The sequence below is a fragment of the Coregonus lavaretus genome, assembly GCF_964263955.1.
Source record: "Coregonus lavaretus genome assembly, chromosome: 24".
Lineage (NCBI taxonomy): Eukaryota > Metazoa > Chordata > Actinopteri > Salmoniformes > Salmonidae > Coregonus > Coregonus lavaretus.
The window spans coordinates 40,974,147-41,107,887 of NC_140011.1; the positions used below are offsets into that span (position 1 = coordinate 40,974,147).

The following is a 133,741-nucleotide window of genomic DNA, read 5'->3' on the forward strand; positions in this document are numbered from 1 at the left end:
CCACCTGGTTATCAGAAGGGGGAAAGGAGAAGATTAGTTGTGTGTCGTCAGCGTAGCAATGATAGGAGAGGCCATGTGAGGATATGACAGAGCCAAGTGACTTGGTGTATAGCGAGAATAGGAGAGGGCCTAGAACTGAGCCCTGGGGGACACCAGTGGTGAGAGCACGTGGTGCGGAGACAGCTTCTCGCCACGCCACTTGGTAGGAGCGACCGGTCAGGTAGGACGCAATCCAAGAGTGAGCCGCGCCGGAGATGCCCAGTTTTCTGTTTTTGTGTCTTATTTCTTGTTTGTTTGACAATAAAACATATTTTGCATCTTCAAAGTGGTAGGCATGTTGTGTAAATCAAATTATACAAACCCCCCAAAATAGGAAAAATGCCAAGGGGGTGAATACTTTCGCAAGCCGCTGTACAGTGTCCAAGAGTGACTGAAACCTTTTTACTTTGAATAGTCAGTTTGCCACTCATGATCCAACTCCCCTTGTCATGAGGTAGAGATACTCAGTCACTCACTCACTCACACACACACACACACACACACACACACACACACACACACACACACATACACACACACATACACAGTCCCATTCAAAATCCTATTTTCCCTAACCCCTAAACCAAACCCTAACCTTAACCCCAAAACCTAACCTTTACCCTAATTCTAATCCTAGCTCCTAACCCTAAACGTAATTCTAACCCTAACACTAATTCTAACCTTATCCCTAAACCCCCTAGAAATAGCATTTGACCTTGTGGGGACTAACAAAATGTCCCCAGTTGGTCAAATGTTTTGTTCATTTACTATTCTTGTGGGGACTTCTGGTCCCCACAAGAATAGTTAAACATGTCCACACACACACACACACACACACACACACACACACACACACACACACAAGGTGCTGTCTGGTTCAGGTCTGGTCACCTGTATATGTGTATCTCTGACCTCCAGATATCTCATATCAGATATTACCTGAGGTTCAACACCCCAATACTTCATATAGTTTGGTCAATAGCATTTGTCTTTCAAATGTGAACCCAAAAAGTGTCAGTGTCATTTAAAGTGACGAATCATGTATCCAAACTACAGTGAGATTTCTACTCTACTCTAAATAAAACATCAGTGAGAGAGACAGAGAGCATCACATAGGTTAAGTCCGAAACGGACTGTTTGCCCTGGTCAAAAGTAGTGCACTATATAGGGAATAGAGTGCCATTCTCTGGTCAAAAGTAGTGCACTATATAGGGAATAGAGTGCCGTTTGGGACAAAGCCATTCATACTGAGTGGGTTCAGGTGCTGAATATATGTATATACACAGTGCATTCAGAAAGTATTCAGACCCCTTGACTTTTTCCACATTTTGTTACGTTACAGCCTTGTTCTAAAATTGATTAAATTATATTTTTCCCTCATCAATCTACCCACGATACCCCATAATGACAAAGCGAAAACAGGTTTTTAGAAATGTTAGCAAATGTATTAAACATAAATACCTTATTTACATAAGTATTCAGACCTTTTGCTATGACACTCAAAATTGAGCTCAGGTGCATCCTGTTTCCATTGATCATCCTTGAGATGTTTCTACAACTTGATTGGAGTCCACCTGTGGTAAATTCAATTGATTGGACATGATTTGGAAAGGCACACACCTGTCTAAATAAGGTCCCACAGTTGACAGTGCATGTCAGAGCAAATACCAAGCCATGAGGTCGAAGGAATTATCCGTAGACAGGATTGTGTCGATGCACAGATCCGGGGAAGGGTACCAAACAATTTCTGCAGCATCGAAGGTCCCCAAGAACACAGTGGGCTCCATCATTCTTAAATGGAAGAAGTTTGGAACCACCAAGACTCTTCCTAGACCTGGCCGCCTGGCCAAACTGAGCAATCAGGGGAGAAGGGCCTTGGTCAGGAAGGTGACCAAGAATCCGATGGTCACTCTGACAGAGCTCCAGAGTTTCTCTGTGGAGATGGGAGAACCTTCCAGAAGGACAACCATCTCTGCAGCACTCTACGAATCAGGCCTTTATGGTAGAGTGCCCAGACGGAAGCCACTCCTCAGTAAAAGGCACATGAGAGCCCGCTTGGAGTTTGCCAAAAGGCACCTAAAGGACTAAGACCATGAGAAACAAGATTATCTGGTCTGATGAAACCAAGATTGAACTCTTTGGCCTGAATGCCAAGCTTCACGTCTGGAGGAAACCTGGCACCATCCCTACGGTGAAGCATGGTGGTGGCAGCATCATGCTGTGGGGAGGTTTTTCAGCGGCAGGGACTGGGACACTAGTCAGGATTGAGGGAAAGATGAACGGAGCAAAGTAGAGAGATCCTTGATGAAAATATGCTCCAGAGCGCTCAGGACCTCAGACTGGGGCGAAGGTTCACCTTCCAACAGGACAACGACCCTAAGCACACAGCCAAGACAACACAGGAGTGGCTTCAGGACAAGTCTCTGAATGTCCTTGAGTGGCCCAGCCAGAGCTCGGACTTGAACCCGATCGAACATCTCCGGAGAGACCTGAAAATAGCTGTGCAGTGACACTCCCCATCCAACCTGACAGAGCTTGAGAGGATCTGCAGAGAATAATGGGAGAAACTCCCCAAATACAGGTGTGCCAAGCTTGTAGCGTCATACCCAAGAAGACTCGAGGCTGTAATTGCTGCCAAAAGTGCTTTAAGAAAGTACTGAGTAAAGGGTCTGAATACTTATGTAAATGTGATATTTCACTCATCTAACAGGACTGGGTATAGGTAGAAGGCTACGTGTACAATCATTATAATACTGTAGCATCCTTAGGAGGACATCACCTAGCCACCTTATCGAGAGGTTTGGCCCTCTTGGTGTAGTGGCTAAGATGTTGGACTGTCCAACACAGTGATAAGGTTTGAGTCCCTGTTGGGGCTACTTCCCGAATTTGCTGCGGTATCATGACATAGGCATAGCATGTCACATCATAAGGAAAAGGACACAACTACATATGTATATGGCTCTGAAGGGAAATAAGATTTGTGACAAAGCTTGTTTGCTGAGAAGAGGCAGTGATATGTGTGTGGTAGTGACAGGGTTAAGGATGGGCATTCCACAACAGGCTGCAGGCCAGGCAGCCAATCAGTATGCAGGACAGTTCTTCCAGAGCCCTGATTGGCTGCTGGGCGGCCGTTGTCCTGACGATGGGAATCAGGTCCTGTCTGTGTGGTCTGTATCCAGGCGCTGGGGAAGTATGCTGCTGGAGCAGTGACAGAGAGAAACACTGCACAACTCTCTCTCTCCCTCTGTCTCTCTTTGTCTCTCTCTCTCTCTCTCTCTCTCTCGCTCTGTCTGTGTGTCTCTCTCTCTCTCTCTGTGTGTCGCTCTCTCTCTCTGTGTCTCGCTCGCTCTCGCTCGCTCTCGCTCTCTCTCTCTCTCGCTCTGTGTCTCGCTCGCTCTCGCTCTCTCTCTCTCTCTCTGTCTCTCTCTGTCAATTCAATTCAAGGGGCTTTATTGGCATGGGGAACATATGTTTACATTGCCAAAGCAAGTGAAATGGATAAAAAGTTAAATAAATAAAAAGTGAACAGTAAATATTACACTCACACAAGTTCCAAAATAATAGAGACAATTCAAATGTCATTATGTCTATATACAGTGTTTTAATGATGTGCAAATAGTTAAAGTACAAAAGGGAAAATAAATATTCATAAAAATGGGTTCTATTTACAATGGTGTTTGTTCTTCACTGGTTGCCCTTTCCTTGTGGCAACAGGTCACAAATCATGCTGCTGTGATTGCACACTGGTATTTCACCCAATAGATATGGGAGATGATCAAAATGTGATTTGTTTTCAAATTATTTGTGGGTCTGTGTAATCTGAGGGAAATATGTGTCTCTAATATGGTCATACATTTGGCAGGAGGTGCAGCTCAGAAGTGCAGCTCAGTTTCCACCTCATTTTGTGGGCAGTGTGCACATAGCCTGTCTTCTCTTGAGAGCCAGGTCTGCCTACGGCAACCTTTCTCAATAGCAAAGCTATGCTCACTGAATCTGTACGTAGTCAAAGCTTTTCTTAATTTTGGGTCAGTCATTCTGCCACTGTGTACTCTCTGTTTAGGGCCAAATAGCATTGTAGTTTGCTCAGTTGTTTTGTTAATTCTTTCAGATGTGTCAAGTAATTCTCTTTTTCTTTTCTCATGATTTGGTTAGGTCTCATTGTCTTGCTCTCTCTCTCTCTCTCTCTCTCTCTCTATCTATCTATCTATCTATCTATCTATCTATCTATCTATCTATCTATCTATCTGCAGTTTAGTTGGTCAGTGTCCATAAACCTCCAGGGTCCATAATCACAAACCAGGACCATGGGCTGTGTGGGCAAACAGTGAGAGTTCCCCTGGTCTGCCCCGGTCTCTGTGCGCATCCTCAAATGGCACCCCATTCCCAAAGGGTGCTGGTCAAAAGTAGTGCACTATATAGTGATGCAACCCGGTCTCTGCCTCCCTCCCAGCATTTCCTGCCCTCCAGCTCCGGGCTTCTCCCTCCCTGAGGACAGTGCTTATGATGGCTCTCCCTCCTGCTCTGCACTCTCTCTGTGGTACGTTGCTGCTGCTGCTTCCAGACACGACTGTAATTACACTAGTGGCCACAGGAGGGTGCTCATTGCTCAATGCAAAGGCATACAATAACAAATCCTGTCACTGCTGCTCTTTAACGGGTACAGATGTGGGTGTTTTTTTTCCCAACCTCAAATCTAAGACTTAAAAATGTTTCGCTTGCTTTTTCAACCCTGTACCCATGACTTTAGTATGAAGATTTCAGAGTTGAGTATGCTATTCTGTTTTCTGTCACACCTCCTAATTAAGTAAGAATGTGCTGCAGCATGTGACTCACTGGAAGTTGGTGGCACCTTAATTGGGGAGGACGGGCTCATGGTAAAGGCTGGAGCTGAATCTGTGGAATGGCATCAAATACGTCAAACACATGGTTTCTATGTGTTTGATGCCATTTCATTCGCGCTGTTCCGACCATTATTACGAGCCATCCTCCCCTCAGCAGCCTCCTGTGCATGACTGTATCATAGCATTGCTATCATACCACACATCTACACTCCCCTCCGTATTTAATTTGGACTGTGACACAAACATTTGTACATTTGGCTCTATACTCCAGCATTTGGGATTTGAGATCAAATATTTCCTGAGGCAACACTATAGAATTTCACCTTTTATTTTAGGAGTATTTTCATACATATCTCTGTTTTATTGTTTAGAAATGAAAGCACTTTATGCATTTAGTCCCACCCCCCATAATTGTTTTAAATAAATCATAGGTATTTGGACAAATTCACTTATGTAAAGTCAAAATGTAGATTTCTGCCTAAATAGACATACCCAAAAGTAATTATTTATCTTGAGAGGGCCATAAACAATAGCTAGTAATGCCTACACTGCCAGAAATATTAAAATGTCACCTTTCTGGTAAAAATAGTTATACATTGCTGAGGTGTAGTCACTTTTGAGGACAAAAGCTCAAGTGTATAGTAGAAATATGATACAAATATGAAATATGTATTTCCTACTCAATAAAATTGGATGAATAAGGCTTGAAATGATTTATATGCTTTCTAAATATAGTACATTCAAATTATAAAACGATACATTTGTACTCTGTCTAGATTCGGTCTTGGACAGTGAGGACTCAATTTCTTCCCGAGACTAGTTGAGACCCGCGGAGTAAAAAAACTCAATGATCAACTTCCATTCAGTCAGCGCATAAAACCGCTTTGCCAGGCCAAATATATAAACTCCTTTCTTGAAACATGAATATCTTAAGTCTTTATACTTATTATAGACATGTTTGCGCAGTGGCGAACCTATTGGACCTAGGCCTTCAGTGTGTGACAGGTTCTTGATTCTGAAAGGACAGCAACCGCAATACCAGCGGTTTACTTTTTGTAAAACACAAAGGGCCAGTGGTGTAGTGGAGGGTATACTCAGGTATAAACCATATACCCACTTTTTTTTTCAGTGGGCACTTCATCCCCACTGATGCGTGTCAAAGTAGTGTAGGTATACGATTTATCAATTATGGAGCGCAATAGAGATATCATGCACAAAGTAGCCTATACAATCGCAAAACACATGAAATATACTAAACAAAAAATATAAACGCAACAATTAACGATTTGACTGCGTTACAGTTCATATTAAGGAAATCAGTCAATTGATATACACTGCTCAAAAAAATAAAGGGAACACTTAAACAACACATCCTAGATCTGAATGAATGAAATAACCTTACCATCAAACACAATGTTTATTATAAAACACATGGTAAATGGTTTGGGGAAAAGGGGCTGAGCTGGACCCAAGGAATTAAACAAAGTCAAAAACCCCTAAACTGATTTTACCTGCCTCAACTACTAAGCTTACTGCTAACCATACAAAAATACAGTGGGTGGTCCGCTCAGGTCTAACTAGTGTGTTTAGACAAGGTTTTCCTATGGGTAGTGTATGCCCAAGGGCGACTTGCTAAATCCCCCTTTTCCCAGGCACAAACAAACAATATAGGTACCATACGGACTAAACAGTTAACGAGTGAGTACACAAAAACAAGACACCGCCGTATACATACTCACAAACAAAAAGAGTGTCTGTCAGCAAACACAACTGACTAGCTTTTAACACAAGGGGATGTGTGATATGATTGGGTAAGAGAACAGAAACAGGTGGTGCAATCAGGAGAAATGTCCACTGATTGGTCCACCTCAGCAATCAGCAGATTAACTGATGACTGACAGGTGGGACACACCAACGACCTCCAATCAGGAACACCTGTGATTAGGGCAGAAGGAGAGGAAAAACACATACAGGATACCTGTATCCGTAACATGGACATTGCAGGCTGCCTCAAAACTTTAAACATCTGCGCATTGTGTTTATTGTCCCCACAACAAGGTGCACCTGTGTAATGATCATGCTGTTTAATCAGTTTCTGATATGCCACACCTGTCAGGTAGATGGATTTTCTTGGCAAAGAAGAAATGCTCACTAACAGGGATGTAAACAAATTTGTGCACAAAATTGGAGAGAAATAAGCTTTTTGTGTGTATGGAAAAATTCTGGGATCTTTTATTTCAGCTCATGAAACCAACACTTTTCATGTTGCATTTATATTTTTGTTCAGTATATATTAACATGCCCACCGCACACATAGCCTAGTTTCAGCAGAATAGCACCTGCAGGCAGCAAGAGTGCGCAGCTCTCATCTGGTTTTGGCATGGAGCAACTCACAGAAGAAGACATCGTTAGCCAGTAGGGTAGGAAAAACGTATACCGGTAAATGCCAACTAAGTCAACCATGGGTATGCAAACCAGGTATTGAAAAAATGTGGTCCGAAGTGTTGGTTAGTAGGCTATTAGTGATGCGCAATTGTCATCATGGCCTGTTTGCATTAGGGGCGTAGGCATTGGGCCCACCCAATCAGATTGTTGTGGTTTAAGCATTGTTGTGGACTTAGAATAAAGACAAATGTTATGTTAAATTTTTTTTAAAGTCTGATTTTGAGAGTGAAAACGCGAGAAAAAAACCATAGGAAAACAGGATTTTTTTTACATTTTCCTTTGCTGGGCGGGCCGTTTGCGCAAATTTAGATTAATAGTCGGAGTAGAGAACAGACAATTTTGTGTGACTCAAAATGGGTTAAAATTCTACAAAGATCCAGAAAAAAAGGACCTTGTGCATTTCTGTTAAAATAACAACCCAATGTTTATATCCCAGGACAGATTAGCTACCAACAGCAAGCTAGCTAGCTAAATGTCCATGAATGTTTAATGTGTTTCGACCTGTCCCCAAATTAATATAGTTGGTTTAGAGTTCATTTTGATATTTCAACCTGCGTGTCCTGATCGCGTCTGGTGTGGATGGACAAAATCAACAGATGTCAGGTGTAGTCAGTATGTAAGCAGTAGCCCCAGGACTGCCCTGCACAAGAAATATCAGCCCACAGAGAGAAGCATGAGATTGAACTTCACTCAACTTTGTAGAGCAGTGGTCACCAACCGGTCGATCGCCATCCACTGGTCGATCTCTAAGGCATTGCTAGTCGATCGCCAAACATTTCTGTAAAAAACCCAACAATAAAGCCATGTGTTCCTGTTGTTGTTTTTTTTGCGGTAGGTGCACCCGATTCAGCTGCCCTGCGCGCCAGGTAGGCGAACCCTCAGTCACATTTATTTAATGTGTCTGAAGGTACAAACTCGGCGGGCCCGGAGAGCAAATCAAGTGCACTATAGGGCTACTGCTGGCCAATCGGATGTCTGCAGTAACATAGCAGGCATGAAAGAAAGCTACAGCAAAGATGATACTGAGATTTCAAAACCATGACTAGAACGAGACTGTCAACGAATACATCAGAGATGCTGTTTTTATGAGTGAGTTCATGTTTAAGTTCTTACTCAGCACTGTCAACACTTTTGTATTCAACACTTTTATAAGCCATAAGATGTGCATTCTTCCTATTTCCACTCAGCACTACAACAAGCACTGCAGCAGTAATGAATGAGTAGGAAAGTGTATCTATATAGGCTTGTGTTGTTGTTATTATTATTAGTGGCTTGGGTCTTTTTTTATATCAAGGAATATTTCACTTTCTCTGGTCATAAGAGTAACAACATCAATTTGTGCATGAGGCAGAAATAATGCGGTGCGACTTGAGTTTCGTCATCAGCTGGAAGACTGTGTCCCTTTCTGGTCAGTATCAGTGGAGGAAAGGGAGAGCGGAGGGATGTTGAGAGGCGGACCCTCCGTCTGCTGCTCTCTCCCTCCGCTGAGACTGACCATCAGATGCAGGCATCATCAGCCCAGTAAAATACAAATACATTATTTAAATGTATGCTCACTCAGCTGTGCCTCACAAGTAATACAACAACGGATCTATTACCGGTGTGATCATATAGCCTACCTCAAATTTTGAAATATATATTTATTTTTTTATGGCCTGAACAACAATGCATTGGCAGGGCAACTCAAGCAAAGCCAATATGAGGTGATAGTGTATTGGTCTACAGCTTACTGCACAAACGTCATTGCTACAGTACTGTTCTTAATTGGTTAATGTTGTATAGGCTTACGTTTTTTAAGTCATGTTAAAAAAAAAAAATGAGCGGAAGATCTCGGCTTGCATTTTCACTCAAAGTAATCTTGACTCAGAAAAGGTTGTTGACCACTGTTCTATAGTTCTCCCTGTTAACACTACCAACGCTTCCCTTTACTGTGGCAACTGTGATCGAATCAACGCAATATCAGCCACTTTCAATGCAACATACCGACAACAAAAACGAACTATGCAAGAGATTTTGTTGTAGGCAGAACTCATCGGAGTAGGATTCTATTGCATTGACACGCATGACTCAGCCGTACTCTACACAGACCTGTGAGGCATAAACAATCAGAGCTGCATTTGGCCTATATGCAAATAGACCATTGCCATATATGGATCTGTGCCATTTACTTTGAACTAGACTGTGTTTACAGCATGAGCAGTTGTGAGTAGATACACTTGTTTTGAGAGCGAGAGCTGCATGTAGCCACGTGTGCACATTTTGTTTTGTCATTTTGTTCATATCCTTTGCTAGATAGAGTTATTAGCCCAGTTATATATCATTTGTAGTCAGCAATAGGGGAGTGATTGCTTCCTAGAAGAGCACACAACGTGTATATTTCTAGACATCTTTGAAAAGCGAGTCAGGTAAAGAGCTTTTTTTTTGTCTTAAAGGGGCAGTGTTGTATTTTGAGACAGGCTTGAATAAGCTTAGTAGCCAGAAGGCAGAGGGTAGCATAATTTGTCTGATTCTCTGTTATAATGGTAGGGGAATAACAATGCATTTTATTTTGTAAAGTAAACAACACTTTCAGTCACCTCCTTGTCTGATTGACAAGTGGACAAACGGGTTAATGTCAAGCCCTGCATATTTTTATTTTAAGGAAATGGAAATCAACTGGGAAACGGAAAAAAGCATTAGCGGTCAAAATTGGTTAGGCTAAGGATACGTTTAGGAACAAGGGTTAGGTTGGTTAGGCGTATATTTAGTGAGGTTAGTATAAGAGTTAGGGAAAGGCTTAAAAGTTAGCATTGGGTTAGAGTGGTCTGCCGCCGTTCATTTTCTGCCTGTTGAAACGACCTCCTTTTCATGAACACGGTCCAACAGTCATGGTTCGACTCAGGGGTTTGTTTTTGATTGTTGGTGTTTTGACTCTGGGTTGTGAGTATGAATGAAAGTATGAATGGGTGGCTTAAGGTGGGAGTGCAGGAGCACACATTTGTAAACCGAAACACAGTTAATTCTACATGACAGGAGCCTACATACAGACCCTATACTACCAACACACATCAATACAGACACATTGTGAAATCCAGTCCGTAAGACAAACATTTCGGTGATTTGTAACATGCGAGTCCTGAGCTGCAGTAAAGATGGATGGTTACATTCTATCAAGTGAAGCTGGTCTCACAGGTAGCAGTTAGAACACTGTGACATGATGTACGAGCAGCAAGTCTTACCTGTCCATCACACCTGTACATGTCACTCACATTCCTACCTACTGCCTGTACTCTTCATAAAATAACCCCCCCCCGTTAGTGCTGGGGTAGATAAAAGCCCTGCACACCCTGTAACTCCAAAGAAGTTACCACCTTAAACAGAAAATGAACAAAATAGCTAACAAAACATGAAAACAAATCATTTATTGAAGGTTTCACAGGAACAACCATTACATAATATAGGTTTGCTACGACATTGTACTAATGAAATAATATTGATCACATAATGTAGATATTATATAGAGCTCACATACAACCCGTGATAAGACTACGCAATTTATATGTTCATGAATGATCTCCATAGAGAAGATATATATATATATATATTTTTAACTATAGTTACAGTAAGTAATAGGCTATCAAGAAAGGTCAGAGAATGAAATTGGAAAGGCAAATAGATTAAACTACACTGTAAAATGAACAATTCACAGGCTTGAAGCTTAAGTTACAAAGCATTAACAAGCATGACAAGGGCGGCAGGTAGCCTAGTGGTTAGAGCGTTGGGCCAGTAACCGAAAGGTCGCTGGTTTGAATACCAGAGCCGACAATGTGAAAAATCTGTCTGTGCCCATGAGCAAGGCACTTAACCCTAACTTGCTCCAAGGGTGTAAAACAACACATTTCACTGCACCTATCAGGTGTATGTGACCCCCCCATTTTTTTTTTTGGGGGGGGGGTCTTACAGTTACAAGGCAAAGCATGAAGAAAACAGGCCTACTCAGACCGAACAGCCTACAAGAAAAACATGTTCCTACAACCTTTCTGTCGAGTGTAGAAAAGGAGGAAGACACAGAACAAAGGCATTCCATTTATAACATTTCAAGGTAACTTTATCAAACCAAAACCAACCAACCAAACGATACCAAGTTACAGTAACCTGATCACCCAGGCCCAATCTCCACAGGATGTCACAGTATCTAAAGGCTTGTGTGGGGGATGAAACCAAATGCAAATAAGGCAGAATTCCTAAGGACAATAAAACTCCTTTGCATTCAGTAGTTTAAAGTTCACCCTGTACAGATACAAGTTACCACAGATCATACATCCACATAGATGGCATCAAAGTTCTCTTCAGAAGTTTCTGAGATACCAAACATGGAGGAAACAGCATCACTAACGCACACATTTCAACAGTCAGTCCGCTGGATCCTGTGTGAGAGAGGCCTTTTGGCCTCTTGACGGGGGAAGGGCCCTTGAGTGTTTTCCTTGTTTTCCTGGGCCATTTAACATGCAGACCCAGAGGTGACAGAGATCACATAAGTTAGGGCTGAGCCTACAGGACAGTTTAATTCTGTCATTATCAAACCTGAGGGTATGTTCTCTTACAGGTGTCAGTTAGAATAAGCCTTTTCATATTCAAACTGACACAATGTACACTTGTGTTCTCGCTCTAGTGAATATTCTTCATGTGTGATTTAAGGGAACTGATCTGACTAAAGCATTTGTTGCAATCGTTGCAGCGATACGGTTTCTCTCCAGTGTGAATTCGCTTGTGGCGTGTCAGATCACCCGATGATGTAAAACCTTTCCCACATACAGAACACTTAAAAGGCTTCTCCCCTGTGTGAGTCATCATATGAAGTGACAGTTTTCTGCTATAAATGAACCTTTTGCTGCAGACATGACACTGATGTGATTTCTCCCCTGTGTGAGTCTTCATATGTTCTCTAAGGACTCCCTTCCAAGTGAAGTTTTTGCCGCAAACAGTGCACAGATACGGTTTCTGTCCCGTGTGAATTCCCTGGTGGTCTTTGAGATAACTCAATGATGTACAGCCTTTTCCACAAATAGGACACTTATGCAGCTCTCTCTCTGTTTTAGTCCCCGGATCTCTCTCTGTGTGGATCCTCATATGCTTTTTCAGATAACGTTTCTCCTGGAAGCACTTGCCACAATCACTGCAGAGATAAAACTGTTTCTCTGATTGATTTTCTCCTCGTTTCTCCCCTGTGTGAGTCCTCATATGTCTCGTCAGATCACATTTCTGAATGAATCTTTTGCTGCAAACATGGCATTGATGCGGCTTCTCCCCAGTGTGAATTCGCTGATGGATTTTTAGAACGTTTGGATATGCAAAGCCTTTTCCACATATAGGACACATATGCAGTCTTCTCTTTTTGTGACTCCTCAATTCTCTCTCCGTGTGAATCCCTGGTTCTCCCTCTGTGTGAGTCCCTGGTTCTTTCTCTGTGTGAGTCTTCATATGCACCCTCAGGTAACTCATCGTTCGGAAGCTTTTGCCACAATCGCTGCAGAGATATGACGGTTTCTCTCCAGAGTGATTCACCTCGTGTTGTTTCAGCCCACCCAATGATTTAAAGCATTTTTCACAAAGAGGGCACTTGTATGACTTCTCCCCTGTGTGAACTCTCATATGCTTTCTCAGTTCATGTTTTTGACTGAAAGTTTTGTCACACTCTTTACACTGATATGGTTTCTCCCCTGTGTGAATCTTCATATGCACTTTTAATGTTGCCCTTTGAGTGAAGCGTTTCTCACATTCATTACAACAATATGGTTTCTCCCCTGTGTGAATCCTCATATGGTCTTTTAATGATGACCTTTGAGTGAAGCATTTCTGACATTCTCGGCAACAATATGGTTTCTCCCCTGTGTGAGTCCTCATATGCTTGACCAGATGCCCCTTGCGGTAGAAGCATTTGTCACATTCTTTACACTTATGTGGCTTCTCACCTGTGTGAATTACCTGATGTATTTTTAAAAGACCTGAGCTAGTAAAGCTTTTAATACACACAGGACACTTGAAGGGTTTCTCCCCCGTGTGATTTCTCTGATGTACTTTATAATGGCTTACATTATAAAAACTTTTACTGCACACTGCACACTTGTATGGTTTCTCAATACCATGAAACTTCTGGTGGTGTTCCTTCAGGTAGCGTGGTCTTTTAAAGCACTTATTGCACACAGGACAGAGACATGGATTTGCTCCATGAGTTTTCTGATGTATTTTCAGAGTGCCTGGTGTGTTGAAACATTCATTGCACACAGGACAGCTGTATGGTTTTGCATCTGGGTGAGTAGTGCTCATATGCTTGTCGAAGTCAGTCTTGACTCTGAAGGATTTGCCACATTCTTTGCACAGATATCTTTTTTCACCTGTGTGAATTCGCTGATGATCTTTTAAAGAAGCTGTGCAAAGAAAGGATTCACTGCACACAGGACACTGCTGTGGTCCCTTTTTCTCACCTGTGTGAACGTTTTTGTGTCGCTGTAGACCGTTTAGTGATTTAAAGCTTTCACAACAGAAAGGACATTTGTGTCGTTTCTCTGCTTTGTGAATTCTCTGATGTACTTTTAAACTGACTGGTGCCTTAAACTGTTTAATGCACACAGGACACTTGTAGAGTCTCTTGCTTGTGTGACACTTTAATGGTGCTTTCTGCTCATTGGTTGTCTTGGCCTCAGTGCAGACTTGAGAGCTTTGTCCTTTCTTTGCCCGGGTTCTCTTTGACCCTGACGGTAGTTCTTCACTCTCCTCCTCATCAATACTTACAATGATTTCACTTGGCGCTGCAGAACAGTCTGGATTTACTGCAGAGAGGGACTGAGAGTCACTGGTTGGTTCTGATGCTCTGTAGTCCTCTTCATCTGATTCTGATTGGGCCTGTTCAGTTGTGTTGGTGGGTAGAGAGTCCCTTTTGCTGTCCTGATCGCAGTCACTTTCCACACAGGGAGGAATAAATATCAACTGTATGACCTCTGTGGTAGCAGACCTAAGTCTTTGAAGCTGCTCTTCCTCCTGACTGGTCCTGAGTTTCTCCTGTTCCTCTGTAATCGGTGTGGGCTCTGGGTCCTCCTGCCCCAGACTGGGGCTCCACTCCTGCTCACAGTGCTGCTGCTGTTTAGGGGGAACCTCCTCTTCAGGGAGAGTTAGCTCCTGGGGGTCTGGAGAGGAAGAGAGGAGTAAAAATACTTAATAATAAACTTCACATTCTGAATTCTCTATGCCGTGCTTAGGGCTCGCTCTGGGCGCTGCTAGGGTTGTGACGGTCATGACATTTTGTCAGCTGGTGATTGTCAAGCAAATAACTCCCGGTCTCACGGAAATTGACCGTTAATTATCAAACACGTTTAGCCTCCCCTGGCTTCCACGCATAGCCCATAAGCCACTAGGGTTGGCAGATGTCTGGAATGTCACATTTTCCCATTAACCTGTCCAAACATGGACCTGTCCAAACATGGTTGATATACGATTGTATGGTCTACATTTTCTTACCCGGGGCAGGGGGACCGTGTCGTTGCGTTGCCTAGTAATGCAGCCTGTGTCATGCACAAACCACCGATTAAAGTCTAATCATTAGACTACAATGTGGAAATCATCTTACCAATATTGTATTTTCTTGTGTGCAAATAAATACATAAATATAAACTAATCATATGGTGATATGTGGTACGGATAACTTTGAATGGTGATTTCGGACTATTTCAACTGAGATCGAGTGCGCATGTTCATCATAGAAGACCTCACTAAGGAAGTCTTCTTGGGAGAGCGAAGCAAACAGTCACACTGTGCTCACCAGCAGGCCAGCGTAGAGCTCACATCCTCCCTACTGATGTCATCGGAGGAGATGATGACCCACTGGCATGGTGGAGTGGGAATGAGGGTCGCTTTCCGCTCTTGGCCAACGTCGCCCTCAAATACCTCTGCAACTGTGCAAGAAGTGTTCCGTCTGAACGCGTTTTCAGTTGGCCGTATTGTTACCCCACGCCGCACTCTATTAATGCTAGAACAGGAGAACATGCATGTTTTCCTTGCCAGAAACCTTTAGGTAGGTTAATATATAATGAAAAGAAAAATATTCCGAATGGTTCTTCACTGCACTTTTCCTTTGTTTAAATTTTCAAAGCCTGTATTCACAGATGCGTCTTATTCAAAATAAATGTAGCCTGGGCTATAATATTCTGTTGTGTGCCTTAAACTTATTTGCACTGTTATTTAGTTGGTTAATTTCATACATATTGTTGACTTTATTTATTTTGTCTTGTGTAGCCTATCCAAGTGTGGGTTATTCTTGTTATAGGCAACATACATTTTGTGTTTCAGCTTATCGAAAGTGCTGCTGTGGGAGTTTATGGAATCCCCGTTGCGCAATTCAAAGATATGAATAAACACTTCCACAATAATATAAATATCTGTTTAGAAGTTTAACTTGTACAAGTAACGTTTACTGCAAATTGTATTGACAGTAGCCTAGTGTAGGCCTAAATTATTGGCTGTTTGGTTTGCAAGGATTTTCCATCGGCACACAATTTGTTTTTCCTAAAGCTTTGGTCAGGTGGAGGCCAGAAACGTATACGGTTCGTTTAAACTTCCATTCAATTATTCTATCTTGTAATTGTTGGTTCTCCCATATTTTTTTTTAGGCTGTTCACAAACAATACTTTCTGAGATAGAACTGTTACTGGCCTGACACTGTCTGTGATTTATTTAGAATTCAAGGCACACTTAACCAGCATGGCTACCAAAGCATTCTGCAGCGATATGCCATCCCATCTGGTTTGGGCTTAGTGGGACTACCATTTGTTTTTCCACAGGACAATGACCCAACACACCTACAGGCTGTGTAAAGGCTATTTTACCAAGAAGGAGAGTGATGGAGTGTTGCATCAGATGACCTGGCCTCCACAATCCCCGACCTCAACCCAATTGAGATGGTTTGGGATGAGTCGGACGGCAGAGTGAAGGAAAAGCAGTCAACAAGTACTCAGCATATGTGGGAACTCCTTCAAGACTGTTGGAAAATCATTCCAGGTGAAGCTGGTTGAGACAATGCCAAGAGTGTGCAAAGCTGTCATAAAGGCAAAGGGTGGCTATTTGAAAAATCTCAAATATAAAATATATTTTGATTTGTTTAACACTTCTTTGTTATCACATGATTCCATATGTGTTATTTCATAGTTTTGATGTCTTCACTATTATTTTACAATTGAGAAACAGACGCCTCACAGGTCGTCAACTGGCAGCTTCATTAAATAGTACCCGCAAAACACCAGTCTCAACGTCAACAGTGAAGAGGCGACTCCTGGATGCTGACCTAGGTTGCAAAGAAAAAGTCCAGTGTCTGTGTTCTTTTGCCCATCTTAATCTTTTCTTTTTATTGGCCAGTCTGAGATATGGCTTTTTCTTTGCAACTCTGCCTAGAAGGTCAGCATCCCGGAGTCCATTGTTAACATTGAGACTGGTGTTTTGCGGGTACTATTTAATGAAGCTGCCAGTTGAGGACCTTTGAGGCGTCTGTTTCTCAAACTAGACACTAATGTATTTGTCCTCTTGCTCAGTTGTGCACCGGGGCCACCCACTCCTCTTTCTATTCTGGTTAGAGCCAGTTTGCGCTGTTCTGTGAAGGGAGTAGTACACAGCGTTGTACGAGATCTTCAGTTTCTTGGCAATTTCTCGCATGGAATAGCCTTCATTTCTCAAAACAAGAATAGACTGACGAGTTTCAGAAGAAAGTTATTTGTTTCTGGCCATTTTGATTCTGTAATCCAACCCACAATTGCTGATGCTCCAGATACTCAACTAGTCTCAAGAAGGCCAGTTTTATTGCTTCTTTAAAATCAGCACAACAGTTTTTAGCTGTGCTAACATAATTGAAAAAGGGTTTTCTAATGATCAATTAGCGTTTTAAAATGATAAACTTGGATTAGCAAACTACGTGCCACTGGAACACAGGACTGATGGTTGCTGATAATGGGCCTCTGTACGCCTATGTAGATTTTCCTAATTTTTTTTATCAGCCGTTTCCAGCTACAATAGCCATTTACAACATTAACAATGTCTATACTGTATTTCTGATCATTTTGATGTTAAGTTAATGGACAGAAATTGCTTTTCTTTCAAAAACAAGGACATTTCTAAGTGACCCCAAACTTTTGAACGGTAGTGTGTGTATGTATGTATGTATGTGTATATATATATACACATATACATACATACACACACACAGTGAGGGAAAAGTGTATTTGATCCCCTGCTGATTTTGTACGTTTGCCCACTGACAAAGAAATGATCAGTCTATAATTTTAATGGTAGGTTTATTTGAACAGTGAGAGAGAATAACAACAACAACAAATCCAGAAAAACGCATGTCAAATGTTATAAATTGATTTGCATTTTAATGAGGGAAATAAGTGTTTGACCCCCTCTCAATCAGAAAGATTTCTGGCTCCCAGGTGTCTTTTATACAGGTAATGAGCTGAGATTAGGAGCACACTTAAAGGGAGTGCTCCTAATCTCAGCTTGTTACCTGTATAAAAGATGCCTGTCCACAGAAGCAATCAATCAGATTCCAAACTCTCCACCATGGCCAAGACCAAAGAGCTCTCCAAGGATGTCAGGGAGAAGATTGTAGACCTACACAAGGCTGGAATGGGCTACAAGACCATCGCCAAGCAGCTTGGTGAGAAGGTGACAACAGTTGGTGCGATTATTCGCAAATGGAAGAAAACACAAAATAACTGTCAATCTCCCTCGGCCTGGGGCTCCATGCAAGATCTCACCTCGTGGAGTTGTAATGATCATGAGAACGGTGAGGAATCAGCCCAGAACTACACGGGAGGATCTTGTCAATGATCTCAATGCAGCTGGGACCATAGTCACCAAGAAAACAATTGGTAACACACTACGCCGTGAAGGACTGAAATCCTGCAGCGCCCGCAAGGTCCCCCTGCTCAAGAAAGCACATATACATGCCCGTCTGAAGTTTGCCAATGAACATCGAATGATTCAGAGGAGAACTGGGTGAAAGTGTTGTGGTCAGATGAGACCAAAATGGAGCTTGTTGGCATCAACTCAACTCGCCGTGTTTGGAGGAGGAGGAATGCTACCTATGACCCCAAGAACACCATCCCCACCGTCAATCATAGAGGTGGAAACATTATGCTTTGTAGGTGTTTTTCTGCTAAGGGGACAGGACAACTGTACCGTCAAATCTTGGGTGAGAACCTCCTTCCCTCAGCCAGGGCATTGAAAATGGGTCGTGGATGGGTATTCCAGCATGACAATGACCCAAAACACACGGCCAATGCAACAAAGGAGTGGCTCAAGAAGAAGCACATTAAGGTCCTGGAGTGGCCTAGCCAGTCTCCAGACCTTAATCCCATAGAAAATCTGTGGAGGGAGCTGAAGGTTCGAGTTGCCAAACATCAGCCTCGAAACAATAATGACTTGGAGAAGATCTGCAAAGAGGAGTGGGACAACATCCCTCCTGAGATGTGTGCAAACCTGGTGGCCAACTACAAGAAACGTCTGACCTCTGTAATTGCCAACAAGGGTTTTGCCACCAAGTACTAAGTCATGTTTTGCAGAGGGGTCACATACTTATTTCCCTCATTAAAATGCAAATCAATTTATAACATTTGACATGCGTTTTTCTGGATTTTTTGTTGTTGTTATTCTCTCTCACTGTTCAAATAAACCTACCATTAAAATTATAGACTGATCATGTCTGTCAGTGGGCAAACGTACAAAATCAGCAGGGGATCAAATACTTTTTCCCCCTCACTGTACATACACACATATATATATATATATATATATATATATACACACATATATATATACACATATACATACAGTGGGGAAAAAAAGTATTTAGTCAGCCACCAAGGCCTGTAATTTTCATCATAGGTACACGTCAACTATGACAGACAAATTGAGAGAAAAAAATCCAGAAAATCACATTGTAGGATTTTTTATGAATTTATTTGCAAATTATGGTGTAAAATAAGTATTTGGTCACCTACAAACAAGCAAGATCTCTGTCTCTCACAGACCTGTAACTTCTTCTTTAAGAGGCTCCTCTGTCCTCCACTTGTTACCTGTATTAATGGCACCTGTTTGAACTTGTTATCAGTATAAAAGACACCTGTCCACAACATCAAACAGTCACACTCCAAACTCCACTATGGCCAAGACCAAAGAGCTGTCAAAGGACACCAGAAACAAAATTGTAGACCTGCACCAGGCTGGGAAGACTGAATCTGCAATAGGTAAGCAGCTTGGTTTGAGGAAATCAACTGTGGGAGCAATTATTAGGAAATGGAAGACATACAAGACCACTGATAATCTCCCTCGATCTGGGGCTCCACGCAAGATCTCACCCCGTGGGGTCAAAATGATCACAAGAACTGTGAGCAAAAATCCCAGAACCACACGGGGGGACCTAGTGAATGACCTGCAGAGAGCTGGGACCAAAGTAACAAAGCCTACCATCAGTAACACACTATGCCGTCAGGGACTCAAATCCTGCAGTGCCAGACGTGTCCCCCTGCTTAAGCCAGTACATGTCCAGGCCCGTCTGAAGTTTGCTAGAGTGCATTTGGATGATCCAGAAGAGGATTGGGAGAATGTCATATGGTCAGATGAAACCAAAAATAGAACTTTTTGGTAAAAACTCAACTCGTCGTGTTTGGAGGACAAAGAATGCTGAGTTGCATCCAAAGAACACCATACCTACTGTGAAGCATGGGGGTGGAAACATCATGCTTTGGGGGTGTTTTTCTGCAAAGGGACCAGGTCGACTGATCCGTGTAAAGGAAAGAATGAATGGGGCCATGTATCGTGAGATTTTGAGTGAAAACCTCCTTCCATCAGCAAGGGCATTGAAGATTAAACGTGGCTGGGTCTTTCAGCATGACAATGATCCCAAACACACGGCCCGGGCAACGAAGGAGTGGCTTCGTAAGAAGCATTTCAAGGTCCTGGAGTGGCCTAGCCAGTCTCCAGATCTCAACCCCATAGAAAATCTTTGGAGGGAGTTGAAAGTCCGTGTTGCCCAGCGACAGCCCCAAAACATCACTGCTCTAGAGGAGATCTGCATGGAGGAATGGGCCAAAATACCAGCAACAGTGTGTGAAAACCTTGTGAAGACTTACAGAAAACGTTTGACCTGTGTCATTGCCAACAAAGGGTATATAACAAAGTATTGAGAAACTTTTGTTATTGACCAAATACTTATTTTCCACCATAATTTGCAAATAAATTCATAGAAAATCCTACAATGTGATTTTCTGGAATTTTCTTTCTCATTTTGTCTGTCATAGTTGACGTGTACCTATGATGAAAATTACAGGCCTCTCATCTTTTTAAGTGGGAGAACTCGCACAATTGGTGGCTGACTAAAAAAAAATGTTTTCCCCACTGTACATACACACATATACACACACATATATATATACACATACACACACACATATATACACATATACATGTATTTGATTGTATATGTTATATACAGTGGCTTGCTAAAGTATTCACCCCCCTTGGCATTTTTCCTATTTTGTTGCCTTACAACCTGGAATTAAAATAGATTTTTGGGGGGGGTTTGTATCATTTGATTTACACAACATGCCTACCACTTTGAAGACGGAAAATATTTTTTTTTCAAGAAATAAGACAAAAAAACAGAACTTGAGCGTGCATATCTATTCACCCCCCCAAAAGTCAATACGTTGTAGAGCCACCTTTTGCAGCAATTACAGCTGCAAGTCTCTTGGGGTATGTCTCTATAATATTGGCACATCTAGCCACTGGGATTTTTGTCCATTCTTCAAGGCAAAACTGCTCCAGCTCTTTCAAGTTGGATGGGTTCTGCTGGTGTACAGCAATCTTTAAGTCATACCACAGATTCTCAATTGGATTGAGGTATGGGCTTTGACTAGGCCATTCCAAGACATTTAAATGTTTCCCCTTAAACCACTCGAGTGTTGCTTTAGCAGTATGCTTAGGGTCATTGTCCTGCTGGAAGGTGAACCTCCGTCCCAGTCTCAAATCTCTGGTAGACTGAAACAGGTTTCCCTCAAGAATTTCCCTGTATTTAGCGCCATCCATCATTCCTTCAGTTCTGACCAGTTTCCCAGTCCCTACCAATGAAAAACATCCCCACAGCATGATGCTGCCACCACCATGCTTCACTGTGGGGATGGTGTTCTCGAGGTGATGGGTTTGCGCCAGACATAGTGTTTTCCTTGATGGCCAAAAAGCTCAATTTTAGTCTCATCTGACCAGAGTACATTCTTCCATATGTTTGAGGGAGTCTCCCACATGGATTTTTGCGAACACCAAACATGTTTGCTTATTTTTTTCTTTAAACCATGGCTTTTTTCTGGCCACTCTTCCGTAAATCCCAGCTCTGTGGAGTGTACGGCTTAAAGTGGTCCTATGGACAGATACTCCAATCTCCGCTGTGGAGCTTTGCAGCTCCTTCACGGTTATATTTGGTGTCTTTGTTGCCTCTCTGAGTAATGCCCTCCTTGCCTGGTCCGTGAGTTTTGGTGGGCGGCCCCCTCTTGGCAGGTTTGTTGTGGTGCCATATTCTTTCAATTTTTTAATAATGGATTTAAAATGGTGCTCTGTGGGATGTTCAAAGTTTTGGATCGTTTTTTATAACCCAACCCTAATCTGTACTTCTCCATAACTTTGTCCCTGACCTGTTTGGAGAGCTCCTTGGACTTCATGGTGCCGCTTCGTTGGTGGTGCCGCTTGCTTGGTGGTGCCGCTTGCTTAGTGGTGTTGCAGACTCTGGGGCCTTTCAGAGCAGGTGTATTTATACTGACATCATGTGACATTTAGATTGCACACAGGTGGACTTTAACTAATCATGTGACTTCTGAAGGTAATTGGTTGCACCAGATGTTATTTAGGGGCTTCATAGCAAAGGGGGTGAATACATATGCATGCACCACTTTTCCGTTATTCATTTTTTAGAATTTTTGAAATAAGTTATTATTTTCATTTCATTTCACCAATTTGGACTAATTTGTGTTTGTCCATTACATGAAATCCAAATAAAAATCAATTTAAATTACAGGTTGTAATGCAACAAAATAGGAAAAACGCCAAGGGGGATGAATACTTTTGCAAGGCACTATACCTCGTCTTAGCAAGCTCTTTGGCAGCAAGCTAAGCTTTTTTAGCTATAATATTGAGTTAGTTTGTTTTTCAAACATTAGCTGGCTAGCATCAAGTGTAGGCGATAGAAAAATGGCCTTAAAAACAGCTTTAGATTAGTTTAGAAGACTGAAGTTGTTGTTGTTTTTTTTACCGGAGAATTACCTTTGATACATATTTTTATAACTAGCTAACTCCTTGTTCTATCTGTGTACTATAGGTGCCATTAATGTAGCAGATAGGATCTTTGTTACCACGTGAGTTGCGTCAGGCAGGCTAGGTAGTTAGCTACTAAACTTCAAGTTGAAACAGTTTTAGTTACCTGAACCTAGTAGTGAATACGATACGTCCACGGCTAGTGATTCAGCAAACACAATATGTTGTTAACCGATTGCTTGGTGTAAATGGTCGCTACAAACCTGCTCCTAAATGATCCAGAAGAAGCCCCCGTAGACGGTCGTTCTCTCCCTGAACCTCTGCTACTGTCTTTTCTACCACAACAAATATATCCACTGCCGCTGTTGTTAGCCGCTCCTGGTACTCTTCTAACGTCTTCTCCGCCGAACCAAATATCTCCATAGCCGCTGCTGTTAGCCGCTCGGTAATAAACACACCCAACACCTGTAGTTTGGACATTTTAAGGACAGATCAAACTCCAGACGCTCAAACTACATATTCCTATTAGACCCACACTTCGTGCTGAAAACATGCAACTTGAGCACCATCACCGCTATGAGATACGCAAGAATAACTAAATACTTCCGGGTCATGAATTTGTGGAATCGTTCAGAATAAGAGTCCTGTCCTGTATACTTTGCAAATTAATAATTATGGAGAAAATGATGGAGAATGTGCACAATTATCGAAATGTTATACTACTTATCATACAAAGAATAATTTAAAGTATTTCTATAAGATGTTATTATTAATGTGTGTTTTTTTAAGCCTAAGTGGTCAGCAATGTTTTTTGCGTGGGTACTCGCAAAAAACATCATTTTACTCCTATCATTTATTGCAGCATACATAATTGCCTGTATGTTGTGTTGCAGTAAAAGGGGGGTACTCAGGATCACTTCTACTTACCAAATCCACAGAGTTCACACCCCCAGGATCGTCATTGCTATTATTGTGGCCCTTAAAGATTGGGAAATCCGCTTAAATCGAAATATTTGCATATTAGATAGGTTTTATTTACACAAATACATGTGCATAGGTAATCCCTATGACATGTCGTGTCTACACTTGACATATACATGCAACGTCTGCTATCAAAATACGAAGATAGCATTGAAAAGACGCACAAAAGTCACTTTGTGTTCAGATCTGGCTGACCACTTCAGGAGGTGGTCAGGGATGCATTGTGTGATGATTTTGCCTCGGTCTGGAGGTGACCAGGCTACCAAAAGCGCATACAGTGGGTGACGTCATCAGCACTCCTCCCACAAGTCTCCAGAAAACATGTGTTTTGGGACCGAGAGGCACCTTTTCATTATAACTTTGGTGGAAATACGCGTTCGGAATTCCATGATCAGAACTCTATGATCAGAATACTAAAGCTGCATGAACTGTCAAGTCTAGACACAGCCTATTGTATGGAGCGAGATACCTGCCAAAATGTTGAATGTAGGTACTGTTAGGATGGTAAGAAAATCCATATGTAAATTGTTATGATCTTAAGAAAAGCCATGCGTGAAACATGAAACGAAAACATTACAATTAATCTGTGAACATACAAACACCATGTTACGATTACGGGCCAACATTTTCGGCTTGAACAAATCTTATGTTGCAATTCTGACGTACAATAACACCTTTCAGAGTTTTGGCAGTTTCATCTCATCAACAAGAAAAAGGTACACCAAAAGGCCTGTGATGAGTGCTACATGAACAAGCATAACACAGTATAAAAAAAAAAACGGAAGTCAGGGAAACCAGAATGAGGTATTGTGCACGTTTTAAAGTTAACAGTCTCCATTCTTTATTACTCCTCAGTTGAGTTTACTTCACATTTAGGTAGCTAATGTAATGGATTTGTTTGCCAGCAAAAGTCTAGATAGCACTAGCTGTATTATGCCTACAACAATGAAGTTTCAGTCCGCTAGGTGTATCTCTACAGCATGGGCATATGGACTTTGAAATGAACAAGGGAGAGGTTAAACATAGGCATGAGATTATTCCCACACTTTAAAATAACTCTGTTGCAGTGGTCTTAGGTAGTCTCCGTATAGGCTATTCCCTCCATCGCAACACCGCTGCCCAGTTGAAGAGCTTGTGATCTCCATGCAGCACCACAGCACCATGCGCCTTCGGAAAAGCATCCCTCAGCTTCAGATGTCCTTCTGGAGGCATGCAGCCATAGAGTCATTATACCCTAATGTAGGCCTATTTGCCTACTAGCCAAATAAAAATGCAGAGCATGCATGATGCGTACAACTCGTAATTTCAACATATTTTAACATTTAATTCATCCTTCATTCAGTTCAGTCAGTCAGTATGTCATCCATTTAGTCATTTGTCTGAGTTGCAATAGGAACTCAATCAAAGAGAATAGAAGAGTCTTATCCATTTGTTTTTTTAAATCCATGTGTGTATTCAAAATTATCTAAATTCTCCAAATGTCTTTAGCCTATCACATTAATAATTCAACGTTTAATTTAGGCCTATCCAAATAAAAGAATAGGCCTTCAACTTGTAGGCATTGCAATTTAGGCTATCATTTTGGGTACTGGCGTCTTGCGGAATAATTTTAGAACTCTATTTGAGTTTTATAACTGTTTTTTATTATAAGGCTCCCCTTAAAAACAGACCCTAGTTTACAGGCCTCTAAATACATTTTAAACAAAATAGTTGAAGGAGCAGGTGCAGTGGCTGATAGGGAAAACAGATCTGGCAGTAAGAATAGGCTATATATATAGTCTTGACCATTTGGGACCACTTGGCTATTTCGTTCAGGACAGGTTATAGCCAAGACTTAATCAATATTTAGTTTTGTCTTATTTATTGATACTGGATATAGCCTCTGCGTGATGGGGTTGTGCAACGCAAATGGCTATAACAAGCCTTCATACAGAGTGGAATTTACTAATACAACAGTCAAAATGCCTAATATAAGGCTTACAGTCAGTGCTCCCAAATACTGGAAAAAGTGTGATTCATTAGGTTACATGATCACCACAGTAGCCCCACGCAGCTATAAAAATAAATTATGCAATTATATGGCCATTAAGTAACACACAACAGCATGGCATATTTAGAGAGCGCAATGGGCCTAAATCATATTTACTTTCTATGTTGCAGCTCAGGCGGTTATTCTAGACAAGGTTCTTCTGTGTCTTTATCGTTCTCACACAAGTCATTTGCTGAAGGCCCAAACCTATACTACGCCATGTACTGGTATAACATCGTTATTGAATGCAGTTCTAAAACAATTTCTAGACTTTTATTTTGGAAATGAAACTGGAAGCTGCAAAGCAACTCTAATGTCTGGGCTGGAGTTGCTTGATTGACTAGCTAACTTCGACTAGCTATGTTCGGTTCATGTCCTTTGCAGATGCCACATTAATGACAAAGGATGTACATATAAAAAAGATCTGTAACCGGAGTAAAGGGAGACGTAAAGTATGAATTGAACATGTAAATGTTCATTCATAGTCGTAACATAGAGTATGTACGTTTACAGATCTAATTTAACGTTTACGTTTCAAGTTTCACGCATGGCCTTTCTTACATCTTAACAATTTACGTATGGATTTTCTTACGATCCTAACGATATGTACGTTCAACCTTTTGGCAGCTATCTCGCTCCATACTATTGACTCCTAATGATAAGGCCAAACTGGCTTTGGCCTTATTCTTGCTAGGTGTCGCTTATTCTTGCTGGCCTCACATAGATCTCCTCAGCAAAATCTAAAATGTACTTCCGGGTCACGGAATTTCGGAAATGTTCAAAATAGTAGTCCCCAACGTCATAGTAGAATACAGGGATGGAAATCAAGCTAGCCTGAGGCTAGTACTTTTCATATCGGGCTAGTAGAAAATGTGCCCAATTTATGGAGCTCTGCACTGGCTAGTAGGCAAATAGGCCTACATTAGGGTATAATGACTCTATGGCTGCATGCCTCCAGAAGGACATCTGAAGCTGAGGGATGCTTTTCCGAAGGCGCATGGTGCTGTGGTGCTGCATGGAGATCACAAGCTCTTCAACTGGGCAGCGGTGTCGCGAAGGAGGGCATAGCCTATGCGGAGACTACCTAAGACCACTGCAACAGAGTTATTGTAAAGTGTGGGAATAAGCTTACGCCAGACTTAGCATACGTTTAACCTCCCCCTTGTTACTTTCAAAGTCCATATGTTCATTACCTGATTCATATAAATCATGTAAAATTATTAGAAATTAATATTAACCCCTCCTACAGAATATTGCTTTGGCAAGATTTTGAGTGAAGAAATCAATATCAAAATATATATATTTTTTTTTTTGGAGTGGCAAAGACTCCAGTGGTTGTACATAATTCATAGATTCACCAAACATCTATTATTATTATATGTTTCATTATTCCTGGTAGATACTACTGGTTATATTTGCAGACAGAGCCCAGAGAATGGGATGGTGCAATATTGAATCAGTCATATTTTGATAAGGTGCATGCATTGGGATGTCCACGTCACCCAGAGATATGCATATGCTGTAGAGATACACCTAGCGGACTGAAACTTCACTGTTGTAGGCATAATACAGCTAGTGATATCTAGAATTGCGCTGGCAAACAAATCCATTACATTAGCTACCTAAATGTGAAGTAAACTCAACTAAGGAGTAATAAAGAATGGAGACTTTTAACTTGAAAACTTGCAGGATAACTATTTCCGGTTTCCCTGACTTCCGTTCTTTATACTGTGTTATGCTTGTTCTCGTAGCACTCCTCACAGGCCTTTCGGTGAACTTTTGTTTTGTTGATGAGATGAAACTGCCAAAACTCTGAAAGGTATTATTGTACGTCAGAATTGCAACGCAATATTTGTTCAAGGCTGAAATGTTGGTCCATAATCGTAACATGGTGTTTGTATGTTCACAGATGAAATGTCAGGATTACGTTTGATGTTTCACGCATGGCTTTTCTTACTAGCATAGCAAATTATGTATGGATTTTCTTAAAATCCTAACGATATGTACGTTCAACCTTTTGGCAGTTATCTCGCTCCATACAAACTAGCCTGTCTGCTAGAGAAACCCGGGGAAGATCTCAATTGCATACTCCTCCTGTCCTCTCCTTCTCAAAAACCCATTAGAGGAGAAGGTCAGAGAGGAGGAACCTCTGGCTTTCTCATCCAATGGGTTTTGAGGAGATGAGGAGAGAGGACTAGGAGTATGCATTTGAGATCTTACCTTTGTCTTTTCAAATATCGCATCGCACAGATTTTTGACCGGAGCCATTATTTTCCTTTTAGATTGGTGTGTATTGTTGTGAATTGTTAGATACTACAGCACTGTTGGAGCTAGGAACACAAGCATTTCTCTACACCCGCAATAACATCTGTTAAATATGTGTATGCAACCGATCAAATTTGATTTGAGCTTCAATCAAATAAAAAAAGTAAGGATCCAATGACAGACAGAAAGTCCCCCACTGAACAGAGAATGGGTTTGGGAGACTGTACAGTACATCTCTACCTGATAGACCTACTGTATGTACGTCAACAACGGTTGAGAAACCATAAACCTACAGTGCATTCGGAAAGTATTCAGACCCCTTCACTTTTTCAAAATTTTGTTACATTACAGATTTATTTTAAAATATAATAAATTATTTTTTATCCTCATCAATCTACACACAATACCCCATAAAGACAAAGCGAAAACAGGTTTTTAGAAATGTTTGCAAATTTATAAAAATAAAATAAAAACAGAAATAGCTTATTTACATAAGTATTCAGACCGTTCGCTATGAGACCCGAAATTGAGCTCAGGTGCATCCTGTTTGCATTGATCATCCTTGAGATGTTTCTACAACTTGATTGGAGTCTACCTGTGGTAAATTCAATTGATTGGACATGATTTGGAAAAGCACACACCTGTCTATATAAGGTCCCACAGTTGAAAGTGCATGTCAGAGCAAAAACCAAGCCATGAGGTCGAAGGAATTGTCCTTAGAGCTCAGAGACAGGATTGTGTCAAATCACAGATCTGGGGAAGGGTACCAAAAAATGTCTGCAGCATTGAAGGTCCCCAAGAACACTGTGGTCTCCATCATTCTTAAATGGAAGAAGTTTGGAACCACCTAGACTATAGCTGGCTGTCTGGCCAAACTGAGCAATCGGGAAAGAAGGGCCTTGGTCAGGGAGGTGACCAAGAACCCGATGGTCACTCTGACAGAGCTCTAGAGTTCCTCTGTGGAGATGAGAGAACCTTCCAGAAGGACAACCATCTCTGCAGCACTCCGCCAATCAGGCCTTTATGGTAGAGTGGCCAGACAGAAGCCACTCCTCAGTAAAAGGCACATGACAGCTCACTTGGAGTTTGCCAAAAGGCACCTGAAGGACACGCAGACCATGAGAAACAAGATTCTCTGGTCTGATGAAACCAAGACTGAATACTTTGGCCAGAATGCCAAGCATCACGTCTGGAGGAAACCTGGCACCATCGCTAAAGGTGAAGCATGGTGGTGGCAGCATCATGCTGTGGGGATGTTTTTCAGCGGCAGGGACTGGGAGACTAGTCAGGATCGAGGGAAAGATGAACGGAGCAAAGTACAGAGAGATCCTTGATGAAAACTGCTCCAGAGCGCCCAGGACCTCAGACTGGGGAGAAGGTTCAACTTCCAACAGGACAACAACTCTAAGCACACAGCCAAGACCACGCAGGAGCGGCTGCGGGACAAGTCTCTGAATGTCCTTGAGTGGCCCAGCCAGAGCCCGGACTTGAACCCGATCGAACATCTCTGGAGAGACCTGAAAATAGTTGTGCAGTGACGCTCCCCATCCAATTTGACAGAGCTTGAGAGGATCTGCAGAGAAGAATGGGAGAAACTCCCCAAATACAGGTGTGCCAAGCTTGTAGCGTCGTACCCAAGAAGACTTGAGGCTGTAATCGCTGCCAAAGGTGCTTCAACAAAGTACTGAGTAAAGGGTCTGAATACTTACGTAGCTGTGATATTTCCGTTTTCTATTTTTAATAAATGTGCAAACATTTCTAAAAACCTGTTTTTCTTTGTCATTATGGGGTGTTGTGCGTAGATTGATGAGGGGGGGGGGAATTATTTCATCAATTTTAGAATAAGGCTGTAACGTAACAACATTTGGAAAAAGTAATGGGGTGTGAATACTTTCCGAATGCACTGTATATAATAACTCCCTTTGTGTTAACGGGTCCTCGCTCCTGGGCCTGTATTATTATCGTAGTCACAAAGTAGGAGTACTGATCTAGGATCAGTTTTACCTAGATCATCATAATGAGTAAGATTACATGGACGGGGGAACCCTGATCCTAGATCAGCACTCAGCACTCTGAAGCTGCATTTCCACCTAAGACTTACCCCGGTGTTTTACAAAGAAAGGCTCAGACTTTTGTGTTTCCACTCCATAGTCCGGCTCCAGTGTTTCGCTGGGCCTCCGTGGTCCAAGGACAGGCCACTTATACTTTTTCAGCCGGCCTTTAAATAACAATGGCTGACTGTGAACATAAGTTAACACCTTTCACGGTTAACACCTTCTCACAAAGCAGTTGTCATGAGGTTGCAGAGGTTGTTGATTCTGCTTGCCCCAAGTCTGTATTGTCACACATCTGATGTAAACAAAATAACACTAGAGCTCACATTAACATAAACACTGGTGACACACTGGTGTCGGGTGCAAATTCACCATGAGAGGCTTTATGAATACCAGCCCTGCTGTTAGACAGCCATGTAAAATAAAAACAAAATAAAGTTTATTCAAAATTACAATCATTCAACAACCATTTTATTCAGACATTTTTGTGAACAATGAGCATTGTCCTTTAACAATAACTAAACCTTCCTTTAAATGAAGATAGAATGAAACAGGATATTTGAACTGTCTTCTATCATTAATCAGTATGGACTCCTGCTGCTTACAAATCCACAGACTGCTCTCTTCAAAATAAGCAACATCTTTTCAAATATCGCATGGCACAGATTTTGGACCTTGGCTAGTTAAAATTGTGGCCTAGTAGCCTGGCTGACCAGTGCCCAAAATCCATGGTGTGTTGTTCTCTTCCAGGTGTCAGTTAGAATAAGCCTTTCCATCTTCTGACTGACACATTGGACACTGTTATGTGTTCTCTCTCTTGTGAACATTCTTAATGTGTGATTTAGGGGAACTACTCTGATTGAAGCACTTGTCACAACCGTTGCAGCGATACGATTTCTCTCCTGTGTGAAATCGCTTGTGGCGTGTCAGATCACCTAATGTTGTAAAGCATTTTTCACATATAGAACACTTATATGATTTCTCCCCCGTGTGCGTCTGCATATGTTGCGTCAGGACTGTGCTCTGAGTGAAGCTTCTGCTGCAAACGTTGCACTGGCATGGTTTCACTCCGGTGTGAATTCGCTGGTGGCTTTTTAGAATACTTAATGATATCCAGCGTTGTCCACATACAGAACACTTAAATGGTTTCTGGGATTTCTCCCCTGTGTGTGTCATCATATGACGTGACAGGTATCCGCTCTGACTGAAGCTTTTGCTACAAACGTTACACTGAAGTGATTTTTCTCCTGCGTGAGTCTTCATGTGTTCTGTCAGGACTTGCTTTCAAGTGAAGCTTTTGCCGCAAGCAGTGCACATATGATTTCTCCCAGTGTGAATTCCCGGGTGGTCTTTGAGATAACTCAATGATGTACAGCCTTTTCCACAAAAAGGACCAACATTTTTTTTCTTCCAATTGGTAGTTACAGTCTTGTCCCATCGCTGCAACTCCCGTACGGACTTGGGCGAGGCGAAGGTCGAGAGCCATGCGTCCTCCAAAACACGACCCTGCCAAGGCGCACTGCTTCTTGACACACTGCTCGCTTAACCTGGAAGCCAGCCAATGTGTCGGAGGAAACACTGTACAACTGGTTACCGAAGTCAACGTGCATGCGCCCGGCCCGCCACAACGAGTCGCTAGAGCGCGATGGGACAAGGACGTCCCGGCCGGCCAAACCCTCCCCTAACCCGGACGACGCTGAGCCAATTGTGGGCTACCTCATGGGTCTCCCGGTCACCGCCGGCTGCGACCGGAAGACCCGGGTCTGTAGTGACGCCTCAAGCACTGCGATGCAGTGCCTTAGACCGCTGCGCCACTCGGGAGGCCTCAAACAGGACACTTATGCAGATCTCTCTCTGTGTGTGAGTCTTCATATACACTCTCAGGAAACTCATTGTTCAGAAGCTTTTGCCACAATCGCTGCAAAAATACAACGCTTTCTCTGATTGTTTTTCTTCTGGCTTCTCGTCACAGTGAACCTGCTGGTGGCGTTTTAGAATACTTTATGATGTATAGCCTTTTTCACATACAACAAACTTAAATGCTTTCTCCCTTGTGTAGGTTCGCTGGTGGAGTTTGAGATAACTTGATGTGAAGCATTTTTCACATACAGAACACTTGTATGGTTTCTCTGCAGTGTGGATTCGCTGGTGGCGTTTTAGAAGACTTAACGATGTAAAGCCTTTCTCACATACAGGGCACTTACATGATTTCTCCCCTGTGTGAGTCCTCATATGCTCTGTCAGGTGTCCACTCAGAGTGAAGCTTTTGCTGCAAACGTTACACTTAAATGGTTTCTCTCCCATGTGAGTCCTCAAACAGTGAGGGAAAATAGTATTTGATCCCCTGCTGATTTTGTACGTTTGCCCACTGACAAAGACATGATCAGTCTATAATTTTAATGGTAGGTTTATTTGAACAGTGAGAGACAGAATAACAAAAACAAATCCAGATAAAACGCATGTCAAAAATGTTATAAATTGATTTGCATTTTAATGAGGGAAATAAGTATTTGACCCCTCTGCAAAACATTACTTAGTACTTGGTGGCAAAACCCTTGTTGGCAATCACAGAGGTCAGACGTTTCTTGTAGTTGGCCACCAGGTTTGCACACATCTCAGGAGGGATTTTGTTCCACTCCTCTTTGCAGATCTTCTCCAAGTCATTAAGGTTTCGAGGCTGACGTTTGGCAACTCGATCCTTCAGCTCCCTCCACATATTTTCTATGGGATTAAGGTCTGGAGACTGGCTAGGCCACTCCAGTACCTTAATGTGCTTCTTCTTGAGCCACTCCTTTGTTGCATTGGCTGTGTGTTTTGGGTCATTGCCATAATGGAATACCCATCCACAACCCATTTTCAATGCCCTGGCTTCTGTTTCCACCTCCATGTTTGACGGTGGGGATGGTGTTCTTGGGATCATAGGCAGCATTCCTCCTCCTCCAAACATGGCGAGTTGAGTTGATGCCAAAGAGTTCGATTTTGATCTCATCTGACCACAACACTTTCACCCAGTTCTCCTCTGAATCATTCAGATGTTCATTGGCAAACTTCAGACGGGCCTGTATATGTGCTTTCTTGAGCAGGGGGACCTTGTGGGCGCTGCAGGATTTCAGTCCTTCACGGTGTAATGTGTTACCAATTGTTTTCTTGGTGACTATGGTCCCAGCTGCCTTGAGATCATTGACAAGATCCTCCCGTGTAGTTCTGGGCTGATTCCTCACCGTTCTCATGATCATTGCAACTCCACGAGGTGAGATCTTGCATGGAGCCCCAGGCCGAGGGAGATTGACAGTTCTTTTGTGTTTCTTCCATTTGCGAATAATCGCACCAACTGTTGTCACCTTCTCACCAAGCTGCTTGGCAAGGGTCTTGTAGCCCATTCCAGCCTTGTGTAGGTCTACAATCTTGTCCCTGACATCCTTGGAGAGCTCTTTGGTCTTGGCCATGGTGGAGAGTTTGGAATCTGATTGATTGATTGCTTCTGTGGACAGGTGTCTTTTATACAGGTAACAAACTGAGATTAGGAGCACTCCCTTTAAGAGTGTGCTCCTAATCTCAGCTCGTTACCTGTATAAAAGACACCTGGGAGCCAGAAATCTTTCTGATTGAGAGGGGGTCAAATACTTATTTCCCTCATTAAAATGCAAATCAATTTATAACATTTTTGACATGCGTTTTTCTGTATTTTTGTTGTTGTTATTCTGTCTCACTGTTCAAATAAACCTACCATTAAAATTATAGACTGATCATTTCTTTGTCAGTGGGCAAACGTACAAAATCAGCAGGGGATCAAATACTTTTTTCCCCTCACTGTATGCTCAACCAGATGTCCCTTGCGATGGAAGCATTTGTCACATTCTTTGCACTTATGTGGTTTCTCACCCGTGTGATATACTTGCTGTATTTTTAAAAGACCTGAGCTAGCAAAGCATTTAGTGCACACAGAACACTTGTGATTTCTCCTATGTGTGGTTTTTCCTTTGTGTGGGTGAACTGATGCGTTTTAAAATGGCTTGGAGTCTTAAAGCTTTTATTGCACACAGGACAGCTGCATGTCTTTACTCCTGGATGAGTAGTAATCATATGCTTGTTGAAGTATGTCTTGGATCTGAAGGATTTGCCACATTCTTGGCACTTAAATGATTTCTCACACGTGTGAATTTGCAAATGATCTTTTAAAGAGTCTAAGTAGGCAAATCCTTTACCACACACAGCACACTCGTATTATGGCTCCCCTGTGTGAAGTGTCTGGTGTCGTTCTAAACTCCTTAGAGGTTTTAGGACATGAAGGACATCTCTGAAGTGGAGGTTTCTCTCTATTGTGAATTCTCTGATGTACTTTTAAACTGGCTAGTACCTTAAAGAGTTAACTGCAACTGTATCGTCTCTTGCTTGTGTGACACTTCAATGGTGCTTTCTGCTCATTGGTTGTCTTGGCCTCAGTGCAGACTTGAGAGCTTTGTCCTTTCTTTGCCCGGGTTCTCTTTGACCCTGACGGTAGCTCTTCACTCTCCTCCTCATCAATACTTAAAATGATTTCACTTGGCGCTGCAGAACAGTCTGGATTTACTGCAGAGAGGGACTGAGAGTCACTGGTTGGTTCTGATACTCTGTAGTGCTCTTCATCTGATTCTGATTGGGCCTGTTCAGTTGTGTTGGTGGGTAGAGAGTCCCTTTTGCTGTCCTGATCGCAGTCACTTTCCACACAGCGAGGAATAAATATCAACTGTATCACCTCTGTGGTAGCAGACCTAAGTCTTTGAAGCTGCTCTTCCTCCTGACTGGTCCTGAGTTTCTCCTGTTCCTCTGTAATCGGTGTGGGCTCTGGGTCCTCCTGCCCCAGACTGGGGCTCCACTCCTGCTCACAGTGCTGCTGCTGTTTAGGGGGAACCTCCTCTTCAGGGAGAGTTCTCTCCAGACCCCCAGGAGCTAAGGAGAAGAAATAGGTAGCAGTCATTTCCAGTTTGAATATTGCAGCTAAAAAGACAGTAATCCGTACAGAAAGGAGGTCTTTCCAGCTTCACCGCAACATTTTGGAATATTTATTCAAACCAACTGACATTCTCACTAGGGAACATGATCGCCGAAAAACGGGAGCCTCTTGGAATGCACATCTGGACTATTTTTGTTAAGAGATCTAGAATTAGGAGTTATGGTTGATGATAGGACTTAGACAAGTTGTAAATGCAACAAGTACTGATATTGTATCATATAAGATCACTCACAGATTTCCAAGAAAAAAACAAATTGAGACATTGAGACTTAGATATATTTCTACAGATATATTTCTACAGGAAATCAAAATATAAAACCTCTATACTATATTTACATCATATGACAGTGTTTTAGGTTGACAATCATTCTATTACACAATTTCTGATATCACAAGCCGGAAATGCATCCCCTATGCCTCTACTGCCATTCATTCCAATTAGACTCTGGCATCTTTCTAGAGCGCTGACATTCCGACCTGAAGATCACTGACATCATGATTTGAATCGTTAATTTTCCGAGTTCCCAGTTGTCTTGAAAGCACCATAAAATCAGACCCTAGTCAAGGGATCATCAACTAGATTCAGCCGCGAGACTATGTTTTCTTGAGTGGATGGTCAGGGTCGGCTCAAAATAAAAGTGACATAATTAAGAACGTGTGTAATGAGTAGGATTCTGTATTTTCACATGCAAAAGTGATTGCTTTTTATTTTTTTAACGCTTTATCTGCCTTCCCAATGAAAACTAGTTTGAAAATTCTAACATTTATTTTATGCTGCTTTGTTGACAACGTGACAGAGTGGCACAGATAACCCTACCATCTAACCCTACACTCATGAAAATCCCACCACCATACTCCACCTAATCTGTTTAGGACACCACCATTCAACACACCCTGTAACTCTTCTGACGTCAAATCTCGTACACCCAAATACTTATTTGAAGCTGCCACCACAACCTCAGTTTTCTGCGACATACGTTCCATCCCTGCAGTACAGTTGATAACCATTACTATAAACGCTAATAATCCAATCTTACTGAAGCATATACCACTCGTTGGCCACACCACTCCTCTCAGGACCCCCCCCCCCCCCCCCCCCTAACCCATCTTCCTCTACTTTCTTCACTGCCTCAGCATATGACACCTTTTGCACTACTCTGACCCCGGCCACCTCAACCTGCCTCTCACACACCGGACACTTCCGATCTCCAACAACATGTACCCCTACAGTTGACACAACTTTTTCCACCGAAACTACACATTCCTCTGTCCCATGTCCTCCTGCACACTTCCCACATTTTGGAATCTGCCTCCTACACACTGCTGCGGCATTGCCCACAAACGTGACACCTGTAACACCGCAGTGTATTCGGTACAAAAGCTCTAGCACCATAACTCATAATATATCCGAACGTTACTTTGTCAGGTAAAGACTCAATCAAAGCTCAAAAGAACAGACGGCGTTTCACCTCTGTTTCACCACGCTCTCCGCCGGGTCTGCGTCGCACCAAATGGCGAGCGTCACAAACACCAGGAATCTTCAACTTCAATAGCACCACCTCCACACTTATACCAGAAATCACTCCCTTCAATGGTGCCCTGTACCTAAGCGTAAAGCAAGATACATGTCTTTCCCTAAGTTGCGTCGCACGGAGCACCTACTCCCTCTGATCTGAAGAAACACAAACAAACATCACAAGTCCACTTCAGGTTGCCTTCACCGCCTCAGCACCCATCATCTTTTCCACCCAACCTGAAACCACCCATGGATCAGCCAAAAGGCCTGGATCCACCCTCTTCAAAAATCTCACTCCTACTGGGCCAAACTTCTCTATCATAACCATGTCCATCGATGCAAGGCTCGGGCTCCTCACCACACCTTCCCCATCTTTCATTTCACCTCCAGAACTCGAACTGGCGTCCGGCTCACTCTGTTTGAACTTGACACCAATTTTCCTCGACATACCCTTCAACAGATTTAACCCTATCCTCTGCCTCCCTCAGTCTTTTCAATCTCTTCTCGCTTTCCCTCCAATCCTCCTCCCTTAACCAATTACCCAACTCCTGAAAATATTCCACTTTTCCAAGTCAAAATCTCTTTCTTCCCTCCTCGAGGGACATGCTACAACCTGTACTCGACCTACCCAAAAGCAAACTGTCTGGGCTTCCTCTACCGACCTGGCATCATGAGTCCTATTCCCCTTATCGATTTACTTCGGTTGTCACTAGTTACCACAGCCACAAAGTCATAAACCACGCCTATTTCTACAATTTATCTTCTTAAAATGTGATTTTAAACCTAACACTAACCACACTGCTAACCTTATTCCTAAACCTAACCTTAAATTAAGACCAAAAAGCAAAACAATTTTTACGATTTAGCCAATTTGGACTTTGTGGCTGTAGAATGTAGCGGAAGCCATTTTCTTTCCATATTCCATATCTGCTTCCTGGTCGACGAAACAGTGACATGTTGAGGACTCAATGAAATCCAGCCAGAGGCGGGGGGTAATACATTGCTAGCCAATGAAAACACAGAATTGTTGGGTCATTCTAACGCGACATGCGTTGCCAGACACAACAAACCACCAATGATGTCGAACTCATTCCACAGAGGGCCGAGTGTCTGCGGATTTTTAGTTTTTCCTTTCAATTAAGACCTAGACAACCAGGTGAGGAGTTCCTTACGTAATCAGTGACCTTAATTCATCAATCAAGTACAAGGGAGGAGTGAAAACCCCGCAGGTACTTGGCCTTCCTTGGAATGAGTTTGACACGTGATGTAAACCCATCATCGTACACCACACACACGTAAACATAAATAAATAAACAGAAAACTGATTTGAATCAAAACATCATTTATTCAAACAACTAATGGAAAATAATGAAAAAGCATTGTGATAGGATAGTACATGCAGGCCTGCGGTCGGCCCCAGCATATAGACAGAACAGAATAATACGAGTAGAGAGAGGGGGCGTCCCGGGAATCTCTCCTTCCTCCTGAAGTGTGCACTCGTTCACCAATCCCTCCCACAAAGGGCACACTTCGGGAGAAAGGAGAGATCATTGGGACGCACCCAAAGATTCCTAAACAAGTGGGATCAACAAGTTAACTAGCTATGGTTTCGGCAAATATTCTTGAATAAATTGAGTTTACACACACACACAAATACAAATATAAAACCTCTATACTATATTTACATCATATGACAGTGTTTTAGGTTGACAATCATTCTATTACACAATTTCTGATATCACAAGCCGGAAATGCATCCCCTATGCCTCTACTGCCATTCATTCCAATTAGACTCTGGCATCTTTCTAGAGCGCTGACATTCCGACCTGAAGATCACTGACATCACGATTTGAATCGTTAATTTTCCGAGTTCCCAGTTGTCTTGAAAGCACCATAAAATCAGACCCTAGTCCAGGGATCATCAACTAGATTCAGCCGCGAGACGATGTTTTCTTGAGTGGATGGTCAGGGTCGGCTCAAAATAAAAGTGACATAATTAAGAACGTGTGTAATGAGTAGGATTCTGTATTTTCACATGCAAAAGTGATTGCTTTTTATTTTTTTAACGCTTTATCTGCCTTCCCAATGAAAACTAGTTTGAAAATTCTAACATTTATTTTATGCTGCTTTGTTGACAACGTGACCGAGTGGCACAGATTACCCTACCATCTAACCCTACACTCATGAAAATCCCACCACCATACTCCATCTAATCTGTCTAGGACACCACCATTCAACACACCCTGTAACTCTTCTGACGTCAAATCTCGTACACCCAAATACTTATTTGAAGCTGCCACCACAACCTCAGTTTTCTGCGACATACGTTCCATCCCTGCAGTACAGTTGATAACCATTACTATAAACGCTAAAAATCCAATCTTACTGAAGCATATACCACTCGTTGGCCTATCCCTCTGTACTGATACAGCTCTACTACTCACACCACTCCTCTCAGGACCCCCCCCCCCCCCTGCCTCTCACACACCGGACACTTCCGATCTCCAACAACATGTACCCCTACAGTTGACACAACTTTTTCCACCGAAACTACACATTCCTCTGTCCCATGTCCTCCTGCACACTTCCCACATCTTGGAATCTGCCTCCTACACACTGCTGCGGCATTGCCCACAAACGTGACACCTGTAACACCGCAGTGTATTCGGTACAAAAGCTCTAGCACCATAACTCATAATATATCCGAACGTTACTTTGTCATGTAAAGACTCAATCAAAGCTCAAAAGAACAGACGGCGTTTCACCTCTGTTTCACCACGCTCTCCGCCGGGTCTGCGTCGCACCAAATGGCGAGCGTCACAAACACCAGGAATCTTCAACTTCAATAGCACCACCTCCACACTTAACACTTATACCAGAAATCACTCATTTCAATGGTGCCCTGTACCTAAGCGTAAAGCAAGATACATGTCTTTCCCTAAGTTGCGTCGCACGGAGCACCTACTCCCTCTGATCTGAAGAAACGCAAACAAACATCACAAGTCCACTTCGGGTTACCTTCACCGACTCAACAGCACCCACCATCTTTTCCACCCAACCTGAAACCACCCATGGATCAGCCAAAAGGCCTGGATCCACCCTCTTCAAAAATCTCACTCCTACTGGGCCAAACTTCTCTATCATAACCATGTCCATCGATGCAAGGCTCGGGCCCCTCACCACACCTTCCCCATCTTTCATTTCACCTCCAGAACTCGAACTGGCGTCCGGCTCACTCTGTTTGAACTTGACACCAATTTTCCTCGACATACCCTTCAACAGATTTAACCCTATCCTCTGCCTCCCTCAGTCTTTTCAATCTCTTCTCGCTTTCCCTCCAATCCTCCTCCCTTAACCAATTACCCAACTCCTGAAAATATTCCACTTTTCCAAGTCAAAATCTCTTTCTTCCCTCCTCGAGGGACATGCTACAACCTGTACTCGACCTACCCAAAAGCAAACTGTCTGGGCTTCCTCTACCGACCTGGCATCATGAGTCCTATTCCCCTTATCGATTTACTTCGGTTGTCACTAGTTACCACAGCCACAAAGTCATAAACCACGCCTATTTCTACAATTTATCTTCTTAAAATGTGATTTTAAACCTAACACTAACCACACTGCTAACCTTATTCCTAAACCTAACCTTAAATTAAGACCAAAAAGCAAAACAATTTTTACGATTTAGCCAATTTGGACTTTGTGGCTGTAGAATGTAGCGGAAGCCATTTTCTTTCCATATTCCATATCTGCTTCCTGGTCGACGAAACAGTGACATGTTGAGGACTCAATGAAATCCAGCCAGAGGCGGGGGGTAATACATTGCTAGCCAATGAAAACACAGAATTGTTGGGTCATTCTAACGCGACATGCGTTGCCAGACACAACAAACCACCAATGATGTCGAACTCATTCCACAGAGGGCCGAGTGTCTGCGGATTTTTAGTTTTTCCTTTCAATTAAGACCTAGACAACCAGGTGAGGAGTTCCTTACGTAATCAGTGACCTTAATTCATCAATCAAGTACAAGGGAGGAGTGAAAACCCCGCAGGTACTTGGCCTTCCTTGGAATGAGTTTGACACGTGATGTAAACCCATCATCGTACACCACACACACGTAAACATAAATAAATAAACAGAAAACTGATTTGAATCAAAACATCATTTATTCAAACAACTAATGGAAAATAATGAAAAAGCATTGTGATAGGATAGTACATGCAGGCCTGCGGTCGGCCCCAGCATATAGACAGAACAGAATAATACGAGTAGAGAGAGGGGGCGTCCCGGGAATCTCTCCTTCCTCCTGAAGTGTGCACTCGTTCACCAATCCCTCCCACAAAGGGCACACTTCGGGAGAAAGGAGAGATCATTGGGACGCACCCAAAGATTCCTAAACAAGTGGGATCAACAAGTTAACTAGCTATGGTTTCGGCAAATATTCTTGAATAAATTGAGTTTACACACACACACACAAAGGTAAAGATCAAATGATCGAGAGTCTCAACTCATTTATACCAAGTCTATCTATAGTTGTTCATAGACTTGGCTAACAAGACTGATGTTTACAGCTTTGTGAAATGACTCAACTGTGTGTATGTCTGCGTGTTACTGTCATAGACAGGTATAAACAGATAAAAGCCAACTAACTTGTGCCGTCTGGTGAACAGATTAGAACTGGTAACACGTTTAACGTCAGCATGCGTAATAAACCATTACACATTCTCACTGAACATATTACGTCAGGTATGTCATTCACAGATGTCATCTTTGTTTACATTGTGTGGGACGTTTTACGGTTGTGAAAAGACTGTCTGTCTGACGCAGTGCATATGTTGTGTACTCTGACACACACACACACACACACACACACGCACGTTTGTGGTAAACACACTTATCATACTAGCTTGTTTACATGTGCACACTGTTGTGCTACAGAACCCTATTGGCACCCTGTTGGCACCCTGTTTCCTATAGACGTTTGACCAGGGCCCGTAGGGTATCATTTTGGACGCAGCCTGGGTCTTAGCCACTCATAAAGAAACAGAGCAGCACAGAGTTCTGCGCTTAGAATGAACATAGATATATAATTTATAGAAGCTGAAGGAGCTGATGAGTTACCCATAGGTGGTGGTAAAAACTAAAGGGAAACAAACACAAAATATACGATGAACTAAAACTAACTTTCAATCTCATTATAATTTCTTAATGTTTAAAAACAACAAACCAAAAGGGTAGGTGAGTGAGAACACTAACTTGCCAGACAAGCTCTTCTGTAGAGTATAAACATCACACACACAATGGATACACCAGCCAACTCAGAAACAACACACACCCACCAACAGCACAATACTAAAAAATACAAAGTATTTTTTCTTTGTCTTTAAAGCTGTTCCTTTACAGAAGCCTTGGGAATGACTGTCAGTCAACACAAGCTGCTGGGGGCAACAACATCGCCCAACACTGTTGCTTGGCAACTGAGATGCAAATCACTTCATGGGTTTACAGGAACTGAAACGGACCACTTCCGGGTCATCAGAGGCTGAGAGTGTGGCTCGGGGTCACGGGGACCTGGAGGAGGGTGGGTTGATGAAGGTACCCCAACACTACAACCTCCCTCCCCTGCCACCCCCCCCCTACAGAGCCTCTCTGTCTGTGCTGCTCTGGGGTTCCAGACAGCTGTCAGTCAAACAGACCCTGACTTCTCAGTCAGGCTAGGGCCTTCCGTCGTCCAGTCCTAACCTCCCCAACCCTCTCTATTCCATGTCTCTCTTCCTCTCAGTCATCTCCACAGAGGTAAATACTGCCGCTGGCCTTGGGAACACACTGCAGAAGTTACACACAACGCATGGCTGGACTGGAGAAACCAGAAATAAACACACACCTCTCCTCCTTCTGTCTTCTACCTCTCCTCCTTCTGTCTTCTACCTCTCCTCCTTCTGTCTTCTACCTCTCCTCCTTCTGTCTTCTACCTCTCCTCCTGGTCCAGCCTTCCTGCATCTCTTAAAACTCTCCCTGCTCCTCTCCTCTCCTCCTTCCCTCCCTCCGCTCTCTCTCGCTCCATGAGCTAAGTGGTTAACACACACACCTCATCACAACGAGAGGGTAAAAAGCTCTCAGCCCATTAAACTCAATCCACAAAAAAAAAATGCTTTTTAGTTTCCATTTTTCTTCTCTCTCTCCATCAGTCTTCTCTTCTGCATTAGTTTCTAGGCTCCTCCTCCACTCCGATGGTGTGGGAGGTGGCCAGCGGTTCTCAGCAGTTGATTGGTTGTTTGGGTCCTCTGGGCGTGGTCTAATGTGTGACCCGGTTCAGCCCACTTTGGCCCAGGTGAGGAAGGAGGGGATGTCTCTGACCGGCACATTCCTGGTCAGGGCTTTGACCCGCAGGTTACGGTCATCTGTCAGAAGAACCACCTCCCGACGCAACCGCACCGGACCGTCTGGTAGAGAGGAGGGGGGGAGGGAGGGGTGGAGAGAGGTAGAGGTTGGGGAGGGGAGAGGAGGTTGGGGAGAGGAGGGGAGGGGGGTAAGGAGGGGAAGAGGTTGGGGAGAGAGAGAGAGAGGAGGGGTGCAGAGGTTGGGTGGGGAGGGGAGAGAGGAGGGGTGCAGAGGTTGGGAGGGGAGGGGAGAGAGAGGGGAGAGAGAGGAGCGGAGGGAACAGAGGTTGGGGGGGATGGTGGAGAAGAAGTGGGGGGGAGAGGAGTTTGGGGGAGGAGAAGATAGAGGGAAAGAGGGGGGTTAATATAAAAGTATAGACAAATCAGGCATGATGTAAATGTGTGGTGGTGTGCAAGGTTTTTATCTACCTCTCTGTGCAGGCATGAAGTCCTTAGCCTTGTCTTTGCAGTAGTGGAGACAGCAGGACAAGATGACATCATCATTGTTCCCCTGGAGAGAGAGAAAGGGAGGTAGGGGGCGGGGAGCGACCGGTAAATCTAAAGCTGATTTTCAACGACAGCCCAAAACTGGATGAAAATACATTGATATGCAGTCAGACTGCTCCAAACTAATTCACATACTAGAGATGGTAAAACACTGCTCTCTTAACAGAGGATATGGGTGCTTATACACACCTTAAAACACACACACACACACACACACACCCCTTCTCTCTCCCCACACACACACCTGTTGTCCGGAGGTGTCTTCGCTGCGGAAGGCGATGGACTCCAGTTGACTTCCTCTGCTGGTCAGCGCTCTGAGACAGGGCTCCCTGGCCTCGAACCCTCGCTCCAAAAACGCCACGGCAACCTTGGCCTTCTCCTGGACCGCCCGTGCGTGGGCCGCTCCCCCACCGCCAGGGTTACCACGGGAACCACCGCCGCCGCCACGAACACCGCCAGAGCCTCCGCAGCTCTCTTGACCCTTCGCCAGACCATCCAACTCTGTTATCACTGGAGAAGGGAGATAGAGAGAGGGAGAGGGGGGAGAGAGAGAGGGGGAGAGAATGGGGAGGGGGGGAGAGAGAGAGAGGGGGAGAGAGAGGGGGAGGGGGGGAGGGGGAGAAAGAGGGAGAGAGAGAGAGGGGGAGGGAGAGAGAGAGAGGCAGAGGGCGGAGAGAGAGGGAGGGAGAGAGAGTGGGGAGAGAGAGGGGGGAGAGAGAGAGTGAGTTTTATAAAACCTTTATTTTATACTTAATAATTAACACAAATAATGACACTTTGTGCCTTTTCAGAAATTAAACAACAAATGTGTCATTCCTATTTATTATTATTTTTTAAAACAAAAAATACAATAAAATAAAAAATCATATACATTCAACTAATTTCTTCAACAAAAAATAGTTTCCCCTTCTCCACAAAACACACCGCTCCTTCGTAAACCCACCTCTCCTCAAACAATGGGAGATCTTTTACAGCCGAAAATAACTCAAAATCCACTTTTATTCTTGCTTTGACTAATCCTTTAAAAACACATCTTACATCCTGCCCATATCCCGTTTCTATCTTATGTTTCCTACTCAGAAAAATCGACATCTTAGCTTGCCCCAAAATAAAATGTAACAGTTGATATTTTCTTTTCTGTTGCTTATTAGATTGAAACCCCAAAATAAAAACAGTGTTATTGAAAATCTCCCCTACAGCTGTGAACAAAGACTCCAGTATTTCAAAGAGAGGCTTTATCCTCTCACACTCTATAAAACAGTGACAATTTGTTTCTCTTATGTTATAAAAAGGACATCTATCTCCAACATCTGAGTTAATAACAGAAACAAAAGCATTAACTGCAAACCTTCCATTGCATGTCACCAGTGCCCTTCTGTAACGGTGGCTTGTACAGTGCTCTCCATGCTGGCTTTACCTTGTCACCAATGCCCAGTTTTACCCTCCAAGTATTTTCTATTCTTCAATGCATCTTTATTAAAAACCTTGACACACCCCCTATATAAGTACAGTGGGGAAAAAAAGTATTTAGTCAGCCACCAATTGTGCAGGTTCTCCCACTTAAAAAGATGAGAGAGGCCTGTAATTTTCATCATAGGTACACGTCACGACTTTCAACTCCCTCCAAAGATTTTCTATGGGGTTGAGATCTGGAGACTGGCTAGGCCACTCCAGGACCTTGAAATGCTTCTTACGAAGCCAGTCTTCAATGCCCTTGCTGATGGAAGGAGGTTTTCACTCAAAATCTCACGATACATGGCCCCATTCATTCTTTCCTTTACACGGATCAGTCGTCCTGGTCCCTTTGCAGAAAAACAGCCCCAAAGCATGATGTTTCCACCCCCATGCTTCACAGTAGGTATGGTGTTCTTTGGATGCAACTCAGCATTATTTGTCCTCCAAACACGACGAGTTGAGTTTTTACCAAAAAGTTCTATTTTGGTTTCATCTGACCATATGACATTCTCCCAATCCTCTTCTGGATCATCCAAATGCACTCTAGCAAACTTCAGACGGGCCTGGACATGTACTGGCTTAAGCAGGGGGACACGTCTGGCACTGCAGGATTTGAGTCCATGGCGGCGTAGTGTGTTACTGATGGTAGGCTTTGTTACTTTGGTCCCAGCTCTCTGCAGGTCATTCACTAGGTCCCCCCGTGTGGTTCTGGGATTTTTGCTCACCGTTCTTGTGATCATTTTGACCCCACGGGGTGAGATCTTGCGTGGAGCCCCAGATCGAGGGAGATTATCAGTGGTCTTGTATGTCTTCCATTTCCTAATAATTGCTCCCACAGTTGATTTCTTCAAACCAAGCTGCTTACCTATTGCAGATTCAGTCTTCCCAGCCTGGTGCAGGTCTACAATTCTGTTTCTGGTGTCCTTTGACAGCTCTTTGGTCTTGGCCATAGTGGAGTTTGGAGTGTGACTGTTTGAGGTTGTGGACAGGTGTCTTTTATACTGATAACAAGTTCAAACAGGTGCCATTAATACAGGTAACGAGTGAGGACAGAGGAGCCTCTTAAAGAAGAAGTTACAGGTCTGTAAGAGCCAGAAATCTTGCTTGTTTGTAGGTGACCAAATACTTATTTTCCACCATAATTTGCAAATAAATTTATAAAAAATCCTACAATGTGATTTTCTTTCTCAATTTGTCTGTCATAGTTGACGTGTACCTATGATGAAAATTACAGGCCTCTCTCATCTTTTTAAGTGGGAGAACTTGCACAATTGGTGGCTGACTAAATACTTTTTTCCCCACTGTATTTCCCATTCACCTCATCCAAACCCACCTCTTCCAACCCTCTCAAATCCAGTAATAACGCCTTTCTTTCTGACTCTGGGATATTGGGTGTAATCCTCAGTCTTGGAAATGAGACGTTTTCATCTTGTACTTTCTTCTTGTGACTATTAAGCGTAAACCACTCTTCTGCTGACAGAGCCTTCCCAGCAGTTGTCCGACAATCCTTTCCGACCTCACCCCTAAATGTTCAGCCACCCGTCTTCCATCCATTAAGGTGGGCCCAGCCATGGCCATTAACTGTTTTAGGGTGATGATTTTGCCCTTCACCAGAATATTGGAGAAATGTGGAACAGCTGCAGTTGTACAATCCAGTCTTGCCCCATACACCAGAGGTTCCTCCAGCAGCCAATCCACTGACTCCGCTGCAGTGCGTCTGGACACCTTCATTATGCGCCAAACCTTTAGACCAGGGGTGTCAAACGTACGGCCCGCGGGCCGGATCAGGCCCGCAAACGGGTTTAATCCGGCCCGCGAGATGATTTCGGAAAAAATAAATAAATAAATAAATAAATAAATTAAGTATAAAAATGCGCTGCAATTTTTCAATAAAATAAACTGCTGTTCCAATTGCGTCCACTGGATGGCGCAATAGCAATTGTGTTAAGCAAGCAAACTGTTTATACCGGGGCAGAGCAAGTAGGTCAAGCACGTGCAGCCAATGAGCTACTTTGTTTTGCCCGCGATATTTATTACGGCTTCTACTTTTAACATTATGTGCTTTGGCACCCTCATTGCCCCAATATGTCTCTGTCAAAAAAGAGAGGACGCAGAGTGCAGAGTGTTCCAAGAAAAATGGTCATCCTATTTATTCACGGAATTGAATGGGAAAGCTGTATGTTTGGTGTGTTCAGAGCATGTTGCAGTGCTGAAAGAATATAACCTTTGTCGCCACTATGTGAGTCTTCATGCCGACAAATATGACAACTTTCAAGGACAGCGGAGATGAGAGAAGGTGAATGAACTGTTGGCGGGTCTGAAGAAACAGCAGTCTGTGTTTACTCACAGCTGAGACATCAGTGACGCTGCAGTGAAAGCTAGCTACCTCATTGCTAATGAAATCGCAGTGGCTTCAAAACCATTTAGTGAGGGTGAATTTGTAAAAACATGCATGATGAAGGCAGCGGAGATTGTGTGCCCTGAAAAGCGGCAGGCTTTTGCAAATATCAGCCTGACAAGAAACACAGTTGCAGACAGGATTTCCGATCTTTCAGTGGATTTGGACAGCCAGTTGAAGCAAAAAGTAAAGTCATTTATTGCGTTTTCGGTTGCAATTGATGAAAGCACGGACATTACAGATGTTGCACAACTGGCCATTTTCATCCGCGGAGTTGATGACACATTGACCGTCACGAGGAGTTTGTGGAGTTGGTGCCGATGACAGATACAACGACAGCAGCTGATATTTTTACCGCACTCGTCGGCGCGCTGGACAGGGTCGGAGTGGACTGGTCCCGCGCTGTCAGCCTGGCTACAGATGGTGCGCCCTCAATGATCGGGAAAAAAGCAGGCGTTGTGACAAAGTTCAGAGAGAAAGTGCAATCTGCAAATGGAGGACGTGATTTTTTGACTTTTCACTGTATTTTGCACCAGGAGGCTTTGTGTTGCAAGTCATTAAAGATGGATAACGTCATGAAGGTGGTCATCCAAACTGTTAATTTCATCCGATCCAGAAGCCTGAATTACCGTCAGTTTGACAGCCTTCTCAGAGAGAAAGACCACATCTATGGCCTGCCATACCACACTGAGGTAAGATGGTTAAGCCGAGGTGCTGTGCTGAGGCGTTTCTTTGATTTACGAGAAGAAATTGAACAGTTCATGGAAGAAAAGGGCAAACCAGTGTTAGAATTTCATTCCGCAGAATGGATGCAGGACCTTGCATTTATGGTGGATGTTACAGAGCACCTGAATAACTTGAACAAACAGCTGCAAGGGCGCAACAAAGTTGTCACGCAGTATTATGACAGCATACGTTCTTTCAAGTTGAAGCTGTCATTGTGGGAGACGCAACTTGCCGGTGGTGATGCAGCTCACTTCCCCTGTCTGAAAAATGTGTGCGCGACCCAACATGTGGCAGACATGAAGCGGTTCAAAGATAAAATAACGGGACTGTTACGGGAGTTTGAGCAACGCTTTCAGATTTATGTTTATATGTTTTTATGTTGATGTGCTATTGTTTTTAATTGATTTTATTTGTATATTTAACCTATTCTTGACTCTGTGGTTCTTGCACTTGTTTGGGGAACAGGATTTCATTCTTTTTATCTACATTTCTGCCTGAGAAATGACACCCTGATATAGTTCTGTGATCTGTGAAACAGTTCTGTTAATCACTGAGGCATTGTGTGTTTGTGTGTTCTTTTTCTTTAGAATTTTCAAATAAACTTGACGTGTTTTATGATTAATAGTGATGTTGTGCTTGTACTATTTTGGACACACTGTCCTCAGGCTCCAGCTTTATGTTGTATGTTGATCGTATTAAAACAAAGAAAACAATCTGAAGTTGTTGTTTTTAAGTTATATATACACCATGATTTTTCCGGTCCGGCCCACTTGGGAATAGATTTTCCTCCATGTGGCCCCTGAGCTAAAATGAGTTTGACACCCCTGCTCTAGACCCTTCACCACCCCTTAAATTCTTACTCCTCGGTACTTTGAAAACAGCTGCTTCATTTTCCATTGTTTCAATCTCCTCTTGACCTCTAATTTCATTTTCCAGCACCGACTCAGCGACCCCAGTCACGGTCTCACCGGCGGTTTCCCCTCCCTCTTTGTTCTGATCTACCACAATTGCCCCCGTAGCCACACTGCTTTCCTTTCCTACTTTTCCAACCACATCTGCCCACCTTCTCCCTTCCCCTGCACCCTTAGCATGTTCATCCCTTCGCGGTGGTGCATTAGCTGCACCAGCGCCTAAAGCTGCTACCGGGCTCTGCACGCTCATTCTCGGGACAATAACGTATCAAATGCCCCTCTCTTCCACAGCCAAAGCATTTCATTGATTCAGTAGAGGCATAGATCACATAATGAAATCCGTCAATCTTAAAACTGAACGCTAAATTCAGTTCGTCACTATCCTTCTTTAAAATCAGATGCACTTGTCGCCAATGAGACACGACATGTTTCAGCAAAGGAGATTTGCATCTAAAAAGAACCATTTTTATTGTAGATACAAGTTGACCATTACGAGATAACTCTCGCTCCTACACTTCATCTCTAACAAATGGTGGCACGTTAGAAAGTATAACTTCCTTCGCCGGATTCATAAGACGAAATACCGACGTCTGTGTCTCCCGCAACACAACACCACTCTCAACTATCGCATTCACCTTTTCAATGGAATCTAAGAATATGCACTATTCATCCTCAAGGCTGATTTTATTATATCATACCCAATGATAGCACCCACTGCTAAGCTACGTTCTTCCACGGAACACCCTGCCGCAGCAGGAATCTTTACTTCATGCTGCCGACTAACTTTTTCAAACCACAACCCTCCGCGAGTGGCCATTGCAACCAGCCCTCGAAAAAAACAACCTCAACGATCACACCACCCCATACGTGCTTAGTGACAGTGAGACAAGATAACCTTAAAACAACTAAACTAATATATATATATATATATATATATATATATATATATATACACAGTGGGGGAAAAAAGTATTTAGTCAGCCACCAATTGTGCAAGTTCTCCCACTTAAAAAGATGAGAGAGGCCTGTAATTTTCATCATAGGTACACGTCAACTATGACAGACAAATTGAGAAAAAAAATCCAGAAAATCACATTGTATGATTTTTTATGAATTTATTTGCAAATTATGGTGGAAAATAAGTATTTGGTCACCTACAAACAAGCAAGATTTCTGGCTCTCACAGACCTGTAACAACTTCTTTAAGAGGCTCCTCTGTCCTCCACTCGTTACCTGTATTAATGGCACCTGTTTGAACTTGTTATCAGTATAAAAGACACCTGTCCACAACCTCAAACAGTCACACTCCAAACTCCACTATGGCCAAGACCAAAGAGCTGTCAAAGGACACCAGAAACAAAATTGTAGACCTGCACCAGGCTGGGAAGACTGAATCTGCAATAGGTAAGCAGCTTGGTTTGAAGAAATCAACTGTGGGAGCAATTATTAGGAAATGGAAGACATACAAGACCACTGATAATCTCCCTCGATCTGGGGCTCCACGCAAGATCTCACCCCGTGGGGTCAAAATGATCACAAGAACGGTGAGCAAAAATCCCAGAACCACACGGGGGGACCTAGTGAATGACCTGCAGAAAGCTGGGACCAAAGTAACAAAGCCTACCATCAGTAACACACTACGCCGCCAGGGACTCAAATCCTGCAGTGCCAGACGTGTCCCCCTGCTTAAGCCAGTACATGTCCAGGCCCGTCTGAAGTTTGCTAGAGTGCATTTGGATGATCCAGAAGAGGATTGGGAGAATGTCATATGGTCAGATGAAACCAAAATAGAAATTTTTGGTAAAAACTCAACTCGTCGTGTTTGGAGGACAAAGAATACTGAGTTGCATCCAAAGAACACCATACCTACTGTGAAGCATGGGGGTGGAAACATAATGCTTTGGGGCTGTTTTTCTGCAAAGGGACCAGGACGACTGATCCGTGTAAAGGAAATAATGAATGGGGCCATGTATCGTGAGATTTTGAGTGAAAACCTCCTTCCTTCAGCAAGGGCATTGAAGATGAAACGTGGCTGGGTCTTTCAGCATGACAATGATCCCAAACACACCGGCCGAGCAACGAAGGAGTGGCTTCGTAAGAAGCATTTCATGGTCCTGGAGTGGCCTAGCCAGTCTCCAGATCTCAACCCCATAGAAAATCTTTGGAGGGAGTTGAAAGTCTGTGTTGCCCAGCGACAGCCCCAAAACATCACTGCTCTAGAGGAGATCTGCATGGAGGAATGGGCCAAAATACCAGCAACAGTGTGTGAAAACCTTGTGAAGACTTACAGAAAACGTTTGACCTGTGTCATTTCCAACAAAGGGTATATAACAAAGTATTGAGAAACTTTTGTTATTGACCAAATACTTATTTTCCACCATCATTTGCAAATAAATTCATAAAAAATCCTACAATGTGATTTTCTGGATTTTTTCTCTCTCATTTTGTCTGTCATAGTTGACGTGTACCTATGATGAAAATTACAGGCCTCTCTCATCTTTTTAAGTGGGAGAACTTGCACAATTGGTGGCTGACTAAATACTTGTTTCCCCCCACTGTATATACACACACCCTGAAAACACAGATATCCAATAGAGTGAAAAAATTTCAGTCGCTCCCACAATCGCTCCTGCTTCCCGACTCACTCCCATCATGCACTCCGACTAGAGAGAGAGGGGGGGAGAGAGAGAGAGAGAGAGAGAGAGAGAGAGAGAGAGAGAGAGAGAGAGTGTGTCGAGGTGGTCGATGAAGCCTGTGTGTATGTAGTGTGTTAGTTACCTATGAGGGGCACCACCAGTATGTAAGTCCTAGACTGCAGTAGTGTCTTGAGGCCGGTGAGGTGATCGATGAAGCCGTTGGTGTCGGGGACCAGGAAAAGAGGACGCACCTCTAACTCCAACTGACCACACGTCTGTAACACCGCCTGCACGGAGGGAGACACACACACGCATGTTAACACACACACATATACACACTCCCGAGTGGGGCAGTGGTCTAAGGCGCTGCATCACAGTGCTAGCTGTGCCACTAGAGATCCTGGTTCGAATCCAGGCTCTGTCGTAGCCGGCCGCGACCGGGAGACCCATGGGGCGGCGCGCAATTGGCCCAGCATCGTCCAGGGTAGGGGAGGGAATGGCCGGCAGGGGATATAGCTCAGTTGGTAGAGCATGGCGTTTGCAACGCCAGGGTTGTGGGTTCAATAAAATAATGTATGCACTAACTGTAAGTCGCTCTGGATAAGAGCGTCTGCTAAATGACTAAAATGTAAATGATGTTAACGCACACACACACACGTTAATACGCACAAGAATTCAGGACATACAGTGGGGTCCAAAATTATTGACACCCTTAAAAAAGATGACCAATAATGAGTGTATAAAATAAATGCTGAGCTATATAGTATGCACCAAAAAATTGGGAAATTATATTATTTCATACTAATACAATCGCCCAGAGAAAGAGATTTTGTTTATTAAGTAATATTTTTTTCCTCAAAAAGGTAGGGGTCAAAATTATTGACACTCCTAAAGATTCTTATAAATAAAGTAGTCGAAAGTTTAGTATTTGGTCTCATACAGTGGGGAGAACAAGTATTTGATACACTGCAGATTTTGCAGGTTTTCCTACTTACAAAGCATGTAGAGGTCTGTCATTTGGAGAACAGGAGGGCTTCTTAAAGAAAAACTAACAGGTCTGTGAGAGCCGGAATTCTTACTGGTTGGTAGGTGATCAAATACTTATGTAATGCAATAAAATGCAAATTAATTACTTAAAAAGCATACAATGTGATTTTCTGGATTTTTGTTTTAGATTCCGTCTCTCACAGTTGAAGTGTACCTATGATAAAAATGACAGACCTCTACATGCTTTGTAAGTAGGAAAACCTGCAAAATCGGCAGTGTATCAAATACTTGTTCTCCCCACTGTATTCATAGCATGCAATGAGTACGTTTACATGCACAGGAATAATTCAATATTAAACTGATTATGGCATTAGTCATGTAAACACCTTACCTCTGCTCATCTTAAAATCGGTGGAAGGTCATAATGGAAGTAAGCCGATTAAAACACCTGCTTTTCTGAGCATCTTTCAAATTATTAGGTAAACATCTTAAATCGGCGTTCCAGCGGTGTATTTGTGCCAGCACTGGTAGCGCAAGCCTCCCTCTTTAGCACGAGTGAAGTGAGTTCAGAACAACAGTGTATGCGCTTTAGAAATAGTTTTCACATACAAACGTTATATGTCCGAACTAAGAATAAAATATACTTCCCAAAAATAACATGGTCGCTGTGGTAGAACGTTTATTTTGATTGACGATTTCCTGCATTTATCAAAGTACCATCAGGTAGCATGATTTCAGATGTGTCCATGGAAACAGCATTATTAGGGAAATCATTCTTCTAGCAAAGCATTTAAACATTTTAAACAAACTATTATATTAATCTGACTGTCCACAATAATCACATTATTGTGTGCATGTAATCTTACTCACTGACTACATCAAGTTTGTGGCTCTACAAACTTGTTGGTTGGATACATTTGCAGTTAATTTAGGTTGCGTTTCAGATTATTTTGTGTCCAATATAAAATGCATGGTAAATAATGTATTGGTCATTTTTGAGTCACTTTTATTGATAAATGTTACATATGGTCAAAGATCATACCCCTAAGAAATGCTAACCTCCCCTGTTATTGGTTATGGTGAGAGGTTAGCATTTGGTATTTGGTATTTTATTAGGATCCCTATTAGCTGTTGCAAAAGCAGCAGCTACTCTTCCTGGGGTTCACACAAAACATGACATAATACAGAACATTATCAGACAAGAACAGCTCAAGGACAGAACTACATTTTTTTTTTTTTTTAAGGCACACGTAGCCTTCATATCAATACATACACACAAACTATCTAGGTCAAATAGGGGAGAGGCCTTGTGCTGTGAGTTGTTGCTTTATCTGTTTTTTGAAACCAGGTTTGCTGTTCATTTGAGCAATATGAGATGTAATGGAGTTCAATGCAATAATGGCTCTATATAATACTGTACGCTTTCTTGAATTTGTTCTGGATTTAGGGACTGTGAAAAGACCCCTGGTGGCATGTCTGGTGGGGTAAGTGTGTGTGTCAGAGCTGTGTGTAAGTTGACTATGCAAACAATTAATGTTTCTTATAAAAAGAAAAACTGATGCAGTCAGTCTCTCCTCAACTTTTAGCCAAGAGAGACTGGCTCTTGCATAGTATTTATATCAGCCCTCTGGTTACAATGAAGAGCAAGACGTGCCGCTCTGTTCTGGGCCAGCTGCAGCTTAACTAGGTCTTTCCTTGCAGCACTGGACCACACGACTGGACAATAATCAAGATTATGTCTTGGGGGTATGACCTTTGACCCTCTAACTTTCTCACTCATCATTATTCACAATTCATTCAGGATTTTCTGTAATCATGGTAGCATTCACATTCATGTAGAAGTGTTTAGAAAAATATTCCGTTCCTATTTATAATAAAAGTGAATCCAAAATGACAAAATACATTATTTACCATTAATTTCTATTGGGAACAAAATAATCTGAAACACAACCAAAACAAACAGCAAATGAGTCACAAGCTTAATGTAATCATTGCATGCTAGGAATATGTGACCAAATACTAAACTTTTTACTATTTTATTTAGAAATAATCTTTAGGGGTGTCAATAATTTTGACCCCTACATCTACATACAGTGAGGGAAAAAAGTATTTAATTCCCTGCTGATTTTGTACGTTTGCCCACTGACAAAGACATGATCAGTCTATAATTTTAATGGTAGGTTTATTTGAACAGTGAGAGACAGAATAACAACAAAAAAATCCAGAAAAACACATGTCAAAAATGTTATAAATTGATTTGCATTTTAATGAGGGAAATAAGTATTTGACCCCTCTGCAAAACATGACTTAGTGGCAAAACCCTTGTTGGCAATCAGAGGTCAGACGTTTCTTGTAGTTGGCCAGCAGGTTTGCACACATCTCAGGAGGGATTTTGTTCCACTCCTCTGTGCAGATCTTCTCCAAGTCATTAAGGTTTCGAGGCTGACGTTTGGCAACTCAAACCATCAGCTCCCTCCACAGATTTTCTATGGGATTAAGGTCTGGAGACTGGCTAGGCCACTCCAGGACCTTAATGTGCTTCTTCTTGAGCCACTCCTTTGTTGCCTTGGCCGTGTGTTTTGGGTCATTGTCATGCTGGAATCCCATCCACGACCCATGTTCAATGCCCTGGCTGAGGGAGGTTCTCACCCAAGATTTGACGGTACATGGCCCCGTCCATCGTCCCTTTGATGTGGTGAAGTTGTCCTGTCCCCTTAGCAGAAAAACACCCCCAAAGCATAATGTTTCCACCTCCATGTTTGACGGTGGGGATGGTGTTCTTGGGGTCATAGGCAGCATTCCTCCTCCTCCAAACACGGCGAGTTGAGTTAATGCCAAAAAGCTCAATTTTGGTCTCATCTGACCACAACACTTTCACCCAGTTCTCCTCTGAATCATTCAGATGTTCATTTGCAAACTTCAGACGGCCCTGTATATGTGCTTTCTTGAGCAGGGGGACCTTGCGGGCGCTGCAGGATTTCAGTCCTTCACGGCGTAGTGTGTTACCAATTGTTTTCTTGGTGACTATGGTCCCAGCTGCCTTGAGATCATTGACAAGATCCTCCCGTGTAGTTCTGGGCTGATTCCTCACCGTTCTCATGATCATTGCAACTCCACGAGGTGAGATCTTGCATGGAGCCCCAGGCCGAGGGAGATTGACAGTTATTTTGTGTTTCTTCCAATTGTGAATAATCGCACCAACTGTTGTCACCTTCTCACCAATCTGCTTGGCGATGGTCTTGTAGCCCATTCCAGCCTTGTGTAGGTCTACAATCTTGTCCCTGACATCCTTGGAGAGCTCTTTGGTCTTGGCCATGGTGGAGAGTTTGGAACCTGATTGATTGATTGCTTCTGTGGACAGGTGTCTTTTATACAGGTAACAAACTGAGATTATGAGCACTCCCTTTAAGAGTGTGCTCCTAATCTCAGCTTGTTACCTGTATAAAAAGTCACCTGGGAGCCAGAAATATTTCTGATTGAGACGGGGTCAAATACTTATTTCCCTCATTAAAATGGAAATCAATTTATAACATTTTTGACATGCGTTTTTGTGGATTTTTTGTTGTTATTCTGTCTCTCACTGTTCAAATAAACCTACCATTAAAATTATAGACTGATCATTTCTTTGTCAGTGGGCAAACGTACAAAATCAGCAGGGGATCAAATACTTTTTTCCCTCACTGTATATACACTGCTCAAAAAAATAAAGGGAACACTAAAATAACACATCCTAGATTTGAATGAATGAAATAATCTTATTAAATACTTTTTTCTTTACATAGTTGAATGTGCTGACAACAAAATCACATAAAAATTATCAATGGAAATCAAATGTATCAACCCATGGAGGTTTGGATTTGGAGTTACCCTCAAAATTAAAGTGGAAAACCACACTACAGGCTGATCCAACTTTGATGTAATGTCCTTAAAACAAGTCAAAATGAGGCTCAGTAGTGTGTGTGGCCTCCACGTGCCTGTATGACCTCCCTACAATGTCTGGGCATGCTCCTGATGAGGTGGCGGATGGTCTCCTGAGGGATCTCCTCCCAGACCTGGACTAAAGCATCCGCCAACTCCTGGACAGTCTGTGGTGCAACGTGGCGTTGGTGGATGGAGCGAGACATGATGTCCCAGATGTGCTCAATTGGATTCAGGTCTGGGGAACGGGCGGGCCAGTCCATAGTATCAATGCCTTCCTCTTGCAGGAACTGCTGACACACTCCAGCCACATGAGGTCTAGCATTGTCTTGCATTAGGAGGAACCCAGGGCCAACCGCACCAGCATATGGTCTCACAAGGGGTCTGAGGATCTCATCTCGGTACCTACTGGCAGTCAGGCTACCTCTGGCGAGCACATGGAGGGCTGTGCGGCCCCCCAAAGAAATGCCACCCCACACCATGACTGACCCACCGCCAAACCGGTCATGCTGGAGGATGTTGCAGGCAGCAGAACGTTCTCCACGGTGTCTCCAGACTCTGTCACGTCTGTCACATGTGCTCAGTGTGAACATGCTTTCATCTGTGAAGAGCACAGGGCGCCAGTGGCAAATCTGCCAATCTTGGTGTTCTCTGGCAAATGCCAAATGTCCTGCACGGTGTTGGGCTGTAAGCACAACCCCCACCTGTGGACGTCGGGCCCTCATACCACCCTCATGGAGTCTGTTTCTGACCGTTTGAGCAGACACATGCACATTTGTGGCCTGCTGGAGGTCATTTTGCAGGGCTCTGGCAGTGCTCCTCCTGCTCCTCCTTGCACAAAGGCGGAGGTAGCAGTCCTGCTGCTGGGTTGTTGCCCTCCTACGGCCTCCTCCACGTCTCCTGATGTACTGGCCTGTCTCCTGGTAGCGCCTCCATGCTCTGGACACTACGCTGACAGACACAGCAAACCTTCTTGCCACAGCTCGCATTGATGTGCCATCCTGGATGAGCTGCACTACCTGAGCCACTTGTGTGGGTTGTAGACTCCGTCTCATGCTACCACTAGAGTGAAAGCACCGCCAGCATTCAAAAGTGACCAAAACATCAGCCAGGAAGCATAGGAACTGAGAAGTGGTCTGTGGTCACCACCTGCAAAACCAGTCATTTATTGGGGGTGTCTTGCTAATTGCCTATAATTTCCACCCGTTGTCTATTCCATTTGCACAACAGCATGTGAAATGTATTGTCAGTCAGTGTTGCTTCCTAAGTGGACAGTTTGATTTCACAGAAGTGTGATTGACTTGGAGTTACATGGTGTTGTTTAAGTGTTCCCTTTATTTTTTTGAGCAGTGTATATATATATATATATATATATATATATATAAAAAAGCATTACTTGTTAAAGGGATACTTTGTGATTTTTGCACTGAGGCCCTTCATCTACTTCCTCAGAGTCTGATGAACTAGTGGATACAAAATGTCTCTGTGTCGAGTATGAAGGAAGTTAGAAGTAGTTTTGTGAGCAAATGCTAACTAGCGTTAGCGCAATAACTGGAAGTCTATGGGTATCCACTAGCATTTTACCTTTAAACAAAATATTTTTCTTTGACCAGTTTTATTAGTATAAAACACTATAATTTCCCCAAAAAAATGTACCATATGATGTAGCTCAGTATTTGAATGACTTATTTTATACAGTCATTTTTTTTTTTCATCTTTATCAATAATGTCAAGCCCCACTGTACATCTAACGTCTCACATTATTCACTGCCCCACTGTATGTCTGTGAGTGTAAACATCTGCAGAATCACCAGATGTGTGTGTGTGTGTGAGTGAGTGTGTATATAGTGTGTATGTGTGTGTGTGTGAGTGAGTGAGTGAGTGTGTGTATATAGTGTGTGTGTCTGTGTGATTGTGTATATAGTGTGTGTGTGTGTGTGTATAGAGAGTATATAGTGTGTCTGTGTATATAGTGTGTATATAGTGAGTATATGGTGTGTGTGTGTGTGAGTGTGTACAGTGGGGGAGAAAAGTATTTAGTCAGCCACCAATTGTGCAAGTTCTCCCACTTAAAAAGATGAGAGAGGCCTGTAATTTTCATCATAGGTACACGTCAACTATGACAGACAAATTGAGAAAAAAAATCCAGAAAATCACATTGTATGATTTTTAATGAAATTATGGTGGAAAATAAGTATTTGGTCACCTACAAACAAGCAAGATGTCTGGCTCTCACAGACCTGTAACTTCTTCTTTAAGAGGCTCCTCTGTCCTCCACTGGTTACCTGTATTAATGGCACCTGTTTGAACTTGTTATCAGTATAAAAGACACCTGTCCACAACCTCAAACAGTCACACTCAAAACTCCACTATGGCCAAGACCAAAGAGCTGTCAAAGGACACCAGAAACAAAATTGTAGACCTGCACCAGGCTGGGAAGACTGAATCTGCAATAGGTAAGCAGCTTGATTTGAAGAAATCAACTGTGGGAGCAATTATTAGGAAATGGAAGACATACAAGACCACTGATAATCTCCCTCGATCTGGGGCTCCACGCAAGATCTCACCCCGTGGGGTCAAAATGATCACAAGAAGGGTGAGCAAAAATCCCAGAACCACACGGGGGGACCTAGTGAATGACCTGCAGAGAGCTGGGACCAAAGCAACAAAGCCTACCATCAGTAACACACTACGCCGCCAGGGACTCAAATCCTGCAGTGCCAGACGTGTCCCCCTGCTTAAGCCAGTACATGTCCAGGCCCGTCTGAAGTTTGCTAGAGTGCATTTGGATGATCCAGAAGAGGATTGGGAGAATGTCATATGGTCAGATGAAACCAAAATATAAATTTTTGGTAAAAACTCAACTTGTCGTGTTTGGAGGACAAATAATGCTGAGTTGCATCCAAAGAACCATACCTACTGTGAAGCATGGGGGTGGAAACATCATGCTTTGGGGCAGTTTTTCTGCAAAGGGACCAGGACGACTGATCCGTGTAAAGGAAAGAATGAATGGGGCCATGTATCGTGAGATTTTGAGTGAAAACCTCCTTCCATCAGCAAGGGCATTGAAGATGAAACGTGGCTGGGTCTTTCAGCATGACAATGATCCCAAACACACCGCCCAGGCAACGAAGGAGTGGCTTCGTAAGAAGCATTTCAAGGTCCTGGAGTGGCCTAGCCAGTCTCCAGATCTCAACCCCATAGAAAATCTTTGGAGGGAGTTGAAAGTCCGTGTTGCCCAGCGACAGCCCCAAAACATCACTGCTCTAGAGGAGATATGCATGGAGGAATGGGACAAAATACCAGCAACAGTGTGTGAAAACCTTGTGAAGACTTACAGAAAACGTTTGACCTGTGTCATTGCCAACAAAGGGTATATAACAAAGTATTGAGAAACTTTTGTTATTGACCAAATACTTATTTTCCACCATAATTTGCAAAGAAATTCATAAAAAATCCTACAATGTGATTTTCTGGATTTTTTTTCTCATTTTGTCTGTCATAGTTGACGTGTACCTATGATGAAAATTACAGGCCTCTCTCATCTTTTTAAGTGGGAGAACTTGCACAATTGGTGGCTGACTAAATACTTTTTTCCCCCACTGTATATAGTGAGTATATGGTGTGTGTCTGTGTGTGTGTCTGTGTGTGTCTGTGTGTGTGTGTGTGTGTGTAGTGAGAATATAGTGTGTGTCTGTGTGAGTGTGTATATAGTGAGTATATAGTGTGTGTGTGTGTCTGTGTATATAGTGTGTGTGTGTGAGTGTGTATGTAGTGAGAATATGGTGTGTGTCTGTGTGAGTGTGTATGTAGTGAGTATATAGTGTGTGTGTGTGTCTGTGTATATAGTGTGTGTGTGTGTGTGTCTGTGTGTGTGTGTGTGTGTGTGGGTGTGTGTGTGTGTGTGTGTGTATGTAGTGAGAATATGGTGTGTGTCTGTGTGAGTGTGTATATAGTGAGTATATAGTGTGTGTGTGTGTCTGTGTATATAGTGTGTGTGTGTGTGTGTGTGTGTGTGAGTGTGTATGTAGTGAGAATATGGTGTGTATCTGTGTGAGTGTGTACAGTGAGGGAAAAAAGTATTTGATCCCCTGCTGATTTTGTACGTTTGCCCACTGACAAAGAAATGATCAGTCTATAATTTGAATGGTAGGTTTATTTGAACAGTGAGAGACAGAATAACAACAACAAAATCCAGAAAAACACATTTCGAAAATGTTATAAATTGATTTGCATCTTAATGAGGAAAATAAGTATTTGACCCCCTCTCAATCAGAAAGATTTCTGGCTCCCAGGTGTCTTTTATACAGGTAACGAGCTGAGATTAGGAGCACACTCTTAAGTGTTAGGAACACTCTTAGGAGTGCTCCTAATCTCAGCTTGTTACCTGTATAAAAGACACCTGTCCACAGAAGCAATCAATCAATCAGATTCCAAACTCTCCACCATGGCCAAGACCAAAGAGCTCTCCAAGGATGTCAGGGACAAGATTGTAGACCTACACAAGGCTGGAATGGGCTACAAGAACATCGCCAAGCAGCTTGGTGAGAAGGTGACAACAGTTAGTGCGATTATTCGCAAATGGAAGAAACAAAGAACTGTCAATCTCCCTCAGCCTGGGGCTCCATGCAAGATCTCACCTCGTGGAGTTGCAATGATCATAAGAACAGTGAGGATTCAGCCCAGAACTACACGGGAGGATCTTGTCAATGATCTCAAAGCAGCTGGGACCATAGTCACCAAGAAAACAATTGGTAACACATTACGCCGTGAAGGACTGAAATCCTGCAGCGCCCGCAAGGTCCACCTGCTCAAGAAAGCACATTTACAGGGCCGGCTGAAGTTTGCCAATGAACATCTGAATGATTCAGAGGAGAACTGGGTGAAAGTGTTGTGGTCAGATGAGACCAAAATCGAGCTCTTTGGCATCAACTCAATTCGCCGTGTTTGGAGGAGGAGGAATGCTGCCTATGACTCCAAGAACACCATCCCCACCGTCAAACATGGAGGTGGAAACTATGCTTTGGGGGTGTTTTTCTGCTAAGGGGACAGGACAACTTCATCGCATCAAAGGGACAATGGACAGGGCCATGTACCGTCAAATCTTGGGTGAGAACATCCTTCCCTCAGCCAGGGCATTGAAAATGGGTCGTGGATGGGTATTCCAGCATGACAATGACCCAAAACACACGGCCAAGGCAACAAAGGAGTGGCTCAAGAAGAAGCACATTAAGGTCCTGGAGTGGCCTAGCCAGTCTCCAGACCTTAATCCCATAGAAAATCTGTGGAGGGAGCTGAAGGTTCGAGTAGCCAAACGTCAGCCTCGAAACCTTAATGACGGAGAATATCTGCAAAGAGGAGTGGAACAAAATCCCTCCTGAGATGTGTGCAAACCTGGTGGCCAACTACAAGAAACGTCTGACCTCTGATTGCCAACAAGGGTTTTGCCACCAAGTACTAAGTCATGTTTTGCAGAGGGGTCAAATACTTATTTCCCTCATTAAAATGCAAATCAATTTATAACATTTTTGACATGCGTTTTTCTGGATTTTTTTGTTGTTATTCTGTCTCTCACTGTTCAAATAAACCTACCATTAAAATTATAGACTGATCATGTCTTTGTCAGTGGGCAAACGTACAAAATCAGCAGGGGATCAAATACTTTTTTCCCTCACTGTATATAGTGAGTATATAGTGTGTGTGTGTGTGTGTCTGTGTATATAGTGTGTGTGTGTGAGTGTGTATGTATGTAGTGAGAATATAGTGTGTATCTGTGTGAGTGTGTATATGGTGTGTGTGTGTGTGAGTGTGTATAGTGTGTATATGGTGTGTATATAGTGAATATATGGTGTGTGTGTGTCTGTGTGAGTGTGTATATAGTGAATATATGGTGTGTGTGTGTGTCTGTGTGAGTGTGTATATAGTGAATATATGGTGTGTGTGTGTGTCTGTGTGAGTGTGTATATAGTGAGAATGTGGTGTGTGTGTGTGTGTGTGTGTATATAGTGAGTATATGGTGTGTGTATATGGTGTGTGAGTGTGTATATAGTGTGTATATAGTGTGTGTGTGTGTGAGTGTGTATATAGTGTGTGTGTGTGTGAGTGTGTATATAGTGTGTGTGTGTGTGAGTGTGTATATAATGTGTATATAGTGTATATGGTGTGTGAGTGTGTATATAGTGTGTATATAGTGTGTGTGTGTGTGTGTGAGTGTGTATATAGTGTGTGTGAGTGTGTATGTGTGTGACCTGTATCTTGTCCCTGCGTCTTTGCTGCTGAGCCAGTCTGTTAGTGAGGGCGCTGCGTCTGGCCCGGAGCTCTCTGATGTCATCCTCGCTACCCCCGCCCTCATCCCCCTCCGAAACAGACGACTCTGCCTCCACGATGACGTCATCACTCTAAGACACATCACCACAGCAGAGAGGGGCGTAGAGGGACATGTTAGTGGACACACATCTAACTACACCCTACACATCTGATTCAGCTAACCAAGGTATTCATGACGGTGACTAGTTGAGACAGGTGTGTAACTCAGCGGCTAGACTTAAAAACAAATAATCGAGGATTGAGAGACAGAGTCACAGACACACACCTCTCGAGACACTTGGATAAGAGCCTGCGAGAACATTTGATAAGTAAGAGAGAGAAACAAACACACACCTCTCTCTCGGTCTGTGAGTCGTGTCGACCGTGGGCGTCACCAGGGCTGCTGGGTTGGGGAGAGGTTGCCATGGAGACATACTTCCCTCCCTTGAAGGCCAAGAGAGGTTGTTCCTGACCACACAGAGCCTCCAGGAAATACTTCAACACTGTTACCCTTTTACAGTCTGCTGCTATTACCTAGGGAGAGAGAGAGAGAGAGAGAGAGAGAGAGAGAGAGAGAGAGAGAGAGAGAGAGAGAGAGAGAGAGAGAGAGAGAGAGAGAGAGAGAGCGAGTGAGAGAGAGCACGCATATGTGTGTGTATGCAATGTATGTATGGTGTATAAACTCACGGTATCCCTGGTGCAGTCTATGTAGCAGGGTTCCTGCGGGGCGGCGAGTAGCGGGACGAAGCCGGCCAGTAGCCTGTCCTCCTCCAATAGCAGCAGGCGGAGCTCCTCATCCCCCTCCCCTCCGTCCCCGTCTGCCTTGTACAGCGGCGCCTCCCCGTGGTCAACACGTGCCAACGCATTACACAGGTCAGCCAGGCTGCGCCACACACCAGAGCTACAACCACAGGAAGAGAGAGGAGTCAGTAACACCTCCCCACAGGAAGAGAGAGGAGACAGTAACACCTCCCCACAGGAAGAGAGAGGAGACAGTAACACCTCCCCACAGGAAGAGAGGGGAGACAGTAACACCTCCCCACAGGAAGATAGAGGAGACAGTAACACCTCCCCACAGGAAGAGAGAGGAGACAGTAATACCTCCCCACAGGAAGAGAGAGGAGACAGTAACACCTCCCCACAGGAAGAGAGAGGAGACAGTAACACCTCCCCACAGGAAGAGAGAGGAGACAGTAACACCTCCCCACAGGAAGAGAGAGGAGACAGTAACACCTCCCCACAGGAAGAGAGAGGAGACAGTAACACCTCCTCACAGGAAGAGAGAGGAGACAGTAACACCTCCTCACAGGAAGAGAGAGGAGACAGTAACACCTCCCCACAGGAAGAGAGGAGACAGTAACACCTCCCCACAGGAAGAGAGGGGAGACAGTAACACCTCCTCACAGGAAGAGAGAGGAGACAGTAACACCTCCCCACAGGAAGAGAGGGGAGACAGTAACACCTCCCCACAGGAAGAGAGGAGACAGTAACACCTCCCCACAGGAAGAGAGGGGAGACAGTAACACCTCCCCACAGGAAGAGAGAGGAGACAGTAACACCTCCTCACAGGAAGAGAGAGGAGAAAGTAACACATCCCCACAGGAAGAGAGAGGAGAAAGTAACACCTCCCCACAGGAGATCGTCCTGTGTTTGGATTGTATACTCACTCTATACTACAAGGTGGAGGATTCCATTGGTTGGGATGTCCAAGCATCCAATCAGACCAGACCTTGACACTAGGCAGCAGCTCCCTCAGGTCCAATGGGAAGGAAGAAACTCTCACCATCCCCTCCTCCTCATCCCCCTGTTCTCTCTCCTCCTCAGGGATGGGCTCTGAGAGAGGGAGTGAGGGAGAGGGAGAAAGGGAGAGAGAGAGAGAGAGTGGAGAGAGAGAAATAGAAGAGAGAGAGAGAAAGAGAATCATTGTCTGCCTTCCTAGGGGGTAGAAATCATGTCTGGCAAACCTCTCCATTAAGGTCACTAGAAGCTTCACTCCGTTGATCTACGTGCGAGTGTGGATGGAGTTGGATTTTTGGAGCAGCGGACACCTTTTGGTAACATGATATCCTCACTGGTCTCACTCCCATTCACGATAGCAAAGTAAAAAAAGTGTCAATTAATTTTGTGAAAGCAAGGAAGAGTCACCTTCCCTTGCTAGTAGTAGCTAGCTGGCTTTAGCTTGGATAAAAACATAGCAAGCTAGCTAGCCTTTTTAGCTTCCCACATCTCCATGCGAAATAATCACATTTCTAATTAAAAAAATATGCCCTGGCAAATATTTTTATACTTGCCGGTGTAACCTAAAACATTATCCTAGTTTGATATGCTGCTTGTGTATTAATTCCCATATCAGCTAAAAATAGAAGATCATCATGTTTTAGTCATGCCCATGGCTAGCTAGCTGGCTACAGCAGGTTCTACCGTTTCACAATAGCTTGGAATCACTAGTTATTACTTCTAAACAAAATACCTTTTTGGGTGGATTCTTGTTGTTTGGTTTACTGTTTCAACAGTCGCTGAGATTATATTTGGCGAATCAATGCAAAATGATGAATAGCCAATTTAGCCTATAGATCAGATCAAGGAACCAAGCGACAACACTGCCCCCACGGCTGAGGAAGGAAGGAATGATACGGCACGTCTCAATTTTCAGGTAGTACAAAAATACATTGAATTCCGGAGCGTATTACAAGGAGCCGCCCCCTTTGTGGTGAATAACGACATCTCAACACTTTGCTACGCTCCGAATCTTCCGTCTCAGTAGAGCTTGTAGTAAGCTTTACTCTGTGTTAGTGTGTTAGAGTGCATCGGAGTACCCAACTCTTCACTCATATGAACTGTGTCAGTGAGAGTCTTTTTCACAACCATACAATGTCCCAGACAATGTATACAAATATCACATCTGTGAATGACATACCTGCAGGTGTATCTCTTAATAGCTCTGTGCAGCGCTGGACCAGCAGAGAGAACATGGCCAGACCCAGAGCTGTAGTCTGCTCCTGTAACACAGACCTCACCTCACCATCTCCTCCTAGAGGAAGGGAGAGAGAAGGGGGAGGAGAGGGAGAGAGGGAGAGAGAGAGATGGAGAGAAGGGGAAGTAGAGGGAGAGAGAGAGAAGGGGGAGGAGAGGGAGAGAGAGAAGGGGGAAGAGAGGGAGAAAGAGGGAGAGAGAGAGAGAAGGGAGAGGAGAGGGAGAGAGAGAAGGGGGAGGAGAGGGAGAGAGGGAAGGGGAGGAGAGGGAGAGAGGGAAGGGGAGGAGAGGGAGAGAGAGAGAGGGAGGAGAGGGAGAGGGAGAGGGAGAGGGGGAGAGAAGGGGGAGGAGAGGGAGAGAGAGAAGGGGGAGGAGAGGGAGAGAGGGAAGGGGAGGAGAGGGAGAGAGAGAAGGGGAGGAGAGGGAGAGAGGGAAGGGGAGGAGAGGGAGAGAGAGAGAGGAGGGAGAGGGAGAGGGGGAGAGAAGGGGGAGGAGAGGGAGAGAGAAGGGGGAGGAGAGAGAGAGAGAGAGAGAGAGAGAGAGAGAGAGAGAGAGAGAGAGAGAGAGAGAGAGAGAGAGAGAGAGAGAGAGAGAGAGAGATCATAGGCTTGAGTGTTTTTGCACAATGCTTTTACACAAGGTCACATTTCTGTGTGTGTGTGTGTGCTACCTCTGCTCTGAGCGTTGTGTATAGTGAACATGTTGATAGTGATGATCTGTAACATGCGCGTGCTGCCCAGGGGGGAGGGGCTGTGTTGGAGCAGTGCTCGGAACTCCTGGAGAACACGACTGCCCACCGCCGGGAACGACTCCATGCTGCAACACAGTGGACATGTTTCTCATTTAGCAGACACTCTTATCCAGAGAGACTTACAGTCAGTGCTTTCAACTAAGGTAGGTAAGACAACCACATATCACAGTGATTGGAAGTAAAATCCTTCTACTAAAACAGCAGCTATCAGCATAATAAGTGCTAGTAAGAAAATACGTGTGTTAGAGCATACACACACAACCACACAGGCTTTACAAAATGAAGTCTACATATTTAATACACGACTACACACACCAAAATAACTCACCCCACTTTAGTGAAGAGTTTTCCATGAGCGTGAAGGAAGCTGAGTATGAACCTCTTATTGAGCTGCAGACAGACAGGAGCAACAGTGCACTGATGAGTCAGATAGTCGGTCTAGCATTGATTAGTCATGTCTGTCCTGTCATCTTATTTCATTGAATTATGCTACGTAACAGCTAGATGAAGGGGACTGGTTATAACACTGGTTATAACAGCTAGGTGAAGGGGACTGGTTATAACACTGGTTATAACAGCTAGGTGAAGGGGACTGGTTATAACATTGGTTATAACAGCTAGGTGAAGGGGACTGGTTATAACACTGGTTATAACAGCTAGGTGAAGGGGACTGGTTATAACACTGGTTATAACAGCTAGGTGAAGGGGACTGGTTATAACACTGGTTATAACAGCTAGGTGAAGGGGACTGGTTATAACACTGGTTATAACAGCTAGGTGAAGGGGACTGGTTATAACATTGGTTATAACAGCTAGGTGAAGGGGACTGGTTATAACACTGGTTATAACAGCTAGGTGAAGGGGACTGGTTATAACACTGGTTATAACAGCTAGGTAGGTGAAGGAGGGCGACAGAACCTGACTATAGGCCAACTAACCTGACTATAGGCCAACTAACCTGACTATAGGCCAACTAACCTGACTATAGGCCAACTAACCTGACTATAGGCCAACTAACCTGACTATAGGCCAACTAACCTGACTATAGGCCAACTAACCTGACTATAGGCCAACTAACCTGACTATAGGCCAACTAACCTGACTATAGGCCAACTAACCTGACTATAGGCCAACTAACCTGACTATAGGCCAACTAACCTGACTATAGGCCAACTAACCTGACTATAGGCCAACTAACCTGACTATAGGCCAACTAACCTGACTATAGGCCAACTTACATCAGAAAACAACAAGAAAGGTAAATGGAGAGATGAAAAGAAAATGAGAGGAAGATTAAACTATGGTAAACAGTCTGAGACACAGAGACAGGGACAGGGACAGAGACAGGGACAGGGACAGGGACTGACACAGGGACAGGGACAGAGACAGAGACTGACACAGGGACAGAGACAGGGACAGAGACTGACACAGAGACAGAGACAGGGACAGAGACAGGGACAGGGACAGAGACTGACACAGAGACAGGGACAGAGACTGACACAGGGACAGAGACAGGGACAGGGACAGGGACAGAGACTGACACAGGGACAGGGACTGGGACAGAGACTGACACAGGGATAGGGACAGGGACAGAGACAGAGACTGACACAGGGACAGAGACTGACACAGGGACAGAGACAGAGACTGACACAGGGACAGAGACAGGGACAGGGACAGAGACAGGGACAGGGATATTTCTCATTAAATATTGATTTAGTCATGGGGAAGTCTGTTAAGTAACAGGTTTGACACATGGATATGTGTCTGCCTGTGTGTGTGTGTTTGTTTGTGTGTGTGTGTGCGTGTAGATGAGTGTCTGCGTGTGTGTGTCTGTTAGGGATGGGCATTTGAAATAATTTCACTATTAGAATAATATCCCCCCCAAAATTGCAGATATCCGGATAGTCAAAATACATTATTTTTTTAAACACACACACAAAAACCCCACATTGTTTAACTTGGGAACTGGCTTGCTGAGCAGCCTGCGCAACATGGGAGAGAGGTGCAGTACGGGAGGCGGGTAGGGGTCGATGTGTTTGACACGGGAGGGAGGGAGAGAGAGCAGCCCTAGTTAGACAAACTTGTAGATACCAGGGTTTAGGGAGGTGTGGCATTGGGCGTGGCAATGGCCACGGTCAGCCCGTCGGCACGGCTGAATTGTAAAGAAAATTGTACAGAAATCTGCCCATTGAACAAGAATAGTAAACTAACAAGAAATGCTATTTCTATGGGGTTTAGGTTTAAGTTTAGGTTTTTGGGTTAAGGTTAGGGTTAGGGAAAATGGTATTTTGAATGGGACTGAATTGTGTGTCCCCACAAGGTTAGTTGTACAAGACTGTGTGAGCGGGTGTGTTTGTGTGTCTGCCTGCGTATGTGTGTGTGCGTATGTGTGTGGATGTGTGTGTTTACGAAGGCGTATCTCCATGGAGACGGTGATGACGAGAGCGCCGCGGCCCACGATGCACCCTGTCTGTCCACTACGGAGGGTGAGTCACAGAGCCACCACTTCCTGGGAGAGAAAACATCTCTAGTGTGTGTGTGTGTATGTATGTGTGAGAGAGAGAGAGAATATGCGTATTTCTCTGACTGTGCACTTTGGACAGGGCAGTCTGAGGACCAGAGACATCTAACAGAGAGAGTGACAGCATATATATTATGTATTTTTGCAACAGCGGAGGAGAGGAAGAGAGGAATATGAGCTGGAAAAAAAGAAAGAAAGACAGACAGAGAGAGAGAGAGAGAGATGTAGATAGAGAGAGAGAGAGAGAGGGGTAGAGAGAGAGAGAGGTAGGAGAGAGACTAGGAGAGAGAGTAGGAGAGAGAGAGAGGTAGGAGAGCGCGAGAGAGAGAGAGAGAGAGAGAGAGGTGTATGATGTTGAATAGTTCCTGTTCTGTGTGCTGTGTGGGAGGTGTGTCTGAATACAAGGTCATGTGTGCCGCCATTTCTGTGTGTGTGTGTTTGCCATGAAATACACTTCTTCTGGCGCATGAGTGAACACGTGCACACCCACAGACACACACTCAGAGATAGACACAAAGAGACACAGAGGAGTATTAACAACGTCCAATATGAAAGAACCGGAACTGAACCGGAAGAGAAGCATATAAGCCATAGAGAGTGAGTGAGTGTGCGTACGTATATGTGTATCGTACTCACATCACTCGCGCTGAGGTTGCCCAGCTCTCCGTCCTGTTCAGAGTCTCTGCTGGACTCGTTGCCCCCGCGGTGTGACGAAAGAGCCGCTGCCTGGCTGATAGGGCGAACCCAGATCTCTACTCTGGCCCCCTGCTCCCCCCGTCCTCCTCCTCCCCCCCGGACCCCCGGGCCCCTGGACCCCCCTTCTGACTCCTGCCTCCGCCCCATCTGTTCCGCCTGGGTCAAAGGGTCAGAGGTCATGTATACAGAACACACAAGCAGGGGGCAGAACTAGGAGATGAAAGGCTTGGTGTTGGATGTGTTTAGTCTATGAAGACGTTAGCAGGTCCATGAAAGCAGTGTTGGTTGAGATATAAGTGTATATGTGTCCTTCGTGTGTGTGTCTGACCTTGCGTTTGGCTTCTTCAAACAGACTCATGAGGCTCTCCTTGGCAGTGAGGATGGGGTTGGAGACAGCCAGGCTCCGCATGTAGTAATACACTGCATCCAACTTCCTCTTCTAGAGAGAGAGAGAGAGGAGAAGAGAAATGAGTGATCTTTCTTGTGTCTGTCGGTTTTTTCTCTCAAAATCTTACTAACTATATACATTATTGACCATTTTCATGTACAGTGCCTTGCAAAAGTATTCATCCCCCTTGGCATTTTTCCGATTTTGTTGCATTACAACCTGTAATTTAAATGTATTTTTCTTTGGATTTCATGTAATGGACATACACAAAACAGTCCAAATTGGTGAAAGTGAAATGAAAAAAAATAACTTGTTTCAAAAAAAATAATAACGGAAAAGTGGTGCGTGCATATGTATTCACCCCCTTTGCTATGAAACCCCTAAATAAGATCTGGTGCAACCAATTACCTTCAGAAGTCACATAATTAGTTAAATAATGTCCACCTGTGTGCAATCTAAGTGTCACATTATCTGTCACATGATCTCAGTATATATACACCTGTTCTGAAAGACCCCAGAGTCTGCAACACCACTAAGCAAGCGGCACCATGAAGACCAAGGAGCTCTCCAAACAGGTCAGGGATAAAGTTGTGGAGAAGTACAGATCAGGGTTGGTTTATAAAAAAATATCTGAAACTTTGAACATCCCACAGAGCACCATTAAATCCATTATAAAAAAATTGAAAGAATATGGCACCACAACAAACCTGCCAAGAGAGGGCCGCCCACCAAAACTCACAGACCAGGCAAGGAGGGCATTAATCAGAGAGGCAACAAAGAGACCATAAAAGAACCCTGAAGGAGTTGCAAAGCTCCACAGTGGAGATTAGAGTATCTGTCCATAGGACCACTTTAAGCCGTACACTCCACAGAGCTGGGCTTTACGGAAGAGTGGCCAGAAAAAAGCCATTGCTTAAATAAAAAAATAAGCAAACACGTTTGGTGTTCGCCAAAAGGCATGTGGGCGACTCTCCAAACATATGGAAGAAGGTACTCTGGTCAGATGAGACTAAAATTGAGCTTTTTGGCCATCAAGGAAAACGTCTGGCGCAAACCCAACACCTCTCATCACCACGAGAACACCATCGGCAGGGACTGGGAAACTGGTCACCTTCCAGCAGGACAATGACCCTAAGCATAGTGCTAAAGCAACACTCAAGTGGTTTAAGGGGAAACATTTAAATGTCTTGGAATGGCCTAGTCAAAGCCCAGACGTCAATCCAATTGAGAATCTGTGGTATGACTTAAAGATTGCTGTACACCAGTGGAACCCATCCAACTTCAAGGAGCTGGAGCAGTTTTGCCTTGAAGAATGGCAAAAAATCCCAGTGGCTAGATGTGCCAAGCTTATAGAGAAATACCCCAAGAGACTTGCAGCTGTAATTACTGCAAAAGGTAGCTCTACAAAGTATTGACTTTGGGGGTAGGGGTGAATAGTTTTTTTTGTCTTATTTCTTGTTTATTTCACAATAAAAACTATTTTGCATCTTCAAAGTGGTAGGCATGTTGTGTAAATCAAATGATACAAAACCCCCAAAAAACCATTTTCATTCCAGGGTGTAAGGCAACAAAATAGGAAAAATGCCAAGGGGGGTGAATACTTTCGCAAGCCACTGTAAATTATTTTTGGGGAGAGGTCAGCAATACATACATCACACAGCATTACATCAACACAACACAGCAAATATTTGTCTTGTCTTATCTTGGCAATAGTGTCCCCTACTGTGGAAGATAACACATCCTCTCACCGTGTAGACAGCCAGCAGGGCTAGCTGGTTGTAGGGTCGTCCGTTCTTAGGAGCAATCTGCTGGGCCTTCAGGTACCAACTAGACAGGAGGAGGAAGAGGAGGGAAGAGGGAGAGGGAGGAAGAGGGAGAAGGGAGGGAGGAGGAAGGAGGGAAAAGGGAGAAGAGAAGATGACTTTACACAAAAGAGACACCACATGTGTTATTTCATAGACAAACTATGAAATAACACATATGGAATCATGTAGTAACCAAAAAGTGTTAAACAAATCAAACTTTATTTTATATTTGAGATTCTTCAAATAGCCACCCTTTGCCTCGATGACAGCTTTGCACACTCTTGGTATTCTCTCAACCAGCTTCATGAGGTAGTCACCTTGAATGCATTTCAATTAACAGGTGTGCCTTCTTAAAAGTTAATTTGTGGAATTTATTTCATTCTTAGTGCATTTGAGCCAATCAGTTGTGTTGTGACAAGGTAGGGGGGTATACAGAAGATAGCCCTATTTGGTAAAAGACCAAGTCCATATTTTGGCAAGAACAGCTAAAATAAGCAAAGAGAAACGACAGTCCATCATTACTTTAAGACATGAAGGTCAGTCAATATGGAACATTTCCAGAACTTTTCTTCAAGTGCAGTCGCAAAAACCATCAAGCCCTATGATGAAAATGGCTCTTATGTGGACCGCCACAGGAATGGAAGACCCAGAGTTACCTCTGCTGCAGAAGGTAAGTTCATTAGAGTTACCAGCCTCAGAAATTACAGCCCAAATAAATGCTTCACAGAGTTCAAGTAACAGACACATCTCAACATCAACTGTTCAGAGGAGACTGTGTGAATCAGGCCTTCATGTTCGAATTGCTGCAAAGAAACCACTACTAAAGGACACCAATAATAAGAAGAGACCTGCTTGGGCCAAGAAACATGAGCAATGGACATTAGACCGGTGGAAATTTGTCCTTTGGTCTGGACTCCAAATTAGAGATTTTTGGTTCCAACCGCTGTGTCTTTGTGAGACGCGGTGTGGGTGAACGGATGATCTCCACATGTGTATTTCCCACCGTAAAGCATGGAGGAGGTGGTGTTATGGTGTGGGGGTGCTTTGCTGGTGTCTGTGATTTGGACGTGACCCAGTTGTTCGTTCTATATGTTCCGCTCGCTGGCAACGTTCTTGTCTCTTGCTTGCTAGCTAACTAGCTAGCAAACTAGCTACGTCAAACACAGACACGACCTCTGCAGACAAAATAACAGCAAAGTAGCTGCATTTGCTTTTGTTTAAGCTGTTTTCTGTTGACATTCATTTGGATACATCCATAACAATGAGTTGATGATGCCCGATTTTGCCTGGCATACCTAGAAAAGTTTGCCTTCTTGTCAGGACACAACACTGTTCATTACGAGGAGATCAAATTGCATATCAAACACTAGGCTAGAAGCGAGCTAAATAGTTTGTTGCTAGCAAACCTGCCGATATGACAACCAAATTCAAAAATACCAGTTGCTGAAAACAGCTAGTCAAACTAGAAAGGTGGGCGGATTTGACCGCATAGCGCCACTTGCGTCATGACTGCAACAGTACGTACAAGAGAAATTAATGTTCATCACTCACCACGTTAGGTCATCAGATGCTCCCAAAAAATATGTCACTGCAGAAACAAATAAATGCTAGCTAGCTACATTTTTCCTCGTTGGACCTGCGTTTACAAAGTATCCAATTTCAGCTTGTGTGGTTGTTGGTTTAGCTTTCTGTAACTTTGTAGCAAATATGGTCTGCATGTGTAGGCGCTTATTGTGTCATGATTGCAAGGTGTCCCGATATCTTTTCCAACTGTCACGATTTTTTCCCAACTCTCCCATTATCTGGTTTTAATGTACATTCTAGAATGCCCTTCTAGCCAATCAGAAATGAGTATTCAACAATGCTGTGGTATAAGCTACATTTACTAGTCAGGGAATAGTCTCCCTGAGAAAAATATATTTTGCAAGAGAGACCTGAGAACAAAAGCCACAGTTTTCTCCATTGTGATGTGTCAACGGGCAGGAACACACATGAATGGATATGTATGAAATGTCAGACAATTATGCGTTTTGTGGTAGCCAATAGCCATGGTGACGTGCTACGTACCTGCGGGCCTTGCCGTAGTTAGCCGAGTCGCTGGCCTGCTCCCGGTAACGGGCGATGTCCCCCTGACAGATCAAACACCGCTGGGCACTGATCAGAGCATACTTCACCTGGACCAACACACATTAAACATGGTTAAATACACACACACACACACACACACACACACACACACACACAATAGTTACCGTTTTGCGTAGTGGTCGTGGTCTGATGGCCATGCTGTCCATGTAGTCCTCCAGTTTAAACTGAAACACCATCTGAAGCTTCTGCAGCAGTGCATCAAAGAATACTGCCCCCTGGGAAACAAACACAGCATGATAGAAAAGTTTAGTTCCCTGAAGAATTTTAGTCTTGCATACTGTCACCAACACTATTTGCAGTACAGTGCTGTTTACACAATCAGTGTTCGTCTATACGTGGTGTTTGTCTGTCTGTACGTGTTTCAAGCTAAGTTTTATTCATCCTTAGACCACTGCGCCTCCCGAGTGGTAAGTTCTGTCTGTTAGACAGGAGGCTGTAGCCAGGAGAGAGCCAGCCCCACAAAGAGAGACTGGAGGAGAGAGGGGGCAGTATGAAAAAAAATTATATATATAATGTATGCACTCACTAACTGTAAGTCGCTCTGGATAAGAGCGTCTGCTAAATGACTAAAATGTAAATGTAAATGTAAATGTATGTACAGGACACACATGGTATACACCGTCCAACTAAACGCTACCTTGCAGCTTCCTTCTGGACAACGCAACAACAATAAGAAATAATGAAAGATGAGAATAGCAACATAAAGTAAATGTCTCAGTAGAACAGAAGAAACATTTCAGCAGAAGTATAATAGAGGAAGGCACAATTTACAGTCCAATATTTACACACGTGTTTTGGGTAACGGCCGATTGATGCCTGTGTGTGTACATGATGCGTGTTCAGTGTGTGTACCTCGTCCAGCAGCGTCAGCAGCATGGTGGTGATGTGCGGGGCTGAGTCTCCGCTGGGGTCTTTGAGGAGCTGTCTGAAGCGCTCTATAACCTGGTAGAACACATTCTTCCATAGAGCCTGGTCCAGGTTCTGACTGTCACTGAACTCTATGTCTGTTAGGATCACCCGCTCGTACAGGGTCAATAGGTCAGCTCTGGGGGGGGGGGGGGACAAGATAAAGAAAGCTTTTTTAAACAGCAGGTTGCATTTTTCACCTTTCTTCTACCCCCCCCCCCCCCCCGCCCCGCCATTAGCAGGTCACTTCCTCTCCTCTCATCCCTCCCTCTATCTTACCTGAGCTGAGCCATGCGATCCAGTCCATCAGCACTGAGACTGTCTCTAGACAACAGGTTAGTGAGCTGTAACTCCTGGCTGTCTGCCGCTCTCAGCAGTCTCCCCAGCTCTCCTCTGGCATGCTGCTCCGCCTCCTCAAGGGTTAGACCTGCTCCGGATCCACCTGCTGGTGCTGCAGCCTCGGGTCCAGCCGGGTACCCCTGGCCCCTGTACCCCCCGTAGAACTGACCCGGGTACATGTCGTTGGAGGGGGGGATCTGGTAGGGGCCGGTGGGCATAGTGTGGTAAGGGTAGGGGTAGCGTGTGTTGGGGTTAGGGTTAGGGTTGGCGTTGTAAGGGTAAGGGTTGTCAGAGTTCTGGTACTTATAGAAGGCCTGGGCCATGGCTGCAGCCTGCTGCTGGAGGTGGAAGTGCTCCCCCTGGTGGACTGGGGGACTCCCTGCAGCCTCGTCATCTGTATCCAGGAAGTGCAGCGCTCCGTAACCAACACCTGTCTGCAGGTACATGGGCTGCTGCTGCTGGAGCGATGCATGCTGGGAGAGCCCGAGGGCTGGTTTCTGGTCGGGGTTGTTCGGGTCCCAGAGACGCCTTGTTCCTCCGCCCCTTCCTCCTCCTCTCCCTAGCCCCGCCTCTCTTCCTCCACGGATCCCACCAAACAGGAGCCTCAGCCCGGGCTCCGCCGACGATTGGGAGAGGTCGGTGTGGGCGGGGAGGATGAGGATGCCCCTCCCCCTGCCACGAGGTCCAGTGCCCTGTCTGCGTCGCCCCTGGGGGTCCTCGCCGGGGCCTGAGGTAGCCTGGGAGAAGCCTGACTGTCTGTCACTATGAGACACTCTCAGGAGTCCTCCTCTCCCTCCTCCTCCTCCTCTGTGCCCCCCTTCTGTCCCTCTGCTCTCCTCCACCCTCTTTCTCATCTCTGGGCTCCAGTCCTCCTCTGCTCCGTCTCTCCTCCTTCTCCTCCTCCTCTCATCCATCTTGCTCTCCTCCAGTGAGTCAGTAGAGGAGTCTCTAGTGTTTCTCCTCCTGTTCTGGAACTGACCTCTTCCTCCCTCCCCTCCTTCTCGCTCCCTGCGCCCCAGGCGGTCTCGTCGGGCCCCGTCCTCCCCCAGCCCCCCTCCCTGTCCCTGTCCAGGTCCGTCCAGACTGGTGCCACTGCTGGCAGAGCTGGTGCTGTAGGTGCGGTTCCTGGGTCTTCTGATGTCTGACTTGGAGTAACGTTTAGAGGACGATGATGGGTGGTTATTGTTGTTGTTGTCAGGGTTAGTGTCGGCTCTGCACCGCTCGCTCACCTCCACTGGCCTCTCTCTGTTTCTCTCCATCTCTCCATCCCTCTCTCTGTCTACGTCTCGGGGTCTGTTGTTCCCTCTCTGGTTGTCCCTCTCCGTCTCTCTATCCCTCGGAGTCTCTCTTTCCATCTCTCTATCCCTCTGATTCTCTCTTCCTTTTGCTGGCTGTCTATCTGCAGGACGGTTCGCTTCCCTCTCTTTGTCCCCCTCCAACTCTCTCCTATTTCTCTCTTTCTCAGTCATCCTTCGCTCACCCTTCCCCACTCCTCCTTCCCCTCTTCCTCTTCTCCTGGAATTCTGATTGCCCTCCTTCTCCCCCCCTCCTCCTCCTCTGTTCCTGCGGTTTCCCCTCTCGCTCTTCTTCTCACCTCCTTCATTTGCTGCTCCTCCTCCCTCACTGCTAGCCTTCTTCCTCCTGTCTACTTCCTGGCCCTCTCCTTTCTCTCCTCCTCCTCTCTTCTCCTCCTCCTCACTCCCAGCTGGGGCAGTCACACTGAGTTTCTTCATCTTCCCAGTCAGGTTCTCCACTCCAGGGACTGAGACTGCTGCTGCTTTGCCAGTCTCTCTCCTCCCCAGCCTTCTGCCCTTCTCCTCTCGTCCCTTCTCCTCTCTCTCTTTCCCTCCCCCTCTCTCTCCTCCAGTCTCTCTTTGTGGGGCTGGCTCTCTCCTGGCTACAGCCTCCTGTCTAACAGACCCAGACCCAGGGGTAGGGGCTGGCTCTCTCCTGGCTACAGCCTCCTGTCTAACAGACCCAGACCCAGGGGTAGGGGCTGGCTCTCTCCTGGCTACAGCCTCCTGTCTAACAAACCCAGACCCAGACCCAGGGGTAGGGGCTGGTTTCTTCGTCTCTCTTCCCGCTTCCGCCTCCTTCCCCTGGGTGCTGGTGGTGCTCCTCCGGCCCCCCGGCTGATAGATCTCCCGGTCCGGTTTACGAGTCTTCCTGGTGGGCTTGGAAGAGCCAGGGTAACCCCCTGCTGGCTCCGGGAGGTCTGGGTCTCTCCCACTGTGGTGCTTCTCTCTCCCTCCATCCCTCTGCCTGGAGCTCTGTGGTCCGCCGCCTGAGCCCGATTGCCCCCCTGCACTGCTACCATTGCTGCTACTGTTGTTATTGTCGGCTCTGGTGGTGTGGTGGTCACCTCTTTGAGTCCTCTGTTGTGCAGATGATCGAGAGCCTTCCCGGTTAAAAGTAAAACCTCCCCCACCATGACTACCCCCTCCTCCACATTTATCCCCTCCTTCCTTCCCCATCCCTCCATCTGTACATCCAGGTTCAGTTGAAACCGTCTCAATGGCGGCCATCTTGTGCCCTTCTTCCTCCTCCTTCTGCGGCGATGACATCACCAGCTCCTCTTCAGGGTCAGAGGTCATGGTTACAGGGTCTCCAGGGTGATGAGGGGAGGTCACCATGTTGCTGTCCTTGCTGTCATGGCGACAGTTGCCGTGGATGGCCTCTGGCGTGTAGCACTGCAGATCGGGGTGTTTTGCTGCGTCGTTGCCGTGGTGATGCTGCTGCGGGCGTTTGCCACTCCCCTCCTCTTCTTGCTCCTCTGTGACAGGGAGAGAGGGAAGGGGGGGATATAAAAGGAAGAGCGAGGGGAAAGAGATAGAGAAAGAGAAAGAGAGAGATCGAGATAGAGAGAGAGAGAGAAAGAGAGAGATCGAGATCGAGATAGATAGATAGAGAAAGAGAGAGAGAGAGAGACAGAGAGAAAGAGAGAGAAAGAGAGAGAGAAAGAGAGAGAGAGAGATCGAGATAGAGATAGATAGAGATAGATAGAGAAAGAGAGAGATAGATAGAGAGAGAGATAAAGAGGGGGGAATGAGGAGAAAGGGAGATATATTAGTAGTGATGACAAGGTGTGAGCGTTGAACTTGAAAGTGTTCCAAAAAGCTGTAGAGAGAACAGTCAGACAGACAGACAGACAGACTGCTCAGAACACACACACTTGTCCTGTCCTGTCCTACACACAGTAACACTGCAGAGTTAACACACACACACAGGTCCACCTGCACAGAGCACATCACATCCTATCTCACCATCTTATGTGTGATTCATTTCCCAGTCGGCTACTGAACTAAACTGACTCATCAGGCTCTTCAACTAACACGCAGCAGGACAGTTTAAGAAGGTGAGAGCAGGAGGTGGTGAGAGAGACAGAGAGAGAGACAGAGACAGAGACAGAGACAGAGACAGAGAGAGAGAGAGACAGAGACAGAGAGAGACAGAGAGAGAGAGACAGAGAGAGAGAGACAGAGAGAGAGAAGACAGAGAGAGAGAGAGAGAGAGAGAGAGAGAGAGAGAGAGAGAAGACAGAGAGAGAGGAGACAGAGAGAGAGGAGACAGAGAGAGAGAGACAGAGAGAGAGAGAGAGAGAGAGAGAGAGAGAGAGAGAGAGAGAGAGAGAGAGAGAGAGAGAGAGAGAGAGAGGAGACAGACAGAGACAGAGACAGAGAGAGAGAGAGAGAGAGAGAGACAGAGAGAGAGAGAAGACAGAGAGAGAGAGAGAGACAGAGAGAGAGAGAGAAGACAGAGAGAGAGAGAAGACAGAGAGAGAGAGAGAGAGAGAGAGAGAGAGAGAGAGAGAGAGAGAGAGAGAGAGAGAGGAGACAGAGAGAGGAGACAGAGAGAGAGAGGAGACAGAGACAGAGAGAGAGAGAGAGAGAGAGAGAGAGAGAGACAGAGAGAGAGACAGAGAGAGAGACAGAGAGAGAGACAGAGAGAGAGAGAGAGAGAGAGAGAGAGGAGACAGAGAGAGAGACAGAGAGAGAGAGAGAGACAGAGAGAGAGAGAGAGAGAGAGAGAGAGAGAGAGAGAGAGAGAGAGAGAGAGAGAGAGAGAGAGAGAGAGAGAGAGAGAGAGGAGACAGAGAGAGGAGACAGAGAGAGGAGACAGAGAGAGGAGACAGAGAGAGAGAGAGAGAGAGAGACAGAGAGAGAGAGAGACAGAGAGAGAGAGAGACAGAGAGAGAGAGAGACAGAGAGAGAGAGGAGACAGAGAGAGAGGAGACAGACAGAGACAGAGACAGAGAGAGAGAGAGAGAGAGAGAGAGAGAGAGAGAGAGAGAGAGAGAGAGAGAGAGAGAGGAGAGAGAGAGAGAGAGAGACAGAGAGGAGACAGACAGAGAGAGAGAGGAGACAGACAGAGACAGAGGAGACAGAGAGAGAGGAGACAGACAGAGACACAGAGACAGAGACAGAGACAGAGACAGAGACAGAGAGAGAGAGAGAGAGAGAGAGAGAGAGAGAGAGAGAGAGAGAGAGAGAGAGAGAGAGAGAGAGAGAGAGAGAGAGAACGGTCATGATGCCTGCCTGATAATATAGTGCACCTATACCCCATATTTCAACAACAACTAAAAGGACCTGACACACACTAGCAGCTGCCCCAGGATCTGGGTAGAAGTTGTAGCTAGGGTAACTAAGGGAGTAAGGAGAAATGTGTTGCTGGGTAAAGTTCAGTGTAAAAGGGGTTGACATCATCATCATCATCATCAAAGCAGCAAAAAGCCGAGCTGAGTCAGAACAGGTTTCGGTCCAGGAGGGATACAGGGGTGGGTGTGCAGGCTGATTGTTTAAAAGAGGTGTGTTAGTCATGGGCTAGAATAAAAACCTGCACACCCAGTGGTTCCACAGGACCGGAGTGGCCTCATCAATGAGGATTTAGGAAAGATGAGTTAGCTATCCATCAGTGTGTATGCAGCTAGCTAGCTGGTGTGGCCAAAGCTACAAGGTGGTTGCTATATTGATTTAGCATGTGACAAAATAAAATGTGATTTGACACTCCCCCAGAGAAGCCAGCACAACAGCCCACCTCAGACCCGGACCACAACGGGACAGACAACACAGTACCCACCAACCCAACAGACCCTATTCCCTCCTAACAGCCCCACTGTCAGCCCTCTTGACAACCCGCCACATATCCACCGAGGACACACAAAGGCCAGAGATTGTGCTCCTGCAAAATTGTGCGACATCATAATTCACACAGGCACAAACGATGGGGCCCAGAAGGAAAGGGTGGCCACAGCACTCAAGGGAGTGATTGAAAATGCTTCTTTCACATTCCCCAACTCTTGAGTGGTCATCTCCACCATGCTACCAAGAAAATACTTTCACCCTGCCACTCTAGAGTGGGTGAATGCAAGCATTTCCCGGGACTGTGCCTCAAAACCTACTGTCTACCTGGCCCACCACTCCACCCTGGACTTGAACAGCCTTTAGGACCAGGTCCACCTCTACAAGGCAGCAGTCCGAACATTAGCCAGGACCCTGAAGGACATCACCATCAACCGCAGCCCCAACTCCTCACATAGGAGCAACAGAGCAACGGACACCCCGTCCAGACCAGCGACACACCCTCCCAGACCTGTGAGCCCCCATCCCGAAGGACCTGCACTGAGAGGACCCACGCAAAGAGGACCCCCCCCCCAACAAACCCTGGCCACACCCTATATAGGCCCCCCCCAGATCAGGCCTATGCCCCTTCTGCCACCCCCCTGCAGCAAGGACCCCAACATGACAGCCACACATATACCCAGGCCGTGAGCAGAGCAACAGGCCCAACCCCCACTAATACACCCGCCCAATCCCCATCCTGCGACCTAAGAGGGATGTATCAGATGCTCAACATGCTCTGCTCACACCTACTGTAACTCATCCTGGAATATACAAGGTCTGAGGTCATCTGCCTTTGGCCTAAAGAGCAGGAACCCAGACTTCATCAAAGAAATTGGAAATACAGACATTGTCATCCTACAAGAAACATGGTATAGAGGAGACGGACCCAGTGGTTGCCCTCTAGGTTACAGAGAGCTGGTAGTCCCATCCATCAAACTACCAGGTGTGAAACAGGGAAGAGACTGAGGGGGTATGCTAATTGGGTATAGAGCAGACCTAACCCACTCTATTAAATTAATTAAAACAGGAGCATTTTACATCTGGCTAGAAATAAATAAGGAAATAATCTCAACAGAGAAAAATGTCCTCCTGTGTGCTGCCTACATTATATTCCCCCAATAGTATCCCTATACTTTAATGATGACAGCTTCTCCATCCTAGAGGGGGAGATCAATCATTTCCAGGCCTAGGGACATGTACTAGTCTGTGGTGACCTAAATGCCAGAACTGGACAAGAACCTGGCACTCTCAGCACACAGGGGGAAAACACCTACCTGGAGGTGACGGTATTCCCTCCCAGATATGCCACCCCTAGACACAACTATGACAAAACAACCAACAAAAACAGGTTACATCTCCTGCAGCTCTGTCACACGCTGGGTCTGTACATAGTAAATGGTAGGCTTCAAGGAGACTCCTATGATAGGTACACCTACAGCTCATCCCTTGGCAGTAGTCCTGTAGATGACTTTATCACTGACCTCAACCCAGAGTCTCTCAGAGCGTTCAGTCAGCCCACTGATACCCAGATCAGATCAGTCTACTTGAACAGAGCAAAGCTCAAAATCATGAGGCATCAAAGCCGAACAAACTGCATACTATTATGAAATGCTGTAGATGGTAAACATCTTCTGAAAACATCTGAAACTCTCAGCACACAGGGTGGCGCAGTGGTCTAAGGCACTGCATCGCAGTGCTAGCTGTGCCACTAGAGATCCTGGTTCGAGTCCAGGCTCTGTCGCAGCCGGCCGCAACCGGGAGACCCATGGGCGGCGCACAATTGGTCCAAGGTAGGGGAGGGTTTGGCCGGCAGGGATGTGGGTTCGTTTCCCACGGGGGGCCAGTATGAAAAAGAAAGAAAAACGTATGCATTCACTAACTGTAAGTCGCTTTGGATAAGAGCGTCTGCTAAATGACTGAAATATAAAATGAAATGTAATGAAACCCTACCTCTTCAAAGAGTATCCTGAAAGTAACCTAGCGGTTAAGAGCGTTGGGCCAGTAACTGAAAGGTCGCTGGTTCGAAATCCCTAGTCGGCTCGGGATTTCAAACCAGTAACCTTTCAGTTACTGGCCCAACGCTCTTAACCGCTAGGTTACTTTCCGCCCCACTCTCTCTCTCCCACAAACACACACTGATCCCAACTTTTAAAACATTAAGCAACAAACAGAATTTAAGGAGCACCAGAAAGAGATCAATTTTTGATAGTTTAGGCTTACATTAGGCCTATATGAATCCCACCTTTGAAGCACATCTCATGAGTAGCAGACCCTTTACCTGTCTTGCTGTGCCATTCAAATTTGCCTAGACCTACTGTCAAGTTAGCAGGTTGTCAGCTAGCTAGGTAACGTGACTGAACAACGTTGTTTGTTATCAAACCAATAAAAGCCATGGTTTGTGAAATTATATACATTTGTGCTAGGGTCCGTGCTATCCGGAATCCTTGGGACGTCCCTACCCCATTGAAGTCGACATTTAAAATGGTTACGGTTAGATAAGGGTTATGGTTAAGGTTAGGGTAGGAGTTAAGGTTTTAGGGTAGGGACGTCTGAAGGATCCCGGATAGCACTGACCTTTGAGCTAGAGACATGCCGTTTTCTTTGCTGTAAAGCTGCAAGCATGCCTGTCGTGAAGCTGTGCTCCATTTTCTCTCTGGCACTCAGAGGCTGCATGACAGCGAACTTGCAATTGCAAAGCTTACTCAGACTGGCCTGTGCTCTTGGTTATACCAGAAAATGAAATTATATAATGTATCAACTTTGCTCGCTCTGGGCGCTGCTAGGGCTGTGGTGTTCATGACATTTTGTCAGCTGGTGATTGTCAAGCAAATACAGTGCCTTCGGAAAGTATTCAGACCCCTTGACTTTTTCCACATTTTGTTACGTTACAGCCTTATTCTAAAATTGATTAAATAAATAAAAATCCTCAGCAATCTACACACAATACCCTATAATGACAAAGCGAAAACAGGTTTGTAGAAATGTTTGCAAATGTATTAAACATAAAAAACAGAAATACCTTATTTACATAAAGTATTCAGACCCTTTGCTATGAGACTCGAAATTGAGCTCAGGTGCATCCTGTTTCCATTGATCATCCTTGAGATGTTTCTACAACTTCATTGGAGTCAACCTGTGGTAAATTCAATTGATTCAACATCATTTGGAAAGGCTCATACCTGTCTATATAAGGTCCCACAGCTGACAGTGCAAGTCAGAGTGAAAACCAAGCCATGAGGTCGAAGGAATTGTCCGTAGAGCTCCGAGACAGGATTGTGTCGAGGCAAAGATCTGGGGAAGGGTACCAAAAACTGTCTGCAGCATTGAAGGTCCCCAAGAACACAGTGGCCTCCATCATTCATAAATGTCTATCCAAGATGGCGTAGCAGTGCGGTCGTGTTTTCTGTCGTGTCCTCGTGTAAATAGCCAGTTTTATTGTTTTTTGTCTATATTTCTCAATTTTACATTTTACATTTTAGTCATTTAGCAGACGCTCTTATCCAGAGCGACTTACAGTTAGTGAGTGCATACATTTTTCATAGTGGCCCCCCGTGGGAATCGAACCCACAACCCTGGCGTTGCAAGCGCCATGCTCTACCAACTGAGCTACAGGAGGGCTGTTCATTTACATTTCATTCTTTAACTAAATATACTTTCCTGCAACCTGCCTCACCCAACGTGGAAAGGAATCTATTATTTCTTTATAACTTTTATCAAGAACCTTAAGCTGAAACTAGTCTAGCTGCAACCGAATGGCTGTGGTAGCCAGCTAGCTAGCTACTTGCTATTAGCCACCGTTAGCGTCTTCACCATTGTCCGTGGCCTGCACTACCCACCAGCCAGCTCTAGCTCTAGCCTGGACAATTTGTCAGCCAGTCTGCACAGCGTGCTATCGACCAAGAGCATATCGGATTTTCTGCCGGAATCAATGGACCCTAACGCCGGATCATCGCAACTACCTAGCGGCAACCGAATGGCTGTTGTCGTTGGCTAATTACCATTGCCCCTTAGCAAGCACCAGTTAGCCTTGAGCTAGCCTCGAGCCAGGCCCCTCTCCCGGCTATCTACCTCTCTGTCAACCGGACGGGACCTCCTAGTGTTGGCACGGAGCCCCGCCAATCCAACACGACTGGTCTGCCGACGAAATCGTCTGATGTAGTTTCAACAGGCTTTCCGTTACAATGTCGACCACGAAGATCCATCTGCTAGCCCCGGCCCGCTAGCACACGCAAGCCGTGCCTCTTGCTCGCCAGTGCTGTAGCAGCCCCCGAACTACCTCCGAACTCTCCTATTGCTGTTCACTGGACCTTATGATAACTCAGCTATACAGCTGATGCCTGCTGGACTGTTCCTTTATACGGTACCGCATCTTTTTTTATTTTTTATTAACCTTTATTTAACCAGGTAAGCCAGTTGAGAACAAGTTCTCATTTACAACTGCGACCTGGCCAAGATAAAGCAAAGCAGTGTGATAAAAACAAATGTTTATGTTTAGCCTCAGCCCAAACTTTACATTTACATTTACGTCATTTAGCAGACGCTCTTATCCAGAGCCACTTACACATTGGTGCATTCACCTTATAGCCAGTGGGATATCCACTTTACAATGTTTTTTGTTTTTTTTTTGGGGGGGGGGGGGTGGGGTAAGGGGGGGTAGAAGGATTACTTTATCCTATCCCAGGTATTCCTTAAAGAGGTGGGGTTTCAGGTGTCTCCGGAAGGTGGTGAGTGACTCCGCTGTCCTAGCGTCGTGAGGGAGCATTGCCACCATTACCAGCTGTTGTCTTAGCTCTCTCGAATAACACCTGTGATTGCTTATGCCTCTCTCCCATGTCAATATGCCTTGCTTATTGCTGTTTCGGTTATTTCTTATTGTACTATTTCATTGTAGAGCCCCCAGTCCAGCTCAACCTGCCTTAGATAGTTCCTTTGTCCCACCCCCCATACACACGGAGACCGACTCAATCGGTGCCTCCAGTGATGCTATCTCTTTCATCGTTACCCAGCACTTAGGTTTACCTCCACTGTACTCATGTCTGTACATAATGCCCTGAATCTATTTTACAACGCCCGGAAATCTGCCCCTTTTATTCTCTGTACCCAACGCACTAGAAGACCAGTTCTTAAAGCCTTTAGCCCTATCCTTATTCTAGTCCTCCTCTGTTCCTCTGGTGATGTAGAGGTTAACCCAGGCCCTGTAGCCCCCAGCATCACTCCTACTCCCCAGGCATTATCATTTGTTGACTTCTGTAACCGTAAAAGCCTTGGTTTCTTGCACGTTAACATCAGAAGCCTCCTCCCTAAGTTTGAGTTATTCACTGCGTTAGCACACTCCACCAACCCTGATGTTCTAGCAGTGTCTGAATCCTGGCTTAGGAAGGCCACCAAAAATGCAGAAATGTCCATCCCCAACTACAACATTTTCTGTCTAGATAGAACTGCCAAAGGGGGTGGAGTTGTAATCTACTGTAGAGATAGCCTGCACTTATATTTCACTGTATCACAATTCCAGTGGGTCAGAAGTTTACATACACTAAGTTGACGGTGCCTTTAAACAGCTTGGAAAATTCCAGAAAATGATGTTATGGCTTTAGAAGCTTCTGATAGGCAAATTGACATAATTTGAGTCAATTGGAGGTGTACCTGTGGATGTATTTCAAGGCCTACCTTCAAACTCAGTGACCCTTTGCTTGAAATCCTGGGAAAATCAAAAGAAATCAGCCAAGACCTCAGGAAAAAATTTGTAGACCTCCACAAGTTTGGTTCATCCTTGGGAGCAATTTCCAAACGCCTGAAGGTACCACGTTCATCTGTACAAACAATAGTACGCATGTATAAACACCATGGGACCACACAGCCATCATACCGCTCAGGAAGGAGACGCGTTCTGTCTCCTGGAGATGAACGTACTTTGGTGGGAAAAGTGCAAATCAATCTCAGAACAACAGCAAAGGACCTTGTGAAGATGCTGGAGGAAACAGGTACAAAAGTATCTATATCCACAGTAAAACAAGTCCTATATCGACATAACCTGAAAGGCCACTCAGAAAGGAAGAAGCCACTGCTCCAAAACCGCCATAAAAAAGCCAGACTACGGTTTGCAACTGCACATGGGGACAAAGATCGCACTTTTTGGAGAAATGTCCTCTGGTCTGATGAAACAAAAATAGAACTGTTTGGCCATAATGACCATGGTTATGTTTGGAGGAAAAAGGGGGCTACTTGCAAGCCGAAGAACACCATCCCAACTGTGAAGCACGGGAGTGGCAGAAATAAAAGCTTAAATAAATCACTCTCTACTATTATTCTGACATTTCACATTCTTAAAATAAAGTGGTGATCCTAACAAATTTTTACTAGGATTAAATGTCAGGAATTGTGAAAAACTGAGTTTAAATGTATTTGGCTAAGGTGTATGTAAACTTCCGACTTCAACTGTATACGAGGTGTGGGACTATGATTTGAAAAAGTCGCAAAAAAAGGTATGTGTTGTTTCTTGTCTTACTGCACACGCTGGGCATCATTCACAAGTGATAGGCTAATATGCTCACCCAGCAGACTATTTTTGATTTAATCTTTACATATACTAAATAATATGTGTGAAATTGTTTTGATTTAGAATGGACCATTATCAGGCACCTGCCACCGGGCAGAGGAAAAAAATACATGTCTTCTATGCACTTAAATAGCGAATGGAGGATGCTTTTCCGTGGTTAATGTTCATGCTAGCCAGGTAGGCTATACTCCTGTTGTAAGCAAAGCAATGTGCTTAATATTAGGAAAGTTGAGAAATAAATATATCCTCTTTTTAATAGAGGCCATCAAAACTCTGTTTTCTCACGCAATTGCATAGCCTATAGAAATGTTGTGCAACATGAGCTCATGGGGTCTCAAGAAGCATTTTATTTGAAATTATATTTTAAAAACTGATGGAGGAATAGATGCGCAGGAAGAGTGGAAGGAGAGAAGCAGGTGAGTGATGGCTGGAAGCAGATGGCTGATCACAGCTGCCACACTTGAGATGTGCATGAAAGTGAAGTGGACGTTATGGCACATACAAGAAACTAGTTGCTGTTGCTTAAAACATTTAACTGAATTTATAAACAAAACTGATTTTATGAACATTTTATAACAGCTGTCAGTCCTTTAGATCAGCAGGGCCAAAAAATGTTTTAATATCATATGAAATGGTAATATGGAGCCGGGGCCGTGCATGACTCCAACACCATCATTAAGTTTCCCGACGACACGAAGGTGGTAGGCCTGATCACCGACGATGATGAGACAGCCTACAGGGAGGTGGTCAGAGACCTGGCATTGTGTTGCCAAGACAACAACCATAATTTCACAACGTCAGCAAGACAAAGCAGCTGATCATGGACTACAGGTAACGGAGGGCCGAGCAAGTCCCTATCATGGTCCACACACACCAACACAATCGTAAAGAGGACACGACAATGTCTCTTCCCCCTCAGAAGGCTGAAAAGGTTTGGCATGGGCTATGAGATCCTCAAAAAGTTATACAGCTGCACCAGTGAGATCATCTTGACTGGCTGCAAAGACTCCAGCCACCCAAGGCATAGACTGTTTTCTCTGCTACCGCACAGCAAGCAGTACCAATGCACCAAGTCTGTAACCACACAGGACCCTTAACAGCTTCTACCCCTAAGCCATAAGACTGCTAAATAGGTAGTTAAATAGTTAACCAATAACTACCCGGACTATCTGCATTGACCCTTTATGCACTAACTCGTTTGACTCATCACATATGCTGCTGTTACTGTTTATTATCTATCCTGTTGCCTTGTCACTTTATCCCTACCTATATGTACACATTTACCTCAATTCCCTCGTACCCCTGCACATCGACTTGGAAACAAACGACCACATGATGAGCCAAGCTACCATTAGCTAGCAAGCTAACGTTAGTCACTTAATTTCGTGGCACTTTATACTTTGAGTTGCTCATTTTGCGTACTCTTTCTTAGTGTATTCGGCACTTTCGTTGATCGTTCTCACCTCTGTGACTATCGCCGTGGTTGAAGAAACTCGACGCTTCAACTCGAAGTTCCGATGCGGAAATCCGTACTCTGTCTAGTTCACTGAGGTCTAATTCGTCCGCCATCTTCGTCTCTATCCAACAACACAAACACACGGCGCCTCGGAGGGATCAAAACACCACGCACCCGCAGAGAAACGCGTTTAGATAAACAACTGTTTGTCATTCTGTGTACAGTAGCCAAGCTTGAACATTAGGCTATCCTTAGCCGAAAGGCCGGCAGATGGCGATATTGATCTGGTATTGATGGCTCCAAAAGCATTGTATGCAGTCGGCAATACACTCATAACAACAGAATGCTGTACAGCATGAAGATAGGCTAAAACTGCTTCTCCAATAGAAATCCCCGATCACACTTGTAGGCCATGTCATAGAGCACCTTTTATTGAACTGCTAGCTACAGAACTAAAGAAATATGGGACCTGAAGAGAAGTATTGATTTCGATGCATAAATCCCAAGACAGTCTTTCACAGTGTTTTTGATACTCACATGGATGACAATACTAAAGATCTATTGTGAACAATAAGATTTGGAAGACAAGATGTATGATGACTCTAAAACAACTTTTTGTCCCCTCTAACATTGTTTTTTTAAAACTCAAAACGGAATGAAAAAGAAGAAGAAAGCTAGACTCCAAAAAACAAGTTGACCTATTAAATATATAAATCAAATATGTAAACTACAAAGGGAAACCCAGCCGCGAGCTGCCCAGTGACACAAGCTTACCAGACGGGCTAAATGCCTTTATGCTTGCTTCGAGGCAAGCAACACTGAAGCATGCATGAGAGCACCAGCTGTTCCGGACTACTGTGTGATCACGCTCTCCGTAGCCGATGTGAGCAAGAACTTTAAACAGGTCAACATTACAAGGCCGCGGGGCCAGACAGATTACCAGGACGTGTACTCAGACCATGCACGGACCAACTGGTAAGTGTCTTCACTGACATTTTCAACCTGTCCCTGACCAAGTCTGTAATACCTACATATTTCAAGCAGACCACCATAGTCTCTGTGCCCAAGAAAGCGAAGGTAACCTGCCTAAATGACTACCGCCCCATAGCACTCACGTCGGTAGCCATGAAATGCTTTGAAAGGCTGTTCATGGCGCACATCAACACCATCATCCCGGAAATCCTAGACCCACTCCAATTCGCCTACCGCCCCCAAAAGATCCACAGATGACGCAATCTCAATCGCACTCCAACCTGCCCTTTCCTACCTGGACAAAACAAACACCTATGAAAGAATACTGTTCATTGACTACTCGGCCAAACACGCCCCCATTCACATCAACAGGGCTGTAGTGGAGCGGGTCGAGACTTTAAAGTTCCTTGGTGTCCACATCACCAACAAACTATAATGGTCCAAACACACCAAGACAGTCATGAAGAGGGCACAACAATGCCTTTTCCCCCTCAGGAGACTGAAAAGATTTGACTAGGGTCCCCAGATCCTCAAAAGGTTAAACAGCTGCACCATCGAGAGCATCCTGACCGGGTTGCATCACCGCCTGATATGGTAACTGCTCGGCATCCGACCGTAAGGCGCTACAGAGGGTAATGTGTACGGCCTAATACATCACTTGGGCCAAACTTCCTGCCATCCAGGACCTACACTACCGGTCAAAAGTTTTAGAACACCTACTCATTCAAGGGTCTTTCTTAATTTTTTTTACATTATAGAATAATAGTGAGGACATCAAAACTATGAAATAACACATATGGAATCATGTAGTAAAAAAAGTGTTTAAAAAATCAAAATATATTTTATATTTGAGATTCTTCAAAATGCCTTGATGACAGCTTTGCACACTCTTGGCATTCTCTCAACCAGCTTCACCTGGAATGCTTTTCCAACAGTCTTGAAGGAGTTCCCACATATGCTGAGCACTTGTTGGCTGCTTTTCCTTCACTCTGCGGTCCAACTCACCCCAAACCATCGCAATTTGGTTGAGGTCGGGGGATTGTGGAGGCCAGGTCATCTGATGCAGCACACCATCACTCTCCTTCTTGGTAAAATAGCCCTTAGACAGCCTGAAGGTGTGTTGGGTCATTGTCCTGTTGAAAAACAAATGATAGTCCCACTAAGCCCAAACCAGATGGGATGGCGTATCACTGCAGAATGCTGTGGTAGCCATGCTGGTTAAGTGTGCCTTGAATTCTAAATAAATCACAGACAGTGTCACCAGCAAAGCATCCCCACACCATAACATCTCCTCCTCCATGCTTTACGGTGGGAAATACATATGCGGAGATCATCTGTTCACCCACACAGCGTCTCACAAATACACAGCGGTTGGAACCAAAAATCTCAAATTTGGACTCCAGACCAAAGGACAAATTTCCACCGGTCTAATGTCTATTGCTCATGTTTCTTGACCCAAGCAAGTCTCTTCTTGTTATTGGAGTCCTTTAGTAGTGGTTTCTTTGCAGCAATTCGACCATGAAGGCCTAATTCACACAGTCTCCTCTGAACAGTTGATGTTGAGATGTGTCTGTTACTTGAACTCTGTGAAGCATTTATTTGGGCTGCAATTTCTGAGGCTGGTAACTCTAATGAACTTATCATCTGCAGCAGAGGTAACTCTGGGTCTTCCATTCCTGTGGCGGTCCTCATGAGAGCCAGTTTCATCATAGCTCTTGATGGTTTTTGCGACTGCACTTGAAGAAACTTTCCATGTTCTTGAAATGTTCCGTATTGACTGACCTTCATGTCTTAAAGTAATGATGGACTGTTGTTTCTCTTTGCTTATTTGAGCTGTTCTTGCCATAATATGGACTTGGTCTTTTACTAAATAGGGCAATCTTCTGTATACCCACCCTACCTTGTCACAACACAATTGATTGGCTCAAACACATTAAGAAGGAAAGAAATTCCATAAATTAACTTTCAAGAAGGCACGCCTGTTAATTGAAATGCATTCCAGGTGACTACCTCATGAAGCTGGTTGAGAGAATGCCAAGAGTGTGCAAAGCTGTCATCAAGACAAATGGTGGCTATTTGGTTTTTTGGGTTACTACATGATTCCATATGTGTTATTTCATAGTTCTGATGTCTTCACTATTATTCTACAATGTAGAAAATAGTAAAAAATAAAGAAAAACCCTTGAATGAGTAGGTGTTCTAAAACTTTTGACCGGTAGTGTATATACTAGGCGGTGTCAGAGGAAGGCCCAAAAAATTGTCAAAGACTACAGTCACCCAAGTCATAGACTGTTCTCTTTGCTACCGCACGGCAGCCGGTACCGGAGCGCCAAGTCTAGGTCCAAAAGGCTCCTACCCCCAAGCCATAAGACTGCTGAACGATTAAACAAATGGCCACCTGGACTATTTGCATTGACCCCCCCCCCATGTTGACACTACTGCTACTTATTATCACTTCACCCCTACCTACATTTACATTTTCAGTCATTTAGCAGACGCTCTTATCCAGAACAACTTACAGTTAGTGCATACATTTTTCTTTTCTTCTTCTCATACTGGTCCCCCGTGGGAATCGAACCCACAACCCTGGCGTTGCAAGCGCCATGCTCTACCAACTGAGCTACACGGGACTACATGTACAAATTACCTCGACTAACCTGTACCGCCGCACATTGACTCGGTACTGGTACCCCCTGTATATAGCCTCGTTATTTTATAGTGTTATTTTATTTATTTTTACTTTAGTTTATTTAGTAAATATTTTCTTAACTATATATTTTTAAAACTGCATTGTTGGTTAAGGGCTGGTAGGTAAGCATTTCACGGTAAGGTCTACACCTATTGTATTCGGCGCGTGTGATAAATACAATTAGATTTGATGTTAAGTTGTCTAATAATTAACCCATGTAATGATGTGAAAACAGATTTGTATTTATATCAATTAATCTATTATGTTTGTGAAAAAAAACTTGAATGAAGGTTATTAACATTTTAAAAAAGCAAGGTTGGCTAGCTAAGCCAAATATATTTATAACCAACCCAAAATAGTTAATATGTGTCGTTCACAGTGGGAGCAAATGAAGCATAGTGGGCAGAACAAGCAAGGAGGTGGGCAGAGCCAAGCACGAGCTAGCAAGATCCTATTAGCGCGATGTAGCACGTATTTGCATATTTCCGTTAGGGAACGCCTCCGCTGTGAAGTGCGCGTGTGCACAAACTCAATTCGACATTGCACTCCTTCTAAACCACGCTTTTTTTTATAACTTTGGCAAAGCGTCAATTCTATAAAAACTTAGTGCACTGGTGTTCATAACAGATTTTAGTTATGGGAACAGAAAAATGTATTGAGATCAACAGCTTCACCTAGTTCCTTCCTCTCCCACTATCCGTGACTGGACTTCCTCTCACTACCATATTTGGTGGTGATAAAACGTTATTCTTCTTCTTTGAGGTTTATTGGCAGACTACACTCATAAGGTGTATTGCCGCCACCTACTGTACGGGGAAGTAAAATATAGCCCAAAAACAAATTATGTTTTGGATGAACAAATTCATACTTATTACCAAAAACAGTAAACAAATTCAAGCTACTACGCTGGATTTCAAACAAAAACAAAAAACTGTTATTCTTCAGTCGGATTTAAATATCTATTCAGATCCATACACAGGCTCAGGAACCTGGGAGGGGGAGCCTCTTCATTCAGTACTCCCAGTAACATTTCGGCTGTAAAGTCCTGGAGATCCAGAAATCTATTTGCCGCCTTCACAATGATGTCTAACTTCTTAGATGTTTTATTAGTTTGACTAGTGCAACTTGTCACTTGCGCTATAAACGGAACAAAGTTCAGCTTCTTCACTGTTAGTGTGTCGGGATCCTTCTCCTGCATGGCATTCACTGCAGACTGTGGGACGAGAAAACGGTCTAAACGGATGATTCAGCTTTATAGCTCCTGTGACGTGTCTGGGTTACCCCTTATGTCTGTGGTTAGACCCGATGACCCGTTTCCATGCTAGATCCAATTAGCATAGAAACGCGACATAAACTCATAGGTAGAAACACCTCATCGGTTCTAACGGTCGTCTGGCGCCGAGGTGCGCACGTACAGGCCGTCAAATCAAAGATATAAAGTTGTCTTTGACAAAAATGAAAACGTGTCAGTTTGTCACTTTCACGAGGTTGGAGTAATAACATTTTCAACTACTTAAGACATTGGCTAGAATCTAGGTTGTGCGTTTGGATATTCGACAATTTTCCTAAGCGTTCCCCCGAAGTCTCGTGATGTTGCGCCTCTGGGTTTAGAAACTCTGTGGCTGTAACCTGATTGGCTGAACGCGATATGCAACAACCGGGACTAGCATTCCAAGGCATTATCCACTTTAGAATGGTGGTCGAAAACTGTGTTTCATATTGAAAGTATGCATATTTTCCCGCCTTCTCGATATTAAATCTAGTTAAGGAGGAAATCTACGCATTTGCACCACAGGGGACACGAGTGTATTGCCGGCTGCATACAATGACTTTGGACGGGAAGATGGAAACGGCTCAATATCGCCACCTGCTGGCCTTTGGGCTAGGCTGCACCCTTTATACCTCAGGACCCAGAACGGGGTCAATAGCCTACGGACCGCGTGTCCCGACTAAAACAATTATATATATTTTTTAAATGTTTATTTAATTAAAAAAAAAACAATTGGAACTCAGGCGGGCTTTCAATTTACTGCTGTTGAGAGTTGTAATAGCAGAATAGTAACATGGGCAGTGTGCAAAGCTGTCATCAAGGCAAAGGGTGTCTATTTGAAGAGTCTCAAATATAAAATATATTTGGATTTGTTTAACACTTTTTTGGTTACTACATGATTCCATGTGTTATTTCATAGTTTAAGTCTTCACTATTATTCTACAATGTAGAATGTGTATGTGTGTGTCACGCTTGTTGATAAACTGGTCAGACCAAGGCGCAGCGTGATATGCATACATGTTTATTTGAACCGAATACACAACGACAAACGAAACATGAAGTCCAAGGTGCACAAACAACATACCTCACACGGAACAAGATCCCACAACCCACTAGTGCCAATAGGCTGCCTAAGTATTGTCCCCAATCAGAGACAACGAGCGACAGCTGCCTCTGATTGGGAACCACACCGGCCAACATAGAAATACACATACTAGAACCCACATAGAAAATACTCCATAACAAAGAATATACACACCCTGACTCAACATATACGAGTCCCCTGAGTCAGGGCGTGACAGTGTGTCCAAACTTTTGACTGGTACTGTATGTGTGACTGGACCGTACATAATAGTTGAGAACCCCTGCTATACAGTGTAATTTACAACTGAAGTGAATGATGATATGTATTAGGTTATAAATGTATTCAAATGTTTAGTCAAGATTTGCAATATGTCAGAGTATGTCTACAAAGTGAAACAACACCAACCTTTAGCCAACAAAACAAATGGTTAAAAGGGATCTGACTGCATTCTTTTAAATTGTTTTTAGAAATGTTTGGATGAAATAATGAATCTATTGAAAAACATTATACACCTTTACTTTAGTTCTACTTTTTGGAGGAGAAATAAGTAGGCTGGGATATCTGTGGCTTTTGATTTGGGTAGTTATTAGATGACAAATAGCTAGTCAGACGAATCAAGGACTACCAGTTTGTGTATGAATTTCAGCACAGTAGTCAGGCAGGTCCAACCGAGATTTGAAGTCAGAGCGCTGGATTCAGAGTCCAGAGTGCTAACCATTACATGATAGAACCCGATGCTGATGGCTTTGGTGAGGTGTGACACTTGTCAGCTTCTTGCATACGTAAAATGGTTGAGTGGTAAGTGAAGTGATTTTGACTTTATTAGATACGTAAAAGCTGGCTTGTAAGTAATTTCAACTACATTACATTTGCTATGTACCTCTAGCCAACAATGATAAGTAATATTCTCTCTTTCTCCATAATAAACCTATTTTTATAATAATTTGTTCTATAATAATATAATGCCATTTAGCAGACGCTTTTATCCAAAGCGACTTACAGTCATGCGTGCATACATTTTTTTTTGTGTATGGGTGGTCCTGGGGATCGAACCCACTACCTTGGCGTTACAAGCGCCGTGCTCTACCAGCTGAGCTACAGAGGACTATCACTGTCTCTCTGCTGCGCTCTCTCTTTCTCATCTCTCTGTCTTTCTCATGTCTCTTCCTTGCTTTCTCCACCTTCCCATCTCTCTCCCATTCTCTTGTTATCTCTCTCTCTCTCTCTCTCTCTCTCTCTCTCTCTCTCTCTGGAATAATGAGATATGTGAATGGAGAGGGAGGGGTGATGTGAGTCATCTCAATGAGTCATGCACAGGAAGAGACAGGCAGTAAATATGGGCATACAACAATATCAAACAAAACACACACACACACACACACACACACACACACACACACACACACACACACACACACACACACACACACACACACACACACACACACACACACACACACACACACACACACACACACACACAGTGCTATAATGGATTAATTGGCAAAGCCAGAGTGAGTGTGTGCGCAGAATATCATATTTTGCTCATGGTCCCGTAGATCTTTAACATGCAGTTACAGACATTGACCAGCTGGTGTCAGGTGTATTGAGTATCAAACCCCTGGCTAGCAATGCTCAAACACACTGCAGCTTCCTGCCCTCTTCTCCCATTGAGATCTCTGGACCAAAGACAATCACACACCTACAGGAACTTAAATATGATGATTTAGTTGGGTCCTACCCAGCTGACAGCAAGCTCTGTGTGAGAGTGTGTTAAAGAAATGACTATCTATTTCTCCCATCTTATTTTCTTTCACACCCCCTTTCCATCACGCCGTCTTTCTTTCTGTTGAGACTTCTCTTTGTCTCTTCTATCTGAAACAGACAGTGAAAGAGAGAGGGGGTCAGGGAGAATGAGAGACAGAGAAAAAAATACAAAGGAGAGAGAAGAGAGCAGGAGCGCATGAGAGAGAGATAGAGAGAGAGAGAGGGGGGGAGAGAGAGAGAGAGAGAGAGGGAGAGAGAGAGACAGAGGGAGCGAGAGAGAGAGAGAGAGAGAGAGAGAGGGGGGAGAGAGAGAGGGAGAGAGAGAGAGAGAGAGGGGGAGAGAGAGAGAGAGAGAGAGGGGGGGGAGAGAGAGAGAGAGAGGGGGGGAGAGAGAGAGAGAAGGGGGGAGAGAGAGAGAGAGAGAGAGGGGGGAGAGAGAGAGAGATAGGGGAGAGAGCGAGAGGGAGAGAGGGAGAGAGAGAGAGAGAGAGAGAGAGAGAGAGAGAGAGAGAGAGAGAGAGAGAGAGGATCGTGAGAGAAGGGGACAAAGAGAGAAGGAAAGAGAGAGAAAGAAAGAGATGGAGAGGGAAAGAGAAAGCGAGAGAGGAGGAAAGAGGGAAAGAGAGAGAGAGAGCGAGGAGGAAAGAGGGAAAGCGAGAGAGAGCGAGGAGGAAAGAGAGGAGAAACAGAGAAAGAGAGGGACAGAAAGAGGGAAAAATAGATAGAGAAAGAAAGAAAGAGCACATGGGGGACCCAGCAGCAGCAGCAGTGCAGAGAGATGAGGTGTTGTAGCAGCAGTCTGCTCTATCTGACAGTAGAGTAAACATCCTTATTTCCCTAGCAACACAAGTCACTACGGAATTAAAGGGCCAGCGCTTTACAATCTTGTACACAAGACGCTCTCTCTCTCTCTCTCTCTCGCTCATTCTCGCCCCATGTTCCTACAGCATGTGAGTGAATTATACATCTAAGGCCTGTGTGTGAGCTCACATCCACAGTGGGATGATTTGATTCTGTCCCGTAGGCCTACATGTTCTAGAGCTAATAGGCTACTACTGTACATCATGTGCACGTTGAACGCTGTAGTCCAGTGGTCACCAACCTTTTCTGAGTCAAGATCACTTTCTGAGTCAAAATGCATTTTAAACATTAATCGTAAGCCTATGCAACATTAACCAATTAAAAACAGTTCTGTAGCAATGAGGTTTATAGTAAGCTATAGCCCAATACATTATCACTGCATATTGGCTATGCTTGAATTGACCTGCCAATGTTGTTTTTCTCAGACCATATTTAAAAAATGTTAGGTATATGATCACACCGGTAATAGATCATTTGATGTATTACTTGTGAGGCACAGCTGAGTGAGCATAATATATATATAGTTACTGGACTGATGGCCTGCATCTGATGGTCAGTCTGAGGGGGGAGCAGGGGTGAGGCTGGCTGTCACCTGACTCATGTCCCTCCGATCAGAAAAGGGGACACCTTTTTCCAGCTAATGGCGAAACTTAAGTCGCACTGCATTATTTCTGCCTCATGCATCAATTAATGTGTTGTTGTCATTTAGCAGACACTCTTATCCAGAGCGACTTACAGTAGTGCGTGCATGCATTTTCATACTGGTCCCCGGTGGGAATCAAACACACAACCCTGGCATTGCAAGTGCCATGCTCTACCAAGTGAGGCAGACGGGACTTCTATGACCAGAGAAAGTGAAATATTCCTTGATATCAAAAAAGGCACAAGCCGCAAATAATAACAACGCAAGCTTATCAAAATACTTTGCTATACTCATTAATTGCAGCTGCAGTGCTGGTTGTAGTGTGAGTGGAAGTAGGGAGAACGTGCATTTTATGTCTTATAAAGGTGTTGAACAAAGTGTTGACAGTGCTCAATAACAACTTAAACATGAACTTAATCATAAAAACAGCAGCTCTTTGCTGCTCTTTGCTGTCTCTCTCTAGACATGGTTTTAAATGTTTTGAAATCTCACATTATCAACTTTGCGTTAGAGGCTTATTTTTACAGTCTATGGCGTGAGGAAACTGTGTAGACACAGTGATCTGAGCTATCTGATTGGCCAGTGGTTGACCTATAGGTTCACTTGATTTGCTCTCTGGGCCTGCCGTGTAGGCGGAGTTCTACCTTCAGACACACAAAATGGTTCAAAATGGGACACTTTGCCATCCTGGCACTATGGCTGCTGAATCAAGTGCACCTACTGCCAACAGCACAAAACAAATACAAAAAAATAGCAACAAAAGGCAATCGACCGGTGACCACTGCTGTAGTCTAATGCATGTACTGGATATATTATAAGAGGCTTTCATTGTGGCAATGCTTTATTTATACATTCCAGTCCTGCTTTAGCTGGTATTTGCCTGGTATTTATTGACTGAGAAATACTGCAGACAGGCTACTCTCTGGGACTAACTTGGAATAATTAGTTCCCTAACTAGTAGTCTACTAAGAAGTATTCAATAGGTATTTGGCATCATTGTATTTTTACTATGTTAGTTCTCTGGTACATTAGTCAATATCAGCATAGCTACATATGAAGAGGCTCTTCTTCTTAGTTTCAGCGCCACTATTTTGTCAAATACCAACATCTTCTTCTTCTTCTTCGCAGTGACGTGTATTCATGTATGCCAAGGGAAGCCAGGCTTCCCCAAATAAATTGACCAAAAAATGTAAATACAAAATTAAATAATAAAGATATTTTGTCACTCCGTGTTTCATAATTTTCCTTCAATTCGCAAGAGGCTGAATGTATCTCACCGAAGAAAGCATCCGAGCGAGCGAAACAGCGCCCCCTCTGTCTCTGCATGTGTAGCACATCTATCTGATGCTGTCTGGCCAAACGAGTATGTCATTCTTGCCGCCCGTAGCATTGAATGCAAGGGAAGCCAGCGAGCATTTGGCCTCCCTTGATTAAAAAAAAAGTAAAAAAAAATGTGCCAATCAGCGTTGAGCTAAACTGAGCGAGCTCAACTGTGAATGGTCCTGGCGCACCAAAAAAAAGTGTCAAGGGAAGCCATCTTGGATTTGGCTTCACTCCTATCAAATCCCATTGAGAGCATACGTCATTGACAGAAAAACTTGAATTGTTGCATCTCGTTGTGTTGTCCCTTTCCTAAATTAGCTATGGATGGAGATAGAGATTTGGACTTGTGGTTTTACTTAATTCTCCGTACTGGCCAATGATTATAACGGCGATTCTGAGCCAACCATTAATTCATACATTGTTGTGCCCCTGGCCTGAGAGGATGGAAGTTCAATATGTAGCTAGATGTGGAAGGCTAATGTTAACTAGCAAACATTGCCCATGAAAGGAAGTTAGGCTAGCGAGCAAGAATTTTATCCAGGTAACCTAGGACAACAAAAAATAAAAGTGTGTACTGTATGACAGAGTGAGGATGGCATTGGCGTTTCTCTACAAGTAGGGTGAATCAACATGTTTTTCTACTTGCACGAATGCGCATGCACACACACACACACAGAAATCTGAACCATGTACAGTCACATCATATTTAGCTTACGTTGATTTGACTCAATTGTTTTTGGTATATTTTAGCTGTCACTGTATTAGACTAAGCAGAGGTGATTTGATGATGTTGAAATGTTGAAGTTGAAATGGTGCTGGAATAGTGGAAGCAGCTCCTGTTTTCTTTGCGACTTGCGGTAACTCTCTGTGGTTCTAAATCAATAGTTGTTTAGTGGTCCGAAAATGTCAGAAACATTACCTTGCTTGACCATGCTGTATGTTATGTAACTGTTTGTTACATGCAATATGGTTTGTGGACTTCACCGGACAGATGTTGCTATCCAGTTTTGTGATAAAACAAAGGTGTGGTTGAATTTATTCTGTCACTGTGTCTTCTTACTGTCTCGTCCTTTAGGCCTATACAGTGGGGGGGAAAAGTATTTAGTCAGCCACCAATTGTGCAAGTTCTCCCACTTAAATAGATGAGAGAGGCCTGTAATTTTCATCATAGGTACACATCAACTATGACAGACAAATTGAGAAAAAAAATCCAGAAAATCACATTGTATGATTTTTAATGAATTTATTTGCAAATTATGGTGGAAAATAAGTATTTGGTCACCTACAAACAAGCAAGATTTCTGGCTCTCACAGACCTGTAACTTCTTCTTTAAGAGGCTCCTCTGTCCTCCACTCGTTACCTGTATTAATGGCACCTGTTTGAACTTGTTATCAGTATAAAAGACACCTGTCCACAACCTCAAACAGTCACACTCCAAACTCCACTATGACCAAGACCAAAGAGCTGTCAAAGGACACCAGAAACAAAATTGTAGACCTGCACCAGGCTGGGAAGACTGAATCTGCAATAGGTAAGCAGCTTGGTTTGAAGAAATCAACTGTGGGAGCAATTATTAGGAAATGGAAGACATACAAGACCACTGATAATCTCCCTCGATCTGGGGCTCCACGCAAGATCTCACCCCGTGGGGTCAAAATGATCACAAGAACGGTGAGCAAAAATCCCAGAACCACACGGGGGGACCTAGTGAATGACCTGCAGAGAGCTGAGATTTTGAGTGAAAACCTCCTTCCATCAGCAAGGGCATTGAAGATGAAACGTGGCTGGGTCTTTCAGCATGACAATGATCCCAAACACACCGCCCAGGCAACGAAGGAGTGGCTTCGTAAGAAGCATTTCAAGGTCCTGGAGTGGCCTAGCCAGTCTCCAGATCTCAACCCCATAGAAAATCTTTGGAGGGAGTTGAAAGTCTGTGTTGCCCAGCGACAGCCCCAAAACATCACTGCTCTAGAGGAGATCTGCATGGAGGAATGGGCCAAAATACCAGCAACAGTGTGTGAAAACCTTGTGAAGACTTACAGAAAACGTTTGACCTGTGTCATTGCCAACAAAGGGTATATAACAAAGTATTGAGAAACTTTTGTTATTGACCAAATACTTATTTTCCACCATAATTTGCAAATAAATTCATAAAAAATCCTACAATGTGATTTTCTGGAATGTTTTTTCTCATTTTGTCTGTCATAGTTGACGTGTACCTACGTCTCTCATCTTTTTAAGTGGGAGAACTTGCACAATTGGTGGCAGACTAAATACTTTTCCCCCCACTGTTTATCACGGTCGCAAGACACACAGTTGAAGTCGGAAGTTTACATACACCTTAGCCAAATACATTTAAACTCAGTTTTTCACAATTCCTGACATTTAATCCTAGTAACAATTCCCTGTCTTAGGTCAGTTAGGATCACCACTTTATTTTAAGAATGTGAAATGTCAGAATAATAGTAGAAAGAATGATTTATTTCAGCTTTTATTTCTTTCATCACATTCCCAGTGGGTCAGACGTTTACATACAATCAATTAGTATTTGGTAGCATTGCCTTTAAATTGTTTAACTTGGGTCAAATGTGTCGGGTAGTCTTCCACAAGCTTCCCACAATAGGTTGGGTGAATTTTGGCCGATTCCTTCTGACAGAGCTAGTGTAACTGAGTCAGGTTTGTAGGCCTCCTTGCTCGCACACGCTTTTTCAGTTCTGCCCACAAATGTTCTATAGGATTGAGGTCAGGGCTTTGTGATGGCCACTCCAATACCTTGACTTTGTTGTCCTTAAGCCATTTTGTTACAACTTTGGAAGTATGCTTGGGGTCATTGTCCATTTGGAAGACCCATTTGCGACCAAGCTTTAACTTCCTGACTGATGTCTTGAGATGTTGCTTCAATATATCCACATAATTTTCCTTCCTCATGATGCCATCTATTTTGTGAAGTGCACCAGTCCCTCCTGCAGCAAAGCACCCCCACAGCATGATGCTGCCACCCCCGTTCTTCACAGTTGGGATGGTGTTCTTCGGCTTGCAAGCATCCCCCTTTGTCCTCCAAACATAACCATGGTCATTATGGCCAAACAGTTCTATTTTTGTTTCATCAGACCAGAGCACATTTCTCCAAAAAGTACAATCTTTGTCCCCATGTGCAGTTGCAAACCGTAGTCTGGATTTTTTATGGCGGTTTTGGAGCAGTGGCTTCTTCCTTGCTGAGTGACCTTTCAGGTTATGTCGATATAGGACTTGTTTTACTGTGGATATAGATACTTTTGTACCTGTTTCCTCCAGCATCTTCACAAGGTCCTTTGCTGTTGTTCTGGGATTGATTTGCATTTTATCTCTAGGAGACAGAACGCGTCTCCTTCCTGAGCGGTATGATGGCTGTGTGGTCCCATGGTGTTTATACTTGTGTACTATTGTTTGTACAGATGAACTTGGGTTCATTTGGAAATTGCTCCCAAGAATGAACCAGACTTGTGGAGGTCTACAATTTTTGTTCTGAGGTCTTGGCTGATTTCTTTAGATTTTTCCATGATGTCAAGCAAAGAGGCACTGAGTTTGAAGGTAGGCCTTGAAATACATCCACAGGTACACCTCCAATTGACTCAAATGATGTCAATTAGCCTATCAGAAGCTTCTAAAGCCATGACATCATTTTCTGGAATTTTCCAAGCTGTTTAAAGGCCCAGTCAACTTAGTGTATGTAAACTTCTGACCCACTGGAATTGTGATACAGTGAATTTTAAGTGAAATAATATGTCTGTAAACAATAGTTGGAAAAATTACTTGTGTCATGCACAAAGTAGATGTCCTAACCGACTTGCCAAAACTATAGTTTGTTAACAAGAAATGTGTGGAGTGGTTGAAAAACTAGTTTTAATGACTCCAACCTAAGTGTATGTAAACTTCTGACATCAACTGTATGAACTAACAGGTTATAGAGCAGTTATCACCACACATAGGTAGCTTGGTTTCCCCAGTGATTTGACCCACGCACCACTAATGCTTCTCAGTCAGAGTGGGAAGCACAGTCACAGCGAGAGAGAGAGAGAAACAGAGGAGAGAAGAGGAGAGAGACAGAGGTAAGAGGAGAGACTGGCTCTAATTAGACCAGAGAAAGAGCAATAGCCTGCTAATCCAGAATATGGAATAGAACCAACAGCTTCAGGATTGATCTCATACTTAATGGAGATTCTTATATATTATACAACATATAAATAGATTGCAGTTATTATTGTCTTATTAAACTCACTTGACAGACGTTAACATACATGTTAGCATTAATATTATGATTATACATCAATTTTGTTTGTGGTACAATACAGTTTTGATTATGACTGTGCTGTGATTCAGTGCTGTAGTGGAGAATGTGTCGTTTCTGCATTGGAGTGGTGTCTTTGTGTCTCTGTGTCTGTGTGTGAGGGGGAGGGTGAGGGGGAGCCGGAAGTGCCGGGTGTGTGTCTCTCTCTCTCTCTCTCTCTCTCTCTCTCTCTCTCTCTCTCTCTCTCTCTCTCTCTCTCTCTCTCTCTCTCTCTCTCTCTCTCTCTCTCTCTCTCTCTCTCTCTCTCTCTCTCTCTCTCTCTCTCTCTCTCTCTCTCTCTCTCTCTCTCTCTCTCTCTCTCTCTCTCTCTCTCTCTCTCTCTCTCTCTCTCTCTCTCTGTGTGTGTGTGTGTGTTTGTTTACTCCACTAAATTATATAGAGGAGGACCAACTGCTGCGTTATGCACAAGAAGGTTCTCAACTCGACAGGGTTCTGATTGTCAGTGCAGTGCTTTGGTGCAGGTAGAGCAATGCAGAACGTCAGGAGACAGGGAGGAGGGAGAGAAAGAGCAAGAGAGGGAGGGACTGAATACAGATGAGGAAAGCGGAGGCGGAGTTGTTTTTTTTGCAGGTGAATTCTTAACACCAGGGGGGTTTCCACTGCCCCCTCATCCATCTCTCTCTCTCCCTCCCTCTCTCGTGGGATGGAGGGATGACTTTTGAAAGTGACAGCAGAGGAGGAGGAGGACAGATGGAGGAGGCAGTTAGCTTAGAAAAGAGGAGTGAGGATGGGGTAGCAGAAGGAGAAAGAGTGCTGCAGAATGAAGAGGAAGAGGGATGAGAGAGCGAGAGAGGGAAGGAGAGGAGAGAGAGGGAAGGAGAGAAGGAAGGAGAGGAGAGAGGGTAGGAGAGGTGAGAGGGAAGGAGAGGAGAAGAGGGAGGGAGAGAGAGGAAGAGAGGAGAGAGAGGAGAGAGAGGAAGGTAGAAAGATAGAGAGAGGGAGAGAGGAAGAGAGGAAGGTAGAAAGAGAGAGAGGGAGAGAGAGGAGGTAGAATGAGAGAGAGGGAGAGAGGAAGGTAGAAAGAGAGAGAGGGAGAGAGAGAGGAAGGAGATGAGAGAGAGGGAGAGAGGAAGGTAGAAGAGAGAGAGGGAGAGAGAGAGGGAGGAGATGAGAGAGAGGGAGAGAGGAAGGTAGAAAGAGAGAGAGGGAGAGAGGAAGGTAGAATGAGAGAGAGGGAGAGAGGAAGGTAGAAAGAGAGAGGGGGAGAGGAAGGCAGAGAGAGAGGGAGAGAGGGAGAGAGGAAGGCAGAGAGAGAGAGAGGGGGAGAGAGGAAGGTAGAAAGAGAGAGAGGGAGAGAGGAAGGCAGAGAGAGAGGGAGAGAGGGAGAGAGGAAGGCAGAGAGAGAGAGAGAGAGAGGGGGAGAGAGGAAGGTAGAAAGAGAGAGAGGGAGAGAGGAAGGTAGAAAGAGAGAGAGGGAGAGAGGAAGGTAGAAAGAGGGAGAGGGAGAGAGGAAGGTAGAAAGAGAGAGGGGGAGAGGAAGGCAGAGAGAGAGAGAGGGAGAGAGGGATAGAGGAAGGCAGAGAGAGAGAGGGAGAGAGGGAGAGAGGGAGAGAGGAAGGCAGAGAGAGAGAGGGGGAGAGAGGAAGGTAGAAAGAGAGAGAGGGAGAGAGGAAGGTAGAAAGAGAGAGAGGGAGAGAGGAAGGTAGAAAGAGAGAGAGGGAGAGGAAGGTAGAAAGAGAGAGATATGGATAGGAAAATAAAGAGGATGATGGGAAAGAGAGAAAATAAAGAATAGATAGAGGGAAAGAGAGAGTGCTCTGTTTGGCTTTCACCATATGTTGTATTATATTGAGGACAACAGCAGTGTGGGGAGCCTCATACCGGAAGACTCATTGTCATAACTAACATGAATCATAACTAACATGAATCATCAACACACACACACACAAACACACACACACACACATACACACACACACACACACACACACACACACACACACACACACACTGGTTGCTATTCTTCCTTGCCTGCTTGTGACTTTTTCATGAAGGATCCTTTGGGGATTTACAGTGCCTTCAGAAAGTATTCATACCTCTTGACTTATTCCACATTTTGTTGTGTTACAGCCTGAATTCAAAATTGATTAAATTGAATTTTTTCTCTCTCACCCATCTACACACAATGCCCCATAATGATAGTGAAAACATGTTTTGAGAAATGTTAGCAAATTTATTGAAAATGAAATACAGAAATATCTCATTTACATAAGTATTCACAGCCCTGAGTCAATACTTTGTAGAAGCACCTTTGGCAGTGATTACAGCTGTGAGTCTATCTGGGTAAGTCTCTAAGAGCTTTCCACACTTGGATTGTACAATATTATATATATATATATATATATATATATATATTTGCCTATTATTATTTTCAGAATTCTTCAAGCTCTGTCAAATTGGTTGTTGATCATTACTAGACAACCATTTTCAGGTCTTGCCATAGATTTTCAAGTAGATTTAAGTCAAAACTGTAACTCGGCCACTCAGGAACATTCACTGTCTTCTTGGTAAGCAACTCCAGTATAGATTTGGCCTTGTGTTTTAGGTTATTGTCCTGCTGAAAGGTGAATGTATCTCCTAGTGTCTGGTGGAAGGCAGACTGAACCAGGTTTTCCTCTAGGATTTTACCTGTGCTTAGCTCCATTCCAATTATTTTGTATCCTGAAAAACTCCACAGTCCTTAATGATTACAAGCCTACCCACAACATGATGCAGCCACCACTATGCTTGAAAATATGGAGAGTGTGAGTCAGTAATGTGTTACATTGGATTTGCCCCAAACATAACACTTTGTATTCAGGACAAAAAGGGAATTTCTTTGCCACATTCTTTGCAGTATTACTTTAGTGCCTTATTGCAAACAGGATGCATGTTTTGGAATATTCTGTACAGGCTTCCTTCTTTTCACTCTGCCATTTAGGTTAGTATTGTGGTGTAACTACAATGTTGTTGATCCATCCTCAGTTCTCCTATCACAACCATTAAACTCTGTAACTGTTTTAAAATCCCTGAGCGGTTTCCTTCCTCTCCGGCAACTGAGTAAGGAAGGACGGCTGTATCTTTGTAGTGACTGGGTGTATTGATACACTGTCCAAACTGGGTGTATTGATACACCATCCAACGTGTAATTAATAACTTCACCATGCTCAAAGGGATATTCAATGTCTGCTTTTTTTTTACACATCTACCAATAGGTGACCTTCTTTGCGAGGCATTGGAAAACCTCCCAACTGAGGGACCTTACAGATAATTGTATTTGTGGGGTACAGAGATGAGATAGTCATTCAAAACTCATGGTTCTGTGTGGCTCAGTTGGTAGAGCACGGTGCTTGCGAAATGTATGCACTCACTACTTGAAGTCGCTCTTAGAGCGTCTGCTAGATGACGTAAATGTTAAACACTGTTATAGTCTGTGCAACTTATGTTACTTGTTAAGCACATTTCTACCCCTGAACTTAGAGTTTTTTACAATCACTTTGGCACTAATTTCAGAACCTTGACGTCATTTTTCAAAACTCTAGACACAAAAGTCACAACCAATGATCAAAATTCACATTTTCAAAACTCTAACACTTTTTCAATTGCTTGGATACAATACACATAAAACTATGATCATTTGTTCATTTAACAAAAATCATCTGTTCAACATGACACAACTTAACATCAAAGTACAACTATTTCAAAAGGCAATTCACACATTACATTTCAGATGAGTGTCTATTCATTTCATTACAATTATCCAACTATCAATTGATACAACTGCTCAAAATGATAAGTAACTGTTGCATTACTCTTAATGCATAGTTGTATGGAAACAGACAAACAATATTCCATGTTTAGATCATGAAAGTTTCAAGATAACGAGATTCATTGTCACCAATTAGCGTGGAGCATGAATCAATTAGACTACATTATCTATGGATGTAATATTTCATCATCATTCTTTATCAGACACCGTTTCTATGGTCCCATGTACCACCTTTTCAGACTATTTACAGTTTTGACAGTACTGCACTGTATGGATGCAGGCCCTTGTAATTGCTTGTCCAATTCTGCCAACTCGTTACTGATGATTGAGTTCACATTGTGGAACGAGTATATAAAGAATTGATTGGTATGCACTTGCAACAACATAGCGATACGTACTGTTACATGGAGCCGGCAGGTGATCCAGGTCACAATAGAGGTCAAGCAGTGGTGGGAGGAAGACGAGGAAGACGTGTTGGTCAAAGGAATGGCAGGGGACAAGCACCCCTTCTGAGAGGTGGTCGTGGGCCTCGTTTGAGAGGTGTGGGGGAACGTGGTAGAGGACAAGGCCACGGACCAAGAAGAGGACAAGGCCACGGACCAAGACAGCGGCAGCAACAGCAAAGAGTGTCCAATGAAATCCGAGCAATAGTTGTAGACCATGTCATAAATCATGGCATGACAATGACTGAGGCGGCTACAATGATACAACCAAACCTCAGAAGGTCAACCGTGGCCTCAATAATCAGAACTTTCCGCAATGAGAACCGGTAAGTTGTCAGCATGTGTATCAGTGTTGCTTCCGTCCCTCTCCTCGCCCCTACCTGGGCTTGAACCAGGGACCCTCTGCACACATCGACAACAGTCACCCTTGAAGCACCGTTACCCGTCGCTCCACAAAAGCCGCGGCCCTTGCAGAGCAAGGGAAACAACTACTTCAAGGTCTCAGAGCGAGTGGCGTCACCGATTGAAATGCTATTAGCGCGCACCGCTAACTAGCTAGCTATTTCACACCGGTTACACAATCACTAAACATTATGCTACTCTCAATTGTCAAATGACTGCATACCAATGTGTACCACAGAGTAGGTGATGTGACCAAGTGTCTTCTTACTGTAATGTTCCCTGTAGAATTGAGACTAGGCCAAATAGGGGAGGCAGAGGCAAAATTCTGACTGACCAACAAGAGCAGGCTGTGGTCGATTTGGTTCGGGACAGAAATGATATTCGCCTTACAGAAATTCGCCAGCATATCTTGGACAATGAAGACATGTTTAACAATGTGGAATCCATAAGTTTGCAGACTATTGCACGCATGCTGAAAAGGCACCAGGTGTCTTTAAAACAACTATACCGTGTGCCTTTTGAAAGAAATGCAGACAGAGTGAAGCAAATGAGGACTGAGTATGTTCAGGTATGTTCAGTTTCAAGATGGCTGTTGTAATAAAATTCCCTAATAACTCTACATTGTACAGTAATCAGTAAATCTCTTTCCAAAATGTATTTTTAGAGGGTGATGGAGCTGGATGCTGATGACAACCATCACAAATTCATAGATTTGGATGAGGCAGGCTTTAACCTTCCAACCATCCAAGTACCTGGACAACGTGGGACCAACATTACCATGTGTGCGGCTATATCAGAAGATGGTTTGGTGGGACGCAGACCTCGTATTGGATCATATAATGCAGCTCTCCTTGTAATCTTCCTTGATGACCTCGATCAGGTCTGTAGAGCTGATGGCGTGACCTATGTCATTGTGTGGGATAATGTCAGGTTCCACCATGCTCATATGGTGCAAGCATGGTTTCAGGCCCATGCACAATTTACCACCCTGTATTTACCCCTTTACTCTCCTTTCCTTAACCCGATTGAGGAATTTTTCTCCACATGGAGATGGAAGGTTTATGATAGGTGCCCTCATGAACAAGTCACTCTTCTCTAGGCCATGGATGACGCATGCAATGACATCACGGCAGACCAGTGTCAGGCCTGGATTCGCCATGCCCGAAGGTTTTTTCCAAGATGTTTGGCTAATGAAAACATCCATTGTGATGTAGATGAGAACCTGTGGCCAAATCCACAAGACAGAGTTGATGAAAATGTAGAAGTACAGTAATCACTCCTATGTTTTGCTTTTTACAGTACAAGCAAGCAAGTTGAGGAACACTGCATTTGATGTTTTACAGTACTGTATTGTTTTTCATCAATATATTTCAGATTTTGTTCAATGATTCCACTGTGTCTGTAGTATTCTCTCTACCACTGCAGTACTTTTACAGGGATGTATTTACATGTAGTACCATAATGAGACATGTATCACCTATTTTGTACTACAATATTTAATGATTGTACGAACAATGACACAGTTGAACTATCGGTTGCTTGTGTGTGGTGATCTAAATTAACGTTTCATTGGTATTTCACAATACATTTGTTTTTTGAATCAATAATTGTGCAAGTGCAAGATTTCTTTAAAGATATGAATGCACAATGCAATGTTTTGAACATTGGACAGCCTGTGTTACAAGTGATGACCGTTTTGAGCTTTGTGTCTAGAGTTTTGAAAAATGACGTCAAGGTTCTGAAATTAGTGCCAAAGTGATTGTAAAAAACTGTATTTAGGCTTGCTATAACAAAGGGGTGAATACGTATTGACTCAAGGCTTTTCATTTGTAATGAATTTGTAGAATTTTTGAAAAATGTAATTCCACTTGGACATTATTGGGGATTATGTGTAGGCCAGTGACAAAAAAAATATCAATTTAATCCATTTTAAATTCAGGCTACAACACAACAAAATGTGGAAAAAGTCAAGGGGTGTGAATACTTTCTGTATGTATTGGAATCTGAATCACTCAGATGGACGGACTGATGGATGGAGAGACAGACAGACAGAGTTATAGTGTCATATTTCTCAGAATCACACACAGCATCATCCATAAGAACACAGATGTGTGACAGTGTGTGTGTGTGTGTGTGTGTGTGCATGTTTGTGTTTCATCTTGTAAGTGAACTAATGAATATAAGTGTGTACGAAGCCTTATCTGAAGTATGTCATTTATATGTGTGTGAGTGAGTGTGTGTGTGTGGGTGTGAGTGTGTTTGGGTGGGTGTGAATGCGTGTGGGTGGGTGTGAATGCGTGTGGGTGGATGTGAATGCGTGTGTGCGGGTGGGTGTGAGTGTGTGTGCGTGCGTGCTCGTGTATGTGTGTGTAAATGTGTGTGCGGAAGGGACGTAGGCGTGAGACAGTAGCGGGAGAGTTGTGCGAGGGCGAGAGAGAGGGGTTTCACCAATCAGCACCCACTGGCGTCAGACCTCCCTCTCCATCCCTCCCTCCCGCTCTTTTCCTCTGCTCTCTTTCAACGGAATCCTCATTACATGCACGTCAGGCTGCAGTGAGCTGTACCACTCTCCCTCTCTCTCTCTCTCTCTCTCGCTCTCTCTCTCTCGCGCTCTCCGTCACACTGTCTCTCCATCTCTTCACTCTCTCTCTCCTCCACTCTCTTTCTCCCTCTCTCTCTCCTCTCCGTCGCTCTCTCTCCCATCTCTCTGTCACACTGTCTCTCTCTTTCACTCTCTCACTCTCTCTCTCTCTGCTCATTTCATTCCAGTCAGCTTGGAAATCAAAGGGAGAGAAAACACAAATGAGAGTGTGGGGGGAGGATGGGGGGAGGATGGGGGAGGTGGGAGTGAGGATGGGGGAGGAGGGAGGAGGGAGGGAGGATGGGGGAGGAGGGAGGGAGGATGGGGGGAGGAGGGAGTGAGGATTGGGGGAGGAGGGGGAGGAGGGAGGGAGGATGAGGGAGGAGGGAGTGAGGATGGGGGAGGAGGGAGGGAGGATGGGGGAGGAGGGAGGGAAGATGGGGAGGAGGGAGGGAGGATGGGGAGGAGGGAGGGAGGAGGGACGGAGGATGGAGGAGGAGGGAGGGAGGATGGGGGAGGAGGGAGGGAGGATGGGGGAGGAGGGAGGGAGGATGGGGGAGGATGGGGAGGAGGGAGAGAGGATGGGGGAGGAGGGAGGGAGGATGGGGGAGGATGGAGGCACGCTGGGATTTCAGTATGAGTCAGAGAGGGGGAGGGAGAGGGGGAGAGGGGAGAGAACGGAATATGGAAGTAGGGATGAGAGTTTTTTCTCCCATATTGATCCGACTGCATTCTCTGTTCAGAATACAGAGAGGTGGAGGGAACGACATCAGCATGGAGAGAATGTTTGATGATTTGATAAATTGCGAACCGTCTCAGACATGAGGAAAGTCATGAAGTCTATTTGTCGATAATGAAATGGGGATTTTTTTTTATAAATCAATGTATCAATGATGACGTGTGACTAGAGAGGTGTGTGTGTGTGTGTGATCATAACGTTGAAGAGTAAGGGAAGCGAGTGGTGGGCAGAAGTGATAGAGTAGAGAGAGAAGGAAGGAGAGAGAGAAGGAGACATCATTGTAGTAGCTGTTTCATTCAGCTGTTGATCTTTTGTGTCCTCTTTGCATAGTGTGTTGATTTGTGGTTGGTCATGCAACCTGGCTTTACCTGTTCCCCTGCAACGGGAAGGTAACACTGCTACTACCTCGCTCTACATTCAGCAACTCTCAGGAGGACAATTGAAATTGATTTTAAAAAGTGTATTTATTGATAAAACCAACACATTTATTCCCTGCATAGCCTTCATCAGGATGTTGCTTGTTCCACTGAAAATACTATAGCTAACAACGTTTTAGAGAGAGAGAGAGAGAGAGAGAGAGAGAGAGAGAGAGAGAGAGAAGAGAGAGAGAGAGAGAGAGAAGAGAGAGAGAGAGAGAGAGAGAGAGAGAGAGAGAGAGAGAGACAGAGAGAATGACTAGTGGTGTCTCCAGGCAGTTTTCTCTTGCACTTTTCAGTACTCTTCAGCAGTTAATTCTAATTACATATTGAAGTCTGGCTATGTGTCATTACTGCTCTTATATGACAGCGATGTGAAGACAACATACTGTACAGTCCTTCTGCCTGAGGATGATCATGTTTATAGTCTTTTTTTATTGTGTCCATGACCATGTAGCTCTCTCTCTCTCTCTCTCTTCTCTCTCTCTCTCTCTCTCTCTCTCTCTCTCTCTCTGTGTCTCTCTCTCTCTCTCTCTCTCTCTCTCTCTCTCTCTCTCTCTCTCTCTCTCTCTCTCTGTCTCTCTCTCTCTCTCTCTCTCTCTCTCTCTCTCTCTCTCTGTCTCTCTCTCTCTCTCTCTCTGTCTCTCTCTCTCTCTCTGTCTCTCTCTCTCTCTCTCTCTCTCTCTCTCTCTCTCTCTCCTGTCTCTCTCTCTCTCTCTCTCTCTCCATTCAAAAGCCTTTATTGGCCTCTCTCTGTCCTAAACCTCTCTCTGTCCTAAACCTCACATTCATCCTCTAGTTTCCAGTGTATTTTATATAGGGGACTATGCAAATAGAGTGTGACCTTCTCTACCTCCACCCTCGATTTCCTGTCATTTCGACTATCTGTCTATCTTCTCTCATCATCATCCAGAACCTAACCTCACATATCTCTCACTTCCTGTCTTTCCATTCACCTTGTAAGTTCTATGTCCAACCCAGGCACCCAACTTAAACAAATCTAGTAGTTGATGGCTTTGCTAATCAGTTTTGACCAAGGTACTGTCCTCCTGGGCAACAATTTATTTGGATAGCCCATCTGTAGATGCTCTACAGACTATCAGTAACATTTAAAACTATCTACTAACCCTAACCATAACCCTAACCCTTACCCTAAACTTAACCATAACCGTAACCTTAGCAAGCACTTGCTTATCAACAGATAGTTTATTGATAGTATGACAATTTGGACTATCCAAATCTCTGACTAACCTGTATCAAGGGGCTACTTCCTGTCCTGCCTAACATGGCCATGTAGTGACAACATAAAACATGAAAAAAGGCCAGCACTTACTTGTAAATAAGTCTTTACAATATGACTCACGACTGATAGAGCACACAGACTATGGCGTCTGATACACAACAGTCAGCATGCGTGGCGCAGTCTTCAACTTTGTGTTTCCATGTGTGTACCTGATGTGCGCGTGTGTGCCAAAGTGTGCATTTGTTCACTTCCCCTCACTGATTTAAAAGAAATTACCGTTACGCTTTTGCCTCCACATGCCGGTGACACCAATTTAATGCTTTTAGTTTTGTTGGAAGTAGTGAACGAGTGTACACTTCAGGAGATAGGAAAGGAGCACCCAGAGACTTGTAGCCAGTTCAGAACCATGGACAGCACTGCAGTGAACGTCCCTCTCTGCCACTGGCGCGTCCCATTTCCCGCCGTGCTGAAATAGGCGGGACATTTAATGGACCACGGATAGGAACATAGCAGTATAGAAAAAGAGGGATGTGTTATTGTGGTTTGTTAACTCGCCAAGACTCACAAACACAGGCACACACACGGAAACACACGACACATATGCTTAAACAATAATATGTTCCCTTGAGATGGAAGAAGGAAGCCACCACGTAGCAACGAATACCAGCTCGAGCTCGCTCTCACTATCCTCCTTGCGCCCACAACTCCCAATTAACGGCGAGGTCCCGCGCCGGACTCACGCCTACCTACGTCTGACACTTTCTGTTACGCAGTGCTCAGAGCAGGTGTCCCCAAAAGTAACCATGAATATGGAACTTGGGATTGTTTTACTCATGATTGTGCCTCCTCCCTCTAACCCCCTCATGCCGCCTTACAACCACCGCAGATCTGGGTTAAATTCCTGGATCATTTCCAGACTCATTTAGGCTCGGTTGGTTTGGTTTATTCTACCAACATAGTGAAATATAACCGATCTCACGCTCTCTCTCTCTCTCTCTCTCTTTCTCTGTATGTGTGTGTGTGTGTGTGATATCGATGTGTCTGAGAAGGAAAACAGAAAGTGAAAAGGTATGCTATGCATCATCGATATAACCTGAATAATTACAATCCGTGTGTATGTGTTTTACTTTGATGGATGACGGCGGATCACGATTTATTTTTAGTAGGCTGTATTGGACACGTCTGTGACCAATTACTTAGTCTATATACTGGTGTGACGCTATGATGATAATTCTGCTGTGGTGTACAGTATGTCACTTTTACAACTGAATGATAGTGAAATTATTATCTGAATAAACGGGCAATCAAAGTAACTCGCTGCGTGGTGGACCTGCTCAATGCTCATTCATAACCGCTGTGATGTGATTGTAGTGTCTGTTGGATTTGGGAGATAATCTTATTTTCTTCTCAGACTCGCTCATCAGAATGTTTAGTAGGGCAATCCTAGCGCGCGACGCTCCACTGCAAGTATTGCTCGAGTGGGTTTTAAACCGTCGGCTGTCTCTAAGCAAGCACTGATCATGATCAACTCCGCATGCAGTTAGCTAGCTACTCCTGCTTTGCCTTGTCGCTCAGGGCTTGGGAACTGATGAGAGGAATAGATACACGCGCAGCCCAGTTCAGCTCCATGGACAGTGCCACTGCGAACGTTTCACTCTGGCGCTGTCCATTCTCCAGTGGGGCTGATACACAAACTATTAGTCTAGTAGTGAGACAAAACGCAGAGATTTCTGTCAAGTAGGCTAACCTTGCAGAAGATGTAACCTAACATTGGAAAATGTCTGTGTCACATTTGTAGCATTCACTCTGACATTGAAGTTACCCACTCCATGACACGAATCATGTCCTTCGTTGTATACCGATGGGGCATTATATTATTATCAACATGATACCAGAATGACCTGAATAATGTGCTGCATGATTTTGAGAAATGTTTTAGCTGTAAGCTACAGCCCTTAATCACATGTCATACTGTGGCTAGTCTGAAACAACACACAGGTTGGCTATTCCTTTTACCATTTACTTCAGCCTCGGTCCTTGCTCTAGAACCAACTGACCGAACAAAAGAACGAACGAATAGCTGCTCCGTTACAGCCTGCGTCCGCTCCAACAACTAATCCTGACGTTAGGATATGTTCCTATTTCTGAAGCTATTTTTTCAGAGCGAATTAAAAAATATCAATAAATGGACGCATTCATTAGGGAACATTAACACATTAGATAGCCTATTTTAGAACTCGTTTTTTATATTAGGAACGTATAAACAGTCTATTTTCATCTCCTTGGGCAGTGTTGGACGGTACCTTGGCCTCTTTCTCTCCCTCGCGCGTCTTGACTGTATAAATAGCCTCTCGGTTGACAACATTCCGTCGATGACGTAGGCCGCGCACGTAGATGTGTAGGTGATGCTTTTTAGTGAATGAGTTGTCCCCTCCCCCTGTGTCCCGGCTCCGGTACTATTAGCCTACTACGGCTTCTCTATAAAACCCTATCATAGATCCGGCTCAGACGAACAACTTTACAGAAGAAGGAGGATAAGAAGAGGAGAAGAGATGTTCTTGGGAAGAGAGTGTGTGACATATATATACTGTCCTGCAACAGCAGAAGAAGAATAAGAAGACGAAAAATAAGTCCCTACTGACAATATCTGTTGAAGTTCCTATTTCAGCATCTTTCCTGTAACTATTCTCTCTGCTCGGCAAGACAGACAGCTGTGGTGGTGTTTGGGACACTTTAAGATGGGAGGTTGAGTGAGGTAAGTTCAAACTGTTTCTCATGGTTTGTTTTCTACATTGGTTTATTGCTTGGTATAAATGGCTTATTTGGGGTGTAGTTATAGGCTTATATTCGAAAACATTCTTATCAAAAAGTTAACTTTTTGAAATTGTAATTGAGCTAAAGGCTCGTTTGTATGCAGTCTTAAAACCGTTAGGTCTCCGTGGCACCGCGGGTCTCCTCTTCTCGGCGGTTGAAAGTTACTGCAGTGTGACTCACTTTCTCTCGCACGTGGGCAGCATGCAGCCTATAGACGAGACGGGCTTTAGGATCGGCAACCAAGCCCGAGTACACACGAACAACGCCGAACATGTGGCCAGACTCGCCTCGACTGCGACTTGTTTTTGGAATAGCCAAGTCATTCCACATTCGAGCCATTCTCTCTCCAAAATACTTTAATGCATAGAGGAAGATCAGACTGGATCGTTGGCTACATATCTGCACAACTTGTTAATGACTCTCAAATACATTACGCAACACCTGGTAAGGATGGAGAATGTTTTGAAGGTTTTCCCCTCCTTCTAGTGTCAGATAAGTAAGCATTTCACTGTAATGTCTGCACCTGTTGTATTCGGCGCATGTGACCAATAAAATTTGATTTGATTTGATTTGATTTGAGATACATAGACTATGCCATGATAGAGTCGCTGTCTATCCATTTGGAAATATTTTCAAACCAGGATAAGACATCCATCTTGTTTTCTACACGTGTCACTGTCCAAGGTGCTGAACTGGCTACCTCTTCTTTAGCCACCTTGTTGTCATTTCTCTCTCTCCCTCTCTCTCTACCACCCCCTCTCTCCTCCACTCCCGGGAGCGCGTGGCACTGGGAGGTTTCCGGTGGTGATGATGATGACTGCATCTCCACCCTTTCTTTACGGTGTTTCATCCCCCCACCTAAACCAATGCTGCTTCCCGCTGCTCTTTCATGATCATATCCCCTGTGACTCACTCTCTCCTCCCTCCACCCGCCTCCCGTGTATTTCCGCTCAGTCCGGCGTTTCCTTGAAATTTAAAAAAATATATATCTCAGCTCAGTGACGTGTATTCGGCGTTGAAGTCAGCTCTGCGTCATTCTTACGCACATTGCAGATGATTCGCAGTCACCTACTGTAACCCTTTAAAGCACACAGCTCTGACAAACACACACACGCGCACACACTACAACCGCAGTGATCAGCGTGCTGGGTGGTAACATGAAGGGGAGGTGAGAAGTGGCTCGTGTGTGGGGGGCACTGGGGGGAGGAGGAGAGTGAGGAAGGAGGGGGAGGAGTGGGTGAGGATATAGGGGAAGGGTGAATGGCATTAAGCTTCAATGAAAGTCTTTGTTCATTCATTGTAATTGACGTTGATCTGATTCATCATTTGTAGGCGCAGCGGCATGAGGAGGCAGGACGGAGAGGGAGCTACCCTATCCTCACGCCGTGATATTTTAGAAGTCGAGAAAGATCATGAGAATTATGAAATAGTTCATATGCAGTCACGAACAGGAGGGGTTTATATTCTGTATGGACATTGGACAGATGTATGACTTTATTTTAGCTCTGAGATTCATGTCAGGTTTTAGGGTTCATTCTTATCAGTCATAATGTGGCCAAATCGGCGTGTTCTGTATTAACGCACACTGGTCTCTCTCACACACACACACACACACCGTCGCGTGAACAGAGCAGAGCGCAGCAGAAGCTGGCAGTGCTATGGAAACCAACCACAGCAGAGGGCACTCCCTCTGCGCTGCGATTAGCCGAGGTAGACGCTGGGCGAAAGGTGATAGGATGAAAAACTCTTATGAAGTAGAAGGCCCTTGGGCTCAAGTCTCTTTCTTCCTCATCACCTCCTCCTCCTCTGTGTGTGTTTGTGTGTTTGTGTGCGTGTGTGTTCGTGTGTTTTGGATCCTACTTCACTCTATGTCCTCATAGAGTAGGAGGTACAAGGCTAACGTATTTTCGGCTAAAAGCAGAGCCATATATTATAGGACATCTACAGTGGGGAGAACAAGTATTTGATACACTGCCGATTTTGCAGGTTTTCCTACTTACAAAGCATGTAGAGGATCCAGAAAATCACATTGTATGATTTTTAAGTAATTCATTTGCATTTTATTGCATGACAAAAGTATTTGATCACCTACCAACCAGTAAGAATTTCGGCTCTCACAGACCTGTTAGTTTTTCTTTAAGAAGCCCTCCTGTTCTCCACTCATTACCTGTATTAACTGCACCTGTTTGAACTCGTTACCTGTATAAAAGACACCTGTCCACACACTCAGTCAAACAGACTCCACAATGGCCAAGACCAGAGAGCTGTGTAAGGACATCAGGGATACAATTGTAGACCTGCACAGGGCTGGGATGGGCTACAGGACAATAGGCAAGCAGCTTGGTGAGAAGGCAACAACTGTTGGCGCAATTATTAGAAAATGGAAGAAGTTCAAGATGACGGTCAATCACCCTCGGTCTGGGGCTCCATGCAAGATCTCACCTCGTGGGGCATCAATGATCATGAGGAAGGTGAGGGATCAGCCCAGAACTACACGGCAGGACCTGGTCAATGACCTGAAGTGAGCTGGGACCACAGTCTCAAAGAAAACCATTAGTAACACACTACGCCGTCATGGATTAAAATCCTGCAGCGCACGCAAGGTCCCCCTGCTCAAGCCAGCGCATGTCCAGGCCCGTCTGAAGTTTGCCAATGACCATCTGGATGATCCAGAGGAGGAATGGGAGAAGGTCATGTGGTCTGATGAGACAAAAATATAGCTTTTTGGTCTAAACTCCACTCGCCGTGTTTGGAGGAAGAAGAAGGATGAGTACAACCCCAAGAACACCATCCCAACCGTGAAGCATGGAGGTGGAAACATCATTCTTTGGGGATGCTTTTCTGCAAAGGGGACAGGACGACTGCACCGTATTGAGGGGAGGATGGATGGGGCCATGTATCACGAGATCTTGTCCAACAACCTCCTTCCCTCAGTAAGAGCATTGAAGATGGGTCGTGGCTGGGTCTTCCAGCATGACAACGACCCGAAACACACAGCCAGGGCAACTAATGAGTGGCTCCGTAAGAAGCATCTCAAGATCCTGGAGTGGCCTAGCAAGTCTCCAGACCTGAACCCAATAGAAAATCTTTGGAGGGAGCTGAAAGTCTTTATTACCCAGCGACAGCCCCGAAACCTGAAGGATCTGGAGAAGGTCTGTATGGAGGAGTGGGCCAAAATCCCTGCTGCAGTGTGTGCAAACCTGGTCAAGACCTACAGGAAACGTATGATCTCTGTAATTGCAAACAAAGGTTTCTGTACCAAATATTAAGTTCTGCTTTTCTGATGTATCAAATACTTATGTCATGCAATAAAATGCAAATTAATTACTTAAAAATCATACAATGTGATTTTCTGGATTTTTGTTTTAGATACCGTCTCTCACATTTGAAGTGTACCCATGATAAAAAATACAGACCTCTACATGCTTTGTAAGTAGGAAAACCTGCAAATACTTGTTCTCCCCACTGTATATGACTCCCTCTGGTTAAAACACAAACACTGGTTAACAACAACGGGCTTGGAAGGTAGGTAAAACAAAGAAACACTGGTTAACAACAACAAGCTTGGTAGGTAGGTAGCTAAAACACAAACACTGGTTAACAACAACATCACTAACTGTGAGTCGCTCTGGATAAGAGCATCTGCTAAATGACTAACATGTAAATGTAAAATGTAGGTAGGTAACTAAAACACAAACACCGGTTAACAACAACAAGCTTGGTAGGTAGGTAGCTAAAACACAAACACTGGTTAACAACAACAGGCTTGGTAGGTAGGTAACTAAAACACAAACACTGGTTAACAACAACAAGCTTGGTAGGTAGGTAACTAAAACACAAACACTGGTTAACAACAACAGGCTTGGTAGGTAGGTAGCTAAAACACAAACACTGGTTAACAACAACAAGCTTGGTAGGTAGGTAACTAAAACACAAACACTGGTTAACAACAACAAGCTTGGTAGGTAGCTAAAACACAAACACTGGTTAAAAACAACAAGCTTGGTAGGTAGGTGACTAAAACACAAACACTGGTTAACAACAACAAGCTTGGTAGGTAGGTAGCTAAAACACAAACACTGGTTAACAACAACAAGCTTGGTAGGTAGGTAACTAAAACACAAACACTGGTTAACAACAACATCACTAACTGTGAGTCGCTCTGGATAAGACCGTCTGCTAAATTACTAAAATGTAAATGTAAAATGTAGGTAGGTAACTAAAACACAAACACTGGTTAACAACAACAAGCTTGGTAGGTAGGTAACTAAAACACAAACACAGGTTAACAACAACAGGCTTGGTAGGTAGGTAACTAAAACACAAACACTGGTTAACAACAACAAGCTTGGTAGGTAGCTAAAACACAAACACTGGTTAACAACAACAAGCTTGGTAGGTAGGTAACTAAAACACAAACACTGGTTAACAACAACAGGCTTAGTAGGTAGGTAGCTAAAACACAAACACTGATTAACAACAACAAGCTTAGTAGGTAGGTAGCTAAAACACAAACACTCGTTAACAACAACAAGCTTGGTAGGTAGGTAACTAAAACACAAACACTGGTTAACAACAACAAGCTTGGTAGGTAGGTAACTAAAACACAAACACTGGTTAACAACAACAGGCTTGGTAGGTAGGTAATTAAAACTTAAAAACTGGTTAACAACAACAAGCTTGGTAGGTAGGTAATTAAAACGTAAAAACTGGTTAACAACAACAAGCTTGGTAGGTAGGTAATTAAAACTTAAAAACTGGTTAACAACAACAGGCTTGGTAGGTAGGTAGCTAAAACACAAACACTGGTTAACAACAACAAGCTTGGTAGGTAGGTAGCTAAAACACAAACACTGGTTAACAACAACAAGCTTGGTAGGTAGGTAACTAAAACACAAACACTGGTTAACAACAACATCACTAACTGTGAGTCGCTCTGGATAAGACCGTCTGCTAAATTACTAAAATGTAAATGTAAAATGTAGGTAGGTAACTAAAACACAAACACTGGTTAACAACAACAAGCTTGGTAGGTAGGTAACTAAAACACAAACACTGGTTAACAACAACAAGCTTGGTAGGTAGCTAAAACACAAACACTGGTTAACAACAACAAGCTTGGTAGGTAGGTAACTAAAACACAAACACTGGTTAACAACAACAGGCTTAGTAGGTAGGTAGCTAAAACACAAACACTGATTAACAACAACAAGCTTAGTAGGTAGGTAGCTAAAACACAAACACTCGTTAACAACAACAAGCTTGGTAGGTAGGTAACTAAAACACAAACACTGGTTAACAACAACAAGCTTGGTAGGTAGGTAACTAAAACACAAACACTGGTTAACAACAACAAGCTTGGTAGGTAGGTAGCTAAAACACAAACACTGGTTAACAACAACGGGCTTGGTAGGTAGGTAGCTAAAACACAAACACTGGTTAACAACAACAGGCTTGGTAGGTAGGTAATTAAAACTTAAAAACTGGTTAACAACAACAAGCTTGGTAGGTAGGTAATTAAAACTTAAAAACTGGTTAACAACAACAGGCTTGGTAGGTAGGTAGCTAAAACACAAAAACTGGTTAAAAACAACAGGCTTGGTAGGTAGGTAACTAAAACACAAACACTGGTTAACAACAACAAGCTTGGTAGGTAGGTAACTAAAACACATACACTGGTTAACAACAATAGGCTTGGTAGGTAGGTAGCTAAAACACAAACACTGGTTAACAACAACAAGCTTGGTAGGTAGGTAGCTAAAACACAAAAACTGGTTAACAACAACAAGCTTGGTAGGTAGGTAACTAAAACACAAACACTGGTTAACAACAACAGGCTTGGTAGGTAGGTAACTAAAACACAAACACTGGTTAACAACAACAAGCTTGGTAGGTAGGTAGCTAAAACACAAACAATGGTTAACAACAACAAGCTTGGTAGGTAGGTAACTAAAACACAAACACTGGTTAACAACAACAAGCTTGGTAGGTAGGTAGCTAAAACACAAACACTGGTTAACAACAACAAGCTTGGTAGGTAGGTAGCTAAAATACAAACACTGGTTAACAACAATGGGCTTGGTAGATAGGTAACTAAAACACAAACACTGGTTAACAACAACAAGCTTGGTAGGTAGGTAGCTAAAACACAAACACTGGTTAACAACAACAAGCTTGGTAGGTAGGTAGCTAAAATACAAACACTGGTTAACAACATTGGGCTTGGTAGATAGGTAACTAAAACACAAACACTGGTTAACAACAACAAGCTTGGTAGGTAGGTAACTAAAACACAAACACTGGTTAACAACAACAAGCTTGGTAGGTAGCTAAAACACAAACACTGGTTAACAACAACAAGATTGGTAGGTAGGTGACTAAAACACAAACACTGGTTAACAACAACAAGCTTGGTAGGTAGGTAGCTAAAACACAAACACTGGTTAACAACAACAAGCTTGGTAGGTAGGTAACTAAAACACAAACACTGGTTAACAACAACAGGCTTGGTAGGTAGGTAACTAAAACACAAACACTGGTTAACAACAACAAGCTTGGTAGGTAGCTAAAACACAAACACTGGTTAACAACAACAAGCTTGGTAGGTAGGTAACTAAAACACAAACACTGGTTAACAACAACAGGCTTAGTAGGTAGGTAGCTAAAACACAAACACTGGTTAACAACAACAAGCTTAGTAGATAGGTAGCTAAAACACAAACACTCGTTAACAACAACAAGCTTGGTAGGTAGGTAACTAAAACACAAACACTGGTTAACAACAACAAGCTTGGTAGGTAGCTAAAACACAAACACTGGTTAACAACAACAAGCTTGGTAGGTAGGTAACTAAAACACAAACACTGGTTAACAACAACAGGCTTAGTAGGTAGGTAGCTAAAACACAAACACTGATTAACAACAACAAGCTTAGTAGGTAGGTAGCTAAAACACAAACACTTCGTTAACAACAACAAGCTTGGTAGGTAGGTAACTAAAACACAAACACTGGTTAACAACAACAAGCTTGGTAGGTAGGTAACTAAAACACAAACACTGGTTAACAACAACAGGCTTGGTAGGTAGGTAGCTAAAACACAAACACTGGTTAACAACAACAAGCTTGGTAGGTAGGTAGCTAAAACACAAACACTGGTTAACAACAACAAGCTTGGTAGGTAGGTAACTAAAACACAAACACTGCTTAACAACAACAGGCTTGGTAGGTAGGTAACTAAAACACAAACACTGGTTAACAACAACAAGCTTGGTAGGTAGGTAGCTAAAACACAAACACTGGTTAACAACAATGGGCTTGGTAGATAGGTAACTAAAACACAAACACTGTTTACAATAACAGGCTTGGTAGGTAGGTAGCTAAAACACAAACACTGGTTAACAACATCAAGCTTGGTAGTTAGGTAATTAAAACTTAAAAACTGGTTAACAACAACAGGCTTGGTAGGTAGGTAACTAAAACACAAACACTGGTTAACAACAATAGGCTTGGTAGGTAGGTAACTAAAACACAAACACTGGTAAACAACAACAAGCTTGGTAGGTAGGTAGCTAAAACAAAAACACTGGTTAACAACAATGGGCTTGGTAGATAGGTAACTAAAACAAAAACACTGTTTATAATAACAGGCTTGGTAGGTAGGTAGCTAAAACACAAACACTGGTTAACAACATCAAGCTTGGTAGGTAGGTAATTAAAACTTAAAAACTGGTTAACAACAACAGGCTTGGTAGGTAGGTAACTAAAACACAAACACTGGTTAACAACAACAAGCATGGTAGGTAGGTAATTAAAACTTAAAAACTGGTTAACAACAACAGGCTTGGTAGGTAGGTAACTAAAACACAAACACTGGTTAACAACAATAGGCTTGGTAGGTAGGTAACTAAAACACAAACACTGGTAAACAACAACAAGCTTGGTAGGTAGGTAGCTAAAACACAAACACTGGTTAACAACAATGGGCTTGGTAGATAGGTAACTAAAACAAAAACACTGTTTATAATAACAGGCTTGGTAGGTAGGTAGCTAAAACACAAACACTGGTTAACAACATCAAGCTTGGTAGGTAGGTAATTAAAACTTAAAAAACTGGTTAACAACAACAGGCTTGGTAGGTAGGTAACTAAAACACAAACACTGGTTAACAACAACAAGCTTGGTAGGTAGGTAATTAAAACTTAAAAAGTGGTTAACAACAACAAGCTTGGTAGGTAGGTAATTAAAACATAAAAACTGGTTAACAACAACAAGCTTGGTAGGTAGGTAATTAAAACTTAAAAACTGGTTAACAACAACAGGCTTGGTAGGTAGGTAGCTAAAACACAAACACTGGTTAAAAACAACAGGCTTGGTAGGTAGGTAACTAAAACACAAACACTGGTTAACAACAACAAGCTTGGTAGGTAGGTAACTAAAACACATACACTGGTTAACAACAACAGGCTTGGTAGGTAGGTAGCTAAAACACAAACACTGGTTAACAACAACAAGCTTGGTAGGTAGGTAGCTAAAACACAAACACTGGTTAACAACAACAAGCTTGGTAGGTAGGTAACTAAAACACAAACACTGGTTAACAACAACAGGCTTGAAAGGTAGGTAACTAAAACACAAACACTGGTTAACAACAACAAGCTTGGTAGGTAGGTAGCTAAAACACAAACACTGGTTAACAACAACAAGCTTGGTATGTAGGTAACTAAACCACAAACACTGGTTAACAACAACAAGCTTGGTAGGTAGGTAGCTAAAACACAAACACTGGTTAACAACAACAAGCTTGGTAGGTAGGTAGCTAAAATACAATCACTGGTTAACAACAATGGGCTTGGTAGATAGGTAACTAAAACACAAACACTGGTTAACAACAACAAGCTTGGTAGGTAGGTAACTAAAACACAAACACTGGTTAACAACAACAAGCTTGGTAGGTAGCTAAAACACAAACACTGGTTAACAACAACAAGCTTGGTAGGTAGGTGACTAAAACACAAACACTGGTTAACAACAACAAGCTTGGTAGGTAGGTAGCTAAAACACAAACACTGGTTAACAACAACAAGCTTGGTAGGTAGGTAACTAAAACACAAACACTGGTTAACAACAACATCACTAACTGTGAGTCGCTCTGGATAAGACCGTCTGCTAAATTACTAAAATGTAAATGTAAAATGTAGGTAGGTAACTAAAACACAAACACTGGTTAACAACAACAAGCTTGGTAGGTAGGTAACTAAAACACAAACACTGGTTAACAACAACAGGCTTGGTAGGTAGGTAACTAAAACACAAACACTGGTTAACAACAACAAGCTTGGTAGGTAGCTAAAACACAAACACTGGTTAACAACAACAAGCTTGGTAGGTAGGTAACTAAAACACAAACACTGGTTAACAACAACAAGCTTGGTAGGTAGGTAGCTAAAACACAAACACTGGTTAACAACAACGGGCTTGGTAGGTAGGTAGCTAAAACACAAACACTGGTTAACAACAACAGGCTTGGTAGGTAGGTAATTAAAACTTAAAAACTGGTTAACAACAACAAGCTTGGTAGGTAGGTAATTAAAACTTAAAAACTGGTTAACAACAACAGGCTTGGTAGGTAGGTAGCTAAAACACAAACACTGGTTAAAAACAACAGGCTTGGTAGGTAGGTAACTAAAACACAAACACTGGTTAACAACAACAAGCTTGGTAGGTAGGTATTTAAAACACATACACTGGTTAACAACAACAGGCTTGGTAGGTAGGTAGCTAAAACACAAACACTGGTTAACAACAACAAGCTTGGTAGGTAGGTAGCTAAAACACAAACACTGGTTAACAACAACAAGCTTGGTAGGTAGGTAACTAAAACACAAACACTGGTTAACAACAACAGGCTTGGTAGGTAGGTAACCAAAACACAAACACTGGTTAACAACAACAAGCTTGGTAGGTAGGTAGCTAAAACACAAACACTGGTTAACAACAATGGGCTTGGTAGATAGGTAACTAAAACACAAACACTGTTTACAATAACAGGCTTGGTAGGTAGGTAGCTAAAACAGAAACACTGGTTAACAACATTAAGCTTGGTAGGTAGGTAACTAAACCACAAACACTGGTTAACAACAACAAGCTTGGTAGGTAGGTAGCTAAAACACAAACACTGGTTAACAACAACAAGCTTGGTAGGTAGGTAGCTAAAATACAAACACTGGTTAACAACAATGGGCTTGGTAGATAGGTAACTAAAACACAAACACTGGTTAACAACAACAAGCTTGGTAGGTAGGTAACTAAAACACAAACACTGGTTAACAACAACAAGCTTGGTAGGTAGCTAAAACACAAACACTCGTTAACAACAACAAGCTTGGTAGGTAGGTGACTAAAACACAAACACTGGTTAACAACAACAAGCTTGGTAGGTAGGTAGCTAAAACACAAACACTGGTTAACAACAACAAGCTTGGTAGGTAGGTAACTAAAACACAAACACTGGTTAACAACAACATCACTAACTGTGAGTCGCTCTGGATAAGACCGTCTGCTAAATTACTAAAATGTAAATGTAAAATGTAGGTAGGTAACTAAAACACAAACACTGGTTAACAACAACAAGCTTGGTAGGTAGGTAACTAAAACACAAACACTGGTTAACAACAACAGGCTTGGTAGGTAGGTAACTAAAACACAAACACTGGTTAACAACAACAAGCTTGGTAGGTAGCTAAAACACAAACACTGGTTAACAACAACAAGCTTGGTAGGTAGGTAACTAAAACACAAACACTGGTTAACAACAACAAGCTTGGTAGGTAGGTAGCTAAAACACAAACACTGGTTAACAACAACGGGCTTGGTAGGTAGGTAGCTAAAACACAAACACTGGTTAACAACAACAGGCTTGGTAGGTAGGTAATTAAAACTTAAAAACTGGTTAACAACAACAAGCTTGGTAGGTAGGTAATTAAAACTTAAAAACTGGTTAACAACAACAGGCTTGGTAGGTAGGTAGCTAAAACACAAACACTGGTAAAAACAACAGGCTTGGTAGGTAGGTAACTAAAACACAAACACTGGTTAACAACAACAAGCTTGGTAGGTAGGTATTTAAAACACAAACACTGGTTAACAACAACAGGCTTGGTAGGTAGGTAGCTAAAACACAAACACTGGTTAACAACAACAAGCTTGGTAGGTAGGTAGCTAAAACACAAACACTGGTTAACAACAACAAGCTTGGTAGGTAGGTAACTAAAACACAAACACTGGTTAACAACAACAGGCTTGGTAGGTAGGTAACCAAAACACAAACACTGGTTAACAACAACAAGCTTGGTAGGTAGGTAGCTAAAACACAAACACTGGTTAACAACAATGGGCTTGGTAGATAGGTAACTAAAACACAAACACTGTTTACAATAACAGGCTTGGTAGGTAGGTAGCTAAAACACAAACACTGGTTAACAACATTAAGCTTGGTAGGTAGGTAACTAAACCACAAACACTGGTTAACAACAACAAGCTTGGTAGGTAGGTAGCTAAAACACAAACACTGGTTAACAACAACAAGCTTGGTAGGTAGGTAGCTAAAATACAAACACTGGTTAACAACAATGGGCTTGGTAGATAGGTAACTAAAACACAAACACTGGTTAACAACAACAAGCTTGGTAGGTAGGTAACTAAAACACAAACACTGGTTAACAACAACAAGCTTGGTAGGTAGCTAAAACACAAACACTGGTTAACAACAACAAGCTTGGTAGGTAGGTGACTAAAACACAAACACTGGTTAACAACAACAAGCTTGGTAGGTAGGTAGCTAAAACACAAACACTGGTTAACAACAACAAGCTTGGTAGGTAGGTAACTAAAACACAAACACTGGTTAACAACAACATCACTAACTGTGAGTCGCTCTGGATAAGACCGTCTGCTAAATTGCTAAAATGTAAATGTAAAATGTAGGTAGGTAACTAAAACACAAACACTGGTTAACAACAACAAGCTTGGTAGGTAGGTAACTAAAACACAAACACTGGTTAACAACAACAGGCTTGGTAGGTAGGTAACTAAAACACAAACACTGGTTAACAACAACAAGCTTGGTAGGTAGCTAAAACACAAACACTGGTTAACAACAACAAGCTTGGTAGGTAGGTAACTAAAACACAAACACTGGTTAACAACAACAGGCTTAGTAGGTAGGTAGCTAAAACACAAACACTGATTAACAACAACAAGCTCGGTAGGTAGGTAGCTAAAACACAAACACTCGTTAACAACAACAAGCTTGGTAGGTAGGTAACTAAAACACAAACACTGGTTAACAACAACAAGCTTGGTAGGTAGGTAACTAAAACACAAACACTGGTTAACAACAACAAGCTTGGTAGGTAGGTAGCTAAAACACAAACACTGGTTAACAACAACGGGCTTGGTAGGTAGGTAGCTAAAACACAAACACTGGTTAACAACAACAGGCTTGGTAGGTAGGTAATTAAAACTTAAAAACTGGTTAACAACAACAAGCTTGGTAGGTAGGTAATTAAAACTTAAAAACTGGTTAACAACAACAGGCTTGGTAGGTAGGTAGCTAAAACACAAACACTGGTTAAAAACAACAGGCTTGGTAGGTAGGTAACTAAAACACAAAAACTGGTTAACAACAACAAGCTTGGTAGGTAGGTAACTAAAACACATACACTGGTTAACAACAACAGGCTTGGTAGGTAGGTAGCTAAAACACAAACACTGGTTAACAACAACAAGCTTGGTAGGTAGGTAGCTAAAACACAAACACTGGTTAACAACAACAAGCTTGGTAGGTAGGTAACTAAAACACAAACACTGGTTAAAAACAACAGGCTTGGTAGGTAGGTAACTAAAACACAAACACTGGTTAACAACAACAAGCTTGGTAGGTAGGTAGCTAAAACACAAACACTGGTTAACAACAATGGGCTTGGTAGATAGGTAACTAAAACACAAACACTGTTTACAATAAGAGGCTTGGTAGGTAGGTAGCTAAAACACAAACACTGGTTAACAACATCAAGCTTGGTAGGTAGGTAATTAAAACTTAAAAACTGGTTAACAACAATAGGCTTGGTAGGTAGGTAACTAAAACACAAACACTGGTTAACAACAACAAGCTTGGTAGGTAGGTAATTAAAACTTAAAAACTGGTTAACAACAACAGGCTTGGTAGGTAGGTAACTAAAACACAAACACTGGTTAACAACAATAGGCTTGGTAGGTAGGTAACTAAAACACAAACACTGGTAAACAACAACAAGCTTGGTAGGTAGGTAACTAAAACACAAACACTGGTTAAGAACAACAAGCTTGGTAGGTAGCTAAAACACAAACACTGGTTAACAACAACAAGCTTGGTAGGTAGGTAGCTAAAACACAAACACTGGTTAACAACAACAAGCTCGGTAGGTAGGTAGCTAAAACACAAACACTGGTTAACAACAATGGGCTCAGTAGGTTATTAAAACACAAACACTGGTTAACAACAACATGCTTGGTAGGTAGGTAGCTAAAATTCAAACACTGGTTAACAACAACAGGCTTGGTAGGTAGGTAACTAAAACACAAACACTGGTTAACAACAACAGGCTTGGTAGGTAGGTAGCTAAAACACAAACACTGGTTAACAACAACAAGCTTGTTAGGTAGGTAGCTAAAACACAAACGCTGGTTAACAACAACAAGCTTGGTAGGTAGGTAACTAAACCACAAACACTGGTTAACAACAATGGGCTCAGTAGGTAACTAAAACACAAACACTGGTTAACAACAACAAGCTTGGTAGGTAGGTAGCTAAAACACAAACGCTGGTTAACAACAACAAGCTTGGTAGGTAGGTAACTAAACCACAAACACTGGTTAACAACAATGGGCTCAGTAGGTAACTAAACCACAAACACTGGTTAACAACAATGGGCTTGGTAGGTATGTAGCTGAAACACAAACACTGGTTAACAACAACAAGCTCGATAGGTAGGTAACTAAAACACAAACACTGGTTAGCAATAATGGGCTCAGTAGGTAACTAAAACACAAACACTGGTTAACAACAACAAGCTTAGTAGGTAGGTAGCTAAAACACAAACACTGGTTAACAACAACAAGCTTGGTAGGTAGGTAACTAAAACACAAACACTGGTTAACAACAACAAGCTTGGTAGGTAGGTAGCTAAAACACAAACACTGGTTAACAACAACAAGCTTGGTAGGTAGGTAACTAAAACACAAACACTGGTTAACAACAACAAGCTTGGTACGTAGGTAACTAAAACACATACACTGGTTAACAACAACAGGCTTGGTAGGTAGGTAGCTAAAACACAAACACTGGTTAACAACAACAAGCTTGGTAGGTAGGTATCTAAAACACAAACACTGGTTAACAACAACAAGGTTGGTAGGTAGGTAGCTAAAACACAAACACTGGTTAACAACAACAAGCTTTGTAGGTAGGTAATTAAAACTTAAAAACTGGTTAACAACAACAGGCTTGGTAGGTAGGTAACTAAAACACAAACACTGGTTAACAACAATGGGCTCAGTAGGTAACTAAAACACTAACACTAGTTAACAACAACAAGCTTGGTAGGTAGGTAACTAAAACACAAACACTGGTTAACAACAACAGGCTTGGTAGGTAGGTAGCTAAAACACAAACACTGGTTAACAACAACAAGCTTGGTAGGTAGGTAGCTAAAACACAAAAACTGGTTAACAACAACAGGCTTGGTAGGTAGGTAGCTAAAACACAAACACTGGTTAACAACAACAAGCTTGGTAGGTAGGTAGCTAAAACACAAACACTGGTTAACAACAACAGGCTTAGTAGGTAGGTAACTAAAACACATACACTGGTTAACAACAACAGGCTTAGTAGGTAGGTAACTAAAACACAAACACTGGTTAACAACAACAGGCTTGGTAGGTAGGTAATTAAAACACAAACACTGGTTAACAACAACAAGCTTGGTAGGTAGGTAACTAAACCACAAACACTGGTTAACAACAATGGGCTCGGTAGTCAGGTAGCTCGGTGTAGTTGGTTGGTTAATCATTGTTTCGTCTCAGCTGTTTTTGCAGTGAAGAAGTTGGAGGGGTAGATTATAAACCACTGGAGCCATGTTAACAGGCACACAGAAGCTGTACCAATGAGAAACCACTGGAGCCATGTTAACAGGCACACAGAAGCTGTACCAATGAGAAACCACTGGAGCCATGTTAACAGGCACACAGAAGCTGTACCAATGAGATACCACTGGAGCCATGTTAACAGGCACACAGAAGCTGTACCAATGAGAAACCACTGGAGCCATGTTAACAGGCACACAGCAACTGTACCAATGAGAAACCACTGGAGCCATGTTAACAGGCACACAGAAGCTGTACCAATGAGAAACCACTGGAGCCATGTTAACAGGCACACAGAAGCTGTACCAATGAGAAACCACTGGAGCCATGTTAACAGGCACACAGAAGCTGTACCAATGAGAAACCACTGGAGCCATGTTAACAGGCACACAGAAGCTGTACCAATGAGAAACCACTGGAGCCATGTTAACAGGCACACAGAAGCTGTACCAATGAGAAACCACTGGAGCCATGTTAACAGGCACACAGAAGCTGTACCAATGAGATACCACTGGAGCCATGTTAACAGGCACACAGAAGCTGTACCAATGAGAAACCACTGGAGCCATGTTAACAGGCACACAGAAGCTGTACCAATGAGAAACCACTGGAGCCATGTTAACAGGCACACAGAAGCTGTACCAATGAGAAACCACTGGAGCCATGTTAACAGGCACACAGAAGCTGTACCAATGAGAAACCACTGGAGCCATGTTAACAGGCACACAGAAGCTGTACCAATGAGAAACCACTGGAGCCATGTTAACAGGCACACAGAAGCTGTACCAATGAGAAACCACTGGAGCCATGTTAACAGGCACACAGAAGCTGTACCAATGAGAAACCACTGGAGCCATGTTAACAGGCACACAGAAGCTGTACCAATGAGATACCACTGGAGCCATGTTAACAGGCACACAGAAGCTGTACCAATGAGAAACCACTGGAGCCATGTTAACAGGCACACAGAAGCTGTACATAAACAGATGGAGAAAAAAACCTACTCCTTACTGAATGTAGTCTACGGCATCAGTAGGCTACACACTGATAGACAAAACTAGCAGAAGAAGTCTAGCCTAGCCTGTATAGAGACAATATCCTGTGGAAGAATTGACATTTTGTGAAGTCATTCTAACATCAGAGGACAGCTAGTGAACCCCAGGTAATACAGAACGGTAGCCTAGGACCATAGCCTGATTAACAGACTCAGATTTCGCCATTCAACAAAGCTACATTGTTGATTGTTTGCCAAGTTGACAAACTGGCTACAGTAGAAACATACTTTTTTCGGTTACTGGGTTTCTACGGGGCGGCAGGTAGCTTAGTGGTTAAGAGCGTTGTGCCAGTAACCGTAAAGGTCACTGATTCTAATCCCCGAGCTGAGTAGGTAAAAAATCTGTCGATGTGCCCTTGAGCGAGGCACTTAACCCTAATTGCTCCTGTAAGTCGCTCTGGATAAAAGCGTCTGCTAAATGACTAAAATGTAAATGTTGTAGCCAGATCAGCACCAGGGACAGCACCACCGTAAACGTCCGCCGCTGTCCCTTTCCCCGTGGGACTGAAATAGGCGGCAGTGATTATACAACAAATGGATAACGCCAATGTTTTGCATCTGAATTTGAAATTGCCTTGAATGTGCATGCTTCCTGTGACAGAGCACGCACTAGTGGCTGTTCTGGACAAAAAATATGTTGACTGGATTTGAATCTGCCAGTTAATTCAGCATATTTGCAGAGGAATTTCAAAAGCATAATATAATATGATTTCTCAATTAAACCCACACAGAAATGTTGACACAACTTAGTTATTTTAGCTTCCCCAACATTTCATTAGTTGGCGATTTTTTGCAGTGTCGTACCATAGCTGAAGGGCCAGGTTGTTTCGCCATTCAACAACGCTACACCGTTGATTATTTGTCAAGTTGACAAGCTGTCAACAGCAAAGAACAGACTGGTAGCCAGTTCAGCACCACAGCAAACGATCCATTCGGCTGCTGGCACTGTCCCTTCCCCGTGGTGCTGAAATAAGCGGCAAAGAGAAAGAGCTCTGTAGTTTACGAAGGGCTTCAATAAGAGTGTATAAAGAAACATAACTTTAGTGATTATACAATAAATTAGTAACTTTATAGAAGAGGAATTACTCATCAAGTTGAAACCCCCCGAGAGAACTCTGCTTGAGAGACAATGAACGCTGGTGGTGATGTCCGACTGCATGCGGTGTCTGCACCTTTAAAGAACTGGCCTCCAGACTCGGTCAGTGAGTCACTGAGTCAGCCAGAGCCGCCAGGGACTCGTTTAATCCGGTACATCTCGCCGGGGTTAGAGGGGCTGAGTGACAAGATCTGACACCAGCTCAGGCATTACAGGGATTGTAGTCTGGCGGGCATGCAGGTGAGAAAGAGAGAGCGAAAGAGAGAGAGAGAGTACTAAATAGGTATACTTCTTTCTTAAATGTCAAAGATTCATCAATGATTTGAATTGTAGGATAATGTTTGGGATCTCTCTCTCTCTTTTTCTTAACTTCCGGGCTCTTTCTCACCCATGTCATCAGCAGTATAACCTCTGTAGATCCAGTGATGTGTAACAGTTGAGTGCCTCATTCTATCTAGTATGTCAATGCAGGGTAGGAGGGAGACACATTAAGAACCCCCACCCACTTCTCCCTCCCTCTCTCTCTCTCTGACAGAACATGGTCCCCTGGGGAATTTCACAGATATGAGATAAGCCTGGGTTTAATCAATACTGTACCACACACACACACATACGCATGCAAGCGCGCACACACACACACACACACACACACGAGAACTAGGTCATCAGCGAGCGAGAGCGAGCGAGAGACAGAGACAGGGGGAAAGCTATAGTTTC

The 133,741-nt window shown here is 43.7% G+C and overlaps 2 protein-coding genes across 2 annotated transcripts; both read right to left on the reverse strand.

The window, feature by feature from the left end:
• Positions 1–10,711: 10,711 nt before the first annotated feature.
• On the reverse strand, positions 10,712–23,202 carry LOC311099528 (uncharacterized protein). The gene is made up of 2 exons (XM_084140230.1): positions 22,913–23,202; positions 10,712–14,488 (listed from the first exon to the last, which is right to left on the reverse strand). The coding sequence occupies exons 1-2, from the start codon at positions 23,127–23,129 to the stop codon at positions 11,973–11,975; spliced, it is 2,733 nt and encodes a 910-aa protein (XP_083996356.1). The 5' UTR covers positions 23,130–23,202; the 3' UTR covers positions 10,712–11,972.
• A 17,438-nt stretch (positions 23,203–40,640) lies between these two features.
• smg6 (SMG6 nonsense mediated mRNA decay factor) lies at positions 40,641–77,970 on the reverse strand. Its single transcript, XM_084140751.1, has 18 exons — positions 75,179–77,970; positions 74,846–75,038; positions 74,098–74,208; positions 73,913–74,019; positions 71,789–71,867; positions 69,981–70,091; positions 69,593–69,808; positions 66,764–66,825; positions 66,355–66,500; positions 65,629–65,742; positions 64,379–64,544; positions 63,399–63,612; positions 63,066–63,245; positions 62,654–62,803; positions 51,643–51,787; positions 43,619–43,884; positions 43,297–43,378; positions 40,641–42,930 (listed from the first exon to the last, which is right to left on the reverse strand). The coding sequence occupies exons 1-18, from the start codon at positions 77,869–77,871 to the stop codon at positions 42,800–42,802; spliced, it is 5,166 nt and encodes a 1,721-aa protein (XP_083996877.1). The 5' UTR covers positions 77,872–77,970; the 3' UTR covers positions 40,641–42,799.
• Between the last annotated feature and the right edge of the window lie 55,771 nt (positions 77,971–133,741).

Bases quoted from the DNA above. Each gene is read 5' to 3' on its own strand.
- LOC311099528 (XM_084140230.1), bottom strand. From the start codon at position 23,129: ATGTCCAAACTACAGGTGTTGGGTGTGTTTATTACCGAGCGGCTAACA. The intron at 14,489-22,912 runs GTTTGTAGCGAC...CTTCCTCTCCAG, and splicing joins TCTGGATCATTTAGGAGCAG to ACCCCCAGGAGCTAACTCTC.
- smg6 (XM_084140751.1), bottom strand. From the start codon at position 77,871: ATGGTGACCTCCCCTCATCACCCTGGAGACCCTGTAACCATGACCTCT. The intron at 74,209-74,845 runs GTACACACACTG...TTTGTTTCCCAG, and splicing joins TGCTGACGCTGCTGGACGAG to GGGGCAGTATTCTTTGATGC. The intron at 66,501-66,763 runs GTGAGTTATTTT...ACTGTGTTGCAG, and splicing joins AAACTCTTCACTAAAGTGGG to CATGGAGTCGTTCCCGGCGG.